Source organism: Lolium perenne, chromosome 7, assembly GCF_019359855.2.
Source record: "Lolium perenne isolate Kyuss_39 chromosome 7, Kyuss_2.0, whole genome shotgun sequence".
Classification (NCBI taxonomy): Eukaryota; Viridiplantae; Streptophyta; class Magnoliopsida; order Poales; family Poaceae; genus Lolium; species Lolium perenne.
This window is the reverse complement of record NC_067250.2, coordinates 61,581,573-61,721,846: the sequence shown is the minus strand read 5'-3', so window position 1 is coordinate 61,721,846 and position 140,274 is coordinate 61,581,573. Positions and strand designations below refer to the sequence as shown.

Genomic DNA, 140,274 nt, shown 5'->3' with positions numbered 1-140,274 from the left:
TGGTTGGTGCTCTTTTTGTCTTGGGCGAAAGTGTAAAATGTGTTCCCATTAATCTCGTACCCTTGAAAAGTCGATATAGTAGAAGATGGTTGCTTGGCCAACAAGTACAGCTTCTCGTCATCGGTGACATTCATGAGACGTGTTTGCAACCAACCGCCGAAAGTCTTCATGTGTTCTCCATCAATCCAATCTTCACGTTGCTCCGGGTATTTAGAGCGTAAGATCTCCTTGTGTTCCTCTTTGTACGGAGCCACCAAGATGGAATTATGTAGAACTGTGTAGTGTGCTTGAGTGAAAGAATGTCCGTCCATACACGTTGCTAATTTCTTTCCTAGCGTGCCTTTTCCACGCAGTGTCCCCTCATAGCGCGATTCAGGAACACCGATCGGCTTAAGGTCAGGAATAAAGTCAACACAAAACTCAATGACCTCCTCTGTTCCATAGCCCTTGGAGATGCTTCCTTCTGGCCTAGCACGGTTATGAACGTACTTCTTTAAGACTCCCATGAATCTCTCAAAGGGGAACATGTTGTGTAGAAATACAGGACCGAGAACGCCAATCTCTTCGACCAGGTGAACAAGGAGATGTGTCATAATATTGAAGAAGGATGGTGGGAACACCAACTCGAAGCTGACTAGACATTGGACCACATCCTTCTGTAAATTTTGTAGAGTAAGTGGATTGATCACCTTCTGAGAAATTGCATTGAGGAACGCACATAGCTTCACAATGGGTACTCGAACATTTTCCGGCGTAAGCCCCCTCAATGCAACCGGAAGTAATTGTGTCATAATCACGTGGCGGTCATGAGACATTAGGTTTTGAAACTTTTTCTCCGACATGTTTATTATTCCCTTTATATTCGACGAGAAGCCGTACGGGACCTTGATGCTACTCAGGACTTCAAAAAAGATCTCCTTCTCCTCTTTGGTAAGAGCATAGCTGGCAGGACCTTGATACTTCTCTGGATTCAGGTTGTTTCCTTCGTGGATACTTTGCTGGTCCTGCCGTGCATCCGGTGTATCTTTTGTCTTCCCATACACGCCCAAGAAGTTTAGCAGGTTCACGCAAAGATTTTTCGTCACGTGCATCACGTCGATTGCAGAGTGAACCTCTAAGAATTTCCAGTAGGGTAGCTCCCAAAATATCGACTTCTTCTTCCACATGGGTACGTGTCCGTCAACATCATGCGGAACAGATTGTCCGCCGGGAACCTTTCCAAAGATCACTTTTAAATCCTTGACCATATCATATATAACTTCCCCATTAGGGCGGGTAGGCTTCGTTCGGTTATCTGCCTCACCTCCGAAATACTTTCCTCTCTTTCTTACGTGATGTTGTTTTGGAAGAAATCGACGATGCCCTGTACACATTCTTGTTTCCCAAATAATTACTATCAGTCTCACCTAAACAGTGTGTGCATGCATTGTATCCCTTGTTTGACTGCCCTGAAATGTTACCAAGAGCAGGCCAATCATTGATGGTTACAAATAACAACGCTCGTAGGTTAAATTCCTTTTGTTCGTGCTCATCCCACACAGGTACACCTTCGTCACGCCACAACTCTAAAAGTTCTTCAACCAATGGCCTCAGGTACACATCAATGTCGTTGCCTGGTTGCTTCGGGCCCTGGATGAGCACTGGCATCATAATGAACTTCCGCTTCATGCACAACCAAGGAGGAAGGTTAGAGATACATAGAGTCACTGGCCAGGTGCTATGACTGGAGCTCTGCTCCCCGAAAGGATTAAAGCCATCTGTACTTAGACCAAATCTTAAGTTCCTTGCGTCATCTGAAAATGACTTGAACTCTCTGTCGATTTTTCTCCACTGCGACCCGTCAGCGGGGTGTCTCAGCATCACATCTTTCTTACGGTCCTCTTTGTGCCATCGCAACAACTTGGCATGCTCTTTGTTCTGGAACAAACGTTTCAACCGTGGTATTATAGGAGCATACCACATCACCTTCGCAGGAACCCTCTTCCTGGGGGTGGACTCACCCTCAACATCGCCAGGGTCATCTCGCCTGATCTTATACCTCAATGCACTACATACCGGGCATGCATTCAAATTCTCGTACTCCCGCGGTAGAGGATGCAGTCATTGATGCATGCATGTATCTTCTCGCACCTCTAATCCTAGAGGGCAGACAACCTTATTTTCTTCGTACGTGCTTTTGGGCAACACGTTCTGACCAGAAAGCATCTTCTTTATTATTTTCAGCAACTTTTCAAATCCCTTGTCAGAAGTACCATTCTCTGCCTTCCACTGCAGCAATTCCAGCGTGGTACCCAGCTTTTTCTGACCATTTTCGCAATTTGGGTACAACAGTTTGTTGTGATCCTCTAACATTTTCTCCAACTTCAACCTCTCCTTTTCATTTCCGCAGTTCATCTTCGCATCAAGAATGGCCCGACCCAAATCGTCATCCGGGTCATCAAAAATCGGCTCATCGAAAATGAGCTCTTCTTCAGCTTCGTCTTCCCCCATTCTACCACCGTCTTCAGTGAATAAGGGATAGTTGTCACTATCCTCTTCTTCTTCGTTGTCTTCCAATATAACCCCTCTTTCTCCGTGCTTGGTCCAACAATTATAGCTGGGCATGAAACCATTCTCCAGCAGGTGGACGTGAAGGGTCTTCGAGGTAGAGTAATCCTTCATATTCTTACAGGAACTACATGGACAATACATGAAACCATTTGACCGCCTGTTTGCCTCAGCCACGTTGAGAAAATAATGCATGCCAGTAATGAACTCGGGATGGCACCGGTCACCGTACATCCATTGTCGACTCATCTGCATTTTATATGTATATCAAAAATCATTAAAATCACAACATCATGGATATATGAGTGACCAACTTAATTAATATTCAAGTTCATCACATAAAACTAATTGTTTTTTATAAAAGAAGAGGGGCTCACCGAGGTGGTACCGTGCCGGCTAGGGGACGACGCTGGCGATCGACAATGTAAGGACGGGGATGATACTAATTAAAACCTACAAAACATACCATAATTTCAGCTCAAATTGCATATAAAAAAATAAAATCACTAACTTAGCCATTTCATCGAACACCTTGCTTGCACTACAAAAATAGTACGAGTTAAAACTACCAAAGAACTGAGCTAAATTAGGAACGCCGGAAGGAAGGATGATATTGCTAACCCTTGGATAGATGTATGCCGTTAATCTTGATAAAATGGTGGAGAAAAATAAAGATTATTGGAGTGTGAGAGGTGGAGAAAAATTTAGAGTGTGAGGAAGAAGAGAAAAATGAGAGCCAGCAGGGGGCTCGGGAAGGGATCTGGGCGATTTGATATAGCTGGGTACCCTTTGGTACCGGTTCGTGTTACGAACCGGTACCAAAGGTCCAGCCCGGGCCCCACCACGCATCTGAATTTTGGCCGAAGACCTTTCGTACCGGTTCCTAACACGAACCGGTACGAAAGCTCCTCACGAACCGGTACCAAATCTCCTCGCCCGCCAGAGCCATTGAACCGGTATAGATGACCCCATTGGTACCGGTTCGTAAGGGAACCGGTACCAATGGCTTAGATGGATGAGAGGTTTTCTACTAGTGCAATAACAAGACTAGTTCCGACACCTATAATAGAAAATATGTTTTACGATGTTTTAAACAATATCTATTTTATAGCGTGAATGTTGATATTTTTCTATACGGTAGGTCAAACTTTTGGAAGTTTACTATGGCTAGGCAGATCAGCGCAGAGTATGTTTGACTAAATTTAGAATGCAAAGGTAAACGCAGCAGCATTGACTTGCGAGCACTAAAAACACGATTACTTCTGAGGTATATCCTAGTTGAGGCTAAAAAAACACACGATTAAAAGAAAAAGTTCCCCTACAGAAAAAAAAAGTACGGATGCAGTAAATGCCACGCGCGAAACGGTGCTCCAGATCCACATTCGTGGACCCTGATTTTTTTAGTGCTCCAATGGTAACCACCACGTTCCGTTAATATTAGTCCACGCATCGACTTCCTTCGAAATCCAATGATGAATCTCAAAACCATTTATACCCTGCGAAAGCCGACGACGAAACCCATCTTCCCGGCTAGCTCCACACAGTCACACTGGGCCACCGTTAGTTATTCTCGCCTGCTTCTTTCCTTGTCTGGTTCTCTGTAGGTCAAGGCAGAGAGCGTACTATACGTAGCAAAGGGCGGGAGTGCGTCGCGATGGCCAGGACGACGACGCTACCAGGAGCATGGATGGTCGACGCAGCGGAGCAGCTCATGGCGCCATGGCAGCAGCTCCGCGGCCTGGTTATCGTGCCTCTGCTGCGCGCGTCCGTGCTGATCTGCCTCATCATGTCCGTCATGATTCTCGTCGAGAAGGTGTACATGGCCGTGGTCATCGTGGCGGTGCGGCTGGTCAGCCGCCGCCGGTACCGGTGGGAGCCCGTGCGCGACACCAGCGACGACCCCGAGCTTGGCGGCGCCGCCTGCCCCATTGTGCTCGTGCAGATCCCCATGTACAACGAGAGCAAGGTGAACATTGTAGTTGTAGGCAGACAGTGGATATGCATGCTCGTCTGACTAGCCTATTATTGTCCCGCCAAAGTATTACTTCTAGTTCACTATGTCTCAATTATACTAAGGAGTACTTCAAATTTTGGAACCAAATTTTACATTACAAAACATAAAATGGACTATAAGTGCTCTCTTTAGGGGAATCATGCTTGTATCTGTGCATGCTATGTTGTTCCTCTTACTTTTGTTGAAATTGTATATGTCCTTCTCCTTTTTTTATAGATAATATGATATCCTTACTCTATTTTCTATATGATGATATGCTATTCTCTTCGGAAGTTGTGTATTCTCATTATATCTCTTGGGCCTTGGCATGGTTGACTTGCATTGCAGGTGTACCATCTATCGATCGGGGCCGTGTGCGGGCTGTCCTGGCCGTCGGATAGACTCGTCATCCAAGTGCTAGACGACTCCACGGACCCTGTCATCAAGGTAAAGTTACCCGACCTACGCATGCACACACCAACATATTTTCATTTTGAGAGGTGAGTGCACGCACCAACTATGAATTGAGCTGAATTTGTTGAACCATCTTTATCCCCTTTTTGTTTTTGCCAAGGAACCAGCTTTAGCTCGAATCCTGCTCTGACCTCCTGGTAGCTCGTTTTTACATTAAAAAATGCTAAAACCTTGGATGGTTAGAAAGTAGTGGCACTTCTAACCCATCAGAGATTAAACCTCAAGTTTAGCGCTTTGGTCCGCACGTGCTTATGGACCCACTAAAGAAACCACCGCACTGCTTGATCTTCATCTGACGGCCATGAAGGGTGAGCACTGCGGTAGGCTATGGAGTGCCCAGGCACCTAACGCAAATTGGTTAAAAGGAACTACCTAATAAGTAACATATTCCATTAGCACCAAGCACACACTGATAGTAGATGTGAAAGATTGCCACCATCCATGCAACCTACCATTAAGGCTGCTCATAGTGGAGAGTAACTTAGACTAGTAACATATATCATGTTAATATCTAAGTTGGGTAGTAACTTATATGTGATTTCATGCATTGTGTCATTAATTATGTTTAGACTCATCTTGTCTTGGGTGTGATGTTATGGTAATATAGCTAGTTACCACCTCAATCTTTTTTTTCATTTATTGGCATGCCATGTCACGAAAACGCTTGAGATGTGTGATGTTACTACCTATGTTACTCCCATTATAAGTAGTCTAACATGAATACGCATTTGTCTGATTGAGCTCTTCTTTCCTGGGAGTGCAGGAGCTGGTGCAGCAGGAGTGCCAGCGGTGGGCAAAGAAGGGCGTGAACATCAAGTTCGAGCACCGACAAAACCGTCGTGGGTACAAGGCCGGTGCGCTCAAGGAAGGCATGAAGCACGGCTATGTCCGTGACTGCGATTTCGTGGCAATCTTCGATGCCGACTTCCAACCAGGGCCGGACTTTCTGTGTCGTGCCATTCCATTCCTCATCCACAACCCTAACATTGCTCTCGTTCAGGCACGCTGGAAATTCGGTAAGTATGTGACCATGTTTTTTACGAATACCCCACCGATCTATTCATAAAACTCAATAAGAGTACAACAAAATCTAAAAATTATAAAAAGATCAATGCCCGAAACATCCTATATCGTCGATGCCTAATTTTATTTTTTTGATAAAAAGGCGTTTCATTACTTAAAATTTAAGCTTCACACCCAACCTCTACATAGCAAAGATGCACATGACCGTTCAACATTTGTAGTGCTAATACAACTAAGGTATAAAAAAAATCTTGATACAAAATCAAACATAAAACTGTATCAAATCCTAAGGCGTTGGAGATACAATTCTGAGATTATGCTGCCAACCACCCGGATTCTGATTGTGGCCCGTCAAGGATCTCCAAGGCCGCCTCAGACGGCACCTCCAACGAGCATGATTCATTAGAAGTACTCCCTCTGTTCCACCAAAAGTGTCTCAACTTTATCAAAATTTAGATATATCTAGACACTATCTAGTAGATGGGTACATCTAAATTTTGAGAAAGTTGAGACACTTTCGGTGGGACGGAGGGAGTAACAGACTCGTCCGCCTCCGTTACCCAACAAGAGAACCTGAAACCGCTTGGAGAAGACCGACCACCGCCCTTAGCAGGAATACCGAGAGAGAGGCAACCAGGCGAGCAAGAGTCAGGCGGCAGCACCGTCCAACCCCGGCGGCCACACCGGCGATCGCCATGGCGGGCTCCTCAACGCTCATGTCAGTTTGGGCAGGATATCTCTTGGCGATCGCCCCGACGGGCTCCCCCCACGTTTTCCCTTGTGGTCGACTTACGGGCGCTCCGGCCCAATCCCTAAGATCATACTGGAAAAATAGTTTGGTCGTATTTATTTATACCTTGCATAGTTCTAGAAAATCATCAGACTTGTGACTAAAAGTTTCTGAATTACTTACGCATACGTACTTGTACACCTATAAAAGGAAACATATACTATGACAGAATTTTTTTTTTTTTGGAGCAAACGCCAGGAGCTCTGGCTATTCATTTAAGAAGAGAGGAAAATGATCCAGTTTATAAGGAAAACCGGATCGAAAACCATACAAACTTGAGTACCTCCAACATGCGGACTACTCCCAAAGTCTAAAACAACCACACAACAAAATCGACCAACTTGTCAACGACAAAGTGCTACCTATTCGACAACACGACACGAAGGTTGCATGAACCGCATCCATCATGTAATCTCAACCGCCTTCTTCTTGGCGCCGACCTTGTTGCCCTTGGGCTTTTTCACCTTCTCCACATTCTTCACAAGGGAGCCAAGCATCGCGATGGAGCGAGGCGACAAAGGGGTCTTAAACTTGTCAATGAAGGCAGCAAGGGCGTTGTCATCGAACGCATCGTTCTCTTTCAAGACACCCAAAACACGCGCGAGCAACTCTTGAGTTGTAGCATCCTTCCGCGATTGCTTCTGCTTCTCGATGCGACCACTCCGACGAGGCATGGTGGCCACCTCCTTAGGAGCACGGGCTCTCCTAGAGGGCGGTGAAGCAAGGATAGGCGGAGGCGCAGGCCAAAAAATCGATGACAAGAAGACATTGAGCTTGTCGGCAGCGGGATCCCCGGGATCAACTTGGATGTCCTCCGCAGGAACTGTTTCAGGAACAACAACACTGGGAGCAGGGATCTCCTCCAAAGGCTCACACAAGGGCGACATGAGCGCCAGCTTTTTCGAAGCCAAGTTGGCCAAGAAATCGCAAAGCTTGGTGGAGTCGGCCACCTCGGGATCTTCAGCAAAAGGCATCAAGGGAGCATCCAACACATCAACCACCTCAACATGTTCAAACGCAGAAGCCTCAAGCCTCGAGTGCTCAACCGAAAGAGAGACAGGAGTTTCAACAAAGAGCTCAGCCAGCCCAAAGCCCTCGACATCTTCAGAGATTGGGCTCTGAAGACCCTCAGGGGAAGCAACCTTGTCATCAGCCACATCCGGCAGAAGAGGAGCAGGACCAGAGCAACATTCAAGATGCAGGCGAAAGGCAGAATAGTTGACGGGACCACTGGAAAGTGCGGTTTAGCATTAGCATTCATGCCACGATGTTTTCTGCTGTTGATCCCCAGCGTGGTACTGGGCACACTGCTTGTTTTTGTTGAGATTTTCTCATGTATGGTGAGGTTGCTCGTAGTGAGGAGTAATATAAGGTGGTGCAAAAGTTTCTAGGTTATGTTACTAACTTTATAGTGGAAACTAACATAGGGATTGTCATGCAAAGTCTTACTTATTAGGGTGTATGTATACGCATTTTGTCTTGGGAGTGTGTTATGGTAGCATAGCTAGTTACCACCTCACTCTTTTTTTTCATTTATTGTCATGCCATGTCACCAAAACGTCTTGAGGTGTGTAATGTTACTAGCTATGTTAGTCCCACTATGAGTTGTCTGATGATATTTTTTGTTTCTGCTGTTTATATGAGCAGTGAACGCAGATGAATGCTTGATGACAAGAATGCAGGAGATGTCCTTGGACTATCACTTTAAGGTGGAGCAAGAAGTGGGCTCCTCCACTTCTGCCTTCTTTGGATTCAATGGTAAACTTGATATCATTTTTTCTCTTGTGAAGAGGAAATTTTCAATGTTCTTTTTCATTGCATCTATGATTCAGTTTATGTTTCTTCTGTAGAAATGCCACCTTGTCCTTTCCCTGATGCCTTATTTCAAGTTAATAATAGGATAATCCGATTCAAAGTCATTGCACAGATAAAAAATTTAAGGTACCACTAAACCACGTTGTCAGGAAATTAGAGGCTATTGTACCATTTTGCCTTCTCTGTCCAAGAAATTAGTAGACCACATATAGTTGAATGTGTTTTTATTTAGGCAGTAGCATGTGCTTCTCGGAGCCGGTTTGAATTTCCGCACAAGAGTAATACAATACTAATACACAACATAGTTAGCAACCAGATCAGAGTGTTAGCAAACAGTACATTCAATTGCACAAACGATTTTCATATTTAGCAGTTCCTCATCAGAAAAAAGATGCAGAAACTCCTTGATCAAGATAACACAATTACGACCAGATCAGAGACGATACCATTGTCCATTAGAATTATAGTACTGGAGTTATTAACAGATAGTAATACATATTTGTTCTATGAACTTGGCAGCAGTCATACTGGGTTTTTTTTTCCAAACAGTAGTCATACTAGTTAGACAATGTATTTCGTTATGCAAGTAATGGAAATGAGAGCAATCCAGTTGGGAAAATAAAGCAGCGGTCATAATGTGGAACCCTATTCCTTCTTAACTTGAAATATACTTGTTGAACTTACCTGAAAAAAAGATACTCGTTGAACAGGAACCGCCGGTGTGTGGCGCGTATCTGCTTTGAACGAGGCAGGTGGCTGGAAGGACCGAACCACCGTTGAAGACATGGATCTGGCAGTCCGAGCAAGCCTCAAGGGATGGAAGTTTTTGTACATTGGTGATCTCATGGTACTATGCACCAGTACTATCAGCTGTGCAAAAGAAAAGTGTGCATCACTTGCAGTTCTTGTATATACATGTTACATCGCTGTTAAGATCCAAACCAAATGAAGACTACCGTGCAATTAACTGACAAATGCTACTTCTCAGGTAAAAAATGAGCTGCCAAGTACGTTCAAAGCATTTCGGTATCAGCAACACAGATGGTCATGCGGGCCCGCTAATCTGTTCCGGAAGATGTTAATGGATATTGTCAGCAATAAGGTCATTTCCGCTAAACTACATTTGCAAAAAAAAAGTGCAACCAGAGAATAGTTGCTAACAAGTTGTTGATCTTGATGCAGAAAGTGGCCCTTTGGAAAAAAATCCATGTCATCTACAACTTCTTCTTGATTCGAAAGATATGCTCGCACATTTTGACATTTGTGTTTTACTGCCTTATTATCCCGGCCACAGTCTTAGTTCCTGAGGTTGAGATACCTAAGTGGGGTTGCGTCTATATTCCAACCATTATCACCCTTCTCACTGTTGTTGCAACTCCAAGGTGCTTATATCCTCTAAAGAGCTAATGTAGTTCTTGTGTATTTCAAAGAATCAGCTAAACTTTCTGACTTCTAGCAACAAAAATAGATATTAACATGAGAATACATAAATGATGCAGGTCTATTCACTTAATTTTCTTTTGGACTCTATTTGAAAATGTCATGTCATTGCATAGAACAAAGGCCACATTCATCGGTCTATTGGAGGCAGGTAGGGCGAACGAATGGGTGGTGACAGAAAAGCTTGGTGACAATCTGAAGATAAAAATGCCAAGTAAAGCTTCCAAAAATATGCAGATAAGGAAAGGAGCAAGGTACATAGTTGCAATTTCCTTAATCATGTGCATTTCTACATTCTCGTCGCTAAACTTCAATACGGAATCAGGTTGCATCTATTGGAGCTTGGTGTTGCAGCCTACCTCTTCTTTTGCGGATGCTATGACGTTTCATTTGGGAACAACTATTGCTTCATATTTCTATTTATGCAATCAATTGCTTTCTTCATCGTTGGTGTGGGCTATGTTGGGACACTAGTTGCGAAATGATGTTATCCGTCTTCTGTTCACTATGTTCTTCGATGCTTCCAAGTTTTGTGGTATATAAAGCAGATGAAATATAAGATCAAGGATCCTTCCCTTGAGTGTAAAGCAGGACTTGTATGTTCTCTATGGGATCTACACTGAAAGTCAAAGTGTTCACCACAACAAAAGTGACAAGTCCTTTCATAATATGCAAGCAACTCAATAGCAGCTTTATTTAGAAGTCTTAAGAAACCTTTTAGTCGTTTCCCTTCACATGATTCTCTATATTTCATAGCTATCATAGCATTTTTATAATATTCTTCCAAGGTGTCCTTTTTCTCTAGACTAGTAGCCATACCAGGAGTATTTTTGATGTTTTCCATTTTTCATTTTTATGGGTTTTTGTGTTTTGAAGAAAACTAAAAATAAAATATTAAAAACAAGACAAATAAAATTACTTTGCAAAATTTAAAAGAGAAAGAAGAGTTCACATTAGTGCAACCTCTCCAAGATTGGGTGTTTGCACAAAGTTGGTGATGAAGTTAATGATGGCGCCATAAAAGTTCTTGGAATCGCCTTGTGCTTCACGCGCAACAACCACTATGAGATGCTCTTGCAATTCCCAAACAACGGCGCCAGAAAATGTTCTTGATAACGTTGGGACTCCAAGTGCAAAGTGTGTAGTTAGCGAAGAAATTTTTCCCACAAGGGTGACTCTTTTTCTAGCAATCCTGCAAAGTAAGAAATTGTCTTGTGTCCCCAACTCTATCGTATGGTTGTGAAGCACAAATTAAGTTTCGTATTAGTAGTAGTAAATAAAATATGTTGTAAAAATAAGACAAACTAAATAAATAAGGAAAACAAAGTAAATGCAGTAGAGAGATAGTTGTTTTTTGGATTTTGTGTGTGATTAAGTAAACTAACTATTTTTCTATTTTCGGATTAAAATATTGCTGCAAATAAAAAGTAAGATAAATGCAATGGAAAGGTGTTTATTATGGAAAGGTTCACTTATGTACTCTATTTTTAAAGTTGTAGTGGATAATATCAATTCATCAATGAGATAATATTGGTGGAACTTCAATATGTGTTCGATAAGCATGTATATGGGTATTACGTCCTAACATAGAGATGATGCAACACATCTCTCTTATACTCCACAAGAAAGGAAAAAAGCTACATGCAATCTTGTTTAAGAATTAACAGAGCACACTCATAAGTACTTTTACATGATGTTTGAATACCAAATATGCTACCTTGAAAAAAAAAGATCATCACTTTTGTCACGTGACGAACATAGAACATGCATTCACTTTGTCCCTAGAGAGGTAACAAACTAAAAGGCAAAACCATAATAGATCATGATTTTTTTGTCACTATTCAATCATTAAAACCATTCTACTCCATCTAATACACACATCTCCCCACACATGTTCTTGCATACAAGTTGGATCATAACCAATCCTTAAGAACGGGGTACATAATATGCATCTATCAATACATATTACACTTAATAGATTCCAATCTCATATCACAATATCATAGAATAAAGATCCACCACACATGAATTACATATATAACCATAATGATGTTGGCAGCTCATATGGTACGAAGATCTATAAAGAACAAGAGAGAAATATATCAAGCTACTGCCACAAATCCATAGTTCAGAGGTAGACTACTCCCCCTTGATCATGGTGTTGATGAGGAAGACGTTGGAGAAGGTGGAGATCCCTCCAGCGGTGGCTCCGGTAGAGTTTCCCCCTCCAATCTTCGCTGATGCAGCTTCTGTTTTTCGTGTTTCTGTGTTTCTGAGGCGCTCTCCTTGAAGAACTTGGGGGTTGTATATATATATGGTTTTTAGGTCAAATGAAATCGGTTCGCGCAAGATTGAAGCGAATCGGACGATCGGCGGTGAAAAGAGGGCAGGTGGCGCCCCACCCCCTCCTGATGGGTGCGCCACCTCGGATCTATTGGGCCTCCAGCCCTTCATCTTGAGGTCCAGGTGCTCCAGCTGCTTCTCATGATGAAACATTGACGTTCCCGAAATCGTAGCTCAACATGACTACGTATAGTTCTCTGAAAGTGAAAAATACATAAAACAAGATTTTCCTGTTCTACAAAGTTATAACTCAAATAAAGGAGATCATTGGTAAATCCCCATAAATCAATATAAAACATGGAAATAACATCATATATGTTGCAAATATGTGGTAATATGTGTGAATAAAGTACAAAACTCATGTATGCATTTTACATGCATTAGTGACACAAGGTAAAACTTGATTTTGCAGGATTGCTGGAAGAGGAGAAAAACAAGATAACTCGAGCCAACTTCCTGAGAGTTTGATATAAACCCTCGAGTCATCCTTGTGGGTAAAACCACGCTTACTACAACACTCTGCACTTGAAGTCCCAACGAATTGACAACATCTATGAGCGTCATTAGCCCTGTCTTAGGATAACCCAAGGATGCTGAGCACCTGAACAAGCCCATCACGAAACGCACCCACATGCAGCAATTCTTCTCCTTTGGACTGGCTACTGGCATAATTGATATGGGTTCTAGTGAGCCTCCCGGTACACCTTACCCTGACTCCATAGAGACCTAGGAGTCTGAGACCGCCGTTCGTATTGACGACGGTGATGACGTCCATGTTGTTGGTGTTGGCTTTGGTGCTAGCGCTAGTGCTATTCCTGGTGATGGTGGCAATAATAAGATGCCATCCTTGACGGATAAGGATGCGATCACCATCAAGTGCATGACCAGTAACATGAAAGAACTGACAACCGTCCAGAGGGATAGTTCCCGTTCGATGTGCCGAGGCCTCTACGCCTCCGTCATGGAAGCCATTGGGTTCAGTCTCGAGGCTCTGATGGTGGCTCTAGGCCACCTCTTTGAGAATAGGGCTCAAGGTAATGGCTTTGTTGGGATTGTAGATGACCACAAGGTGCTCTAGCTTAGTACCTTCCTTTCTTTTTGTAGGTCAGGAAAACAAATCGAGTCCTAGACGGACGCTTCGCGGTTTGTCTGTTCTGGTCACTGGCTGCCATAGAAACATATCTGACACGTGAGTTAGGGTTTTACCACCTCTTTCTCCTTGTGCTGGCGACGTAGTCTACTCCATCCCGCCCGCCGACGTGCACCCGGGGAACGGGAGAGCAAGTCTCCAGAACCACTCGCATTTGCGATCTTGTACGGGACAGGGTGAATTAGGTTTTTTGGAAGCACTCTGCATGACTGCTCGAGCTCTTCATCACGGGTCGTCTACTGGACAAGTCGGGCAGTACCGCCAACCATCGTTTTCAACGGCATCTACTTTGACCTGTCTTCGCGAACTTCATTGTCAACAATATTATTGTTGCGTCGATGACTGCTACACCTCCACTGGATCTGTATGTGTCACGCGATCCAATCTATTTAGAGATGGTTGTTGTATTGTATGCACTGCTACTATTTGCGTTGATTAATGCATCTAGTATGTTTGAGTTTCACAAGTTAGTAGTTACTATTGTCATATTTAATATTCTAAAATTAATCATGAAAATTATGCTTAGTTATCCAACAGTAGGATTACACCCTCTTTTGAGCTGGTGGTAGAATGACACCATAGTTGTCGTCGTGGTGGAACGGCAGATGCCATAGGATGGCTTAAGTTGGGGCCGAATGTGCGCTAGAGGATTCGGGTGAGGGTTTGTGTAACAGGAAAAGGGATGGGAAAGAAACCGGTGTGTATTCCCTTAACTTGGCCCTTGGCCAGAGGTAGAAGATGTACAGTACAAGCTTCCATCTAGCTACTCTCTCAGAGTCTCTACGTTGTGATCCAACTCAACCTCCCGCGCAGGGGTGTGTCCCCTCTCCTTATATAGGGGAGAGGGTGGCTTACAAGGGAAGAAACCCTAATGGAATCTAGGATGAGCTAAGCTACTTTATAAAGCTACTTTGGTCCACCTGGCACCGGTTATGACTTTAATCAGGGAGCGATGACCTCCGCCGATATCTTTTACGTCATCTTCTGCTTTGGCGCCAGGGCTTCGTTTAAAGCTGAAGTGCTTCGCTCATCCTTGTCCTCTAGTCCTTCGTGGAATCTTTAACCAAAGTGCCGACAGGCTAAAGTGATCCCTGGTTCCGGTTTGCCGGTACCTTTACCTCTGGTTCCGGTACCTTGATAGTTAGACACATAAACTCTGGGAACTAGCACTTAGGTATACCCCTCTGGGGATACCGGTTAGTACCAACTCCGGCTATCTGAACTTGAGCTTAGAATCCGGATCACTCTTTGATCCGGTTTGCCACTACCTCACTATGGCTAACTTGCCATAGCCTTTGCATACCGGGGGCCATCCCCCTGACATTAGTCCACGAAGCTGGTATAGCCTGGCGGATCCTATCCAACAGGCCATGCTAGGTTCCTTCTCAAAACATACCAGATTAATTCTTCCGGTTTCCTCTTAAACACGTCCGGCATCTTACCGGATCCACTTAGCCAAACGGCCTCCATCGAAACATTTCCGGCTTCTTTTAGCCGGTTTCTTTGTCTTTAAGGCTTGCCTCGGCGAAGTCAAGTATAACTCGAAACCAGCGCCTGTCTGAGACATGCGCACTGTGCTTGACGTGCCAATGTCAGGCGTCAAATCCTTCGACTCCCGCGCGCAATTAATGTGTCACTCCTGATCCATGTGGTCCTCCATGTGGCACCCTCATGCGGCGCGTGTATCTCCGCGCCACGTGGCAGCCCACGTAGCGCAGCGCTATGGGCCTGACGGTTTTCGGCCCAAGATCCCCTTCTCTATTTAAGGATGCGATGGTTCCTCATCGCCCCCCACGCTCTCACTTCATCTTCCAGCCCCTCTATGCGCACTCCACCGCTCGAGCTGTCCCCGCCGCTGTTCATCGTTTCGCCTAAGCTCTCCGGCGAACGTCCGCAGGAGCGCATCGCGGAGCGCGCTTCTCCTTCTCGGCCAAGATTGCGCCGTGGCGTCCTCGCTCAGCCCTGGAACGCACCTCCGTGACTGCCTCTTCCTCGCCGTTCGCCGCCATCGACCGCCTCCTCGCCGAACTCCAGCGAAACCTTCGGTCCGTCGAGCCTCAGGACTTCCGCCGCTGCCCTCAGGTCAGCCTCGCAGATCTTGCATTCTCTTCCTCTTGTTGTTCATCCTTGGTGCAGTAGGGTATTTATCCTCCCTTTCTTTTCGTTTTTCTTTCTTTCGTGGATCTTCGGGAAGAAGTAATTTTTGGGAAACCTGTTTTTAGTCACCCAAACACTTAGCGAGAAAATGTCTTCCGAAGAAAGCGAAGTGCAGCTTTCTGGAGGGACTCAGTTTAGCGAATCTCCCGAGATATCCTTGGGGGAGGAGCAATCCGTCGCCCAAGAGTCCGACGGGCTCGACGAAGAGCTCGCCCGGATGGAGGAAGAGTCCAGCGTGCCGGATGAAGATACCGGCCGGGACCAGGAAGCCAGCAGCTCCGTCCCAGCTTCCGGCGCGGGCGCGCCAGTGTACAGCCACGGGGCCTGGAAGGGCTCCGACGTAAATCAAGCCAAAATCGACTGGCTCTAACGGTCCAGGAGGATACCGGAACAGGTTATGTACCGGATCCCTGGCGAAGAGCTGGAGCCTGCGCCCCGGCCAGGCGAAGTCGTGGTCTTTGCCGCTCATTTTGAGCGCGGCTTCGGCCTCCCGGCATCTGACTTCTTCCGCAGCTTCTTAAACCACTACGAGCTTCAGCCTCACCACCTTCCCGACAATGCTGTCTTCTATCTCTCCTCCTATGTTTCTTTCATGGAGGATTTCGTGGGCCTCCTCCCCACTATAGACACTTTTGCTCGTTTCTACAACCTTCGGATCAACTCGGTACAAGGTAAAAACATTCTGAAACCCAAGCCCATCATACAGTGCGGGGCTTGTATCCTTACGCCCCGCCAGGGGAGCCCTTTCTACCAATTTGCTGCTCTGGAATCCGTCCGGTCATGGCAAAAAACCTTCTTTTATGTTAGGAACCTTAGCCCCGTTGATTTCATAAATCTTCCAGCATACGTTCCCGGCATCCCCTCTCGTGCCAACTGGAAGTTCAACCCCGGTAACACCCAAATTGAAAATAACCGGATTATCCGATTCATGGGGAAACTCAACAAGGACACTGCCATCAGTCATGATGACATCGTGTGCGCATTCGTTTCGCGCCGGGTGCTGCCCCTTCAGCGCCGCGCTCACAAGATAGGCCAGATGCGCGGCCGGAGGGATCCGATAAGGATCACCACCTTCGGCATACGCAAATCTGACGTGGTCCTCAAGGCCCGACAGATTTGCAGGACTGAACTGCAGACGAACTGGAAGTGGGGCCTCCAACCTCTTAGCCGCAAGCACCCCCCTTCTGATGAAGTAAGAACTTGTGGAATCCGGGATGATATTTCCAGTATACTTTTGAACTGTTAACTGACTTGGTCTTTCTTAGGCACAGGAGCGCTTACCTCGCATCGCGGACGAGGTTACGGAATCCTACGAATCCTTGTGCCGTTTCTGGGACGACGAGGACCCGGACCCCTACGTCGTTGCGAACAAGCACAAGATGGGTCGGACGCACACCCCGCGCCCCGGTAACTCCTCTGTCCCAAACATGGGCAATGCTTCCGACAATGATGATGATCTTGTCGTCCTCGAGGTATTTCACCCGCTTCCTTTGACTTATAACTTTTCTTTGTGAGACCAGATGCAGCTGACCGGAACCCTCAGGTCCAGGAGCACGTGACCCCTATAGCGGCCAAGGTAGGTCCAGAGTTCGAAAGAGATTTGGCTGCCAAGACCCGGAAGGACAAAGCCCCGGCAGAGGGTGCCGGCACCACCGAGGCTCCGAGAGTCCGCAAGACTCCGGCTTCCGATGCCGGTTCTGGCGAAGCTCCCCCCGCCAAGCGTTACAAGAAGAGTAGCACCGGGCCTTCCGGGCGCAAGCACAAGCACAACATGCCGGTTGCCTCTGGGTAAAACTTAACAACATATTTTTTTTCTCAGGTCTCGGTATCTGCCATCTTGTTTGGCTAACTTTTATGCTTCTCTTTTTTCAGGTCTGCCCTGACTCTTACCAGAAGCGCGCCCGGCATGAGACCGGAAACTGCTGAAGAGACCGGAAGGTCCTCTCCTCCTCCTCCTCCAAGTCCGGCACATCATGATGCTGGCAAAGCTCCATCCTCCCCTCAGGGAGGGAAAACAAGTTCGGGGTGCGCATTCCCTCGCGGAGGAGGATTTTTTCTCCCCTCCAGAAGTTGAAGCTACCGGCGCTAGTGATGTCTACGTGTGCTTCTATTCTTGTAGACAGTGTTGGGCCTCCAAGAGCAGAGGTTTGTAGAACAGCAGCAAGTTTCCCTTAAGTGAATCACCCAAGGTTTATCGAACTCAGGGAGGTAGAGGTCAGAGATATCCCTCTCAAGCAACCCTGCAATTAAGATACAAGAAGTCTCTTGTGTCCCCAACACACCTAATACACTTGTCAGATGTATAGGTGCACTAGTTCGGCAAAGAGATAGTGAAATACAAGTAATATGGATGATTATAAGTAGCAATTGCAATCAGAAATAAAAATGGTAGCAAGCGAACATGTAGCAGAACTTGTTGGAAACGGTGTTTCAATGCTTAGAAACAAGGCCTAGGGATCATACTTTCACTAGTGGACACTCTCAACAATGATCACATAATTGGACAATTAGATAACTTCTCTTCACTTGTGCTACTCTGAATTACTCTCCTATTGGATAACAAACACCATTCATTGTGTAGGGCTACAAGAGCACCCTCAAGCCAGAGTAAACAAGCTCCACAACTTCATAAAGGAATCACACACGATGCGCACACTGTCACCGTCACACCGTGGAGAGTGAATCCGGAGTTCATATTAAAGTAACCTCTAGAGTGCATAATACACCGTTGCAATTTAGACCGAGTACTAACATAGCATACACACTGTCAACAATAGCTATGAAAGGGGGAATAGATCACATCAATACTATCATAGTAATAGTTAACTTCATAATCTACAAGAGATTACAATCATAACCAACGCCAAGTACTACATGATGCACACATTGTCAACTTTACATCATGGAGGAGGAATAGACTACTTTAATAACATCACTAGAGTAGCACATAGATTAATAGTGATACAAAGCTCATGATCACATAAAGATCACACCACGAGAGAGAGAGAGAGAGAGAGAGAGAGATGAACCACATAGCTACCGGTAGAGCCCTCAGCCTCGGGGGAGAACTACTCCCTCCTCATCATGGGAGACAGCAACGGCGATGAAGATGGCGGTGGTGTCGATGGAGATGACTCCGGGGGCAATTCCCCGTCCCGGCGGCGTGCCGGAACAGAGATTCTGTCCCCCGAAACTTGTCTTCGCGATGGCGGCGGCTACGGAACTCTTCGTGGAATATGACTGGATGTTTTAGGGTTTTCGCGACGGGGAGAATATATAGGCGGAAGGGCGGCCTCGGAGGAGCCAGGGGGTGGCCTCCCCACCTGGTGGCGCGGCCAGGGCTGGGCCCGCGCCCCCCTATGGTGTGGGCCCCCTGTTGGCCGCCTCCGACTCTCCTTCGATGTTCTGGAACCCTCCGTGGAAAATAGGACCGTGGGCTTTTGTTTTGTCCAATTCCGAGAATATTTCCTGTGTAGGATTTCTGAAACCAAAAATAGCAGAAAACCGCAACTGGCACTTCGGCATCTTGTTAATAGGTTAGTCCCGAAAAATGCATAAAAATGATATAAAGTGTGAGTAAAACATATAGATATTGTCATAAAACTAGCATGGAACATAAGAAATTATAGATACGTTGGAGACATATCAAGCATCCCCAAGCTTAGTTCCTACTCGCCCTCGAGTAGGTAAATGATAAAAAGAATAATTTCTGAAGTGACATGCTACCAACATAATCTTGATCAACACTATTGTAAAGCATATGAGATGAATGAAGTGACTCAAAGCAATAGTCTATAGTTTGCTAACAAAAAGATAATGACTAAACAACTGAATCATATAGTAAAAACTTTTCATGAATAGTACTTTCAAGACAAGCTTCAACAAGTCTTGCATAAGAGTTAACTCATAAAGCAATAGATTCTTAATATAAGGTTTTGAAGCAACACAAAGGATGATTAAGTTTCAGCAATTGCTTTCAACTTGTAATATGTATATCTCATGGATAGATGTCAACATAAAGTAATATAACACGTGCAATAAGTAAGCATGTAAGAATCAATGCACACAGTTGACACAAGTGTTTGCTTCTAAGATAGAAAGAAGTAGGTAAACTGACTCAACATAAAGTAAAAGAAAGGCCCTTCGCAGAGGGAAGCAGGGATTACTCATGTGCTAGAGCTTTTTATTTTGAAAACATGGAAACAATTTTGTCAACGGTAGTAATAATTCATATGTGTTATGCATAAAACCTCCTATAAGTTGCAAGCCTCATGCATCGAATACCAATAGTGCCCGCACCTTGTCCTAATTAGCTCGGACTTCCATGGATTATCATTGCATTGCATATGTTTCAACCAAGTGTCACAAAGGGGTACCTCTATGCCACCTGTACAAAGGTCCAAGGAGATAAATCGTATTTGATTTCTCGATTTTGATAGATCTCAACTTGAGGACATCCATACCGGGACAACATAGAAAACAGATAATGGACTCCTCTTTTATGCTTTAAGCATTCAACAACAATAATATCCTCATAAGAGATTTGAGGATTAATGTCCAAGCTGAAACTTCCACCATGATACATGGCTTTGGTTGGCGGCCCAATGTTCTTCTCTAACAATATGCATACTCAAACAATTTAATCATGAGAAATCTCCCTTACTTCAGACAAGACGAACATGCATAGCAACTCACATGATATTCAACAAAGGTGTAACAGGTTAATGGCGTCCCCAGAAACATGGTTACCGCTCAACAAGCAACTTATAAGAACTAAGATACATAAGCGACATATTTATTACCACGATTGTTTTTAGGCTACTTTCCCATGAGCTATGTATTGCAAAGACAAGGAATGAAATTTTTAAAGGTAGCACGCAAGCAATTTACTTTGGAATGGCAGAAAAATACCACATAGTAGGTAGTTATGGTGGACACAAATGGCATAAGTTTTGGCTCAAGGTTTTGGATGCACGAGAAGTAATCCCTCTCAGTACAAGGCTTAGGCTAGCAAGGTTGTTTGAAGCAAACACAAGTATGGACCGGTACAGCAAAACTTACATAAGAACATATTGCAAGCATTATAAGACTCTACACTGTCTTCCTTGTTGCTCAAACACTTTTACCAGAAAATATCTAGACTTTAGAGAGACCAATCATGCAAACCAAATTTCAACAAGCTCTACAGTAGTTCTCCACTAATAGGTTTAAACTACATGATGCAAAAGTTTAAACATTATCTACTTGAGAGCTCAAAACAATTGCCAAGTATCAAATTATTCAAGACAATATACCAATTACCACATGAAGCATTTTCTGTTTCCAACAAAATAATAATAAGTGTTGCGGTTTTCAGCTTTAGCCATGAACATGAAAAACGAAGAACACGAGTGTTCGTATGAAAAAGCGGAGCGTGTCTCTCTCCCACACAAGGATGTTTAGGATCCGATTTATTCTGAGAATGAAAATAACAAAACAAAAATAAAAGCACACAGACACTCCAAGTAAAGCACATAAGATGTGACGGAATTAAAATATAGTCTTCACTAGAGGTGACCTGATAAGTTGTTGATGAAGAAGGGGATGCCTTGGGCATACCCAAGCTTAGACGCTTGAGTCTTCTTGAAATATGCAGGGATGAACCACGGGGGCATCCCCAAGCTTAGACTTTTCACTCTTCTTGATCATATCATATCATCCTCCTCTCTTGATCCTTGAAAACTTCCTTCACACCAAACTTAAAGCATTCTCATTAGAGGGTTAGTGCAAAATCAAAAATTCACATGTTCAGCAAAGACACAATCATTCCCAACACTTCTGGACATTACCCAAGGCTACTGAAATTTAATGGAGCAAAGAAATCCACTCAACACAGTAAAAGAGGCAATGCGAAATAAAAGGCAGAATCTGTCAAAACAGAACAGTCCGTAAAGACGAATTTTTTCGAGGCACTTAAATTGCTCAGATGAAAAAGCTCAAATTGAATGAAAGTTGCGTACATATCTGAGGATCACGCATGAATTTTTTCAGGATTTTACGAGTTTCCTACAGAGAGATCAACTCAAATTCGTGACAGCTAAAAATCTGTTTCTGCGCAGAAATCCAAATCTAGTATCAACTTTCCTATCAAAGACTTTACTTGGCACAACAATGAAATAAACATGATAAGGAGAGGTTGCTACAGTAGTAGCAACTTCCAAGACACAACAAAACAGTAGCAAAATAAAAACATGAGTTATCTCCCAAGAAGTGCTTTCTTTATAGCCATTAAGATGGGCTCAGTAATTTTAATGATGCTCTCGCAAGAAAATAAGAGTTGAAGCAAAAGAGAGCATCAAAAGCAAATAAGAAACACTTTTAAGTCTAACCCACTTCCTATGAAAAGGAATCTTGCAAATAAACAAGTCATGTAAGCATAATGCAACAAGCATAGAAAGGCAACACAAGCGCAACTTCAAGATTCTCAACATAAAGAGGGGAAACTTAATATTATTAAGATGCATATAACCATGTTTCCCTCTCTCATAATAACTTTCAGTGGCATCATGAACAAACTCAACAATATAACTATCACATAAAGCATTCTTATTCACATGCATAAAAGTATCATTACTCTCCACATAAGCATAATCAATTTTATTAGTAATAGTGGGAGTAAAACTATCACAACCATCATTGTAATTATCATAAATTGCAGGCATGGTATAATCATAATAAACTTTATCCTCCATAGTAGGTGGCACCAAAATACCACTATCATTATAATCATCATATCATAAATGGAAGGCAAAGTATCATCAAAGAAAATTTTCTCCTCAAAACTTGGGGGACTAAAAATATCACAACCAGCTTCCCCAAACTTAAATTCTTCCATAGCATTAGCAATAATAGTATTCAAAGAGTTCATGCTAATAACATTGCTACAACTATTTTGCAAACAAAGTTCCATGGGTTTTTTAATTCTCTCTTCAAATACATCATGTCCTAATTCAATATAAAGTTCATAAAGATCTCTAATTTTTTTGTTGTTTTCCATTAAGCCTAACTAGTGAAATAAAAACAAGAAACAAAAAGATATAATTGCAGAATCTAAAGGAGATAGCTTCGAGCACTCACACACCGGCAACAGTGTTAGGAAATAGCTTAGTAGTCGGAGGATGTGAATACCGTTTACCTTACCTCCCCGGCAACAGCGCCAGAAAATAGCTTGATGTCTACGTGTGCTTCTATTCTTGTAGATAGTGATGGGCCTCCAAGAGCAGAGGTTTGTAGAACAGCAGCAAGTTTCCCTTAAGTGGATCACCCAAGATTTATCGAACTCAGAGAGGTAGAGGTCAGAGATATCCCTCTCAAGCAACCTCGCAATTCAGATACAAGAAGTCTCTTGTGTCCCCAACACACCTAATACACTTGTCAGATGTATAGGTGCACTAGTTCGGCGAAGAGATAGTGAAATACAAGTAATATGGATGATTATAAGTAGCAATTACAATCTGAAATAAAAATGGTAGCAAACGAACATGTAGCAGAACTTGTTGGAAACGGTGTTTCAATGCTTAGAAACAAGGCCTAGGGATCATACTTTCACTAGTGGACACTCTCAACAATGATCACATAATTGGACAATTAGATAACTTCTCTTCACTTGTGCTACTCTGAATTACTCTCCTATTGGATAACAAACACCATTCATTGTGTAGGGCTACAAGAGCACCCTCAAGCCGGAGTAAACAAGCTCCACAACTTCATAAAGGAATCACACACGATGTGCACACCGTCACCGTCACACCGTGGAGAGTGAATCCGGAGTTCATATTAAAGTAACCTCTAAATTGCATAATAGACCGTTGCAATTTAGACTGAGTACTAACATAGCATACACACTGTCAACAATAGCTATGAAAGGGGGAATAGATCACATCAATACTATCATAGTAATAGTTAACTTCATAATCTACAAGAGATTACAATCATAACCTACGCGAAGTACTACATGATGCACACACTGTCAACTTTACATCATGGAGGAGGAATAGACTACTTTAATAACATCACTAGAGTAGCATATAGATTAATAGTGATACAAAGCTCATGATCACATAAAGATCACACCATGGGAGAAAGAGATGAACCACATAGCTACCGGTAGAGCCCTCAGCCTCGGGGGAGAACTACTCCCTCCTCATCATGGGAGACAGCAACGGCGATGAAGATGGCGGTGGTGTCGATGGAGATGACTCCGGGGGCAATTCCCCGTCTCGGCGGCGTGCCGGAACAGAGATTCTGTCCCCCAAAACTTGTCTTCGCGATGGCGGCGGCTACGGAACTCTTCGTGGAATATGACTGGATGTTTTAGGGTTTTCGCGACGGGGAGAATATATAGGCGGAAGGGCGGCCTCGGAGGAACCAGGGGGTGGCCTCCCCACCTGGTGGCGCGGCCAGGGCTGGTCCCACGCCCCCCTATGGTGTGGGCCCCCTGTTGGCCGCCTCCGACTCTCCTTCGATGTTCTGGAACCCTCCGTGGAAAATAGGACCGTGGGCTTTTGTTTCGTCCAATTCCGAGAATATTTCCTATGTAGGATTTCTGAAACCAAAAATAGCAGAAAACAGGAACTGGCGCTTCGGCATCTTGTTAATAGGTTAGTCCCAGAAAATGCATAAAAATGATATAAAGTGTGAGTAAAACATGTAGGTATTGTCATAAAACTAGCATGGAACATAAGAAATTATAGATACGTTGGAGACGTATCAGCCAGCAACATGGGCGCCGGTTCCGAAGATGTCGGGCGGTCGGAACCTTTGGTTCTGCCCGCCCCTAAAAAGAAGAAGATGATGAAGACAACTGCCTCTTCCCCCTCCAAAACGACATTGGCAACCTCCTCGCCGGCCAAGGATGCACCTGCGCCGCCGCCAGCACCTACAGCCATGGCCCCTCCTGCGCCGCGGCAGAGCCCTGCAGAGGGCGCCATGGTAACCGCGGAGCAGCTCACCGCCGCGGTTACGGCAGCAATGGCCCCTGCCTCCAGCTCGCAGGCCCAACCTCTCGTCCTTCAGGCCGGGCGCGCCGCCGTGGCCGCTGGCGAGAAGGTTCCTGCGCAGCTCGGCCGCGTGATTGAGATGAACCACGGCGACGCGAACTTGGGCGCCCTGTCGCACCTCGTGGAGTGGTGGAACCTGGCCGATCTTACCGACGCCACTCTTGGCGTTGGCAAGAACGGCAAGGCGAGGGTTGACCCGCGCGGCCGCCGCAACACCGTGCAGCATTTTGGCCGGCTCAAGGCTGCGGTAAAGAAGTTTGACAACGCTTGGCACGACGCCAACAACAACATGCTGGTAAGATCTTACCGAAACTTTAATCCTTTCTTATACCGAAACCATTTTAAGTCCAGAACCTATAGATACATCCTCAGTCCCCGAGTTTTGGGTTAAGCACGCAGTACTTAGTGCAAAACTTTCTTAAGAAACCGGCATAGCTAGTCCTCGAGTTTCGGGTTAAGCACGAAGTACTTAGCGCGAAACTGCAAAAAACCGTCATTGCTAGTCCCCGATTTTCGGGTTAAGCACGAAGTACTTAGCGCGAAACTGCAAAAAAACGGCATAGCTAGTCCCCGAGTTTCGGGTTAAGCACGCAGTACTTAGCGCGAAACTGCAAAAAACCGGCATAGCTAGTCCCCGAGTTTCGGGTTAAGCACGAAGTACATAGCGCGAAACTGCAAAAAACCGGTATAGCTAGTCCCCGAGTTTCGGGTTAAGCACGCAATACTTAGTGCGAAACTGCAAAAAACCGGCATAGCTTACGGTATCTTTTTCTCTGCAGAGCGTGTTGGACTCCCGGAAGCAAGTCTTTGAGGAGTTGTTGTTGGAGAACCATAGCCTGAACGAGGCCTTTGCTGCCCTCAAGCTGGACCACAACAAGTGCCAAGGTTTGTACACCAGCATCTTTGCCCTAACCTTTCTCTTTATGAATGATACTGACATGTTCGTTTCACGCAGCTGCCCTTCCGGAAACCTCCTTCGAGGACCTCCCTGGCCAACTCGCCGCGCTCAAGAGTAAGTTATTTTTACCGGTTTGTCTTTTCTTTGTTTGAGCCTGCCGGCTTCTTGTACTAATCTTTGTTATTCCGGAATCCAGCTGAGAAGGTGGAGCTAACTCTCCACCACAGCCGCGAGCTAGAAGCCCAGCGCAACGAAGTTGCCAAGCTGAAGGACGAGCTGATCCAGTCTGGGCTTCAGTATGCCAGGGCACTGAAGGAGGCCATCGCCGCCAGCGATGCGAAGGTGGAGGAGCCCTGGAAGGAGTTCGCGGATGCTGAGAAGCAGTTGCGGGCTGAGCTGGTGGAGGAGACCAAGCAGCTGGAGGCGGCGCAGCACCGGAACACCGAACTTGTGGCAGATCAAGCTGACTTTGATCAGATGATCATTGACACCGACGCACAAGCTCTCAGTAAGTACCTCTTATGCCGGTATGCCAGTTTGCACTTTCTAGCGGTATATCTTTATACCGTCCTCTTTTTCTCTTCTTCCAGAGTTCTTTCCGGAATCTCAAGCACACGCGCATGCCAAGGTCGCCAAGATGCGGGCTGAGAATGGTGTTGCCGACCCCGAGGCCCCCTGGAACGCCTAAGATCACCTGGTTGCACTTTACGCTAGGATCACACATATGAGGGTCGTCGACCGGCATCTTAACGATTTGTCAGAAGTCACCCTCCAGATCTTCAAATTCATGTGGCCTGGGGAGCTCGTGCTGGAAAACCTCTCCCTCCTTGCTCAGCGGCTCAAGGACACCAGCAGAAGGTTCAACGAGTGGAAATGCTCCTCCGCGCGTGCCGGAGCAGACGCAACACTTCGTGTTGCATGTTCCTGGTATGAAGAGCTGGACCTGGACGCGTTGCACAGCTTGCGCGGGAACGCTCCTACCGACGCCGTTCCAGAGAAGACCGCCAAGCGCCGCGACCATGCTTACCGGATCGCTCAGTTCGCCTCTACCAGCACCTTTATCCCTCCTCCAGCTGACATAGAAGAAGAATTTTCTAACGATGAGGAGGTAGAAGAAGAAGTCGGCGAGGACGAGATTGAAGCTGACGCGGAGGTCCCTGAGGAACCGGTTGCCGGCAACCCAGAGCAAGCTCCAAATGCCCCTGCTGCCCCAGAGGGTTCGTCTCCTCTATATCGTACCCCCTGATCCTGTCTCACTGAAAACAATGTCATCAAATTTCCCCCGATATGCCGGGGTGGGAAACTGTATGCTACTTAATCTCTTTCTGGTTGTGTAAGACTAAGTACTTGTTAGGTTTGCATGCTAAACCTTCAAGCGTATATGCATTCCGGTATCTCTTGTGTCTTAAACCTTGTCAGTTTGTTTCATTTTGCTTTGATCTTGCACGGTGAAGATTCCGGATTCGTTCCCGAATTCAGTCCGATGCACGCTTGGTTCTTTTGCTTTGGCTATGCCTACCTCTTTTGGGTGTTTGGCGTATGAGACTCAAAGTTCTTTTGCCAAGCAACTATTTTCTTTAACTTAGAAAAAATTTGAAATTTTTCACAAAAAACCGGTATAACCGGGGTTAGTCAAATTTTATTCCGGATTGTTTGTTTTTGGTTCCTTTCTCATTTTTCACGTGCTTAGAGCCTTCTGGTTTATCTTACTTGCCATGAAGCCGGGTTGCGGACAGCAGCTAAGTCGAAGACTCCTTTAGGTTCAGCACGTTACTAGACCGGAAAGGAAAGTTTCCAACAATCAAACCGGTATACAGAAAAAATAAACACTTTGCATGCAAGTTTGGTAGAGGCAGTCCCCGAGATACTTTCGAGGTTCCGGCATCTTTATTCATAGAAAATAAGGTACAAAAAGGAACTCCTTACATCACATCTTCAGGAATAGAAAGGGTGGAGCAAGGCTACGTTCCATGGACGCTTAGTTTCCTCTCCTGACCTGTCCTGCTTTCCTTTCTTCCATTCCTGTGCGTCAATTAGATAATAGGCATCATTGTGCAGAGCCTTGCTCACAATGAAAGGCCCTTCCCACGGAGGTGAAAGTTTTTGTCGTCCTTCAGTGCATTGCACAAGACGTAGCACCAGGTCTCCTTCCCGGAATACCCTCGGGTTTACCTTCCGGCTATTATAGCGTCTGAGGTTTTGCTGGTATATGGCCGATCTTGCCAAAGCCAGCTATCTTTGTTCCTCGAGCAAATCCACATCATTTTCTCATGCCTCTTTTACCTCTTCTTCGGTATAGAGTTGGACTCGTGGTGAGTCATGGATGATGTCGGTTGGTATGACCGCTTCTGCTCCATATACCATAAAGAATGGTGTGTATCCGGTAGACCGGTTTGGTGTGGTTCTTATGCTCCACAACACTGTTGGTAGTTCATCAAGCCAACATCCTGGCATTTTTTCGAGTGGTTCGATTAGTCTCGGTTTGATACCGGAAAGCACAAGTGCATTTGTTCTTTCCACTTGGCCATTGCCCTGTGGGTGCGCCACACTGAGCACACATCCAACCGGATGTTGTTATCCTCACAAAACCACTTAAACTCTCCTTGAGCAAAGTTCGTTCTGTTGTCAGTGATGATGCTATGCGGGTATCCATACCGCCAAATGACATCCTTCAAGAATTTCACAGCAAAGTGCCCATCACACTTTGCGATTGGCTTAACCTCTAGCCACTTGGTAAATTTATCCACCATCACTAGGATGTGGGTCATGTTTCCTCTTGCCGTTTTGAATGGTCCAACCATGTCCAGGCACCAAACAGCAAATGGACAAGTTATCGGTATAGTTTTCAAGCCGGATGCTGGGGTATGATTTTGCTTAGCGTACCTCTGGCACCCATTGCATTTCCGGACCAAGTCTTCAGCATCTTCCAAAGCCGTGGGCCAATAGAACCCATGCCGAAACACTTTTGCCACCAGCGCCCTGGATGAGGCATGGTGCCCGCACTCTCCTTGGTGAATTTCTAGGACCATTTCTTTTCCTTCTTCCGGTTCGACACGTCGCTGGAGGACACCAGTAACACTTCTTTTGTACATTTCACCGTTGACGATGGTGTATGCCTTGGACCTCCTTTGAATCCTCCTTGACTCGGTTTCGTCTTCCGGTAAGCCACTGTTGATCAGGAATTCCTTAATAGATTTTACCCAAGTTGGTGCTTCCCAAACCAGAAAAACTGGCACATCAACTTCCATGTAATCCAGCATCATGGTCTCTTCCGGTTTCGATCCCGAAGTCCCCGGGTTAGGTGGAGCAGTCCCCGGGTTTCCTTCATCAATGTCTATTGGCACAATGTGGGATTCCGGTATAAAAATTGATTCCGATTCTGGACTGGGTTTGATTGACGGTTTCCTCAGGTGAGCCAATGCTATTCCGGGAGGAATCTCTTGCCTGGATGAGCCCAGCTTAGACATTGTGTCCGCGGCTTCATTTTCTGCTCGTGGCACGTGGTGAAACTCGCACCCTTCAAAGAATCCGACAACTTTCTGCACATGGAACCGGTATGCTGCCATGTTGGCATCTTTTGCATCCCAATCTCCGGAACACTGCTATACCACCAGATCTGAATCGCCGTAGCAAATGATCTGGTGTACGCCGATTTTTTTTGCGACCTTGAGCCCATGGACCAAAGCTTCATACTCATCGATATTGTTTGATGCCCTCAAGTGTATTTCAGCACGTATCTCAAGTGATCTCCCTTTGGTGAGGTGAGAACCACTCCGGCACCGAGACCCTCCTTGAGTTTGGATCCGTCAAAGTGCATCTTCCAGTAATCCACTTCCGGTTTAGGCGGCTTGTATTGCATCTCAGCCCAATCAACCAGGAAATCTGCCAAAGCTTGTGATTTTATGGCATCTCTTCTCTCATAACCCAGTACATACGGCGACAGCTGAATTGCCCATTTGGCAATCCGGCCGCTGGCATCTTTGTTGCCCATGATTCCCGAGATAGGTGCCTCGCTCACCACCTTCATCGGATGTTCCTCGAAATAGTGTTTGATCTTAGTGGCGGCCATGAACACGCCTTATGTAATTTTTTGGAAGTGGGGGTAGTTTTGTTTTGAGAGAAAGAGCACCTCGCTCAGGTAGTATACCAGCCTCTGCATAATTTTTCCTTCCTCCTCTCTTTCTACCACAACCACAACACTCACGACCCGGTTTGTTGCTGTGATGTAGAGCATCATTGGTTACCTTTCCAAAGGTGAAGCCAATACCGGAGTCGTGGCTAGCATTCGCTTTAGCTCCTTGAACGCTGCGTCTGCCTGCGGGGTCCAAACGAAAGTATCGGATTTTCTCATTTAGGCATACAGCGGTAAAGCCTTCTCTCCTAACCGGATTATGAATCGGCTTAGCGATGCCAAGCTTCCGGTAAATTTTTGCACGTCTTTAAGTTCTTGAGGTACGGTCATTCGTTCAATGGCTCGAATTTTTACCGGGTTCACTTCTATACCGCGGCTCGATACCAAGAAACCGAGTAGTTTTCCGGCAGGAACGCCAAAGGTGCATTTTGCCGAATTAAGTTTCATCTGGAACCTTCGCAGGTTATCAAACGTTTGCCTCAGATCATCGATTAAGGTATCTTTTACCTTTGTTTGTATCACGACATCATCTACATAGACTTGCACATTTTTACCGATTTGATCGAATAAGCATTTTTTCATACAGCGCTGGTATGTTGCACCGGCATTTCTCAAACCAAAAGGCATAGTGACATAGCAGTAAGCCCCGTGCGGGGTAATGAACGCAGTCTTTATTTGATCTTCCTTTTTCAGGGGAATTTGGTGGAAACCGGAATAAGCATCCAGAAAAGACAACAGTTCACAACCAGCGGTGGAATCGATCACCTGATCAATCCGGGGTAACGGGAATGGATCTTTTGGGCACGCCTTGTTCAGGTTGGTGTAGTCAATGCACATGCGCCACACCTTTGGAGCCTTGGGGTCTTCCTCTTTTTTCTTCTCGACTAGCACCGGATTTGCTAGCCACTCAATGTGCAGTACTTCCACGATGAAACCGGAAACCAACAACTTGGTCACTTCTTCTCCAATGATCTTTCTCCTGTCTTCAGCAAACCAGCGCAAAGGTTGTCTCACCGGCTTCGCGTCCTTCCGGACATTCAGAGAGTGCTCAGCCAACTCCCTCGGTACACCCACCAAGTCATCAGTGGACCAGGCGAAAATGTTCTGATTCTCACGGAGGAAGTTGACGAGCGCGCTTTCTTATGCCTCACTCAGGCCGGCACTGATGCGGATGGTGTGCTCTGGGTAAGCCGGATCCAGTACAATGTCCTTTGTCTCCTTGGTTGGCTTGAAAGCCGGTGCGCCCAGGTCACCACTCATTGCCGCTAAGTTTAGCTGAGAAGATTGAGCCAGCGCAAGTGCGGTTTGCATTCTTCTTTTTTCTTCTGCTATCACCAGCGATTCAGCCAGATTCGATCCGGCGGACGCGGTTTGCAGCGACACTTTGTAGTTGCCCACCACAGTTAAGGGTCCGCTGGGTGCCGGCATCTTCATCTTGAGGTACGCGGTATGAGTTGAGGCCATGAACTTTGCCAATGCCGGTCTCCCCAGCAGTGCATGGTAAGGGCTGTCGAGATCAACCACTTCAAACAGAATGTTTTCAACGCGACAATTGTCATGCCCTCCGAACAGCACATCAACCCGGACTTTGCCCATGGGCGAACAGGACAACCCCGGAACGATGCCGTGAAAAGTCGTGTGAGTTGGCTCCAGCATGTTTTCAGTTATGCCCAACGTGTGCATGGTGTGCCGGTACATGATATTTATGCTGCTACCATTGTCCACCAGCACTTTGCTGAACCGGACTTGCGTCAATGGCCCCTGCATAATTGGGTCCACCACCAAGGCGTAGCCGCCCGGATTCGGCATCACTTTCGGATGATCTTTAAATGACCATGTGATCTCCTGATCTGACCACAGCTTCTACTTTGGTACTGCCGGTATCACTGTGTTCACTTCCATGGAACGGCAATGCACACTTTGCCGGTCTCTCGGCTCTGTTACGAACACGACGCGGCACACGTCCGGATCCTTATAAACATTCCGGCCCAAAGGCGCCGGTGGTGGTGCTTGATTATTACCATGCGCCACCTAGTGAACTTCTTGCTGCTGCTACGACCGGTTTGGCTGAGCAAAAACCGGTTGCGCGTTTTCCCCAGTTAGTGGTGGCGGTGGCGGCAACTTTTCGAAACCTTGATCTCTAGCATCTTTCATCATGCCTCTCTTCATCAACCTCTTCGTCCAGGAGAAATATTTTGTTAAGTGGTTTGCCGGCCTTGCCGGATTCAGCATGTGCCAGCGGCACGGCTAATCCATAGCGGATTCCATGGTATACTTTTCCTGATCTTGCCATGGTTTCTTCTCAACCCATTGCTTTTTTGGACCCGCCCATGGCTGCGATCCGGTTTTCTGTCTTTGGCTCCCGCCGGCGCCGGAATTGTCCTGCACCGCGGCCACTTGTTGCATTTCGTACCTCCAATCCGGAAAGTCTTCCCTTCTTTTGTTATGGTGGTTGTTCCGGTACTGGTCCTGGCGTGGCTGGCTTCTTTGCACCAGATTACCTTTTACTGCCGGTTGCATTGGATCTCCCAGCGTGTAGCTATCTGCCACACGTATCATCTCAGCGAACGTTGTCGGCATGTTTCTTTGCAACTTCTGCCACAGCGGCGAGCCTCGCCGGCATCCTTTGCAGAACCAGGCAATAGCTTGCGCTTCTATCACACCCTCGCAAGAATTTCGGGTGGAGTTCCACCGGGTCAGATAATCCCGGTCTGTTTCATTATTGCGCTGCTGGCATAAAGCGAGCTGCTACGGTCTGTTTGGCCTCCGGTATGTACTGCTGAAATTGCTCACAAATGCTTCCTCGAAATCGAGCCAGCCATTTATACTTCCCTTTGGCAAGTTGTTAAGCCAAATGCGTGCCGGTCCCACGAGAAAGGACGGTATGATTCTCACCGCCCAACGCCGGTTTCCTCCACCTGCCGTGGTTCCTCCGCCACTAGCAACGTATACTGCGGTCACATAGTCCACAAACGAATCTTCCGGCTTAGTGGTGCCATCGTATGTTTTTGTGTCACGGGGAAAATGAAAGTTGCGTACCGGTGGTTCTTCCCTCATGATTCGCGGGCCAAAGCTTTGCGGACCCGGAGGACCTTCGGCTTCAATCATCTCGGATAGATACACCCTATCCAGCTTGTGCCTCGCATCTCGGTCTGGCAGGCATCTTTCTCCAACACGTTCCCCAATAGGTTCCGGTAAGCTCCGATCCTTTCCATTCCGGAATCGGCTTCATCATAGTGTTCCGGCATCACGCTTTTCCTCGCTGGTACCTTGGTGGTGGCATTTCGTCAGCATAAGCTGCTCTAGCCGGTCGATAATTTTGCCCGGTTTCACCTTTACCGGCATAAGCGTTTCCGGCGTAGCCATTTCCGGCATAGCCATGACCTGCCCCTTAGCTTTTTCTACCGGCATCATATTGCCCGACTTGTTGTTTTCCGGCCAGAACCGGATCATACACAGTCATCTGCTGCGCATTTGCATCTTTTTCTCTTCTTCTGTCGGGATGGGGGGACAATGCCTGCCCATGCGACTTGCTTCCGGCATTCTTTGCCGAACATACCGACTTTGACGTTGCAGATGCTTTGTTAATTCTAGCAATCTCAGCATTTTGTGCCTCAATCATATCAAGCAGTTCTCTAACTCGATCTTGTTGTTTTGCTAAGGCCTCGCCAGAAAGCGAATCACACATCTCTACTGCAGCCCTAGCAATTTTTATCGTTTTATCCGGACTACTGTACTTAGGTTTCTCTACCATGCTCAAAGATACCGACATGCTCTTTTCGGGGAGAACTTCCCGGTGCAGATCTTGATCTAGGTTGCGACCTCTAAGCCGGTTTCCAGCTACTCTAGCAGGCTGTGCGCTAATGGAAGCAAAGCCATGGGCAGCGTTGTACTCACGTAGGGTTAGGTTGAGCTCTCGCTGAGCCTTGATGATGTCGGATCCACCGGAGAGCAGCTTCTGCCGCTGCGCCTCCAGCTCGGCTTGAGCTGCGGCGGGGTCGATGTTCTGTGCGATGGGCGTAGCCAACACGCTCATGGCCGCTTGGAGCGGGGTCGCTTACGGTGGCGCGGTAGAAGTTCCGCCGATGATCTCGTCACGCTCGGTTGGAGGCTTAGCCGGGCGTGCGGACTTGGTCTACCCAACGCCCTCCATAGCAGCTTCTTTGTCGGTGTCTCCTGCACCAGCCATCATCACCTCCATGTTGTCGGTGGCGCGGTCAACGCGTGCCCCGCGAGCTGCTGAAGACCTTGGTGGGTCCGGCGCTACCAGCACCGGCGAGGGGTACTGGCGCTCCTTGACGGTGCCGAGGTAGATGCAGTGGGAGCCGAACTCGATGATGCGTCTGTTTTGCGGGAAGCGTCCGCCGTTGGCGAAGCAGCCCGCGTTGTCGTTGACGAAGTCCAACGAGCCGAGGCGCTGGACAAACCCAGACACCAAACGCTCGCCGGAGATGGTAAGGATGCCCGCCCGAATATGAACTCCAGCAAGCGCAGCTGCTGGCCCCACGGTGGGCGCCAACTGTCGTCGTGGTGGAACGGCAGATGCCATAGGATGGCTTAAGTTGGGGCCGATGTGCGCTAGAGGATTCGGGTGAGGGTTTGTGTAACAGGAAAAGGGATGGGAAAGAAACCGGTGTGTATTCCCTTAACTTGGCCCTTGGCCATAGGTAGAAGATGTGCAGTACAAGCTTCCTTCTAGCTACTCTCTCAGAGTCTCTACGTTGTGATCCAAATCAACCTCCCGCGCAGGGGTGTGCCCCCTCTCCTTATATATGGGAGAGGGTGGCTTACAAGGGAAGAAACCCTAATGGAATCTAGGATGAGCTAAGCTACTTTATAAAGCTACTTTGGTTCACCTGGCACCGGTTATGACTTTAATCAGGGAGCGATGACCTCCGCCGGTATCTTTTACGTCATCTTCTGCTTTGACGCCAGGGCTTCGTTTAAAGCTGAAGTGCTTCGCTCATCCTTGTCCTCTAGTCCTTCGTGGAATCTTTGACCAAAGTGCCGACAAGCTACAGTGATCCCTGGTTCCGGTTTGCCAGTACCTTTACCTCTGGTTCCGGTACCTTGGTACTTAGACACATAAACTCTGGAAGCCAGCACTTAGGTATACCCCTCTGGGGATACCGGTTAGTACCAACTCCGGCTAACTGAACTTGAGCTTAGAATCCAGATCACTCTTTGATCCGGTTTACCACTACCTCACTATGGCTAACTTGCCATAGCCTTTACATACCGGGGGCCATCCCACCGACAATAGTAGTTATGTGGTCGTATGATCACATGCACTAGTTGGCAGCTTGGACTTATAATGTTTTTGACTATGAATCATGCAGCTTATGTTCCTTATATTTTGTTGTGAAAAATTCTTTGCATGCTTGTGTTGCTTATATTGCATTGTTTCCATAAGCGTAAATTGTGGGCTCTTCCTCTTGCATTCTGCAGGATCGGGCAATTTTAAGCTTATTTACAGTTTTTTTTTAGCATTTTACTTTGAAGTAACCAAACACTTTCTTCTATTTATTTTGGTTAGTGCGTAGATAACTAGAGTTGTGACAATTTAGTTGGAGAGAATAAATAGCTTTAATTTCTTTCTCCTACGGTTTGATGTCCATATACTTCCACGTGGAGAGATATTACAACTATGTTGTACACTTGGGGGTATCAACAAGCAACACTAAGTTCTCTTTAGACACCTTCAACAAGGAAAATGGCACATGTGGGCACCATTGTCCTGGAGCTTTTGCTCGGAATCGAAGCAGGAAGCTCATAGGAGGTGCATCTCTGAAACCACACCCTCAATAACGTTAAACAACGCCATTCAAATGATGTCATGGTCGGCTCTGGTAAAAAACCATAGCAAGGATTTATCTGTGTTACGCACATTGACTCTTAGAGCATCTCCACTCGTGCCCCCGTCGAGGCCCCCGGCGAGCGTTTTTCCATCCGGACGGCGTAATTCGGCCCAGTCGCGCCCCCGGTTCCTCGTTTTCGTCCGGATTTGGCCCTTCATCCATCCGGCGAGCCCACGCCATCCCCGGCCCCCCGGGGAGCGCTCGGGGACTCCGGACGAAACGAAAGTGCGTGAAACGTTCCCGCGCGTCTGGTGGCCCCAACTTGTCGGCGAGAGACACCGATCGTCGTCCTCATCGCATCGTCTTCCGCGCGCTGTAAAAGCCTGCCGCCGGTCAGCATTCGCCGGACGCGTAGCTTCCACGCGGCGAGTTAATGCCATCGCCTCGGTTTCATGCGCGCCTACCGCTATTTATCGCCGAACTACCCCGGCTGCCCCGCATTCACCTCCTCGCTCGTCTTCCCCCAAATCATCCCCGAACTCGAAGGAACCAGCAATGGCGAACGACGGTGCGGCCAACAACGGCTTCGGCCGCCGCTCTCTCCACCAATGGGAGGGGCGACTCCTGCACGCGGCGGGCTACCCTGCGCCGCCGGACTTCCGCGCGCCGGGAGGCTGGAGGCTGAGCGCAGGCGGCGTGCCGATCCCGCCTCGAAGCGGCGATCGAGGAGGTGCGCGTCACTCTCAGTGACGAGCAGCGCGCGGATCCGCGCTTCTTCCCCGACAACCACGAAGTGTGGATCGCGTTCTTCCGGCGAAGGTACGAACGCGAACTCGCCGCTTACGACGGCCCTCCTCCTCCTCCGGCAAGGAACAACGCCGCCGGCCGCCGCCGATGGTGGAGCGCGCCCAACCGCACCCTCGAGAATGTGCTCGCGCACATCGAGGACGGGAACTCCCCTGTCCTGGGGATGCCGCCGCCGGTGGCGGCTACCGTGTCGCGCCGGCACGGTAGTTCCTGGATACCGAGGAGGATGGCGCCGTCCTCTTCGTCGTCGGGCTCGAGATCGGCGTCTAGGTCCGGCGGGTCGACGCCGGCCACCGTCAAGAAGGAGTGGCCGTCTCCGGCCACCGTGAAGAAGGAGCCGGCGTCTCCACCGCCGACCAGAGGGCGCAGCAGTGGCGCGCTCGTCATCCGCGACCAGCCCTCCTCGCCGCAACGCGGGCGGAAGAGGAAGACGGCGAAGAATGAGGCCGCCGCGGCCGCCGCCAACCAGCTCGCCGAGGAGGAGGCGAAGCGCGCGGAGGACGCCGCGGTGGCAGAGGCGATCGCCAGGTCGCTGAAGGACCTGGTGCCCGCCGACAACAGCCTCCCCATCGACGCCGCGCTGGAGTGGTCTGTGCGCGATCGGGAGCGCCAGGAGGCGGAGCAGCAGCGGCGGATGTTGGATCTGGCCGCCGCGCGACAACTCGCCGCCCGCGCCGCCGCACCGTCGTCCTCGCGGAACGCCGCGCCCAGGGAGGTGATCAAGCTCGAGGAGAGCAGCGACGACGACATCTACCGGCCGTCGCCTCCACGCGCCGGCGACGCTGGCCAGGGCACGAGCCGCTGGTACGAGGCGCCGCCGCCCCAGGACGACGCCGGCTCCAGCGACGACGACGACGGCGGCGACTACACGACCTTCTACCGCCATTTCGGCATGTAGGAGGCCGCTTTTAGTTTTAGTATTAGTTTGCCAATCGCCGAATTCAAATATATGTACGAATTCGGCCTATTTATGTACGAACTCGCCTCTATATGTTAAATATCATTAAATTTCGCTTATGTTTGAACGAATTCGCCTATTTTGTCTGAATTCGTCGTATTACGTTGCATCCATCTTGGGCTCGCGGCTGGGAAAATGGGCCTCCCCACGCCAAATCTTCCTCCAATCCGGACGAAAATTTCGCCGGATTTGAACGTGGGGAGCCCAAACGAGTGGGGATGCTCTTAGCCGCCCGCCGTGCGCCTGGATGGATACAACAAGATTGGCCACTTGCCGGCGTAGGGGTGGTGGACTGTCGATGTCGGTTCCTCACCATGTGAATCACTGAGGGCTAGATCAGCAGCCAAGGCCCGTGGAAATGACTAGAGGTCGCACAAGCAAGGGCTTCGACCACGTTCAGCTGGCACTGGAGCGACGAAGGGCGGACACAGACCGAGTCGAGAGGGACGGGGATGCGCTTGACATCAAATTCTTATATAGTAATATTTTTTTCGAGAATACATGTACTAATCACATTGAAGAAGGGGCAAGAAAGCCCGAGCCACAAGTATAGCTGCCAACATGGGGTGGCAGCTCCCCTTCAACATGAAAGCCTAATTTCCATCCCGCCGCGAAAAAGGAAGAGGCTCAGGGAATCCAAAGGACTCCGAGCGGAAAAACCTAGTTACACGCCACCTCTGGAACTCCTCCCTGATCCTACATCTTATGGCCGCTGCCGCCGGGGTGGCGTCATTGAACACTACGTCGTTTCGATGCCTCCAGATACACTAGAAGACCAAGATGATCGCTTTCCACATGTCCCTCCGCACTGCTCTGGGACAAAGGAGCGAGGTCCACCAATGCACAATCTCAGGGTTAGCGTCGGGCATCCACTCAAGCTTGTCCCACCGCGACAATGCCCAAGCCCAGACCTCACGAGCTACTACGCATCCAAGCAGAAGGTGCTGGAGCGTCTGCTGCTCCTGGTCGCAAAGGGGGCAAGCTGCCATCCGCGGCAAAGCCGCGTCGCTAAAGCATATCCTCATATAGCACCTGTTTCGGAACACCAGCCAAACGAAAAACTTGCTGCATCCTAGAAGTATATTTCAAGACAAATCATCCTGGAAGGATGGGCATGTAATCAGTAATAATATAAAACTACATTTCAAGACAAATTAACTAAGTCAAATTATTCTAAAAAATTAACAATAATTATGATATAAATTAATGCGTTAGTATCAAATTACGTTGGACTGTTGGAGTACATACTCCCTCCATATCAATAAACAAGGCGCTCTTGTTTTCCGTGTTTTTTAACTAAAAATTACTCGAAATTTATGAAGATTGTTGGAACAAAATTAGCATCATTGGAAAGTTCTTCTCAGTATGAATCCGACGATATTGATTATGTACAATACAATCAAGATTTTGGTGCTCAATTTTTTCAGTCAGTTCGTCTTTAAAAAGCGTGTGAGTCTTATTTATTGAAATGGAGGTAGTACTACTTTTTTTAGTAGATATTTGATGTTATAAATGTTGGGACATGGTGCTTTTGCTCTTGGGTGCATACGCTCCCTTTATTTAAAATACAATTTAAACATATTTAAAAATATCAAAAAAATAACAAAATTTTGCGGATAGGTCGCAACATGATACGTGTTCATGAAGTCGTTTCAAGAAAAAAGTGAAGTGTTTTGAGGCTTATACAAAAAAAAAATCGATGGTAAAATAAGGCTTTTTGCGAGGTATTTATTTGTCTTTTTTGCACAGGCCACAAAATAATACATTTTACAATGAAACTGTAAGCGACCACATAGAATATGGAGATATATGGACTGAATTTTTAAATATTTTGGAATTCATTTTTGTGTGTAAAGGGAGCATATAAATGCACCTGGGATCAAAATTGTATTTCCATAAATGTTGCTACTTTTTCCAGTGAAGTTGGTCGCGAGAAAGGGCAATACGTACTAAAACATTTATTTATTTGAGGAGCAGATGGAGTATGTGAGCTGGTTCGTTGCGATCAGCGGAGATCAGGGATCGGGTCGCGCGGACGGTCAGTGTTTGTGACAAAACACAGACGAGATCATGCATGCTGCTGGCCTGAAGTTTGACAGACTCGGGCAAGTGGGCAACCAAGCACGCACTAGGAACCGTGAAGATGTGAGGTGAACGAGGAAAACAGGGCACGCTTGGCTGCTGGAAGGAGTGTACGTGCGTCCAAAGTGTCGTGGAATTCGGCACACGCAATCGGCTCCAGGCGTGTTATAAAGGCCACGGGATGGAGCTGACAAGCAGGCCGTGTACTCACCCTCCTTGCAAGTATATACCACTCCCTTCGCGTGCGGCCCTAGTCTTCGATTCAGGTCGGCTCAGATAGAATTGGAGGTTGCAATGGCGGCTCAGGGAAGAGGCAGTGCAGCTCTCGTCGCCGGCGCCCTCCTCGTCGCGCTCCTGTCCCAGCTCACCAACACCGCCACCGCCAAGACAACCTACATTGTGGGCGATGACGCCGGGTGGACCAAGAACCTCGAGGCCTCGTGGCTCAACGGCAAGACCTTCTACGCCGGCGACGTGCTCGGTATGTATATGTAATTACAGTCCATCACGCGCCCGCATCGTCGGTGTACCGCCATTGTTGCTCACTGCTACCACATCATCGGCAGTGTTCAAGTACGACAAGGAGCACCACGACGTGTCGGTGGTGGGCGGCAAGGGGTACCAGCGCTGCCAGCTGCCCAAGCACAGCGACCATAGCTGGGTGCTGCGCACGGGGAACGATGCCGTCACCCTGCGCAGGGGCAACAACTACTTCATCTGCGGCCAGCCGGGGCACTGCCAGAACAACATGAAGCTCCACGTCAACGCCCTCTAGTGTGTGTAGAGACCCAACTTAATCTGGCATCTCCATCGACCTGTCACTCGTCAGTTTGAGTAACTTAAGTGCCACTCGCGCATACAATGATACAAACCGTGTGTCATGATCGAGCAAACTTTGACGTTTCCTCGACGTACGGTAATATGAAGTTAGTTAATAATTATGCGCTGTGTTTACTGAATTATATATGGATCGAATGGCTTCTCTCAACTCTCATACCAGTACCAGTACTCACGACGCATGCCATGTGCTTGTACGTTGAGTTGCCTGTATCCAATCAGTCTGAACCGGATCAGATCACCAGTTTTTATCTTAACAAAATCTCACAATTCACAAGTACATCAGAACACCGCCACATGACGACAAGAGGGTTCAATGTATTAACGCACAAAGCACTCAGCAATGTTAAACATTTTTTCATCTCTCGGATCTCTACACCTCAGTTCATCTCTAGTATAGGAGCGACACATAAGTTTGTTTCAACTCAGAAACATACACATTAAACCAAGTCAGCATACAAAACGCGCGGTGTATTGCATGCTTGGCTTACGCCTGGCTAGGGCGATACTGATGCAGGATGGCCGGCTTGTTTGGATGCTTGCCTTTGTTGGACATGCCACTGCTGCTGAGAGTTGTTTGCTTTATTATTGCATTAGAGATGGATGTAATGGTGCCCAAATGGAGGCGCACCAGCCGCACAAGCCTACTCGTGATATGGCAGTGAAATGTGCAGTATGCACACCTAGCAGCAAAAACCTTGAGATGGATGTAATGACTTGGAAAGCCAAATCGCATCTCAAGTTCTCAACTTCACTCGCCAATTATTAAGAGCAGTCACCTTGGCCCTTCAAATATCTGAACATTCAATTTCTCCACAAGAGAAAAACTTTCAGATGGGAACTGAAAGGAGCAGAAAATAGCACCTGCAACATGGAGACCAGGTTCCTCGAATACTGATGACAAATGAGCTGCCACACACTTCAATCTCCAAATGATGTGATACTTTGGTTGTGCAAGTAATTGGCACGCTTCAACAGGATGCTACACTGCAAATATATATACATAAGAATACACAGTTACTGTCAACAAAACAGCTTTATGCAGAGATTATTTCTTCCGTTAACAGGTAAATATCAGATTAAAGGTTTGGGTTCCAACCTTTTCTAAAGAAACTACAACCGCCGCACCTTTACCAAGTTTATAATCACACGTGGTTCCTCTACCTCACACCGAGATGAACACAGTGAAGAACCTATTTATTTGCTTATTACAATACAGACAATCTGATAAATAAGGCATGAAAGCTGCCACTAAAACTGGAACCTCCAAATGCTGCCACATGCTCATTGAGCATGGTATCTTCAAAGAGAACGACAAAAGGAAGAACATGACAATCGAGTGCAGTGCCCTTCTTTCAAGGACCATTTCAACGCCAAACCTGTAAACACAACATTCAGCGCAACTACCAAGATAAATCCCATAAAACAACAACAAAATTGCATTGGAATTGGTCATTGTAGTAATTTGACTTTGTCATATCTTCAAACTGATACTGCATTGTTACTTCTAGTATATAAGCATTAACACCATCAAAGATTGAACAAAAGGCACAGCTACGCACCATCTATTCCCATACTACAGACATCACAAATCCACAATCTACCGAACTAACTGGCACCATGGTTGGGGAGTGGTCAGTTGGGCTTTTTGATTGCTTTGGAGATTTCGGCACCTGTATGCATAGCTAGATTTCCTGTTCTGCTATCAACACTTATACATGGGTTGATAAACAATGTATGCAAGGCATTTGTCCATGTTTGATTCTATTTCCTAATATTGCAGGCTGCTTGACTTTCTGGTGCCCATGTGTCACATTTGGTCGCATTGCTGAGATCGTGGACAAAGGCTCAACATGTAGGTGTTTCCCTTAGAATTTGCGCTTGGGTAACGCATAAAAAATCGATGATTTTTCTTGGCTGACTCCCCTTGTTTTCAGCATGCTGCATAAATGGGACCATCTATGTTTGCCTCGCATCCATCGGCTGTAACTGCTTGTATTCTTGTACCAAACGCTCGGCGATGCGGTCGCAATACAACTTGCAAGCATGGCCCTGCATGGACTGCTGCGTCCACTTCTGTTGTGAGAGTTGTGCTCTATGCCAAGAGTACAAGGAGCTGGAAAATCGCGGCTTCAACATGGCCAAAGGTATATCTGCTTCTTACCGAGAATGAAAATCCATGTTCAGAAAGGCACCATCATTACTAAATCATGCTCTACCTCACAACATTTGCAGGATGGGAAGGGAGCAACAAGATGGTGGGATGCGTGCAAGGCATGAAAGCACCAGGAAAGCAAGGGATGTGCTTCTAGAACATGCATGCATGGCTCCAGAATTTACTGGCTGTGATGATTCAAACTGCTGCGTTAATGGGTTTATGCGAATTTTGATTTGCAATGTTAACAATGCCCACCCAAAATGAAAATAAAGCAGGATTATAATCATTGTGGTGTTTGATTCTCAAAATTGCCAAATTTATTTACTTCTACTCTTATGTGTGGCTTCAACGTTCCGACATCAGTAGTCAACACATGTCATGTGATTTGCAACTTCATAAGTATTCTGAGGTTGCAGGTTGCACTGCACTACTGCAGGCTCGTGGATGTGACATAAAGGTGTCGCTAAATTTGCAATGCTAGACTCAATATTCACTAATCATGGGCAAACCGACAAAAGAAAATTATTTCTTACTTGAAGCAGATGGGATATCACCACGGTATGATTTAAATGACAAACCAAAGATTTCTTTTAAGCTGACTAGACAAAACAACCATGACTTTATTTTAAAAAACTGCCATCTATAGAACCTCAGAACTAAAATGGTTAAAATGATAGTTCAAAAATAACAAAACACTATCATAATAAGGAACATAAAAACAGGACCAACTAGTACGAAAAATCATGTTTAAGTCCAATCCATGCAATATAGTCAGATGGCGTTAAGTTCAACAAATCCTGAGACATTCTTTAAACTTTTGACAACAGAACACAATATTAATCTTCACAAAAAATCAAATCTAAATACGACCAAATAAAAAGACAATTCATTTTTAATGTTGAAAAAAATCATACTTCACTACAAAATTTGTCCTTTTGTTTCTCAAACTTTGATTTAAATTTGTGTAACATAATAAATAATACTCCGTAACTGATTCATGACTTGCTGACATGCCATTAAGTTTTATTGCACCTGAAGGTTAAAGGGCTAAAAGTAGGTTTGATACTAGCTGTTTCGTAAAAACACAGAGCGAAAGGTTAACATCAAACAAAAAGTATGGGCCGGCTCAGCAAAAATAATGCTCAAAACTTGCAAGAGCAAATCCTCGTGTGCCCACAGCGGAACATCTCAGTGCGTACACAAGGACTAATGTTTAACAATGTAGGTTCAATCATCTGTGTGGTATAGATGGCAGAGCCAGATAATGTCCTTCCTGAACAACAACAAAAAAACCAAATGCAAATGCCGAAAAGAAGTACCAAAGTGGAGATCATTAAGAAATTCGATAACACCGATGAAAAATTGGGGCTTTTAGTAAGGACAGAGCTCCATCAAGGAAATTTCCAGAGCAGCAGAGTCTATCCAGCGGGAATTCATATTGAAATTGTCACCAGCTCGTCAATTGGATAACTTATACTTATTTGTTAACTAGTCAACATCAAAGCTTGGCTCTTGCTTTTACTTTACCGCCAAGTATGTACCCCTTTGTTGCATTCAAGTCAACATGCAAACAGTTATTATTTTTATCCAGCCAATCCAGTAAATAGAACTGAAAAAAAGGCATCAGCGTTACCACCAAACTGGAGGCTCCAAAGTGCTGCCAAATGCTGATTGAGCATAGGATTTTCCGTAGGAACAATCTGGTAGAACAAGCCAATTGGATATGAATTGATGTACTTGGAAGGAGTAACTCAGAGCCAAGCCTGCAGACACAAGGTTAAGCGCAAGAAGCAAGAGAACAATCACAAAACAACAAAAATGCTGCAATCGAATGTACTTTCGGAGGAAACTTGTGGCACTCTGCACTGATACTACACTACGACTGCTTTATAAATACCGACAGGTTCATGTTGCTCGAGAAGGCACAGCTACACAGTAAGTCAGTAACACAATACACACCATCTATTTCGATATTACATAGACCATAATCTATCAAAAAAATGACCAGCAAGCTGGGAAAGTGGTCAACTGGGCTTTTTGGCTGCTTTGGAGACTGTGGCACATGTATGCAGAGCTATCATCTATGTTTTTCTTGTGTGGAGATTTTTAATAATGTATGTCAATTAGCCGTTGATATTTCATATTCTTTGCTATCGCTGCAGTTTGCTTGACATGCTGGTGCCCCTGCATTACATTTGGTCGCATTGCTGACATTGCGGACAAAGGCTCATCATGTACGGTGCTTCACTTAAAATTTTCTCTTGGGTTCAAACATAAAAACTGAAAGTCTTGTTGGTTGACTCTCCTTGTTTCCAGCATGCTGCATGCAGGGGACTCTGTATGTTTTGCTAGGGTCCATAGGCTGCAACTGGTTGTATTCTTGTACCAAACGCTCTTCACTGCGGGCGCAATACAACTTTCCAGGATCGCCCTTCATGGATTGCTGCGTTCACATGTTTTGTGAAAGTTGTGCGCTATGCCAAGAGTACAAAGAGCTAGAAAATCGCGGGTTCAACATGTCCAAAGGTATCTCCTCTCCTTCTACGTGAAAGAAAACATAGATAGGAAAATGTTCACAAGAAATGCCTTGATGAATAAATCGCATCATACATACATTTACAGGATGGAAAGGTAGCAACGAGATGGTGGTGGATATGACAGCACCAGAAAAGCAAGGGATGGAAGTGCTTTTAGACCATGAATAAATCGAGAATTTGATGGCTGGGATTCAACAGCTTTGTGTGTATCTTGACACGAAAGCCGCACGGCGGCTTTTTAGTGACCTGTTAAGATATATTATTTCCTCCTTGATCCGCACAAAGTGTACTACATCTTATATTCATCTTTTATAAGGCTTGGCCGGTGGAATTGTCTAATGATCCGTACCGTACAGATGGTTTGTCTAGTACTACCTTCGTTTTGAAATGTAAACCTTTTTAGAAAGCTAAATTAACTTTCTAAACAGGCTTATATTTCGGAATGGAGGTAATAGTTCACATCTGAATGTGGACAAACGAATCTGAATCTTTGTTTTCTGCATCCATAAATTGCCTGCTTAGCTTGCTTCAAATTTTATTGCTTAATGACCTGTGCATAGGAATTGAGAAATTATACCCTGCGGTTTCACTCATAGTTAATGTAATTAAGCTCCAAATACTTCCTAAACTACAAGCTACTCCAAAAAAATCTGAAAGTACACGCAGGTTTGCATAGGTGAAGTACAAGTAAGGATCATTTTCATCCACAGTAGAAGTTCACAAAGCACTTTCTTGATGTATTTTTTACCCAAACAAACAATGCATTGCAAGATGGCAATTAATAGATTTTACACCCTCTGGCTGATTGGAAGCAGCAGATAACTAATTAAAACGAAATACAATGGTAGTATACACTACCTCCATATATAATGCACTAACCTACAAATTTGCGCTGATCTAGAGAAATTTGCACGTGCTAATTAATTTTAAATCTTGGGAGCATCTCTTCACTGGATTCTGACAAACTCCACTGGTAAACTTTGGTAGTAGCACTATTAAAATTTGCACACATCCAGAGCGAACTAAACTTACACAAATTGATCTAGTGGAGCAATCGGGTTTCAAAGCCACTACAACTAGCTTGTAGTCCACATACACATAAACATACAAGAGACAGCATCCTAGCCACATCCATTAAGAGAGACCTTCTGAAAATAGATAGAAACTGAGTGAGAGAAAAGAAGAAGAGAAAAACCATCAAGTTAGAAAGTGAGAGAGGGGGAGGTGAAGTCACAGCATGGAGTTCGCCACAGGGGCGATGAGCTCTCTCCTCCCCAAGCTTGGGGAGATACTCCTAGAGGAGTACAACATGAAGGAGAGTGTGAAGAAGGGGATTGGAGACCTCAAGGCTGAGCTCGAGAGCATGCAGGGAGCTCTTGTGAAGGTATCCAGCGTGCCCCTGGATCAACTTGACCCACAGATCAAGATATGGGCTAACGAGGTTAGGGAGTTGTCCTACGCCATTGAAGACAAGCTCGACTCCTTCAGGACGCGTGTTGATGGTGTTGAAACAACCAAGCCCAAAATGAAGCACTTGTTGAAGATGGTCCGCAACAAGTGCACCAAGTTCAAGGCGCGCCATGAAATAGCCAATGACATCAAAGGTATCGAGAGCCAAGTTAGGCAGATCAAGGAACGGTATGATAGATACAAGATCGAGGACGTTGTTGCTAATGTTGCAACAACTACTGTTGACCCTCGTCTCTCAGCTCTATACAGCAAGGCATCCGACCTTGTTGGTACTGATGAGCCAATTGAAGAGGTAATGAAGGTCTTGTCCGAGGGTGTTGACACGTCCCCAAAAAACACCAAGATAGTCTCCATTGTTGGATTTGGAGGTTTGGGCAAGACCACCCTTGCAAAAGCATTATATGACAAACTTAGTGATACATACCAGTGTCAAGGTTTTGTTCCAGTTGGTCAGAACCAAGGCACGAAGAAAGTTCTCAGGGACATCCTCCTTGAACTTGACATGGAGCTGTACAAAGCTGCAGCAACAATGGATGAAAGGCAACTGATCAACCAGTTGCGAAAATTCCTTGCAGGCAAGAGGTACGCACTATATGGCTTTTATGTTGTTGTGACATGTTATATACACTAGTGTGGGCGTGGTTAACCAAATCTCCTCGGCATTTATACAAAAACACCAAAGATAATCTCAGTGCAAACTGTTACGCTTTGGTCAAACAAATACGGAAGACGATATATATGGAATTTGTTTTCTTATGATATTTCGTTTGCTCCATCCAGTCCAATACTATAATATGTATATATATAAACAACATTTGCCATTAGTTTCATTTTATTGATTATGTAGTGAATTCTGACTTTTATATAATTCTACAACCATAGTACATAAAAGAAAAGGCTGAAACAAAAAGAACTCACATAACATGTACTGCAAAGAGACATACGAGATTACCTATGTACGCAAACACAGTTAATGAAATTTAAAAAAAAGCTATATGCATCGCTTTGATGCAGATGCCAGGGACTCCCCCATTTCGAAAAAATTATGTACACAAACACAGCTAATTTTCTTTGTATTACTTATTTTTCTCATGCTTTAAACCCAACTAGGCATTTGGTAGGAAATGTCGTACATACGCTCTTACGGCCAAGCCGCACAACTGCTTGTTGCTAACTTCACTCTCCACTAGGTGCTGCCGGCGTTCCCTTCCCAAAAGATTACTGGGATATCAATAAGCTATAGTGTTTGGCTACCAAAACCGCGAGGCAAGTAGTTTGATACTAGCCCATATGGAAACCTATCTATAACATCAATAGAATATGAAATCAACGTGTGGCTGCTAGAACACATGTGACATCTGTATTCTTTGCCTAAAGTTCGAGATTACCATCAGTCACATTGACTGAATGGTTACATGAATTACTCATCAACTATCTCTAGTTTTGCTACTAATTAATACACATCCATCTATCTAGAATATATCTATCTGAGAAATGATAACTGAAGACTGAAAGAGGACAAGTTTGAGATGTGTTATTTTTTATTCCTTTCTTTTTTCTGGTGTGTGGGCCTGCTTCTTGATCTAGTGGGAACTAGTAAGCTATATAGTTTTGCTAATTATATTTTTTGCCTTCTCAAGGTACTTTATAGTTATTGATGACATATGGGACATTCCAACATGGGAAATCATAAAGTGTGCTTTCGTGGATAGTCACCCAGAAAGTATATTTATCATAACTACTCGTATTGTTGATGTTGCCACAAGAGCCGGTGGTATCTACCGCATAAAACCGCTTTCCGGTGACAACTCCAAATTGCTATTCTATACAAGAACATGTGGTGAAGAACCAAGTCACGATAACCAACCTGATGAAGTGACTAACAAAATCTTAAAGAAATGTGGTGGTGTGCCATTAGCTATCATTACAATAGCTAGTCTGCTTGTTGGTAAGCCAAGTGCAGATTGGTCTAAGGTGTATGATGCAATTGGTTTTGGGGATGAAGACAGTGAAGTCATTCAGAACACAAGAAAAATATTATCTTTCAGCTATTATGACCTAAGACCCTATCTGAAGACATGTTTACTGTACCTAGGCATGTATCCTGAAGATAAATTTATGCAGAAAAAATCTTTGATATGGAGGTGGGTTTCTGAGGGATTTGTGCCGGATAAGCAAGGCATTGGCTCATATGAGCTAGGTGAGAGCTATTACAATGAGCTAGTGAACAAAAGTTTGATTCGTGAGGTAGAGTACAGATTTGAAGAAGGTTGTTGTCTTCATGATATGGTGCTAGATCTGATCCGCACCATGTCAACGGAAGTAAATTTTGTTACAGTACAAGATACAAGAGAGAATCACATCACTCCATCACCAAACGGACAAAGCAATAGAGTTCATAGGTTAGCTCTCCACCGATCAAAAGTGGAGCACAATCCTGGCATAAATATGGGACATGTGCGGTCATTTAATGCTATCACGTGTACTGATAGTGGGATCCCCCCGCTTTCGGTCTTTAAAGTATTACGTGTACTAGTAATAGAGGAATGTGATTTTCTTGAAGCTCATAGTCTTGAGCATCTTGGGAAGTTGGTCCAACTAAGGTATCTAGGACTGGTGAAGACAACTGTCAAGCTCCCAGAAGGAATAGGAGAAGATCTAAAGTTTCTTGAGGTTTTGGACATAAGGGGAGGTTTGATCAGCGAGTTGCCATCGTCGGTTTGTGAGCTAAAGAATTTGAGGTGCTTGCAGGCCGATGAGGGTACAATAATGAAGGGCAAGATAGGGAAACTAACTTCACTTGAAGATTTGCGAGTACGTTCTGTGGAGAAGTTCCCAAACTTCTTCATGGAGTTGGGGAAGCTGACAAACCTGAGGGTGCTCGAAATCCAGTTCGGCAAATGTGAGGAGACTGCAGGCAAGGCTCTAGCAGGGTCGCTGTGCAACCTGCACAAGATCCAAAGTCTGATTATTAGGAGGTTTGAGCTCAATGAATTCATGGATTTGTATGAAACAAAATTCATTGTCCGTGTTGACAGCCTAGAAGACTTGGCCCTCGACACAAAGCTCCGCTTTTTGTCTCTGACCGGCATAATTATGCCGAGGGTGCCGCCGTGCTTCAATTCTTTGCGTGTTCCGCTCCTCTCTCAGCTGTGGCTGCATGTGGAAGTTGTAGAAGCTCAGGATCTGCAAACCCTAGGAAGATTGTCATCACTCCTCGACCTGTTTCTCGAGAGTGAGGAACAAAAGCGAATATTATATACCTTTGGTTGCCATGAGTTCAAGAAACTGAAACACTTGAGCACGAACATAGAAATCACTCTTGGAGAAGGCGCATTGCCAAGGCTTCAAATGTTGTCATACTGTGCCAGCGTTGGAAGAAAGGACAGCCTTGTGCCATGGAATAATAGATGTCCTTTACTTGAGGGAGTCACATGTCGGCTTGACTGCGCTAACAGCACCTTCGGGGAATTGAAAGCAGCGAAGACAGTACTGTGGAAAGCCGAGAGAATCCATCCCAATTCTAAGAATCTTGACCTTTATATAGAAAGAGAGAACTACGACCGGAAAGCAGCTCGGCTCATTGATGCACTCAGGTCAATCCTACATGAATTGGACAGGCCCGATGAGGAAGACATTACTGCAGATCAAAGAGATATACATCGCATGATTAAATCACTGGAGACCTTGTTACGTGACGCAGCCGAGCCTCGAGTCGGGAGGTATGGCGAAGAAGAGCTGCCAGGCATCGTCACCAAATTGAAGACTTGGTTGCATGACCATGCTGGTGCCGACCAAGAAGAAGAGGTATGCACGTACATCCTACTACATAAGATCGGTCGTGGGTATAGGAAATCATATATCACGTGCACTGATACCCAGCCCACCGATTATATATTTTTTATATCTACTAGACGGACGACAGTGATGTCACATACAGCTCCGACTACACTGACATCGACGACGACGACTATGATGATGGAGCAAAAAGAGGTACATGTCGTACATACTACTCAGTCATACTGATCGCCTGCTATGTAGAAATTCACTAATTTGCCATGTCCCTGATGGCCGAGAGAGTGGTTTATGCTCAACTCCAAGCAGACAATGATACTAATACTCCTTAACAGTTGCCACAGGCACTGGTGTTCAGGAAGGAGCACCGAGCCAACCTTGAACGGCACTATGCATTTCTCTTGCTTCACTCAGGCCATCAAAAGCTGGTACACTATACCCGCCTCTATCTCCCTTTTTCTCTCAATTGTGTCCACACTAATGCTTGCCCATATGTTCAATTCTTCATATTGGCATCAAACGGCACGCCACATAGCTGTTACTATTCTTATTTCTAATTTCACTCAATTAGTTAATCTCTACAAATTTGCAAAGCAACTCACATATTTACTATTCCATGTTTGTAGAATTTTTTAATTTTTTGGTGATTTTGAATTCCCAAATTTGTGTTTTTTTGTGTAATAACTCTGCTTTGCATGGTTTTCCTTTTTCCCAATTACAAAACCAGCCTTACATTTTCTTCTCGCAGGATCATGACATCTAGAAGCCTTCTCAATCTTGTTGTCATCACTTGGAAGACCAATTGATTACTCAGGATTTGTTTATTTGTACCCTTGTGCCAAGAATATGGTGTCTCATTTACTATAGACTGGTTTGAAACAGGGAAAACTCAAAAAACAATATTTAAAAAACTAGAAAAAAATATGTTTATTTTCTTAGCAGTAGAGTGGTCTTTGGAAAAACTCATAAGAGAAAAATTGTTTGTTTGCTTTGGCATTAGGTTTGACCTTATATATAATGGAAAAGTGTACTTTTACTCTTTGTCTTCGTTACGGGTGTTCCTGCATTGCTTCTTCCTTTTCCCTCTTTTATTGCCTGGTGTGTGTGTCTGTGTGTAGGGGGTAGGGAACTCAACCTATAACCGTGTACCCAGTCTCAGGCCCAGAAAAAAGAGTACAGACTGGGGGGGGGGGGGTTGGGAACTCTGACGATGCCATTTTAAGGTGAAAGGAGAAATTATTGTTCAATTAGTTTGACAAGAAAGATGTTTCTTTCTAGATGATGGAATAACTAAGTGTTCTATTAAAGGACAAATGGTTAAAGTCAAACGATCTCTATTCAGTTGTACACATGTTATATTTTAAACAAGTTATACACATGTTATAAATCCTTTCAGATGGTGGTTACACACTCTGACACACCTTTTGAGTATTCTTGTCCTTTTCAGGGGGAAATGAGTATTCTTGAATCATTTTTATCAATCATTATCCAACCTATTATTTCTCTAAGTTTTTCTCAGTCTTCTCCTGTCAATTGACTGAATCATTCATGTACAGAATCTGAGTCAACTTGTCTTGTGCCAGATTAATTAGCCATTGTGATTAATTTCGCCTGTACTACACCTTCCAAAAATGAGCAGGTGACAATTGTATTATCCATGTAAGCATGTTGTGTTCGCTAAATAGGACTGGAACGGTTTTCTTGGTACAAGGAATTTATGGCGATGGTGATGAGTCATGAGAGTACCTTACAGAAGGTGGCAAACAGGAATGCTTTTGAAACTGCAGACACTGGAGTGTGAAGTCCTCTCTCTTACTGATGTTGTACATTCTTTATCTCAAGTTCCCATTACATGTGAAGAATCTCTAGTCCCAGTTTACCTTGCTTGCAGGGAACGATCGACAACACCAGCTGGGTCATAGTGGAAGAAGTTAGAACTGCTGCTACTTAGTAAATGCAACTATCTGCTCCAACTTGATGGCACCATAATTGTCATTGACCATACGAAGGCATCCTGTTTCACAGAAAACAGAGGAAGTATCAGGTTTGAGATAACAGAGCATCAGAATATATTTGCCTAGCAACTTTAAGCACCAAAATGTCAAATGGACTAATAAGTGGCTAGTGCAACAGTAGTCAATTGATATGTGTGCTTGGAAATCGATATAACAATTATTCCAAAAAGCTACAGCAGTACAGGTTAAATGCCTTCCATATCCCAGATGGAAAAAAATCCATTTTTGTAGTTTGCATTCCCGTAAAACAAAGCTTTGACCGTACAAGGAGTACATACAAGAAGTACCACAGGAACTCAAATTACCCAGTACTAGCTTGGACTGCCCACTATGATGTATCTGAATCAGAAGATCATGCATATTGCATAGGCTCAAGCAACCACATATATAATCTATGATCAACTTGGGTCCAAGAAATAAGTATACGATCCACTAAGCAACATTCAAAAAAAGTAGTATTAAACATCTCATACATAGCTTCAGGTTCAGAATTATAGGCAGCAGAAAATTACATTATTATTAATATAAGATATGGGAAGTCAAAATTCCAAGTTTGCTGGGCTCCTGACAATATTTCAAGACTAGGCATGTTTCAGTTCTTATACACGACTAGGTTCTAGACCTGATTTGTAGTTAACAACTCATAGTTCAGAAACCAGTGATACAACAGAATAAGAGGTCCATGCTAAAAGTAACCCAAGTTACTAATGATGAGACGATATAAGGGGTAGAACAAGTTCAGGAAGCATGTTATCTGGTGCCAACACAAGTTTTAACAAAAGTAACCCAAGCCCGCATATAAAAATCCCTACTATGATTGCAGGTCAACACCTTGTAATATTACCCCAGTACACAATTGATTTAAACTCACCTTATAGCAAGCATTCTCTAATGTTGCTTCACTAGTATTGTTCAAAAGACCCAAGGGAAATCAATACACAAGTGGTTTCAAATGATCTTACGGTAAGGATTCACAAATGTTGGTTAACTAGTATTGTGAAACTAGCCTAAGGAATAAATCATGCAGCTAATACCAATTCCAAGCTATAACAAACAGTGCCATGGATGATGCTGTTAGGGGCTGCACCTCGCAGCCCCTGATCTTCTTCTTCTACCTATCATCTCTCTTGTCTCTCTCAAGAGCACACACACACATGGAGAAACTCCACACACACACACACACACACACACACACGCTGGCCAAGGAAGAAGAAGAACACAGAGGCTTTGCCCTGGAACACTCATCCTTGGTAAGCACATACGCTACATTTTGCATACTGTCCGCAGGCCCCTCCTCCTTTCATTAACTTAAAGTGACTATTTATACAAAGAGTTGGCACTCACGCATGCCTCAACTAATTCCTGAACTCACACCATGACCCACTCCTCCACTAACTATCAACTACATGCAAGCACTCACTAGCTAGCACTCGTCCATCGCCTCCTGGAATCACTCCAGATTGACTCGGCTACTAACAACTTGGGTATGCATGTTGCATGCAACTAACTCATCTAGATGACCACATATCCAGTCGTTGGCTCCAGGTCTCGTGCTGCTGCTTCACACAACAATTGGCATCTCGCATGTGCGTGCATCTCACACCGCACTAGCAGATGCACAGTTCAATATTTTGTAACCTTAACAGATGGACTATACAGGTCCATCAAGAAAATTTCCGCAGATGATTTATACAACAAGCTGAAGAATTTGGGGTACAAACTGCCTAGAATAAAATGGACAAAATGCAAGCAAAAGATAGTTCAACAATAACAAAACACCACCATAAGGAACATACAAAACGGGAGCAACTAGCACGGAAACTGCCCTTGCAATCCATGTAATCTAGGAGGATGGATGTTACATTCAACAAATGATGAGATACTCTTGAAAATTTTGACTACATAAAATAGTATTAATTTTCACAGAATTTCGAATCTAAATACAATCTGAGCAGAAAAGAAAAAGCAAATCCCGTTATAAATAGGACCTAATTAGAATTATATTTCATCGCAGAATTTGTCCATTTGTTTCTCAAATTTGGATTTGAAATTTTGTGACATAATAATAATAGATTCATGACTTGCAGACATGCCATGCGGTTTTATTGCACCTGTGGACGTTTACGTTTTAGGCTAAAGGTAGATTGCATACTAGTTGCTCAGAAAAACACAGGGAAAAGGTTAAAATCAAACAAGAAAGTCTGGGCCAGCTCAGCAATACCAAAATGCTCAGAACTTAAACAAGCAAACCCTTGTGTGCCAACAGCGGTACGTATCAGTGCGTAGACAGGACCACTTCACAAAGATAACAGTGTTAATATATTTGCTATATGTAGGTTAGATCATCTGTGCAGTACAGATGGTAGAGCCAGAAAATGTTGTCCATGAACAACAACAAAAAAACAAAAAACAAATGCCAAAAAAAATATCAAAGTGGAGATCACCAAAAAATTCGAGAACATCAATGAAAATTTGGGGATTTCACTAAAGATAGAGCTCCATCAAGGAAATTTTCCAGAGCAGCAGAGTATCCAACTCGAATTCACAACGAAATCATCACCAGCTCGTCAATTGCATAACTTGTACTTATTTGTTAACTAGTCAACATCAAAGAGTCCGCTCCTGCTTTTTACTTCAGCGCCAAGTATGTTCCCCTTTGTTGCATTCAAGTCAACACGCTTACAGCTACTATTTTCTATCCATCCAATAGTAGTGTAAATCAAGAACTGAACAAACAGGGATCCACATTACCACCAAACTGGAAGCTCCGAAGTACTTGGAGGAAGCAACTCAGAGCCAAGCCTGCAGACACACCATTAAGTGCAAGAAGCAAGAGAACACCCATAAAAAAACAAATAATGCTGCAATGGATGTGCTTTCAGCGGATATTTGTGAAAATCAGCATTGGTACTACACTCCTACTTCTTTATAAATACCAATATGATCATATTATTAGAGAAGGCATAGCTTACACACTATCTATTTCCATATTCCAAATATCAGAATCCTCGCAACAAACAGCCAGCATGCCGGGGAAGTGGTCAGTTGGGCTTTGTGACTGCTTTGGAGATTGTGGCACCTGTATGCAGATCTATTTTTTATGCTCTTCTTGCGTGCAGATTTTTATAATAATGTATGTCAATTTTTATAATTCATTTTCTTTGCCAACTGCAGATTGCTTAACATGCTGGTGCCCCTGCATTACATTTGGTCGCATTGCTGAGATTACCGACAGAGGCTAAGCATGTATGTGCTTCACTTATAATTTTCTCTTGGGTTCAAGCATAAAAAATCACCATCTTCTTGATTGACTCTCCTTGTTTCCAGCATGCTGCATGCATGGGACTCTGTATGTTTTGCTAGGGTCTATAGGCTGCAACTGGTTATATTCTTGTACCAAATGCTCCTCAATGCGGGCACAATACAAAATCCGGGATCGCCCTTCATGGATTGCTGTGTTCACATGTGCTGTGAAAGCTGTGCGCTATGCCAAGAGTACAAAGAGTTAGAAAACCATGGGTTCAACATGTCCAAAGGTATGTCTCCTTTTTCTGGGCGAAAGAAAACATAAATAAAAATGGATGTTTACGAGAAATGCCTTGATGAATTAATTGTGCCTACATTATTACATTTGCAGGATGGAAAGGTAGCAACGAAACTGTGAGACGTATGGAAGCACCAGAAAAGCAAGGGATGGAAGTGCTTTTAGACCATGAATAAATCAAAAATTTGATGGCTGTGATGGTTGGCACCTCTCTTCAATGACTTTGTGCTGATCATCATTTTCCAATCTTCTCTCAGCCACATTTGATCTGACGTTGTTAAATCTCCTTTATGTATCCTTGTGTTTTGGATTAGTTTTGTTACTTTTTATTTATGTCCCTCATCAGTCAAAATATGTTATGTAATTGGCCACCCGGTGAGAAGGCCGTAAATTACATTTGCACACCTGTCGCATATGCCATATAAATGTACCGCTCCATCCACACTACAATGACTCACTAGTCCTCACTACTCAGTGGCAAACTGACATATGCAAATAAGTGCCTACTTAAGGAAGAGGAATCATCTTACTCCCTCCGATACAAATTAATTGACTTAACTTTGCTTACATACGGATGTATCTAGACGTGTTTGTTAACTAGATACATTTGTATCTAGATAAAGTTGAGTAAATTAATATGAATCGGAGGGAGTAGTATAATTTTAAGGATAGACATTATCTCAAATAATAAAGGATGGACTAGACAAAACAGGAACGACTTTCTGAGAAGTATTTCTATCTACAAAAGTTCAAAACAGGAATGCCCAAATGAACACGTGAGAAAGTTCAACTATAAGTCCTAAGGAACCTATACAAATACAGGCGAAAAGGTTTGATTCAGGGGAATTGTACCTCAAATGTTAAAACATGCGCATCAAAATTCCGTTTACTGGGCTGCGCTGAAGATATTGTTGTACAAAACATGATCCACAAGAAGTGTACAGTTCTTATTGTGCTCGAAGATCACACAATATCACAGTGCTCCCGTTTTCATAAGCAACATTTGCTGCTCATGAGTTTTGTTCTTTGTGATGATACAACACCAGTATGCATTGTTGTTTCATTTCCATGACATGCTATCATGTGGATCTTCCAATCTTTTTCAACATCGTTGATTTCGACATCATCAATTTGCTTGTCCTCCTTCGCAGAAATTTTTCTCACAGCCAAATCCCATCAATTGTTCAGTCAAAATCATTCATATGTGTTTGGTATATATAACTGTTACAATCCACCAAAGATCAAACTAACCAGCTGGTAGCATTCTTGCAGCTGTTCCATCACACGCTCTTAGAAGAAACAATAGCTTGTCATGATTTAGATTCTCTATGACCAGCAACAACACCCAGCCAAATTATTTTCACCTACAGATAGATGCCTCTTTTTTTTTGGAGTAATACAGATAGATGCCTCATGCCTTCATAGGCTCATAGCAATGCCACTCTCACTGAATCCATCGGTAGCTGCTTCAGTCCATAGTGAGAGTGGACAAACATGCAGCAACGGATATGAGGATCCCAAGCTTACATAAATCGATCACCGGTTGTCATCACCAAACAGCACCTTGTAAAATCTCCTCCTCTCCTCCCTCTTCTCCGCACTATCCAACTGTGCTGCGTCATCCTCCTGATCCTCTTCCTTCTTCTTTACATCAACATTGCCTCTTCTCCTCTTATTCTCCAAATTTGCAGCACGTCGCCGCTGGTTATACTCGTGCAACCCCTCCTGCATCAGCTCCCCAAGCCTATCCTTTGCCGCCACCACTGGATCCTTCACCCTCAGCTCGGACACCTCGTAACCCTCACGAAGCACCACCGTGTGGAGTTTGTACCGATTCGACACGTAGAAGAGGCATGGATGCCGGAGCAGCAGCCTACCGGTGTCCTCCGGCAGCCCGAACTCCCACCTGAAGTGCTCAAGCTTGATAACCAAAATCTTTCTCCACATGGTAAGCGAAAGAAACTCATGAACCACGGCCACGGCACGCTTCTCGGCCTCCACGTCGGTGCTGGGCACCACCCAGTCCTCCGAGTAGGGTGAAATGTAAGGCGTGGAGTTGAAATCCTCCATCTTTTCGTGGGACTTGACCCAAGAGGACGGCAACGAGCAGGTGAACCTCGGGAGGGAGTTTCCCGGAGGCGGTGGCCTCGACGGCGAGGGAGAAAACCCACAAAAACATAGATAAGAAACAAATGTTCACAAGAAATGCCATGATGAATAAATTGTGTCGTACATTATTACATTTACAGGTTGGAAAGGTAGCAACGAGATGGTGGTGGATATGGCAGCACCGGAAAAGCAAGGATGGAAGTTCTTTTAGACCATGAATAAATCCAGAATTTGATGGCTGGGATGGTTGGCGCCTCTCTTCAATGGCTTTGTGCTGATCTTCGTTTTCCAATCTTCTCTCAGCCACATTTGATCCGATGTTGTTAAATCTCATTTGTGTATCCTTGTGCTTTGGCTTACTTTTGTTATTTTTATTTAACACTCATCAGTCAACCCGAATCCGGTGAACAGGCTGTAGGTTACATTTGCACGCATGTCGCCTGTGCCATATAAATGTACCATTCAGTCCGCACTGCAATGGCACACTAGTCCTCTCTACTCAGTGGAAAATTGGCATATGCAAATAAGTGCTTACTTCAGGACGAGGAATCATCTCACTAAAATTTAAATGATTCTGTTATTTTAATATTATGACCAGACAAAACACACAGACAACTTTCTAAAAAGGTTTTAAGCTCATAACTAGAATGTCTAAATGAACACATGAGAGAGTTCAACTGTAACGAAACATTGTCCTAAGAAATGTGTACAGATACAGGAGAAAAGGTTTAATCCAGGGAAATAGTACCTCAAATGTAAAATCATGTGTATCGAGATTCTGTTTCCTGGGCTGAAGATATTGTTGCACAAAACACAATCCTCAAAGAACAAACAATATCACAGTGCATTTCATAAGCAGCAATTGCTGCACATGAGTTTCTTTCTTTGTGATGATACAGAACCAGTCTGCACTGTTGTTGATTCACTCCCAAGTCATGTTATCATATAAATCTTACCATCTTTATCACAGGCACCACTAATTCATGTCATCAAATATGTATGTCTTCCTTCACAGAAATCCTTCTCAAGTTCCATCAATTGTTTACTTTGAATTATCCATTTGAGAGATTGCTACAATTGTCGCAATCCACCAAAGATCAAACTAACCACCTGGTGGCACTCTTGCAGCTGTTCCAGCATACGTTCTTATAAGAAACAGTAGCAGGTCATGAATTAGATTCCCTATGACCAGCAACAACACCCAGCCAAATTATATTCAACTGCACATAAAGGTCTCATGCCTTCGTAGCAATGCCACTCTCACTGCATCCATCGGTAGCTGCTTCAGTCCATAGTGAGAGTGGACAAACATTGCAGCAATGGATATGATGAGCATCAGGCTTCCACAAACCGATCACTGGTTGTCATCACCAAACAGCACCTTGTAAAACCTCCTCCGCTCCTCCCTCTTCTCCGCACTGTCCAACCGTGCTGCGTCATCCTCCGGCTCCTCTTCCTCCTTCTTTACATCAACATCGCCTCTCCTCCTCTTATTCTCCAAATTAGCAGCACGCCGCCGCTGGTTATACTCGTGCAGCCCCTCCTGCATCAGCTCCCCGAGCCTATCCTTTGCCGCCACCACTGGATCCTTCACCCTCAGCTCGGACACATCGTAACCCTCACGAAGCACCACCGTGTGGAGTTTGTATCGATTTGACACATAGAAGAGGCATGGATGCCGGAGCAGCAGCCTACCAATGTCCTCCGGCAGCCCGAACTCCCATCTGAAGTGTTCAAGCTTCATAACCGAAATCTTTCTCCACATGGTGAGCGAAAGGAACTCATGAACCACGGCCACGGCGCGCTTCTCGGCCTCCGCGTCCGTGCTGGCAACCGCCCAGTCCTCCGAGTAGGGCGAAATGTAAGGCGTGGAGTTGAAATCCTCCATCTTTTCGTGGGACTTGACCCAAGAGGACGGCAACGAGCAGGTGAACCTCGGGAGGGAGTTCCTCGCGGAGGCGGCGGCCTCGACGGAGGAGACGGCGAGGGAGGGAACCCACCGGAGCAGCTCCAGCTCGGCGGCGTTGCGGCGGTGAGGGTACGGGTTGGCGAGGCGGAAGAGGTCGGTGTGGGCCGGCAGGACGCGGAGGAGGTAGTCGTCGGGGAGGCCGAGCGGTCCGCGCAGCGCGGCGAGCTTGGAGACCTGGAGGCGGCGTCCACGGGCGAGCATGAGCACCCGCGCGAGCCGGTCGGCCATGGCTGGCTCGGACGCGGCGACGGCGGCCTCCTCGGCGTCGACGAGCTCGGCCATCCGCTTGGTGAAGCCGAAGCAGAGCTCCCCGCCGCTCCCTGAGGGGCCTTCGCCGGTGAAGATGTCGAAGCAGGATGGGTACTTGCGGAGCCAGTTGGCGGCGCGGCCGAGGAGGTCGAGCGTCTTGAAGCGGGACTGGAGGAGGCGGACTGGGGCAGAGCGGGACGGGAAGCGGAGGAGGAGGCGCTTGATCTGGTTGTTCACGATCCAGCGCCGGTTGCGGCGGAGGGCTGCCTCCAGCGGCGGGTCCTTGGGAGACGACCACCGCGCCATAGCCGCGCTTCAGCGGCGGCGGCGGCAGCAGGACGGGGTGACGCCAATAATTGGGCTTATTTTGGACATGGGCTGATAATCGGCTTTTTCACCTGGGGTGAAGCTCAGATTGCGTTCAGTTCGCTCACGGCCCAGTATTTATTCTAGCCTCATAGGCCCATTGAGAGATCTTCCTCCATTGGACTGGATTGACAAGCTCCGGGTTTTTTCCAAGTGGTAAGGGCATCTCCCTCCACCGGCGCGACGCATTTCGGACGTCGGGTCAAATGGTCGAAATCGTCCGGGCGTCCGTTTGCGTCGGGGGTGGCTCCAGCGGCACGATGCATAATTTTTTTTTGCATTCATGAAGCCATAATTTACATTAATAAAAAAACATAAAAAAGCCAGAAAGGCGTGCTAAAAGTAGGTGCTGCCTACTGGTCGTCGTCGCTGACAAGGTCAATCAACTCCGGCATCGGCCATGGAAGCTCGTACGTCGGCGGTGGAGGAGGTACCGCCGCATGGGCGGGAGGCTGTGGCCAGGGATCCCACGCCGGAGCAACAGGCGAAGCGCGGTCGTTGGAACGCGTCGGCGTGGCCGGAGGAGCGCTGACTCGCGGAGCTGGATTGCGAGCCCATCCCACAAAGCGAGCTCGTTGAGCTCGTCCTGCTCGCTGTTGGCCAGTGCCTTGCAATGACCTCCTCCTCGGAAATGTCCGGCGGCTGGGTCTCTGGATCCCACGTCGGCCCACCGTCGTCGTGGTCGTATTGTGCCATGGTCACGTCCTCATCCTCGTCCTTGTCCGCGTCCTCCTGGTCGTTCTCTTCTTCTTCTGCGGCGATCTCGCGCTCGAAGTAGTCTACGTCGGCGAGGTAGCCAGCGTGGCGGCGCGCGTCGAACTCCCACGACCCGAATGAAATCCAGTTGTAGGAGTTCAGCGCGTACGCCGGATCCTCCCGCAGATCCGGCGGCAAGATCGCACGGCGGCGGCGCACCTCGGCACGCCGCTCTCGCCCTCGCGTGGCACGGGGGGAACCGGCACGCGCCTCGAGTTGAGGTACCAGCCCCCTCCCGGCAAGTTCGCGTCTGACCATGGTACCGGCCGGTTTTCCTCCCATAGCTGTTGCGCGAAGTCGACGCGGACGTACCGGCCGACCCGTGCCTTCTTGCCGGACCGCGAGCCACTAGACTCGTGGTCGTTCTTGGTCTTGCGGAACGGCCAGCATTTCTTCCCCATGGCGTCGGTGGGGTGGATACCGTGGGATGTGGCAATGGTTTGGTCGGGGCCGCTGGCAGCGTCCCTTTAAGAGGTTCGGACGCCATCTCGCCTTCAATGGTCTGCCACTGCAACGTCGCCTCGCTGCGCACGCTCGCGGAAGCCGAGGCGCGCCATTAACGCGGCCCTGCAAAGGCTGCAGCGCGCCGCTCGCAAGTAATGCCGCGGAAGACGATGAAGTTGTGTCCCTGCCAGGCGGGCCCGTGCGACGACCGAGCGGACACTTTGCGCGTCCGCTCAGCGTCCGCAGAGACGTAAACCTGGCGCCGCGGACGGCCCGGTCACGATGCGTCGCCCCGCTGGAGGTAGTGGCAGACGCATTTCCGGTCACGCCGGACACAAACGGTCGCTGGAGATGCCCTAAAAGAAAAGTGCACTGTGGCCAGCTTATCATCCCGAGTCATCGATTTGTAGCCGTCCGATTGAACTGAGAGTTGCATCCGGCGCCTCTTCGTCCGGACCGATTGCCACCCGAGGAAAGTTATTTGAATCGTGTGTGGCGTGAGGAGAGTTGTTTGAATCGTGTGTGTGTGGTGTGTGCGAGGGGGGGATTTCTCTCTCCTCTAATTCCCCTTCATTTATGTGTGTGCAACCTGTCATTCCCCCTCCCCCGGTGTCACTAGGGTTTCGAGAGGTGGATTCCGAGTTAGAGCATCTCCACTCGTCCCCCCGAGGAGGCCCCCGGCGAGCGTTTTTTCCATCCGGACGGCGAAATTCGGCCCAGTCGCGCCCCCGGTTCCTCGTTTTCGTCCGGATTTGGGCCTAAATTCATCCGGCGATCCCACGCCCCCCCCCCCCCGGCCCCCCGGGGAGCTCTCGGGGACTCCGGACGAGTGAAAAGCGGGGAAGGGCCCGATCTGTCGGTGACTCGACGCACGAACCCCACCGCCACGTCGCTCAAAATCTCCCCCACCCCTCGTATCTCTCTCGCCGCCGGCTTGTTGCCCAGATTGCGCCGCCACTCCTTCCCCACCTGCCTATATTCCGCCGTGTTTGGACGACGGCCTATCTGGCTGCTCTTCCGCCGGCCTGTTTTCCGGCCTGCTTGCTCGTCGTCGCTCGCGGCTCGGGTTGCCTCGACCACGCCCGTCAGGTGTTCGTCCATTTGCCTCGCCGGCCATGGACTCGGACGAAGAGGAGGAGCAGATGTTCGTCGAGCTTATGCAAGAAGAGATGGCAGCAGCCGCCCAAGACGACGAGCACATGATGATCCTTGGTTGCTTGGCAAGCATGTACGCCGGACTGGCAACTCGTCGGCGTGGTGGGTCGGCACGAGGTCGCCGGAAGTGCAAGCCGAGACAGCGACTGGAGGGCTACTGCATGTTGTACGCCGACTACTTCGCCGACAATCCGTTGCACGGTGAGAGTGTTTTCCGGCGTCGTTTCAGGATGAGCAGAAAGCTATTTCTGCAAATTGTGTATGCCATCCGCCACTTTGATCCCTACTTCAGATGCAAGGCGGATTGCACTGGTTTGGTTGGATTTTCGTCACTGCAGAAGTGCACAGTGGCTATGAGGATGCTGGCGTATGGAGCTCCCGGTGATACTGCAGATGACTATCTTCGGATGGCGGAGTCCACCGCCCTTGATTGTTTCTACCGGTTCTGCAGGGCCGTCATAGCAGTGTTCGGGGACTATTACTTGAGATCACCCACTGTCGAAGACACTCAGAGGATCCTTGCAACAAATGAAGCTAGAGGTTTTCCAGGGATGCTTGGAAGCATTGACTGCATGCATTGGCAATGGAAGAACTGTCCGTTTGCGTGGCAGGGAATGTACAAGGGTCACAAAAAAGGCTGCACTGTGATACTTGAAGCAGTGGCTACCCATGATCTTTGGATTTGGCACTCTTTCTTTGGTATGCCTGGATCCAACAATGACATCAACGTCCTAAACTGCTCCCCGGTCTTTTCCAAGCTTGTTGAGGGTCATGCTCCCCCGGTGGACTATGTGATCAATGGTCGGCACTACAACAAAGGATACTACCTTGCAGACGGTATCTATCCAAAGTGGGCAACATTTGTGAAGACGATCTCCAACCCTAGCACCCCCAAACTTTGCGAGTTTGTCAAGAAACAAGAAGCTTGCCGAAAAGACGTCGAGCGAGCATTTGGTGTCCTACAGCAGAGATTTGCTGTCGTCCGGTTCCCCGCTATGACTTGGTCCAAAGATCAGATGTGGGAGGTGATGAACTGCTGTGTGTGCCTACACAACATGATTATTGAAGATGAGCGAAAGCATCCGGTTCCTCTGGCTGAGCAACAAGCACCATATGAGAGAGAGGGTCCTCTTGCACAGCCTAATCACCAGGTGCCTCCATCATGGGCCGCCTTCATTGCTATGCGCCAGGAGATTCGAGACTCTACAATGCACCAGCTGCTGCAAGATGATCTGGTGGAGCACATATGGAGGCTCCGAGGCAACGCCAACGCCGACGCCAACTAGTCTGTCTTAATTTGTTTGAAAAATTGTGAAATTTGTGTGCTTCATTTGTTTCACCACTTGTTAAACATTGTACTGTTATCGCCGAATTTGTTTCAGCAATTTTCGTCCTCTTGTTTGCCCAACTTGTTAAATTTTATGTTGAATTTGTTTGAAATATGTCAAATGGTCGAGGTTGGGGGTTTCCTGCCGGGGGGACGGCTGGAACTTCGGCGCTCCCCACGCCAAATCTTCATCCAATCCGGACGAAAATTTCGCCGGATTTGGGCGTGGGGAGCGCCAACGAGTGGGGATGCTCTTAGCTCGTCGGCGAAGAGGGGTCGTGGGCGCAAGTATGTGTAGTTTGAATTAATTGGCAGGGGCCATAGTTATTACTGATAGGGATCGGTTTGTTTAGGCCCAGACCACAGACTCCACCCCAAAAGACCCGGACCGGTTAATCAAAATCCATTTGGTTTAACCAGACAGGGCCGGTGATAGTCATGTGTGCTTTGCTGGCTAGAGTAAAGAAAAGCTCGTCCCAAAGTCGAACTGGTCGTACACAATCGCTTGATCTGAGATTAGATGGTTGTAAAAGCGTATCACTCATGCGAGTAGCTAATTTAGTTGGCATATAGTTGATTTTTTCAGTTTGGTACTTCATTGTCTACAATTGTGTGTGGCACACTAGAGGGAGGCCAGAGGCGGTGTGTGACGGATCCACAGAAGGCAGCATGGCGTGACCAAGTGGTATCGGGCTATCGGCGCCAGTCACAAGTGGCGGTAGCAAGCCGTCTAGCGCGAGGGAGTGACAGCGAGCAGCGGTGCTGATGCAAGGCGATGGTGTTGAGCTGGCGACAGTGACAGTGGTGGGCCCATCTGTGATTTTTGCACGAGTAGGGGTGTTACCTTCACCTAAACCTAGGTACATCACATTTTGCTTGCGCCCAATCCATGTAATCGGAACCCATCGGTTGCTCTTTTGGCTCCACACCTGCAGTTTAGCCACCCGTATGGCTACTGATGTGACGATACCACGACAATTTCACATTGATTTGTATAGAAGTTAAAAACATTGATTTCAAAACATTCAAAAAAGGCTCCATTGTTCTCCAAAACAATGTACTCCTTCTGCTAGAACCCGAGCTATGCAATTCTACAAAGACAACACTCAATCTACCATTTCGAAAGCATCTTCGGCTACGGTCATCCATATCCCACTAGTAGAAAACAGGTCTTTCGTTAGGCACCTTTGGCTCCGGCCGTAGCCTGGGCCGGGACCAAAGGCCTGGCCACGTCTCCCCGAATCCGCCGAATCATACGGCACCCATAGGTTCCGGTTCGTTAGGACCCATTTGTCCCGGTTCGTATCCCAAACCGTGACTAAAGGGTTTTGTGGCACACTGCGCTTGCGGTACCCCCTTTAGTCCCGGCTGGTGAAACGTGTCGCGACTTAAAATCAAAAGCTTCGTTCCCGCGGAAGCCGGTCGCATCGCCATTACTGGTCGGCGTCGAAATTGAGCGTCACGCGGGAATCTGAGCTGCCGGCACCGGCGCGGCCAACCACGAGAATTGATCACCCGGTGGCTGGCCATGTTCATCTACATCTTCCACTCCTTTATATGCTCACATCTTCTCCACCATTGCCACACACACATATTCTTCGCCATCTCATCTCATCCACCATTGCAAAAAAGCTCGCCTCTTCGTCGACATTTCGGACTCGATGGAGCACCTCGCGCGCAACCCGTCTCCTCTAACTCGGGTGTACCACCTCATGGCCGAAGGGATGTCTTTCAAGGTCACGGTCGCGCTCCGTGCAAGAAGGGTGGAGAAGTGGATCCGCGCTGTGAAGAGGGACTATCTCGACAACGCACCAATCAAGTGCGCCGACTTGGATTGCGAGTTCACCAACCCTCGCGAGGGTGATCAGCGCGTCGCCGTCCTTCAACTCTCGGTGGCGTTCGAGAATTTGGTATTCCAGATTTGTCAGACTGATGAAGTGCCACAACCTCTCAAGGAGTTCTTGCAGGATGTGGAGATGCTGGGTCTGTATGGTATTCAAATTACTTTTGCATACGACCTCCAGAAGATACTCTCGAATCCCACAAATAAAGACCCAATATGTCTCTTGCAGTTTGTAATATATACGACACGGAAAGCATCGGCTCCGCCTTCTATATAAAGGGGAGCCGAGGAAAAAGCAAGGCATCGAATCTATTGTCAACAGAAGCACAGAAATCTTTAGTTGTGCACCTTTATCGGTTGTACCTTCGAGATCTACTTGCCCTCTACTTTTTAGAAAACTCTCTACAATCTGTAAGCATTAACGAGTTAAGGGCATCTCCAGCGGCGCGACGCATTTTAATGTCCGCGAGCGTCCGTTTGCGTCGCGCTGCGGACGCAAAAATGACCGTTTTTGTCCGCGCGTCCGTTTGCGTCTGGGGTCTGCTCCAGCGGGGCGACACATTTAATTTTTTTTTCCTTTTTTCCCTCTTCTCCATTTAAACATAGTTTCAAATATAACATTTTGAAACATGATTTTACACAAACTAACACATAATTTGGAACATGGTTTACACAAACTAACACATAGTTTGAACCATGGTTGACACAAATATAAAATTTAAAAAAATAGAAATCAGTTGTGTTGATTTCTGTATGTTTGCTGCTAAGAAAGAACATTCAAGGGCACCCAGTCACCCAAACTGGAAAATCCAGCGGGAGGAGATGGTGCCCTTGTTGGTTCTACCGATGAAGCGAACATCCAGAAACCTCGACTACTGGCTTCGTCTGGCCCGTAGCTAGATTCGCTGCAAAGAAAGAACACTCAACGTTCTAACTATCGGTGTCGGAGCCGGAGTCGTCGGTGTGGTAGTGCCTGCGGCAGGCTGTGTCGTCGAACACCTTAACGATCATCTCGCCGTCCCCCTCGTAGAGGAAGGTGAGCTGGCAGCCGGGCTCGAGGTCGAGGTCACGGGCGAACTTGTCCCACCCCGTGTGCAGGTACATCTTGCCCTGCCCGTCGAACATGACCTCCACGGTCCAACGGCAGAAGTTGCAGCTGGCCTCCCGTAGCTGCAAGTGCGCCGGCTCGACACCGTCGACGAACTCGGCGAACTTGTCCGGTAGCCGCTTGATGGCGAGTGGGTCGTCGTCGATGCGGAGGAGGAACTTGAAGCAGCGCTCCTCCTGCGAGGACGAGGAGGGCACAGGCGACGGCGAGCGTGGGGCCGTAGCTGCTCCACCACGGCGGCCCCTGCCCCAGCCACGGGGGCGCCCAGGGCTGCGGCCTCGACCGCCTCGCCAGCCACCAGGACCGGCCATGGACTTCCTCGCGGGCTTGGCTGCGTCGCAGGAACACCTAGGCGGCGCTACGGTCGAGCTTTGTGGCGGCTAGCTAGGGTTTCTTTGGAGGAGTGGATGAGGAAGAAGAACGCGCGCCCCTTTATATAGGCCGGCGGCATGCGGTGGCCGCGGGACGCGTGGCGTCGTCATTAACCTGGTTGGCGGAGGTGGGCGGCCGCTCGACAGCCGAGGCATCGTCGCCATTAGTGGCGCAGTGTGCCGAAGCGATGCAGCGACGTAGCTTTGCAGTCGCTGGCGCGTTTGAGAAGACGCATCGACGCAGGGTCGCTGCCAGGCGGGCCAGCCGAAACGATGCAGCGACGCAGCTTTGCAGTCGCTGGCGCGTTTGAGAAGACGCATCGACGCAGGGTCGCTGCCAGGCGGGCCAGCCGAAACGTCCGCCAGACACGAGCGGACGTTTCCGGACGTCCGCCGAGACGCAAACCTGGCGCATATTTGGGCCAGGTTTGCGTCTCCGCGGACGGCCCGGTCACTTTGCGTCGCCCCGCTGAAACAGGCCCCAGACGCATTTCCGGTCACGGCGGACGCAAACGGTCGCTTCGCGCCGCTGGAGATGCCCTAATCCCTCGTCACCTATGGAGAAATTACTCCAGAGTCATCGACTCATAGTTGCCCCCTTTCGCAGCTGATTAGAGTCCGTGGCTGCAGCCATCGCTATTTGCTAGTTGCTGGCGATTGATGAAGCATTCAAAGGTCTTGCTCCTACCCTTGCCCTAGATCGATGAAGACGGGGGACGAAAATTAATAGTAGACAATTTGATTGGAACAAGAAAGTTACCGGTATACTTCCACAAGCCTGCACCGGTGAAGCCGGCGAGTGGAAGAAACGGCGGGATCGCACGACGAGCTGCGGTAGCGGCAAGTGCCCTTCAATCCTAGCAGCGAGACGCACAGAAAGAGGCGGCTGGCACGCACGCAGGCAGATTCACCGTGAAAAGAAACCGCATCTAGGAATTACGATCGATCAGGCCTTTCCAAAATGCCGCCTAAAGATGTACGTCTACATGGGTTGATGGGTACGTATTTGGTCTGACTGCTTCCGTGTGCAATGGACTAAGAGTATCTCTAACCGCATCTCCCAAAACGTGCCGGATTGAGCGTTTGGGATTCGTGCTGTGTTTGGGGGATGACGCTCCACAGTCTCGTCCCCCAAACAAAATTTTTGAAATTTTAAACTTAACGAGATTCGATTAGATTCGTCCAAACTTACATAGATTCGAACGAAATTTGACTAAATTTAAACTAAACCTAATCTATAAGTACTTGTGGCGGCCGGAGGCGTCGTAGTACTGCTGGAAGTTGTACATCTCGTCGATGACGACCTCCTGCATGACGGGCTCGTCGACGGGCTCGTCCTTCACCAAACCGCTTGGTCCTGCCTCGCCGTCGTCGGTGAGGTCCACGAGCCTCTTGCCGGAGTCGCGGATGGACATGGCGATCGCCATGTCGACGTCGCCCCTCCAGGCATCCTTGTCGTTCATGGACGCCAAGAACACCGCCCGCAGCCCTGGACAGTCCTCGGGGTCGTCGCTGCTGGCGATGAGCCGCTCGTACTCCGCCAGCAGCGCCGCCTGCGACGCTTCCTCCGGCTCCTCCTTCACCTCCGGCTTCGGGATGAGGAGGGCGCCGTCGCGCCTCCCTTGCTGCCGCCGGCTGCCGCTGCCGCCACGCCTCGTGTTGACGGGCGTCACCGGCTCCTCCTTCACCTCCCGTTTGGGGACGGTGTAGGGCGCCGAGCGGTACGACGAGGACGGCGTCGATCGCGCCGGTCCTGAGGAAGAAGAGTGCGAGGAGGACGAGTACGTCGTCCTCCTCGGCTGCCATTGCGGTGGTCCTCCTCGAGGAGACGGTGGCGGTGACGACGGTGTCTCCAACCTTGGAGCGCCGTTGCGGATGCCGCGGATGACGTTCTCGAGGGTGCGCCCCGGAACGCCCCAAAACAGGGCGCGGCCGTCCTTGTTCCAGCTGTTGGGCCCGCCGACGAGCCCTTGGGTGTTGTGCATCTCGACGTCGTACTTCGCCTTGAAGTACGTCTTCCACCAGTCGTCGTTGTTGTTGGCCGCCCACGTCGGATCCTGCCGCTCGGCGGCGGTGAGTTGAGCCCGCCGGGCCCTGATGCCGTCCCTCCATTGGTCCGTGCCCGGCTTCGGTGGCGGCGGGACGCCAATGCCGTTCACGGCCATCTTCCAGCCGCCGCTGCTTGGCAGTCGCATGTCCAGCGGGACTGTATAGCCGGCGTGGTACAGCGCTCACGCCTCCGCCACGGTTAGGCGGCCGCGGCCGAAGCCGTTCGCCGCGGAGATCTTACGGGAGGAAGAGGTCGAAATTTTTGGAGCGGCTAGGAGAAGATCTGTGAGGGGGGAGGCGGCGACGAGAAGGTTTGGGAGCGGTGAGAAATTGGGACGAACTGCAGGGCGTCTTAATGTACAGCGGCGGCAGCGGGGTGGTTGCACGCAATAACACCGGCGCGGACGGCCACGCGGCCATGCACGAAAACAGGGGCGCCATTAACGTCGCTTGACCAAAGGTAGGCGACGGGGTTTTAGCCTTCCGAGCCGCTGACGCGTCGGGCCCGCGTCGGTTCGCCTCGCTTTTCGTTGTGTCCGGCGTGCCCGGAGCGTCCCCTGTGGGACGGTGACGGGCTCGGGACGCCGGACACCGTATCGGACCGCGCCGGACAAAAATGGAATTTGGGGGACGCGGCTGATGTTGTATTGTGATCCAAATTCATATACTAAAGGGAGGCTAACTTCTGACGAGCGGAGCGAGGCCCGTCGCCGGAGGCTTGGGTCGAAGCGTAGCGTAGTCAGAAGTTAGCCCATACGTCGTGCCCTACAGGGACGCCTGCGGCGGGTGCGGGGGGCGGCAGCCCCCCGCGGTACGGTACGGATCGTTGGCACCGCCTACATATACATCTTGTAAGCCGCCGGCTAGGGTTTATCAGATTATAAGATAACCCACGGCGTTTGTAAACACCTCCCGATATAGTGAAGTTTTGCTGGCTGGCGTCCGTGATTTTTTCCCCTTCTATGTTGGAAGGGGTTTTCCACGTTAAATCTTGTGTCCCCTGCGTGTGTTCTTGTTTCGTTCTTCGTTATTTGCTTGTCGCATTTATAACAGCTGAAACGATTTTTTAGTCCGGCGTGCCCCAAATTGCTTTGGAGAAGCTTTGGGGGACACGGCTGGAATGCTCTAATTAATCATTGATGGGCTAATCAGTTGATTACTAGTAGCCATGGGGATTTCAGGCCACCAAACAGGCCCTGTCTGTTTGTGCTCATGCTTTTGCTGCACGCCTGCATCAATCTGTTAGCTTTTTGCAATTGAATATGGCCTAAACTAAAACCTGCTGACTAGCAGCTTCGGTGCGTCCACCTCACGCGCTCAGTCCCGTCTCCAGGATTTGAGGGCCCTGGTGCGATTTATAAAATAGAGTTATTTTTTTGTTCAAACTCAATAAATAGTACAAATGTATCTATAATTTAAATATATAGGGAGTGAAAAAAGTTATATGTTTACTTTATTATATAACTTCCGAATGTGCCATTTGGCACAATACTCAGAAATATATCATGTATTTGCTCTAAAAGAGTAAATATAGCTCTGAAGTAATAAACAAACCTCATGTTCTAAAAAGCATCATCCCTATTTGTTGAAATAAAATATACAATCATATCTTTATAATTAATCTTTATTCTTCTCATGATTCCTCCTATTCCACAAATTAATAATATAACAAAATAATTCAAACAAATATAACATGACTAAATCGAGAGTTGCAGTCTTACCTTGTGTGTCCTTACCGGCTGCCGCGTGAATTTGATGAAATCGCGAGCAAACTGCTGCCGATTCAGTAGACATACAGCAAGCGAACCACAAAGTAGGGTCTCAATCAGCTGCAGCTGCTCCCGTGCAGCCGTGCCGTCGATGTTAATCGATCGGTCGGCAAGGACGCAAGGTCCAAGGAAAGAAGTCTAGAAGCAAAAGGGATCCGGGGGTCACGCCATCCCCGTCCGGTGAGACGCGGACGCTACTCGGATCAAACCAAAACCCCGCGGAAACTGCAGAAGCGGAAACACATGGCACGATCGATCCAGCCATCCAGGTCTCCCGATCGTGATCAAAACCAGCGGAACAGCATGTTAGGCCTGGGCCGCACGAGGTAAGTAGTATCTACTTCACGACTAACGTAAGAGGTAATTGGGGGCCTCAGGAATTTGGGGGCCCTGTTCGGTCGAGCTGACCGAACATGGCCATCGACGGGGCTGTACCGAACCAGCCCTGCTTAACTACACACACGTTGCATACATACACGTACTCCCTCCGTCCTCAAATAAGTGGTATCTAGCCTCAAACTTTATCCATGAAAGAGTGTACTTCTATGTTTCCAATGTACTTTAAATTAGCAAAGGGTGTTTCTCTCTCATTGCACGGAAATCAAACCCAATAATATTGAGCACATGTTATCTTAATTTTGTACATGCACATAGCCTATTGGAGGTGAAATAATTAAAGAGGAGAGAGATGTTGGTTGTATCTTCCCAATACAATTTTCTCTTATTTTACTAATTTACCTTAAAAATCATGTACATCCACTTATTTGTGGACGGATGTAGTACCAACTGAAGGTTGCAACACGGGAGCAACACCAGCAACGGTTTATCGGCACAGTCCACAAGCTTCATGTACTGTACGGATTAGTCAGCAACTGATCGTGTGTGTGTAACTTTGCGCTGTCTGTCTCGCCTGGGAACGCATGGGGAGCAGCAACCTACGTAGCAGACGGTAGCAATTAAACCTAGGCTAGCTGGCTGCTGGTACGATTCTCGGCGTACGTAGTATGGTCAGTCCTCCTTCCTTCTGCCTGCTCAGAGAGTCCTCCCCTTCTTCGGCGTCCTCGATCTCAACCGTGGCGCCGGACGATCACGAGCCATGGTCGCTAGCTGCATGGCACGCGGTGAGGAGAGCACGGTGTATGATTGGACAACCGTGGCACTGCCCTACTAATTTCCCTATGCATGGAGGCAGCCTGGGGGCAAAAAAAAAAAATTGAAACAGAAGAAATAGCTAGTTCTCAGTCTCAGCGGACTGAGAATGAATCTCGTGCCCAACAGAATCCTGCAATATTGGATTTGATTTACTATAGTTGCAAGTTATGTTGCAACTGAAAAAAAATTCAATTGCAAATTGGTTTTTCCATTTGCAGTTGAGATCGAATGCAATTAAGAAGAAAAAAAACCTCTAAATCGTTAGATTTTCTTCATGACTAACGCATTTGTTACTTTTCAATTTTCTTCCCCTGAACATAACCTCTAAGAAGGTGTACATTTTTTTTTGAACAAGTCACCGGGTGAACCCACCCGATAAAAGCTGCCATTAATAAAACTGGAGTACAAGAAGACCCTAAAAGTACATGGAATTACACAGGGGTCCAGGAAATAAGCATAAAGGACCAAAGAGAAAACTTGAAAACGCGATCAAGCCCTCCGTCCTCCTCTTCCTCCAGATCGAACTCCGACGACGGACTGCGACCACGCCTCCGGGGAACAAGCCACTTGGAGACGAGGCCCAGGAGAGCACCGACAGCTGGAGCAAAGCAGCGGCGGAGCGACAGCCCTACTACCATTGAGTCCGACGCAAAGACGAGAATCCGCCAATGAAACGTCGAAGATGAGCTCCTCAACGAAACCATCACCGCCGGCAGACCATTCTCGAGCTCAAGCCACCGCCATGGGCCTTGAGAAGCGAGAGAGAGAGAGCCAGCAACAACGAGTACTGCACTAGTAACTATAAGAAGAAGCCGGATCTGCGCAGCATCTCCCGCCCCCTCGCCTCCACGGCCGGTCAGGTCGGAGAAACACGCCGCAGTCCGCCTCCAAGCCAACCTCCCTCGCCACCATGGCCGGCCAAGGAAACAAGGAGGCTACCTTTTTCTTCAGTTGCTGACTCCTAGGCGCCTTATCGAGGAGCCTTGCCGTCGACGAGCTCCAGTCCCAGATCCGACACGGATCTGGAGGGAGACCACCGGCGACGGGCCATCTGGTGCTGCGCCGGAACACCAAAAGGGCACTCAGCCCCTGCCACCTCCAGATCGAGTCGAAGACGACGACTCCGCCCAATCCTCCTCGCCACCGAGGCCGGCCAGGAGCGGAAGAGGAGGCGCCATCATAAGCTCGAGGGAGATGACGAAGGCCTTATTTGGAGATCAGCCGAGATGGAGGCCACATGGACTCCGGCAGCTGGAGCAGAGAGGAGTACCTCCAACACACAGCCCGCCCTAGATCTGGCCGAGAAACCAGGGCTCCTACTCCACCACTAACCGGCAAACTGCCGGGACCTACTCCTAACATAGGAACCTACTCCGGCACCTCACCTCCGCTACCTCCGGCCGGCATCGCCGCCAGAGGGGCTCGGGATCGGCCCGGTTTATCTCGGCAGCGTCTCTGTCTACTGTAGATGAGAGAGAGAGGCCGAGAAGGTGTACATGTCTACATCATCTCGTTGCCCTGACCAGCTTGGAAAGATCAGCACCACTGTCACTTTAGCATTAATGCAATAACAAATCATCGTCTCATTCAGTCGCCCGCGCGGGTCCTGCAACTGAAGCGCATAGATCACAGATCGGCCGCAGTAAAATTAAATCATGGGATACCTTAATTCATCATCGAGCTAAACATGCGTGCCACGGCAGCGTGAAATGCCTGCATCGATCGAGTGCACGCATGCATGGCATGGCAGTGGCCGTGCAGCCCAGCGCAGCCTGACGCCCTCTGCACCTCGCGGCAATGGCGTAAAAAACACACAACAGCACAAGCGGCGCGCCGGGGAGGGAGTACTGCCGGCCAGACCAGGCGCGCGCGGCGGAGAAGTACCGCCGGCCGCCCTAGCTCTCTCTCTCTCTTCTCCCCGAGCTTGAGTCTTGTCGTCACCTCTGCACTTATTGCCTCTGAGCTCTGAGCTCTGACCGCGCCATCGCTTCACGTAGAAAAAGGGCACTCCAGCATGCCTGCAACCAGCCGCGACGCAAATGCCGCGCCAGTCTGCGCTCGCTCTCGCACGCAGCAGCGTCTGGCGTCTGCCGGAGCGCAGCGCAGGCAGCCCCAGTTTGCTCCACACATTTCCCGTAACTTGGCCTAGGCGCCTAGCTTCTCTGCCCGTTAAAGGGCCTACCTGGATTGCCAAATCTTTTCTCCTTTTCCTCGCAATAGGATAGATCGAGTCGCCTGAGCTGGCCGGCGACTGGATGCTCTTCACTTGGTTTTATCCATCCTAGTACATCTGATCTGACAGGGTGATTCTTTCTTTCCTATAAAAATGAACCTTTTCAATCAGATATGGTTTTGCGAAAACCACAAATGTAGCCCGGTTTTATTTTTCCTTTTCCAAACTTTAAAACTTTTGATTTTAAAGTTTTAGAAAATTTTGTAAAAAATAGGTAGACGTAGAGAATGTTGTAATCTATAAGTGTGTGGATTTTTAGATTGATATACGTTATATTATTGGTCTGTAAAAATGATAAAATCTCGCAAAATGACGAAATCTAGATTTTAATCTACTGTTCATTATTGTTCACCACTGATGAAATCAAGATTTGTTATTTTTGCTGAGCCTAAAATACAGCATATTCATTTTGAAAATTTCCACACTTGTAGATTACAATATTATCTATATCACATTATTTTTCAATTTGTTTAGCATATTTAAAATGAAATTTTCATAGATTCGAAAAATGGCCTAGATGTAGCCCGGCCTACAAAAGTCTATTCTCCATGGTTTTACCACTATTTTACCGTATGCAAAGGTATACATGCTTTTGTGATAAATCCATTAATTACACCTAAGCACTCATCTCACTCACGTGATCTCATACTTTCCATCCTTGCCTCTCTCCTCGACCTACCTTAAAATTCGCCTTGAACTCTTCGGCCCCTCCCCTCTATTCTCATGCAGCTCTACCGGTCAGATTTGGGGTGGGAGAGGGGACCGAATCCCCACTGTATAAGCAGTTTTAGGATTTTCTTTTCCTTCGTTCTTCATGCCTTAGATGCCGACGAGCAGTGTGGTGAAGCTCATTCTTCTTTGTCTCTGGTGGAGGAGGAGAAGGGGCAGGGTTATTCTGGAAGGGCGTCCTCAAATAAGCTTAGTGGAGCTAGGTCTCAAGCAGGTTTGGAGACTATGTCTCCTTTTCTTTGCTTTCATGGTGACCGGAGGATACAAGTGGACATATTTGCTTCGCTAATGTTTTGCCCCATAATTCCGTGGGAAGTTGGAGTATAGTTCTTCTCATGTGCTTGTGAAGTTGATTTCGGTGGTGGCGTTCATTAGCGGAGGCAAGTTTCTGTTAATGCTATATATGGCTAGAGGATTCGCTTCAGGCTCGGTTGCTAGTGTAGCCTAGATCTTTTCTTTCTCCATCGGAGAATCTTGGATGTTGGAGTGGGGTTCTTTGTTGGCTTCTCTCCAAGTGGCGTCGTCCCGGGGTCGACGAGTTGTGATGAACATAAATGCCTTGATTGTTTTTCTGCAACTCTCCATGAGCACTTGTTTGTAAAGTGTAGGAACTAGTTTGTAATCTTTTATACCTTCAGTGTTTTGCCTGTAAAATTATTCTCACGACTAAATTAATACAAGCTTCGAGGCCCTTGGGGACCTACTCATGTTCAAAAAAAAACACCTAAGCTACAAAGGAACTCACATCAACCCTAACGTTGTTCAACATGGGAATGATAAGTCTTGTCCGCGGAAAGAGATAAGTATAATAATTTTCTTTTCACTTCATCATGATGAATACCAAATAGTTTGAATAAAGAACATATATATTCAATAGTGTGTAAATGTCCCATAGTAGTTTTTTTTATCCCCTAAAAAACCTACTTTCATCCTTTTGGCAATACCAGTAGGGATTTGATATGCCACTTTTGGTTCAGGAGGGTTTTCAACCTTGTCTTTAACAACTTCAACATATTCATATAGATTTAATTTCTTAGCCTCACGGCCCAAGGAAGCTTTGATGACACAAATAGTAAAAAAAACAGTAAAACTTTCCTTACCAAACAGTTTACCAATAGCGCTACGCTTTCCGGCAATTGTTCAAGAAAAGTGTCTTGATGGCTCTCAAATGTAGGAGATCAATTGTAGTACTTTTTAATAATAAAGTTTGTCAAACCTACGAGAAGCTGAAGGTATTGGTTTGCAAGTTTGACAAGTAAATAATAAAAAGGATACAATGATTTTGGTGTTTTGAGTGTATAATTTGCAATAAAATAAATGCTCTCAGTGAGAGAAAGTTCAATCCTCTATGCAACAAGAGGACAAGCTCAAGTGTGTGAACTTGTATGTGACAAGTGTTCCCACAGGCAGGCATGGATTTACCGGCATTTAGATTTATCCACAACATGGTGAATATCTTGTCAAGTTTCAGTCCCTTAGAGGCAGAGCCTAAATTAGGTGCAACCATAGATATGAGCAAATACACACCTTATGACTGATACTATAGCCATTTTAATGAGAAAGTGTAGAAATCATTAAGATATAAATATTCCATCATAGAAATTAGTTCATTGATCACCGACATAAACCCTTTTAATGCAACTCAAAGTATTGGAAATACAATTTTTATGATTTCGTACATTCCAACCCTCATCATTACATTAAAGTGCAACCCTATGAGCCCATATAGGTGAAGTAATATGCAGTCGACGTTCACATAAAACCATCATAGAACAACATAAAAGATACAAAAACTTATTCAAATACTCATTGCACATTATATAGAATCATAACCAGATTATCCTATGCCCCCAGGAACATGGGCAACTACTTACAAGTGCCAAACATGGTGTGGATCAGAGGCATATGAATTACAACACAATCTAAAATTATAATCTCTCCACTAAATAAAGACAACATGCCAATCACAATCATGCAAATAACACTTAAAACATGAGGGGGGTGAAGTTGATCTCAGAGATGCTGATGGTGGTCATGATGGTGCTGATGGAGATGTTGATGGAGAAGCCTCCCCCTACGCCAAGGAGGAGTGGTGATGACGATGGCGTTGATTTCCCCTACATTCTGGAGGCTCCGGTGCGGCAGGATCAGCCCTCTCCCGGAGTACGAGAGGACTTCCGCCTCCTCCCCTGCCTCTATAAATCTCGAGAAAAATATGATGTAAGTTTTCTAGCGAGACGGAGTCGTATGTAAAAAGGGGATCCAAGGCGACGCTCGAGGCCCAAACGGGCTTGGGTGGCGCGCCTAGCAAGGTATGGCGCACCACCTGGCCTCATTTGGCCCTCATGGTCAGCTCGCGTGCTTCTTTGGCCCACAGCCCTTCTCTTTGTGAAAAACTGATCATGTATTTTTCCTTTAATTTTTAGGTGTCCAGAAGATCTCTGAAACAGCAAAATACGAAAAAGGAGGGTTTCTGCCTCCCAGAAATTAAATACCAATGAAAGGGACTTTGTAATTAAATATATTTTAATATGTAATTCATTTAATTAACATATTAAACATATCCTTTAATTTCCATTTGTTCGAGACACCTCCCGAACTATTCTGAATACCTTTCGGCCAACTCCGGAACCCTATTCCGGATATATCTCTCAATTCCGATGAATCCAAAACTATCTCAAGTTTAGTTGAACCCTTAAGTGTGTTATCCTACGGTTCAGGAATAACGCTAACATGATGCGAGACAATTTCTCTGGTCAATCGATCGCTAGGTGGTGTGGATAACCAAGGTGATCTATATGCATTCCATGAAGATATGATCATCATTTGGACCATTGCCTTGAGTCTTATTAAATTTTTAATTAGATACAGACACTCGTCAGGGATATTATCACCGTTACCAACAAGGCTATTCAACTCGTCACGTGTGATTCCATCCCCATGACCTAATCATACGCTGCACAGCTTTCATGGATGTAATCCCACCGAGTGGGCCCTTTGTATCTCTTCGTAACGTGGAAGAACAATTCCCGCTATTGATGCATACGTCTCAACCCATTCCATTAGAATACCCAACTACACCTTTGTGATCACTCTGTTGCGGTGTGATAGTTGATACAACCAAAGCAGCCTCCGGTGACAAATATTAGCTATGATCTCACGGTCTTAGTATTAAGTCATTACGCTTTTATAAACATCCTAACATTGAACTTGATGTGTCTTTATCGTGTTACAATACTGATGTTCTAGGTATGTCCATCATTATCATTTATCCAAACGATATGATCTCATTGTCAATGACACATGTATGTCCACAATACCGTACATGTATTAATGTTTCCGCTTAATACAATTATATCATGGTACGAAACGTATTATGAACTTTTAACATATAATAATAAATAATCATCATTATTTTCCTACATAGCACTATCTCCAGCAAGATGGTGGGCTCATATCTGGCTACTACTAGCATGGTGCAAACCGGCGACTAGTTGGAACTAGGTGGCACATTTGAGCTTGGATTTGGTGTAGACGTAGTGGGGGCATGTTGGAGTAGCATGGGAAATACTGGCCTGAATGGGTCGCAATGTTTGGGTGCGATGGATCATCTATGTTGGCGCTAGAAGGTCTTGGTGCGCTTAGCTCCTCTCTCGATCCAACATGCTCCAATAGGCGAGTAAGCCGAGGCGACGATGACGTCCCGAACATGGTGGTGGTCTAGCATGGCACATAAATTGTGGTGAGGTGCCCGGCAATTGTGAGGTGTGATGGAGCTATGTGGTCAACGACATGATCACCATACCCAACTTGCACCTCCTTTCTCTTCGTGGTCGAGTTCATGAGAAATCCATGCATGGAATTTAGTCTGTGTCGTCGACGCCGATGACACTGATGCCTTCAACTAACATTCTCCATCTTCTTTGCGTCGTTTTTTATCTTGCTTTGATCATGGCTAACGGGATTGGTCTTAAGATCTCAGGGTGAAAGCCTAAACTACATCGAAGAGTGTTGCAACGATGAATATATTGCTACCTTCTTGGAGTCATTGCCTTGGGTGTTCTTATCCCTCGTGGCCCGACTAGTTTGCAATGGCTACTCATGATGGCTCTATGGTAGCGGGGAAGATGTGCGGCAAACTTAAACCACAATTTGACGTTGAGGTGGCAACCTCGGTGTACTATGCAACAACTGTCCTATGGTGCAAGATCTTGTGAAAAGATAGAGATGATAATCGATGGATAGATTTTTACAAATTTTCATTTAGTTATTTATCCATTTTCGGTTTTGCTCATAAATAAAATAGCCTAATGTAAAACTTGGTAAATCAACCTATATGATGATAAGAGTATTTAAAGCACGAAAGTTATCATAAAGTAAACACTAGTAGCTACTAAGATCTTGTGTAGAAATACTTAGCCGTGTTGGAGACGATGATATAACCTGATGTTCACTCCCATGGGGGGCTACGGGTACGTTTGGTTCTTGCCCATGGTTGCCCCACCAAATATTTGGCTAGCCAAAATTTTGGTTGACCTTTTGGTTGCCCATAAGTTGGCCAACATTGGCAAGAAAACTGAACTAGATTAGACAAGTAGCCATTGGCATGCCAAATAATTGGCAACCATCCAAACAAAGACCAAAGTTTTGGCCATGCCCAAAATATTGGCAGGGTAACTTTTGGCCACAATCCAAACATGCCCTACATTTTTTTGGAGAGGCGTGCAATACCATTAAGGACTCTCAAACGTCACAAAGACCAACATTCTTCTCTTTGGGCCTTTTCTGAAAAGAAGGAACCCAATAACTAATGATAAATCTTGAGCTTGCCTCCAAATTCTCGCAAACTTTTTATGAAGCAAATTCACATGCCGAATGCTTCAGGGCAACTGTAGCCTCCTAGGCTTTTCCACGAAGGTAAGAGTAACACAATATCTCGATTAATTGAAGGGTGTTGAGACGTGAGGGGGGATACGAGATCTCAAGATTTGGTGTTGCAGTATGATTATACGATGATACATGTACCTGGTTGACAAAATCTCAAATCCCCCCCCCCACACCCAAAAGTCATATGAAAATCAGCATTATCTAAGTTTGATCATATTCGTACACAAAAATATGAATACCTAGATGAAAATATAAATATTTACAATATCGATAACCATCATAAAATAGATTTTTCTACTGTATTTGCTGAATTTTAATTAATGATAGTTTTTGTATACGTACGTCTGGTCAAACTTCGAAAGTTTGGGTTTTCAATCCCAAGTGTCTCCTCACACTTTTGCCATGCTGACGTAATTAGTCAACGAAGAACTGAAGTTACAATATTAGCAATCCCCAGCCTAGGACCAAACAACAATGGCTACTACTAGCCTAGTACTAGTCTACCACCTCTACTACCATCGCCGTCGCAACTACAGTCACGCGACCCTCAGTTCAAGATGGTCACAGGCTTTTACCGGTCTTTCCCACTCTCTCTCTCTCTCTCTCTACTCACTGCCCTGCCAATCTACGCATGTGCTCGATCGGGGGGCACCCTGCGCACACGCAAACAAGCTCCAATACAAAAGCTTACACCATGGCTCAGCCTGCCAAGCCATCTCGACTGACTGACTGATTGATTGATTGATTGATTCCTGATATTTGATGGATATTTTGATGGAGGGACGGATATCTGAATACTTCTGACATGCACCAATTTGACACGCCCTCCTCCTGATCATCACCTCGTTTCATTTCTTGTCCTGAATCCGGCCCTATCTTCTTCCTTGAACTCTCGCACGGCCTCCTCCTGGTCCTGCCATTATAAGCGGCAAATGCAAGTGCAGAACGCCACGCTCCCGGCGCTAGCCTCTGTTTCGGGTTCAAGCTGTGCCGGCGGTGAGTGACGGCACCGTTGTCCTCGTCGTCGGCGGCGGCTCTGTCTACTAGCTCCAATGCATCGTCACCCTGGGCCTGGGCCTTTCCACGTCTTCAGGTAAACACACACGAGTACACTACAGTAGAAGAGAAAGCGGTTGCTTGTGTCTCCTAGCGCAAGCTTATACTATTCCTAGTGGCAAGCTGCGTCTGGCTTGTCCCTTGCTCTCTAGTGCAGCGAGCTCCTGCCTTCTCCTCTGGACCGGCTCGTCTAGCTCGCTAACCTTTGTCGCCTTTGCCTCGTGCGTCTGCAGGGCGGAGGAGCGTGGTGGTGCTGGTGGTGGCACGGCTGGATTCCACCACCGCATCGGAGATGGCGCCGCGCAGTTCCCTCCCGAGCTCTACCACCACCACCAACACCCTCGCAGTAACTCCTGCATTCCGAAAACTATTCACTCTGTTCCCTTGGATCTTTGCGCGCGTCACTCTGATGCGTCTTTTTGTTTGGTGTGGGGTGTGAAGGCCCCAACCCCAGCTCCAAGTCCTCCAGCAACGTCACGCTCGCCACCTTCGCCCCGCAGCCGCTCCTCGCCGATGCGGGGCAGCAGCATGGAGTAGCGGCGACGCTGGGCATGGCGGCGCCGGGGATGGCGGCGACGGAGGCCGGCCGGTTCTTCCTGCCGAGAGGGGCGGAGCAGCAGCAGCAGCAGCTCGAGAACTGGGGCGACTCCGTGTCCGGCGTCGTCGTCACCAGCCCGCTCACCGAGACCTCCACGGACCTCGACGACAGCGGCGACATGCGCCACCGCGCTTCGATGGTTGGTGCCCGGCCAGTCCTTGCTCCGCTTTCTTACTCTTGGTTAACTCGTCGTATAATGCAGTTCCGTGCTGTCCCGTGTTGGCAGGGTGGTGGCGGAGGCGACGGCGACGGCGCTGGGCAGCCAAGGCTGGGCTGCGTGGATTCCTCGGACAGAAGAGGGGACCAAAAGGTGATTGCAGAAACCGGCGCCATGAAACCTGATCGTGTAGGTGCCAAACTATGGCTGGATTTGGTGCGTATGATCATGCATGACATGTGCTGAGCACGGTGCGTTCCTCTGTGATTTGCAGATGTCCCGGAGGCTTGCGCAGAACCGCGAGGCGGCCCGGAAGAGCCGGGTCAAGAAGAAGGTGGTTATTTTGCGGTCGATTTGTTTGCTTTCTTTTTCTTGGGAAAAATATGGGGAGTTGGGATGGATTGAGCTCTAGATTTGTTTACCACTGACATTTTTATCAGACAACAATTACATGGACATTTCTACTTGCCTGTGACATTTTAACCAAACAAGTAGCAACCCTTCTTTGGTAGTCATGGGGGGCATGCCATTGAATCCTCTGAGTTTTTCTTCATTCAGGGCACATTTGATTCATACGATAGGAAAATCATAGGAATAAAAAACATAGGATTAGGATGTCATGCCTAGTTAAATTCTACAGGAAGATGAGTTTTCTCTCATTGTGCGAAAGGAATTTTCCATGAGGTATGACCTCATGTTTTTTTTATAAGATTTGCACTACAAGTTTTTTATAGGATTATTTTCTATAGGATATGTTCCTATGAACCGAACAAATAGTGTAGAAAAAAAAATCCCACCAGATCTAAATCCTACACAATTCGTATAGAACTCCTATGAATCAAAGGAAACCTCAGTGTTTACTAGTCTAACTTACTGTCTACTCCCTTGGTTACGTATTACTCTGCATGGAAGGTTTGATCAAAGTCAAGATTTGTAATCTTTGAGACTTTGACCAACTGTCCAAGATAATATATCAATATATTCATAATCAAATGTATATGATATGATAATACATTGCATACCATACTAATTATATTATTTTTATTTTATAAATAACAATATATTTTTACATTTACATGCCGAGTAAAACAGGGGGAGTACTGCGCATAAGCATTATATTTCAAGCTGCTGACTACTGTTCAATTAGCAAGGCAGAGAGTGATTCTGCACTTATTTGTATGTATGGTCAACGTGGGGACCTCCAATTGCATTATGATTTTAAATTTGCTGTACCTATCATATTATTCTTTTTATTTGGAGAAAGCTATCATCTCATACTGAATCTTCCTCCCATTAGTACAGTATCTGTGATAAACTGAAAACATCAGGAGTAATGTAGTTTTCCATATGATGTGATTTTATTGCTGATCGTACACTTCATAAAATGTCCAGTTGGAGGTTTTTTTTTTTTTTATCTTGATAAACATGGGGACACTGCTTTTCTGATCTGCAGGCTTACCTTCAGCAGTTGGAAAGCAGCCGATCCAAGTTGGAGCAACTGGAGCAAGAGCTTCAGAGGGCAAGGCAGCAGGTAAATTCTTCAGCTTCATTACGAATTGCAAACCCCGATTTGGGGTGCGTAGTTATTGATTGAATGCCGATGATCGTGTATGTGGTGCAGGGAATGTTTATCGCGGGTGGAAGCTCCGGTGATCACTCAAGTGGGGGTAATGATATTTCTAGTGCTCACTTTTTAATTAGATCATGGCATCTACACAATATCATAACTTTTTCCAACAGTTGCAGGGCAGTTCACTTTTGGTTTGAAACCATTCAACTAGCATGCAGTAATACATTGTCGATTTCAAAGTAGTTTGGTGCAAATTGTTAGTTTTCATTCTGCTGAAAAGAATTTACTGTTCTTTTAGGTGCCTTGGCATTCGATTTGGAGTACGCACGATGGCTCGACGACCACCAACGCCACATCAACAACCTCAGGGTGGCCGTGGTCACAAACATGAGCGACGAGGAACTGCGTCTCCTTGTCGAATCCGTGATGCTGCACTACGACGATCTCTTCAGGCTGAAGAGCTTCGCGACCAAGTCCGACGTGTTCCACGTCATGTCAGGCATGTGGATGAGCCCCGCTGAGCGGTTCTTCATGTGGCTCGGGGGGTTTCGCTCGTCGGAACTCCTCAAGGTATTGTTTTTATAGTCAGTAACCTTTGCAGCTGGATTATGAATCACAGAAAACTTCTCTGTACATTATTTTGTCTGAAGTCTACATTATCCTTACTCCTGATATTCAAATGTTCAGGTTCTTGCGAGCCAGCTTGAGCCCCTGACGGATCAGCAGCTGATGGGCATCTGCAGTCTGCAACAATCGTCGCAGCAGGCTGAAGACGCGCTGTCGCAGGGGATGGAGGCCCTGCAGCAGGGGCTAGCCGAGACCCTGGCCGCTGCCGCGGGGGTCGGGCCCCTGGCCACCGGTGCCGACAACGTGACCAACTACATGGGCCAGATGGCCATCGCCATGGGGAAGCTGAGCACGCTCGAGAACTTCCTCCGTCAGGTGCGTACAACAACACCGTACTGAAAATGAGTCTTTTGCATTGTTCGTTCGTTGCCTGATGATCGACCGTCTTGGTGTGCGCCGGCAGGGCGACCTGCTGAGGCAGCAGACGCTGCAGCAGCTACACCGGATCCTGACGACCCGGCAGGCGGCGCGCGCGCTGCTCGTCATCAGCGACTACTTCTCCCGGCTCCGGGCGTTGAGCTCCCTATGGCTGGCGCGGCCGAGGGAATGACTGACTAGGATGGAGTCGCCGGCGTTCAACCAGCTCTTGGGCAGAATGGTTGTATCCCAAGGAGATTTTGACTAGTACCGATTAACTCCTGGATTCAGCTGAGTGCCATGACGATTCTTTGTTCTCCGGTGGTTTAGTATCAGGAAGGAAGAATCATCGGTTGCTACGTAGCATAGCATGGGCGCATGGCTGGCTTGGCTGCTGCTAAGTACGAGTGTACAACTAGTAGTGTAACCGTACGTAACAAGTGAAAATGTCTTAACTTAATCCATCCAAAACGGAATCTTAGTACTCCCTCCGTTCCCCCAAAAGGAAGAATGTGTCTGAAAAAAATGTCTCATGTTATCTAAATTTGAAGGTATTCAACCACTACTAGCCGAATGCCCATGCCTTGTTACGGCCAACCAAAAAGTGCAACATCGGCGAGATCAGGCCATACATGGATTGACATACGAGCGAGGGACGTGCCTATATGTCACAAGAGAAAGATCTACAAAAGAACATGGACACAAGAAGTTTTAACGTGAAAAAATACCTCCAAAGAGAAGGGAAAAAATCACGGGCGTCAACCAACAAATCACCACTATCATGGAAAAACCTACACAACGTCAGCCCAAACCTCCCGATGACAAGTCTCGCTCTCTCATCAGTAGGTAGCCTTTGTATGAATTTGGATCACAATATAGTTAATACTATTTAGCTAGGTGTCATCGAATGTCACTTGCAAGTTGCAACCCATGTTACTTATGATTAGTACGAATCACAAAGCAATCTAACCATGCTTCGTATTTTTCTTAGTTGTAACCAATGTGTAAGTAGTAAATCTTTGTTGTAACTCCACGTGCAACTGCGGAAAAAAAATCTCAGTTACAACATTGCCAAAGAGAGTTTCCAAGTTTTTGTATAAAAATCATTTTCATTTTAGTTGCCTCTTCCCGGGCGCCTCCTAACCTAACCTAACCTAGCCGTCGCCTCCTCCTCTCCCGTCCCCCTCCCGGGCGGCGGCGGAGGATCTACCCGCCCCGCTCCGAGCAGCCGCCCCCGGACCGCCGCACCTCAGCCGTCGCTGCTGCTGGCCTCGGCCCCGGCTCCGGCTCCGGCCCCGGCCCCGCTACAGCCCCGGCCCCGGCCTCGGCCACGGCGGCGGTGGCGGCGCCCCTTCCGTCGAACGACGAGGGGGGAGGAGAGGGTTTCCACGGTGGCGTTCCATGGGAGGTGATGAAGCGCCGGTGGAGGAAGCCGAGCGGCACGGCTACTTGGCTGGGAACTGATGCTCTCCGTCGGTAGCCATGGAGGATTCGGTCGAGCGGTGGCGGCCTCCGCCCCCGGTGACGGTTCAACGGTGGTACGCATGATCCGCGCCGCCGTCTTCTTCCCTGGTGATCTGGCAGGAGGGACTGGTGGCGTGGGGGCTGTTGGTCTTGCTTTGTTTTTGGTGGTGGTCCTCGGATTTCTCACAAGCGAAGATGAAGATCTACCGGAGGTCAGTTTGCTTTGATCTGGCTGGAGAGATGAGTTCCGGAAAGCTCCGTTGGTGAATGGAACTGTGCATATTGTGCCTGCAGTTTGCTGGATCGGGTGGTATTCGGTCGCGCGCATCCATGTTTTTATTCCGACCGTTTGGTTCCGGAGGGAGCGCCGCGAAGCTATATTCTGCGTTGATATCAAGTGACTTTTTGGTCCATGGTGAAGTCAGAAGAAGGAATATCATGAAGGCCGGATTGGTGGACTGGCTAAAGGAGGTTCAAGTCAATGTGATGCTGAGGGATCTGCTTGGCGTTCCGGGCTTGCAGCAGTGGTATGCATGTGTGGGCGACAACACAGGGGAAGTTCAGAGTCTTACCTCTCAGGGTGAAAACCCAAGGTCTGGCCTTAACTGGTTGTGCCTGGCAATGTTCTTGTTGGAGGCATTGTTTTGAGAGTGGGGACTATCTTCAGGGAGAAATCCTAAGACCTTTGGTCGGGTGACGACGGCGCTGGTGCACTGTTTCCTTCTTGGAGGCGTCGCTTTTGGAGAGTCTGTACTTCATGTGTTGTCACGGTGGTAGTTGTATTGCTGTTGCTAGGTCTAGAAGGCTGTAGCGGGACTTTTTTTTCCTTAGTTTTCTTTACTCTTTTTTGGCTGTGTGCATCCGTACTGGCATTAGGGTGGGGCGTTGTTGTAGAGGCTGGGTGTAATTGGTATCTTTTGATATTAATATATTCCCTTTATCGAAAAAATGTTAAAATGGGTTTTTGGTGGTTCAAACATAAACAATATGGTGTTAAATGGCGTCACTCATTTTTTTAAAAAAAATAAAAACTATTTGTATGCATAACACCACATATTATGAATTTCTAAGCTTTCTATCCACACTCACACATTTAAAATTACTTTATGTCGATTTTCATCGCCCAAAGTTTTGCTCAAAGAATGGGTGTCTCATGTAGGTGCAAATCACAAAAGGTGTTTGAAATAAAAATTATGTGATGCACCAAGAATGATTTTAAGCATAATGGCTCCACTTTTGCACGGAGGTATATATTTCCCTTTCAAATAGCATTGCAGTGAGTTTCAAATGTGTGTATAAAAAAATATTTTTCCATTTTCTAAGTTCAAAAAATGGGTTTTTAGTGACGTATAAATAATATAGTGCAAAATGGTACCATTCCAATTTTTTTTTAAAAAACTAAACCATATTGTATGGATAACACACAAATATTATGAATTTGCAGGCTTTCTATCTATGTTCACCCATTTAAATGATTTTATGCCGATTTTGGTTGCACACAGATTTACTAAAAAAATGTGATGTAGAAGGTAATCACAGACGGTTTTGAAATAAAAAATGTGTGCGATGCACCAGAAAATTGTGTTCATTAAAGTACACGGAGGTATATATGCACATATTTTTTACAAGCTTTAAGACTTCCTATAGCTTTTTAAATATTTATTTATTTCGACGAATATTATTTGGAATATTTTAACCAAAGGGCACGATTACAAAGGACACATCCATATGTAGTAGAGTTGTCCGCATATTTACATATATAGCACCGAGAAAACCTAAAAATACATGAAATACCCCCAACAAAATCTTCTTCCGCTAAATTTTTCAGTTCTCGACACTTTGTCAGGTTGCCATCCAATCGTTCAAGAAGAGGACTAAGGCAGATGGGAACAACATGCATACAAGGAAAAAAAATGCCACCAACAAAGACCAACATGCCAACAATCAGAGCAACATCACACAAAGCCAGAGTACAAGCCTCAAAACGACACATACCCACTGACTCCTCGACGCTGCCAATCACGTCACCAAGAAAGGGTTGAAGTCGGGGTAACATTATTCAGTAGAGCGCTGTCACCGCCATCTGAATGACGCCATCATGACACCCCAAAACGCTAACGTTAGGGACGTAGTGGTAGCACCGAGCGTCCCATCACCTCCTCCCGATGGAGCTGCGAGGACCCATCGCTTGCTGGCCGAGACAGAGGAAGTGAGGTGGCTAGGCTTAGAGGAGAGTCGGGAGGAAGATATATCTCATTATATATATATGTATATATATAATATAATTACTATTTTCGTGGACTGAATTTATGAGAAAACAACCTAGTTTGGCAGCGCATTTGAGCCGTCCGATTCAGATCCTGTGGCCATGAATATATATATACACTAACCCCAAAATGAGTTCCGAACCCGTCTAATCCCGTTCCCCTCTCTCCAACCTGACCCACCCCACGCCGGCCCACCGCCACAGCCTCGCCGCAATGGCCTACAACACCTCGCGCGCGCGCCTCTCGCCGCCGGCGCGCCCCGCTGTCCCGCGCCCCAGGAAGCGCGGGCGCTCTCCCTCTGCAGCAGTGTGGTGCGCGTCCTCCGATTACGTCGCTCCGTTCGAGCCCCGCGGCCGCTGGCAGAACCCCGCCTGGCATGGCCGCGCGCCACAGACCCGGGTGCCCCCCAGGCAGTGGATCGTTGCGGACGAGGCCTCGACCTCGGGCGGAGGTATCCTGCTAGCCACATAGTTTGTTCAGGAGAATAGTTGGTTACCTTGTTCATGTATAGGTTGAGTAAACATTGTCAGATTTGCATTACTTCTTGTTAGTGTTGTTAGCCTGGAAAGCAATAAACTAGGTAACCCAGTTAGTTAGTGGAACTAGTTTGCTAAAATAGAATTTAGTGAAAGTAAAGTAATTCTACCCAACTATTGGAATTTTTTTTTTGTTGACGTAACCAACTATTGCAATTTGTCCAAAAAGATGTGATATTGTTTCCTTCTGTTACCAAGTTCCATCAGTTTAGGTTTCTGATCTGGAATTATATTTCTTGTTACAAAGTTGTACTGGATTGTATGGAATTGTGTTACATAGATGGATGGTATTCTGGCACGTTTAGTTTTTGTACTCATGCTTTCTTTTGGCAGATGCATGCACTATCATGTCATACAACATCTTGGCGGATACCCATGCGGGGAATCATCCGGAACTTTACTTGCACGTCCCATGGGACGCAATGAGGTGGGATTCAAGGAGAAGGCTTATTCTCCGTGAAATTGGGCAGTGGGACTCTGATTTAGTGTGTCTCCAGGCAAGAACTCAACCTGCATATTTGTGATGCCATCTTTTCACTGTACTCTATAACACTTTGGGATTTGGCCAACAGGAGGTGGATAAACTCCGGGGAATCGCTGAAGACATGCAGAAAAGAGGGTATAAATGTAGCTTCAAGGTATAGCTCTATAACACTTCTCTTTAAAAAGTACCGTGTTTCAGTCCTTAGGCAAGTCTCTTGCCATCTTTAGCGGCGCACTTGGGATGCAGAAGATGGATGTGCTACTTTTTGGAAATCAGGACGGTAAGGCTAATGTTCCACCTTCTCCTCCCTTGTTATTTCCAACTCATTTGTACGGAGTGTATTTTCATCTTTTTCTTTCTTTTGAAATGTAGGTTACGTCTGCTTGAGGAAGATAGTATTGAATTTAGTGAATTCAATCTGTGGAATAATGTTGCTCAAATATTAGTTTTCGAGGTACCTGGATTTACATCAAAGAACCACTTAGTTCAGTCCATTAACTAAGTAAGGAGTAATTTCACATTCATCCTGGTTAGACTTAGCAGATAATTGCCAGGGTTCTTCTTCTAGTAATGCTTGCCCTATTTGTTATGGTTCTGAGATCCGAAGGATGGGCAGAAGTAGCAGGAAATAGAGAAGGAAGGGAGTGTGGACACCTTTTTCATTGTTTGATTCTTTTTTTGTTTAATGCTTTTCTGTCCAACCCTTGATGGAACTTCCTTATATACGATATCGATTTCATCTTTTCGCAATGAGTTAAATAGCTCTGTCTAGCAGCATGTCTTATCTAGCAACATGTACCATGTATTATTACAGATTCAGCATTGCCTCATGAGTTGTTTTACATAGTATAAATATAAGAGGTGCCGAACTACATGTTATGCTGAATCTTGTATTTCCGAAACTGTTTCCCTGTTACATCATTTGTATAATCTTTTCTTCTTATTCAGTCTATCGATCTACAGTCAAGTGGTCAATGTCTTGGATGTTGGTAGAATGGCTTTATTAATTTTGTTTTTTCCTTACCTGTTTCCTTTTCAGCTTAGCGGAAGCCAAAAGTTTGTGCTCGGGAATATCCATGTTTTGTTTAGTCCAAAGCGTGGAGATATAAAACTGGGTCAGGTATATGTTCAGCTAAAGTCAACATCATTTGTTTCCTGCGTATCTCATCATTTATAATTCTTTAGTCATGACAAGATGTTCTGCATAATCCTCATTACCTGATATGAACCTAGTGCAAAGTTTGAAATGACTGTCTACTACTTCAAATTTGGCAGATGTTTCTTTTACCCCTTCCAACTTTACCCGGTTATAAGTGTCCACTCATAATTCTCCTTCCTCCAGATTCGCATGCTACTGGAGAAGGCAAATGCTCTTGCTGAAAAATGGGATGGAATTCCTATTGTGCTTGCTGGGGATTTTAACTGCACACCTGATGTATGTTTTAATTTCTCCCATGCATATCTCACCTTAAATTTCTCAGATGAAGATAATTACTTCCAGAAAGTGTTTGCTTCGTGGAAACGAGATGTAAACATGACTGCTCATTAGTGATAGTGCCTTAGATTGGCTGCAGATTAACTTGTTAATGAGTTTTAAAATCTTTTTAAGGAATGTGGTATCCCGTGATTTAGTGCTGACATTTTTCTTTCATTGGTTCGACTTTTTCTTATTTTTCCCTTGGACCAGAGTGCCCTCTACAAGTTCTTGTCGACAATGAAGGTGAAAGAATGCATTAGATATTTTTTAGATACCCCCAAAGTGATAGTGAACTATGGTTATTATAGAATTGACTACAATGTGTTACTTTTTGTGTCACCAGCTGGACATTTCTTTGCATGATAGAAGGCAGTTGTCTGGAGGACTTGATAACTCTGAATTTGGTTTCTACGAGCTTTCTAGGTCAAAAGTCGTTCATCTGAAATCTTAGGTTACCTAGCACATCTCTTTGTTTTAAGACTTGTTACTACCTTCCTTTACTCAAGTACAGATGGAGTGCCGCAGAAGTGAGAAATGCGACAGGATACTCAAATGTCATGGTCGCTAGACATCCATTGAAGCTCTCTAGTTCTTATGCCATATTAAAGGTAGTATTTTGTAGTGAAAATGGAAGCACTCTTTGACTACTTGACATATATCTGAAGCAAAATGTTGATTATTTTAGGGGAATTCAAGCAATAGAGGTGATCATGGTGAACCTCTAGCAACTTCATTTCACAAGAAGTTTCTTGGCACTGTTGATTATTTGTGGTATGCTTCTCAATACGAGCCTGTATCTTATTGTATGCGTATAAGTTGTGGCTGAGTTTCTTTTTTGAAGGTATACTCGTGGGCTTGAATGCTCCAGAGTTTTGGACACACTACCATTGAGTGCTTTGAGGAGAACGAGGGGTCTTCCGACCAGGGTATTTCCTCTTTACATATGCATCATACTAATTAGAAAAAATATTTATGTGAAAAGAGGACTATATGTCTTAAACTTTGGTGATGTCATTGTTTGAGTTTTTGATGCAATTTTCCTGTTTATATATTTTTTGAAATGGATCGGACACACTATTCATATTTAACTGCTAACATTTGATGCCATGCTGAAAATCTGTCAGGAAATGGGCAGTGATCACCTGCCCATTGTTGCTGAATTCGTCTTCACGGAACGGACCCAAGATGATTCTGAGCAAGAAGATGAATCCGAGGAAGAAGATGAATCGGAGCAAGATGATGAATCAGAGCAAGATTATGATTCTGCACAAAAAGCCACCACATCAAAACACATATATTTCTCAGATAGCGACGACTAGGTTGACGCGAGTTAGTTATTGAGTTGGTAGAAAGATTTGAGATGAATGATGACTGAGAACAGGGTGCGCAGGCCGTCAGGAACTGCGCCGCGATGACCATACCAGTCATGATTCAGAATGAGAAATTATCCAGCCAACCACATCCTTGCATGCCGTAGAAGGTGTTCTGCCCAAGCAAGCGGGGTTTTGCTCGAGCAGGCGGTGTTGTGATTCATGCATGCAGCAGAGTCTAGCCATGCTGTGCCAGGCTGCTGATACGGAGCAATTAGGTGTGGAGCTGGTGATCTGTGTCAGATGTTAGATTGTGAGGTATACAAACATGTCGATCCAAGACAAGAAATGAAAAACAAAGAATAATTATTCTCGTCTTGTGTGTCAACTAGAATACGTTGACACGGTATTCTTATGTTTTATGTTTTAGCGTGCATTCTGTGCATGCGGACACAGTCTTTGCTCTCATTTTATTTGACACTTGATTTCTTGAGGAACTGCTTGTAGACTACCAAACATTGTGCGGAAGAATGGTGCTGACTATATGGCCTTGAAGCAAATATTACATCCTGTAATAAACTAGGAACGCTGCAATAGCAAAATTTACAGCAGCATATCCTACTAGAATACACTAGGAATGCCGCAGTAGCAGAATTTACATAAGAAGCCGAGTAAGAGAGCACAGATCGACCCTGCATGCTCAGCACCAACCAAACAAATGCCTGGTATGGGAGGCAATATGTGGATTTGAAGATAGGGAGGTGGCCAATCAGAGCCTGGCATCCTGCCACGTCGCCGCTCCGAAACACGCACGAGCGACACGACCACGAGAGCCACCCCAGCTCGGCCTACACAACAACCGTTCCAGCGTTCTTTCCGTCACGTAGCTAGCACAGCGGAGAGCAGAGCGAGAGGCCGAGAAGGGTTCAGAACACAGCTCTAGCGATAAGGCAATGGCTGCCACGGCGTACTCCGTGGCGCTCCTCGGCGGAGCACGGCTCCCGGCCACCACCGGAGCCACCCGCTTCACCTCCTCCGCACTCCTGCCCCGGCGCAACCTCCAGCCGCTCCGCCTCCAAGGTGACTGAACACCATATATAGAGAGCTGCTTGTTCGTCCAACTTTCTAGTACGTATCTGATTGCTTCGCCGAGCTTGCAGATGCGCCGAGGCCGTCGCTGCTCCGCGTGAAGGCCGCCTCCGACGACACGTCGGCGAGCGGCGACGAGATCATCGAGGACCTCAAGGGCAAGGTTCGTGCCGACTACCTATATATATGCGTCACTGTACAATGTGTCAATTGTGCGCGTTCTCACCAGTTCTCTTCTCTTCTCCTGTGTGGCGACAACAGTGGGAGGCGATTGAGGACAAGCCCACCTTCCTCCTCTACAGCGGCGGCGCCGTCGTCGCGCTCTGGCTCACCACCGTCGTCGTCGGCGCAATCAACTCCGTGCCGCTGGTACTTGCCCGCCGTCGAAACTGTTTTACGATTCTGCGCAACTAATAATGAATCCTACCCTAAACTTCCCGCTCTGTGTTTGTGTTCGATCTGCGTAGCTCCCCAAGCTCCTGGAGCTCGTCGGGCTCGGCTACACCGGCTGGTTCGTCTACCGCTACCTCCTCTTCAAGGTAACAATGCAAGCAGCCTCTGTACCTCTGACTTCAGCTCGCCAATTGGACTGATATTTCTTACATGCACTTTCTTGGTGATTGCAGGAAAGCAGGAAAGAGCTGGCCACCGACATCGAGTCCTTGAAGAAGAAGATCGCTGGAACAGAGTAATAAACCTGTCGAGTTCTCTGGAACGTTTTGGGTGGTTGTTTCGGTGTATCCGGCCATGTAATGGAAGAACACACCTACTTGCTTAGAGTACTTGCCCACTGCTTTTGTACGTGTGTTACATATATATCTGTATGCAAGAAAAGCTTTGGTATCGTGTGTGCGAAGATCAATTGGTTTTGAATGTCTTGTATATTGGTTGCTATGTAAACGTGTTCATGTGAAAAGCTGTGATCCATCTGATCAACTTTACATTCATACTAGGCAGATATTCGGGCTTCGCCGCGCCGACTGTATGGCGTTGTTGCAGGTAAGATTCAGAAAAAAATGGAAACAGATACATATTGCGGTGATTGAGAAATGTCAATTATGGCAAAATTCATAATTCAGTGTTCGCTCTTTTCTTGAATATAAGATGTCCTTTGAACTGCTAGAACTTCTTCTATTTAGGAACATATGTAGTAACTGTTATGTATATCTATGGCATAGGCAAAGTAGAAGAAAAATGAAGCCATCTATGTACTCACTTCGGAAAAGCAATTACAAGGATATTTTGTGCTGTCAAGGCGTACATGACAGCTAAGAAAATGATCGTCAGAATAATTAATAATTAGGAAAAAAGTTGCTGCACACATACAAAGACAGAATTCCAATGACCAGGTAAACAAGAAAATGGATATACAAGTACACCGCTGCTACAAATTATGTACTTCAGATGTTGTCTTGGCTGTGTAAGAAAAACATGTGGCTTTGTCATCTGAAAGACTTAAAATCTGCGAGAACCTTCTTCGCTGAAGAGTCCGCAGATCCAGCGGCCCTAGTATCCTTTATGCTCGATCTCCGTTCCATGATTTTCTTGATCTCCTCCTCCTTCTTGTCGACAAACTGCATCAGTTCTTTGACGCTTGCAAGGCGCGTGGGCTTTGGCTTCGTCGGCTGTATTTCACCAACAATAACAGCAGTGACAGCAGCAGCGTCGACTGGCTCAACGGCTCCAGAGCTGGAGTACTTGCTGTACTGCCAGCACACTCTCGCGAAGAAGATCATGACAGCGAAGACACATATCAGAGCGCACACCATGAAGAGGCCCCAGAAGCTTCCGAGGCTCAGCCGGACTGCTCCCAACCCACTGTCCTCGGAGCTGCAACTCGGATCTGTGAACCACTTGTCGTGAATTCTCAGAAGCTGGCCACTCTCTGAAAGTTCAAGGATGGCGGTCGATAAGTCTGTAGCAAGGGGAGAATCCCTCTGGAATGCCTGTAAAATTAAATGAGAATGTTTAGCTGTCTCCATTATAGGACGTCCAAAAAAGTGAATTCAAAACGGGTGAGAAACATACAAATCCCCATCCCTCCTTGGTGAACTCCTGGCCGACTATTCTGAAGTTGCAGTGGGATGAAAGGAAGATCTTAACGTATGGCATCTCATCAACAATTGCAGCAACGCCTCCATTCTTTGGTCCACGATTAAGGGCATCAGCATACTCCTGTACCGTGCTCAATGGTACCAATCGAGATTCAGGAACGTTCAGCTCCTGGATCAGGTAGTTTCTGGTGAATTTTCCAGTCTGGTATCCGATAGGTAAACCGCTTGCAATCAAATTGTCAATCCCAGTTATTCCAGTTACAAGTTGCTGGACTGTGAGGATTGATGTCAGGCTAGCAGTGTAACTTGAATTGATGATCAGCACGACGAACAACCATATGATTAGCACAAAACGCCCAAGAGCTGTTACTGTGTCCTGTCCCGAGGTGAGTTTTTGCAATAAGATATTTTCATTCAGATAGGAAAGCACCGCGGACTGGAAGATTTAAACATAATATCATGTGATGCATCTAGGGAACTTACTGTGTGCAAAGAACATTGTTGAGAAACTGAACCTGAAAGAGAAGCATAAAGAATCAGTTAGCTTCTAGATAATCATTTAGGGAAATAGCCAATATACAGTCTCACAAAAAAAATTCAAGCCAGATGTGGTAACCTATGATAAAACACATCCTTGGAGTAGCAAAAGAAACGTACCAAAATATTGTTCCGACTTGTTGTTGTGGTGAGCCTCGAAACTCTACATTAGTTCGATGTTCGAGAATCCAAACAACTACTCCCACAAAAAGAAAAAGAGCACCTGTTACACACCACATCTCTACTGTGAAAGGTTTAAGGAAAGCCCAGGCACTTGAAGTTTCTCGTCTGATTGGCGCTACTACCACGAGTCCCGCCTCGATATAAGGTTGTGTGAACTCTGCAATCTTCGTCCTGTTTCTCACAATGGAGAAGTCACCTACAGCTGCATCAAGGTGCTAAAGAAAAAGAAAGATTCAGATAGTTGAAAGCAAAATGAACAAACAAGCAGAGGAAAGAATGAGGACATACATTGGTGGATACCCTACTAATAATGTTGTCATAGTTAGGATTACTTATGCCATCCCCAATTGATATGAATTCACAAGAAACTGGGTACGGAAGCAGTTTAATTGCTGCGTTGAATATATCAATGTTGTAACCGCTCACATTATCATGGCCAGTGCCACCTGACACCAACTCCTTAAAACTTGGTTTATTTGGAACACCAACTCGGAGGGGCTGGCCATTGTTTGGAAAAACCCACCCCCTAGGCTTAGTAGTAGTGTCACCTGGCCACACCACACTGTACAGCCGCTGGGTACTTGTTGACGTATTTGGTGGCTTCCGATACAAAATTTCAGGATAAATAACAGAAAGGCCAGAGTAATTACTCCAATATCCAATCAAACGGGACCCGGAACCACCAACGTTAAGGATATCATAAGCTGGTTGTACCAAGTTGCGATCTGAGTCAAACCGAACCTGACCTGTTAGGCCTGTAATGTTTGTGAGCAGAAGTTGCTGTAGCAACTGCTCACCACCATCAAATATCTTAAGAGTTGATAGACGCAAAGTGCTTCCATTTGAATCGTCCAACTTTGGATCTGTAGAGAAATTAATCTGCTGGCCGCTATTTAGAAATCGATCGATAGCACGGGCAACAATCCATACTGAGTCATATGCATAAAAACCATACGAATTCAAGGCAGAATCAATACTCCTATTACGAGCCACATTATTCCATTTAGATATGAACTTTGTCTTGGCATCAGACTCAGGAGTATGGTGACGAAGAAATATTATCCCTTGGATATGACTCATGTCATTAAGATCTCTAGACCTTGAGGAGTCCAGGACAGCAGCTAGCCAATCGGTTACTATCCACACATAGCCACTAGTCATCATCTGGAGCTTCTTAGCAATAGAAAATAGTCTCATCCCTGTATCAGGATTGACATGCACAGCAAACACCCTTGATTCCATCATGTTTGCTCTAAAGAGTATATCAGTGATCACGTCTGCGTCTGAATTTGGAGGAATGGTAGCTTTATATGAAATTCTTGCCCGCTTTGCTGCAAGTGCATCTCCGAGGACCGAGACCCCACTTCGTCCATAATCATCATCAACAAATATAGCAGTTACCTGTTTCCATTGGTAGTAATCAACAATGCTAGCTACAGCGTGCATTTGGAAGTAGTCACTAATGGTACCCCTTAAAAAGTAAGGATATTCCGATGCGGATAGGGTTGAATCAGTTGCTGCGAATGATAGAAGTGGAACATGCAGCTCATTAACAACATGCGAGATGACATGGCTTATTCCAGATGATTGTGGGCCAATGACAGCAATCACTTTTTTCTCCATTAGTTCCAATGCTGCAAAAATGTAATGTTTACGAATGAGTTCATAGACTATTCAAAGCAATTAGGATGTGTCTTATACTACCTTCATCCTAAAGCTTAAGGCTTATATTATTTTAAAAATTTCAAACTATGTCAAGTTTGACTAAGATTTTACCAAAAAATATTAACATGCAAAATATAAAATCAATATCATGAATAGATAATGAAATATATTTTTATATGGTATCTACAAAATATTATATTTGTTGATAGATTGTTCTAAAAATTTGGTCAAACTTTACACTTAAAAAAGCCTTAAGCTTTAGGATGGAGGTAGTATGTACTGATTGGAGGCTCCTGCATGTTACTACCTATGTTACCCCTACTATAACTAATATAATACACCCATGCATGTAAAAATCAGATGTGTCACTGCAAGTCATGATTAAAAAGATCATGGTGGTATCATAAATAGATATTGTATCATAGCGAGTAGATCTAGAAAAAATGATATCAAATAGATCATGCATATTATTTTGCATAGATGTTATACAAATAAATAAATTTGGTGAAACTATGATACCACTACATGATACCATGCATTATAGAGACTGTATCATCTAGTAGTATAATAGGCATGATACTACTATATGATGCCCATGGGTAATATCGAATAATAGTATCATGAATATTATCCTGTCCTAGTATCATATATTTTTTGATTTGAAAAATCTCAATACAACATTGTGTACAAGATCTACTTGGTATTAGTTTTTCTAGTTCTCATGATATGACACGGTATCTATATGTGATACCACTATGATCTCTCTCATCATTAACTGCAGGGGCACATCAACTTTTTGTATGCATAAATTACATGATAGTATCTATGATGCCTTCACTATGGATTTCCTAACATCACAAACCCCAATGCAAAATGAGTCTACTACAATCTAATAAATGTTTGTTTCCAGAATAATCAGGTTAGCACAGTTCATAAGAAAGGAGACACCATCCTCATAGAAGTTTACAGGATCGGTTTCTTTAAGCGCAGTTGGTTTCTCCATTTCCAATCAAGGTAGTATTGATGGCATCTCATGGAACACGAGCCAGGCAATCATTATCATAAACAAAAGGTAAATGTACAAGAAATGGATCGTTCCCTCAGAGAAAATGCAATAAGACATATCCTATCAAGGAATCATACCAAAATCAGATTTCAGACTAAGAATTCAATGCACTAATATTACACTGTAGTTGAATTATTTCTTTGCTGGTCAACTATTAGTTCCCCTAAAGTTATGGTACCTAATCTAAGTGAATCTTAACAGAAACAACAACAACAGCAGTAGACTAAATAAAGTATGATTAAATGAAGATTGATATCTAAAAATAAAGAAATGAAGGATCATGTTTCTTCACATATGTGTGCCAGAAGGCCAACACCAATGAAAGCAGGTACTAATCAACTCCGAGGTGCAAGTCCTGTTATTCTATAACAAGTTGCAATACTCTTGTTTTTATATAGGGTTTGCAGATGCAATTAATAATTTACACACCGAGACCAGTTATGCTGGACAGATTGTGGTGTCCTCGTCGCCACCACTACAAATCAGGCTTATACTGAGATCTCAATTAAGATAAAGATAAATGAGGCTAATGCTAAAAGAAGCAGTGGGTGGGTTCACGTGCAAAAAGGATAAATTATTTCAGAAATGGGAAATTAACAGCATTCAGATTAGTTTTCTTTGACCATGACAAACCAATTTTCCGAATATAATTTCTTTGTCGTTTGCAACTACTATCTCCGTTACAGATTCACAGCCTCGCTTTGTACAGAGTTATTGGAATAAACTAGCCAGGAACTGAAGTTATCAAAGACGAGCTCCAATAAAAATTCACGTACTCATGCGGAAATCACTATTTTAAGTACTTGCAACATGGAGATGACAATGAACTGAAAGAAAAATCAAGTAATAGTGTAACAAAACTCAGGGAGAAGAAGTAAAGAGCCAGCTGACCTTCGATGGTTCCAAGAAAACTGCTGCAATTGGTGTCGTGGCTGATCAAATTCAGTTTGGTCCCGGCGAGCACGACGTTGTCCGCGTTGACGTCGTCGACGGCAAGCTCGATGGCGAGCCGTGCCGCGCGGCCAATGGTTGACTCATACGTGAAGAGCGCGCCAACGGTCACCGTGCTCGGCCGCTGCCCCGCTGCCGCGGCGGCGGCAGCGAGCGTCAGGAACAGAAACAGCAGCAGGTCGGCGCCCATTGTCCCCTCCAAGCTCAGGCTTTCGACGCCAATGCAGAGCTGTGCCCTCTCCTCCTCCCTGGCGCTGGGAGAAAGAAAGCTCAACGGCGGCGTGAGTAGTAACTAGTCGTGCGGGGAGGCCTGTTGTGTGGTGCCCTGCACTGCTCTGCGCTGCCGCTGCGTGTATGTGGACTATGTAGTGCAGAAACTGAAAGGGAAACATGAGTGAGAGGCAGGGGAGAGGCAGACACGTACAAAAAACAACTTCACATTCTTTAAAAAAAAATGCCATCATAGCTAGCTTTATTGATATCAAATATTGCCCCCATTCCAAAATATAAGCTTTTTTTTTTGGTCCAGCTTTCAAGATATCTCCCAACACATAATATTTTGCTCTAGGAACTTGGGCACAAGGGGAGCTGGGTTCAGCTATAATTCTCCAAACCTGTTTGACTAGCATTGCAAGATTGAAAGAGTGTAAGTATCTAAATCCTATACTTTTTTTTTGGAAAGCATAATTTCCACCAAGAAAACCAATACATCTTCTTTCCTTTATCATCACCCCCACCAAAACTGAGAAATAACATGAGTGATTTTTTTTGGCATACTTTCTTTGGTAAAAGAAACACTGACATTGTGGTGACGCGAATCCCCAAACCCGCACCCAAACCCTAGACGCCCGCCGCCGCCGCTGGCGATGCCGCCGGGAAAAGACCGCGGGGCGTGGCGGCGGCGGACTTCCCTCGTGACGCGCTGGGGACGGCGGCCAGGAGCTTCCCTCGACGCTGCGGCGGCGGCCCTCCCGCCTCCCGTGTGGATGGCTGGGCGGCGGCGGCCGGACGTGGATGGAGGGCCGACGGTGGCCAGAGCTGATCTGTGTTGCGGCCTCCCCTCCTCCCGTCGGTGGCACGCCGGTGGTGGTTGGTGGTGGGACGGACTGCGCCATCCCCTCCGCCTCTCGCCGGTGCGGGGTGATGATCTTGGGCTTCTCCCGTGGTACGAGGCCGCCCGAGGCAGCAGCCTTGGGTTCGACGGTGGAGGCGGCCTTCTTCTTCGCCTGAGGAGGTCGGCTGGTTGCTGGGGTGGCGGATCACGAGATCCCTCTACCCCGACGATGAAGATCTAGTCGACGACGAGCTAGCGGCGAAGGGGCCACCGGTGAACACCGCGCCTTGACTTCGTTCTTGGCGGATGATGGCGGCGGATATTGGCGTCGTTCCCTTGTGAAGGCATCATCTTTGCTGGCCTCTACGTTTGCTCTCGCCGAGTTGGGGACTCGCGGCTGTCGGTGAAAACCGTGTCACGTTTGGCGGGCGATGGCGGCATTAAGCGTCGCTTCCTTCTTGAAGGCATCATTGTCGCAGTCCGCGGGTACTCACTTGTGCTACTCCGGGGGAAACCCTAGATCCAGCCAGGATCGGATGATGACGGTGCTTCCTGCGTCGTTCTACCTCTTGGGGCATCGTTTTTGGAGCAGCGGCTGGATGGAGGTGGTTTGTGGTGGAGTGGTGTTCATCTACCATGTTGTCGTCAATGATTCTCAGCGGCGTGGAGCTGCGGGGTATCGAAGACGGTCGAGGACTGCTGGACGCGTGCAGGATGGTGGAGCCGTCTGGTGTTATGGTGACATCGACGGCAGGCCTGGCACGGTCAATGCGTTGATCTCACTTGGAGATGGGTTCGAGATAGATGGCGGTTGCGAACTCTGCGACGTGTGCAATGGCACACCCTCAGGGTTTTGCTTTTTGGATGATGTGCGTTGGTGTATCGTCAGGGAGTATGGCCTTGTTCATGGTCACCCACTTCATCGTAGGTATAGCGAGTTCTCGCTAGGAAGGAGGCTTCAAGTTGATCTTTGTATTCCCCTTGTAAGGCATTGCGAATAATTTAATAAAGCAAAGAGTTGTGTGCATCCTTTGGATGCAGAGGCTGGGGCTATGTTCCTTTATCGAAAAAACACTGACATTGCATAAATAGGTATAGCATGAGCAAAAACTTTCAGTAGAATTTTACCACCTATGGATAATGATTTCTCTTTCCATCCTTTAATTCTCTGTATTACTCTTTAAAAAAACAATCACTTCTATCCGCACCCACAATTGCTAGGAGACCCAAATATTTGAAAGAAAGAAATTCAGTATTTATGTCCAGAATATTACGAATATTCACCTTCCCATCAACATGAGTATTTGGACTAAAATAAATGATTGATTTCGCCACAATTACAAGTTGTTCTCACTTTGCACAATAATCATCAAGAACTTGTCGCAATGAGGCTATATTTGTTGAATCTGCTTTCAAGAGGATTAAGGAATCAACAGCAAATAAAATATGTGAAACTTATGGTGCATTCATGCACACTTTTGCCCCTTCAATGCCACCAACCTCCTCTGTATATAACAAACAACTTGAAAGACCCTATGCACATAAGAAGATCAGGTAGGGAGAAAGAGGATCTCCCTGTTGAATACCTCTCGTTGGAGCGAAGCTCTGTGTCTGCGTTTCTGAATTAACACAAGACATCACTAGCTCCGCCCACTGGGTGTGGAAACCAAGTCAGGTCATTATATCACAAACACAATTTCATACAACTCTTGCATAGGATTTATGCATATCTAACTTTACTGCACATAGTTCAATCTTTCCTTTCTTTTTATTCTTCCTCTTATGGATATACAATCATAGGCTACCACACATTAACAATTACGAGCCTACCGGAAACATAAGCACTCTAAGTAGGAAAATTATCTTGGGAAGAATAGCCTTTAATCTAATTGCAAGCATCTTAGAAATAATCTTATAGACAACATTACAAAGAGATATAGGTCTAAATTCTGAAACCTCCTCCAGCACATCAACTTATGGGATCGAGACGACATTTTTTTCATTACGGTCCGCAGGGATCACCTTATCATTTATTGCCTTGAAAACCACTTCCGTAATATCATCACCCACTAAGTGCCAGATTTTTTTATAGAATAAAGCATGTAGCCCATCTGTCTCGGGATCCTTCAAGTCCACAATGCTAAAGACAACTCTTTTAACATGCTCCACATAGAATGGCACAATTAACCTTTCATTCATCTCATGTGAAACCTTAAGAATAACTTTTTTCTAGAAATAGTGGTCCAGTCATATTAACTATAGAAGAAAACATGTTAACAAAATAATCCTCTGCAATTGGATTTAAGTTTTCAGAACCCTCCACAACGTTACCATCAAGACCCTCCGGATTTTAATGAAATATTTCTTCCTGCGAGCCGAGGCAAAGCTTTGTAAGTAAGCCATATTTTTTCACCATTTTGGAGCCAATTAGCTTAGGGTCGTTGACTCCATTCAATCTCTTCCCACTTAAGGAGTATATCAAACAGCTTAGCTAAATCATTCCTCTCTTCTTCAGCTTCCGGCGGCATTGGGCCTCTCATCAGCAACTCAAGATCCAGCTGGGCTTTCCTGAGTCTCTTCTTGGGCTTCTTAAGAACTTGTTGGCCCCATGCATGGGTTCCACCATGCATGGCCTTAAGACGATCAGACACGTTGATTACACCATGATCTAATGCTGCAGTGTTATAGTTTTCCTGAACTACTTATCCGAAGTTATCCTCTTTGAATCAATTGGCCTCAAAATTCATAGATTTTATACCCACTACCGGAGGTGCTGCATAGCACTCTTAATCCAACAGAAGAGGCTTATGATCTGAGTGGTTATACTCAAGATTAATAACTGCAGCATTTGGATGGTTTCATATCCACTCCGAGTTTCCATGTTCTATATCCAGCCCCTCCTGAATTTATCCTATGAGCCACGTGAATAGATCTCCAACATAACATAGATCCTCCAAACCACACCCATCGGTTGCATCATGGAATACTAGCATAAAATGTTGTGGTCTGACTCTCCCTCTTTCCTTTTCATGTGAAGCTTCTATCCCATGTTTTGTGTTTGTCCTTACATTTGAACTCTCTGTACATCCCTATAAATCTCCACATGTTATTCGCATCATCCTCCACATGTACATCAATATAGTTTGGATGGGGAAAATCCAGGACATTTTTGCCTCATATTTTCACATCATCAGAATATCTCCTATTTGGCCATCACTAGGTTTCACAATTTTGAAATCCGTCTTCACTCTTCTTCTCAAACAATCATCCGATAACTGTCAAGGTGAATCTCCGATAAAAAATCACCTCGGGGTTATGATGCCTCAAGATATCCAGAAGCGCTAGGACGGTTGTGGTACTACCCAACACGCGACAATTCCACACTAGTCTTTTCATTGTGACCGAACAGACTCCTCTCGGGAGCCTGCGGATACATGCGAAGGGGATTTAGGTCCATACTTCTTAGAACACTTTGTTCTAATAATTCTATCATTGTAATTGTAAATAACCTCTGGTTTTGCAAACCCATCCAAGATCATGGTTGCAAGTAAGCCATGTTTATTATTATCTAAGTTTTTTCTCCTCTTCCTCTTGATTCAGAAGAAGCCTTCTTTTAACTCCTGAATCGATGGAGTCACTATCCTCCATATATTTACCAATTTTCTTAACATGACTTCACTACAAAACCCCCGGTTACCTAGCCGATTTTTTGGACGGAAAAACCTGTAGTCATCTGTAAAAATATTTTGGCTGGTCGATGAGCATTCCCGGGGCCCAACAAGGCAAGCACACCGAATTTCACCGTGGTTGAGCGCATGAAAACTCCCAAATTGGAAGATAAATATGTCGTGATTGGCGTGTGATATTGCAAACGTACCTATTATTTTTGATGCTCTGATGGTGCTCCGGTGATGGCGCCAGACAATCTTGGTGGCGGTTTGTTGTGAAAGCGGTTGGGAAACCCCAAGAGGAAGGTGTGATGAGCACATCAACAAGTTTTCCCTCAGTACGAAACCAAGGTTTAATCGACCAGTAGGAGAAAGGCGTGACTTCTGAAGGTGTTGCTAGCTGACTAGTGGCAGGGCGCACTACCGGCGTCAGGAACAACGTGGAACCTGCACACAACACAACAAAAGTACTTTGCCCCAACTTGCAGTGAGGTTGTCAATCTCAACGTTTTGCTGAACACAAAGGATTAGACGTATCGAGTAGAAAGAGATGTTTGCAGTAATTAAAGAGAACATGAGTTGCAGTAAGTAAACAGAACAAGATGGAAGTGGTTGAATTTATCAGTGTAAAGAAAACGGACCAGGGTCCACAGTTCATTAGAGGTGTCTCTCCATAAAGATAAATAGCATGCTGGGTGAACAAATTACAGCTGTTCAATTGACAGAATATCGACCATACATGACAAGATGATTACTATGAGATTTGATTGGGCATTACAACATAATACATAGACCGTAATCCAACTACGTCTATGACTAATAATCTACCTTCCGGTTATCCTCCGAACCCCTTTCAGTATTAAGTTGCAAGCAACAAATTATCGCATTAAACAATGTGTGTAAAGTAAACATAAAATTACCCTCGGATAAAACATTGTTGTTTTCTCCCTAGTAGCAACAGCACATCTACAATCTTAGAAGTTACTGTCACTCTCGCAGATTACTAGAGGCATGCACCTACTATCGAGCATAAATACCCCTGATACGTCCAAAACGTATCTACTTTCCCGAACACTTTTGCTATTGTTTTGCCTCTAATTTGTGTATTTTGGATACAACTAACACGGACTAACGCTGTTTTCAGCAGAATTGCCCTGGTGTCTCGTTTTTGTGCAGAAATTCAACTTTCAGGAAAATCCCCGGAATTTATGTCGAAGGGCTTATTTTTCCAGAAGATTCACGAAGCGAGAAGGGCAGGCCTGGGGGAGGCCCAGGGCCCCCACACACTAGGCCGGCGCGGCCTGGAGGGGGGGCACGCCGCCCTACTGTGTGGCCCCCTCGGCCAACCTCTGATGCCCCCCTCTGGACTACTTAAGGGTTTCGATCTAAAAACGCGAGACGAGAAGTCGAAGTCGCCAGAAACCATCCAGTACGCCGCCACCGTCGCGAAACTCCGTCTCGGGACCAGAAACTCCGTTCTGGCACTCCGCCAGGACGGGGAATTGGAGGAGATCATCGTCATCATCACCACCGACGCCTCTCCATCGACCAGCCATGTTTCCCCCATCCATGTGTGAGTAATTCCCCCGCTGTAGGCTGAAGGGGATGGTAGGGATTGGATGAGATTGGTCATGTAATAGCATAAGATTGTTAGGGCATAGTGCCAAGTATCCGTAATTGGTACTTTTATGATATTGTTGCAACTTGTTATGCTTAATGCTTGTCACTAGGGCCCGAGTGCCATGATCTCAGATCTGAACATGTTATCAATTCATGATGATATTCATTGCTTTATGATCTTACCTGCAAGTTGTATACACGTATCGTTGTCCGGAACCCGAGGCCCCAAAGTGACAGAAATTGGGACAACTGGAGGGGAAGGCGGTGATATGAGGATCACATGTGTTCACGGAGTGTTAATGCTTTGCTCCGGTGCTCTATTAAAAGGAGTACCTTAATTTCCAGTAGATTCCCTAGAGGCCCGGCTGCCACCGGCTGGTAGGACAAAAGACGTTGTGCAAGTTTCTCATTGCGAGCACGTACGACTAAATATGGAACACATGCCTATTGATTGATTAGTACTTGGATACCGTTTTATTATTATCTGCAAATGCTCTGCTTTGATTGTTACATGAGTTTCTCTCATCCATGCAACGCCCGTTCATCCATCCCTATGCCTACCGTATTTTAATCCTACTGTTTACTATAATCACTACTGCTGTCTTTGTTACACTGCTGCTGTTATTTCACTACTGCTACTGTTATAAAACTGTTACTACTGATAAACTCTTGCGAGCAAGTCTGTTTCCAGGTGCAGCTGAATTGACAACTCCGCTGTTAAGGCTTTCAAGTATTCTTTGTCTCCCCTTGTGTCGAATCAATAAATTGGGTTTTACTTTCCGCGAAGACTGTTGCGATCCCCTATACTTGTGGGTCATCAAGACTATTTTCTGGCGCCGTTGCCGGGGAGCATAGCTTTATTTGCAAGTTCACTTGGATTGATATTGTTCGCTGCAAATTCTCCATCATGGGTAAACCTCGCGATACTAAAGTCGCCATATTACCATCCACTACAAGAAAAGGTACAACTCTGAGTACCTCTGCTGCTCTTGATTCACCATCTGTGATAAGTAAACTTGTTTCACCACCACAAGCTTCAAATGTTGGTACTTCTGCTGAATCTGAAAATTCCTCTTATAATTTTGATGATGCTTCTGCTGTGCTTGATAATGATGGTTCATTAGGATCTTTTCTAGATGTTACAATTGCTAGGTCTAGACAAATTGAAAATACTGAAACTCCTAATGAAAATGCTGCTACACCTGTTAATTCACCTGAGTCTGTTGAATACTCTAGTGATGATCCTGATGAAGATTATGTAGAACTTGATGATGATTTCATTGATAAATGCAATGCTACTACTGATGCAAGTAAAATTAAAAAGTTTCTTGCACAACATACTGTTAGATATAAACTGTCTCCTGATCCTAAATTTGCCACATCTCCTATAAATATTAAGGATAAGGATTATGATTTTTCTCTTGATCTATCTCATATATCTATTGTTGAGAAAACACCTTTTTGTGGTACTGAAAAAGAAAGTGCTGTAGAACACATGATTGAGCTATCTACTCTGAGTAGCTTGTTTTCTGATGATGTCAAGTTGCGTACTTATTTCGTTGCTAAAATTTTCCCCTTCTCATTAAAGGATGATGCTAAAACTTGGTATAATAGTTTGCCTCCTGATTCTATTGATAGTCCAAAAGATTTGCTTGATGTTTTCTTTCGGAAATACTTTCCTACTAGTGCTCAACATATTGCTTTGCAGAGAATTTATAATTTTGACCAGGAAGATGGAGAGAAATTGCCTGAGGCTTGGGCGAGATTTTGCTCTCTTATCAGAGCTCGGCCTGGACATGATTTGGAAAAGCATGATTTACTTGATATATTTTATAGTGGACTAACCATTGAGTCTAGGGCATACCTGGATAGTTGTGCTGGTTGTGTTTTCAGGAAAAGAACTCCAGATGACGCTGAAGAATTATTGGCTAGAATAGGCCGGAATCATGATGATTGGTCTACACCTGAACCAACCCCGACACCAATATTGAAGAAGAGGGGTATGATTAAATTAAATGATGAAGATATGAGGGAAGCCAAGAAATGTCTTAAAGAGAAGGGTATTAAATCCGAAGATGTGAAGAATCTACCTCCCATAGAAGATTTATGCAAGATAACTCCCCCTTCATCCATGATTGAGGTACACTCTCTTGAACGCTTTACTAGGGAAGATATTCCGTATTCAAAACCTCCTGCTCAATGCTTAGATGAGTTTGATAATTATATTGTTAAGCAAAATAATTTTAATATGAGAGTAGAGAATCATTTAATGGAAAATTCTTGAGCTATTAGTGAATTGCATGGTATTGTGGAGAGAACCTCCAATGATGTTAAGATGCTTGTTAAACATTTTCATATGGTTCAAACTCAAATTGATCAACTCACTAAAGTGCAAAATGACTTGTTAAAAAACAATTCTAAAGAAAAACATGCTTATGAAGTAACAACTAGAGGCGGTGTTTCTACCCAGGATCCTCTATATCCTGAAGGGCATCCCAAAAGAGTTGAACAAGATTCTCAACAAACTGAAACTAGTGCTCCATCTAAGAAAAAGAAAAAGAAACATAAAACTGTTGTAGAATCCTCTGAGCCTGTTAATGATCCTAATAGTATTTCTATTTTTGATGCTGAAACTGAAAGTGGTAATGAACATGATAAAGATAACGATAAGAATGATGCTTCTGGTAAAGAAGAGGTTGAAGAAGAACCTGAAAAGCATGCTAAAAATAAAAAGTATACCAAAGAAGATTTTATTGCTAAGAAACATGGTAATGAAAGGGAACATTGGGTTCAAAAGCAAATGCCTTTTCCTGCTAAGAAACTAAAATCAAAGGAAGAAGAACACTATAATAAATTTTGTGATTGGATGAAACCTTTATTCCTGCAAATCCCTTTGACTGATGCTATTAAATTGCCTCCTTATTCAAAGTATATGAAAGATATTGTCTCTAACAAAAGAAAATTCCTAATGAGGAGATTTCCACTATGCTTGCTAACTACTCTTTCAATGGCAAAGTTCCAAAGAAGCTTGGCGACCCAGGTATACCGACTATTCCTTGTTCTATTAAGAATAATTATGTTAGAACTGCTCTATGTGATTTGGGAGCGGGTGTTAGTGTTATGCCTTTTTCTCTTTATAAGAGACTTTATTTAAATAAGTTGATACCAACTGATATATCTTTGCAAATGGCTGATAAATCTACTGCTATTCATGTTGGTATATGTGAGGATGTTCCTGTTCAAGTTACTAATAATTGCTTAATATTAACTGATTTTGTTATGTTGGAAATGCCTGAAGATGATAATATGTCTATTATTCTTGGGAGACCTTTTCTTAACACCGCAGGGGCTGTTATTGATTGCAATAAAGGAAAAGTCACTTTCAATGTTGATGACAAGGAACATACTATTTATTTTCCCAAGAGGATTGATAAATTATGTGGAGTTAATACAATTTCTAATGTGAGATCTATCAAAGTGGGAGATATTGATTGTCCAATATATGAGCCTAAAGAAGAATATCAAACTCTTGTGATTGGATCCGTATCAATACAATACAAGGTAACATGATTGATTTGAGGTTTAATTCTTCTTATGTTATGTAAAATTTATTTGGTGGCAAGACTTGATCAACCTTGTTAACAAGTACATTTTATATGCATAGAAGAGCTAAACAACATTTCTTTCTTCCTCCACTTGTTTTACTTGCTGTAGCGCTTTTGTTTTGCAAAGTTCTTTAGTTAATTAGAGATTTCAAAAATCTTTTTCTGCCCAGTAATAATAAATTTAATACCCAGAATGTGCATTTTTCAAAGTTTTCAAAAATTCACAAAAATTATACCGTTGGTCTTATTTTTCGAAGAGGCACCTGGGAGCACCTGGGATGACCAGTGGGGCACCCCAGGGGGCACCCCACCAGCCGGCGCGGCCAGCAAGGGGGGCGCGCCACCTTGTTGTGTGGGGCCCTCCTTGCCCCACCACTTCATCTCTTTCTCCCATCTCATTCTCTCTCCCAAAAAAACTCGCACCAGCTTTCTCTCACTCGCATTTCTGCTCAAGAGCTCAAGATTTCTCGATCTCTTTGCTCAGCCCAGATTTCTGTCTGAAATTTGGCACATTTGCTCTCCGGTATGTGACTCCTCCGATTATCCAAGTAGAATTTTGTTTGGTTGAGTATATCTTGAATATTTTGCTGTTGTAGGTAACATGTTTAGTGAGCTTGCATGCTTGTTCTAAGTTGTAAGAATTAGTTTTGATGCATGTTTAGTACTCTAGTAAGTTCCTATAGTAGTTTCCCTCAATTGTATGACACCAAATCAAATTTTATATTGTTTGTTGAAAAAATTTAGAAAATGGAGTGGAATAGTCATCAACTAAACCAATAAGAATTGGAGGTGCAACAAGTTATGAGCGTTAACCGCGAAGAGGGAGTATACCCCTCTTACTACCCGTGTGTTGACTTTATGAGGAGTGCAGGAATCCTGCGAGATGTTCAAAAACTGATTTCCAATGCAGGGTTGGAAAGTTTTGTTGTTGGTGAACCATACCAATATGCAAAACTGACCATGTCTGTGGTTCAGGATTTTGAATTCAATTGGTCTCAATCTAACCCCATGGTTCGATACAAAATTTATAATAAAATATTCAACTTGCCATTTGGTTACTTTTGTGCAGCAATTAGAGTACCACAATGGGGATCATGCGAGAAGATAAGGGGACTGCCGCAGGAGCTCTTGAGTCTCTACAAGATGATTTGTCATGGAAGAAGCTTCTCAGAGGATGGTGGTAAAATCAGTAGTATTCAACTCCCAGCTATTCGCTATTTTGCTTATTTCATCACCAAGTGCGTTCTTGCTAGAAAGAATGCAAGTAAGTTATCTATCCAGGATTTAGCTTTTCTAGCTGCTGCATTACAAGGTGATAGGACTTATAATTTGGGTGCTTTGATAGCCTATAGACTTGCTACTAACCGTGAGAAGGGCAGAATTTGTGGAGGTCTCATCGCCTCTCGTTTATTAGCTATGCATGGTGTAGAACCTCACCATCTTGATATTCAGCTCTCCATAGAGAAACTTGACATAGTCTCCATGATTAAGCATGAATTTGTTTCTGATTTGTCTAATTTGAGTAACCTGTCTTACAAGATAACATTTTACAAGAAAACTTGGAGAACAACTAAGAAAACTGAAAAACTAGTAGGATTGCCTGCACCTGTTCTGTTTAACCTTGATTCCAGGAGGGATTGGTCAGTCACGGAAGGTGAACTGAATGCATACATAGAGGGAGATGGCCATCCTGCAGGGGACGGCACAGAGGAGGCCAAGGAACACCTCGACTTATCATCCGATGCAGCAAGTTCTTCGCATCAACATGTTGGGCATGAGGAGCCTTCACCCTTTTCTTCTGCACCGGGACCTTATTATGACTACGCCATGTATGATCCACCGGCGTGGAATCCTGACCCTCGCTGGGGTTGATCTCCACTTAGGCCAAAAGCCTAAGCTTGGGGGGAGGTATACCGGCATCACTCATTCTTTGCATATTATAGTTGCTGGATACTTGTACATACTTGTTTGGCTTCTTAAAGTGGTTTTCTAATAAGAGGGAGATGATATTTGGGGAAGTGCTGATTGAAAACAGATTCTGGACTGATAACAAAAAAAATTCTCAAAAACAACCAGAACGTTATTTTGCGAAGCCAATTTTTGTGCATGTTCCCCAGGTTATTATCTAACTTTCATTAGTTGAACACTTTTCGAGCTGAGCATCGGAAGAATTTCTTAAAAATCGATTACTGTACTGCTGTCAAGTTTGACGAATTTCTGCTAATTTGTGTTTATGTGACTCTTTTAGTTTTCATTTTCTTGTTTTTGCTTTGTTTCTTTCCTAAAACACAAAAGTACCAAAAATATTTCTGTTGTTTCTCTTTACCATTTGTTTATTTTGGTTTCTTGCTTTCATTTTGCTTTATTTGCTATCGTTGGTTTGCTATAAGAAAATCCAAAAAGATTTTACTTTGTTTGCTTGTTTCCTTTTGTTCTTGTTTCCTTTTGTTCTTGTTTCCAATTCGAAAACACCAAAAATATTTGATGTTCTTCTTTGGTTTTGTAAAGTTCATTATGGAGTTCAGTGGTCTTCGGTGGTTGGAGCTTGGCTCTCATTTCATATTATTCAAGCTATACAAGTGAAAAGGCAATAATGACGATCTATGACAATCCGACTGTGGTGAGAGGCTGGTATGAACTCTATTTGTTTTCATTTTTGTACATATACTCATCCATGTGAGTATGCTCAGTTGGTTCATGTGAGGTATATGTCATTTAAGAGAGTCTACTAGTTCATGATCTCTCATGATTAGCTCCAATTTATTAATATGAGTAGCATGTCATAAATATTTGCTTGCATTGCTTTATTCATAGATAGATATGACATTGTGGTATCCTCCTCTGAATAATTCACTTGAATCAACTTGGCACATGCTCACGCATGCATATGACTGAACAAAAGTCAATTAAGCCTCGATGATTTACTTTACCTCAGAGTTCTTGTATCACTTTTATGCCTCCGTTAATTTATTTTTGTCGCAAGCATGATTATGACAGTTACTGCTCTCTTGATTGTCGCTTCCCAGTCTATTGCTAGCCTTCACTTGTACTGAGCAGGAACACTGCTCGTGCTTCCAAACCCCTGAAAACCAAGTTATTCCAGAGTGTCCACCATAAATACCTATGCATGGCATTTCAAACCATTCCAAGTAAATTCTCATGTGCTATCTTTAAACCTTCAAAATACTTCTAATTTGTGTTGATGTTTTATAGCTCATGAGGAAGTATGTGGTGTTTATTTTTCAATCTTGTCATTTACTCCTGACAGACTTTCATAATGGACTAGTGGCACATCTGCTTATCCAATAATTTTGCAAAAAGAGCTGGCAACGGGGTTCCCAGCCCCAATTAATCAACTTTCATTAATAATTCTCTTCACATATTTTGCCCTGATTTATCAGTAAGCAACTTAAATTGCAAATAGACACTCCTCCATGGTATGTGATTGATGGAAGGCACCCGAGGATTCGGTTAGCCATGGCTTGTGTAAGCAAAGGTTGGGGGGAGTGTCATCCATAATAAAACTAAAGTACGTGTGTAAACAAAAGAGAAGAGGGATGATTTACCTTGCTGGTAGAGATAACGTCCTTCATGGGAGCCGCTCTTGAAAGTCTGGTTGACGAGGTAGTTAGAGTACCCACTATCATTCGTTGACAACAACAAACACCTCTCAAAATAATTTTACACCTGTTTTACAAATGAAAAGCTCTAGCACATGTTAATCCCTGCTTCCCTCTGCGAAGGGTCAATCTTTTACTTTTATATTGAGTCACCATCCTTTCTTTGAGCACTTTCTTGAGAGCACAACTGTCATTCTTAGTATAATATGCTTGTCCCAAAATGTGATTAACTGTGGTATAACTTTGATGCTTTTATCTTTGATAATCTCTACTTCCAGTCTTTCCATGAACTTCGAAGGTGCCCGAGCATTTATGTTTTGCTGTACAAATACGGGCAAGCGAGATACCACTTTATCATATCCCTTTATGAACATTGCAATCCTGCTGATAGACATGATTCATGATGCTTATCGTTAATTTGTTGGTACCTTTTCCATGATTGACATAGCTATTAGATGATTTTATTTGCATGTATCTTATTATGAATTGCTTAAGTACTTGCCATATCCTGAGAATATTTACATCATATGAACAAATGTGTTCGTGAAAGTTCTTTTATCGCACTCAGTTGTTAACTGAATTGCTTGAGGACAAGCAATAAGCTAAGCTTGGGGGGAGTTGATACGTCCAAAACGTATCTACTTTCCCGAACACTTTTGCTATTGTTTTGCCTATAATTTGTGTATTTTGGATACAACTAACACGTACTAACGCTGTTTTCAGCAGAATTGCCCTGGTGTCTCATTTTTGTGCAGAAATTCAACTTTCAGGAAAATCCCCGGAATTTATGTCGAAGGGCTTATTTTTCCAGAAGATTCACGGAGCCAGAAGGGCAGGCCTGGGGGAGGCCCAGGGCCCCCACACACTAGGCCGACGCGGCCTGGAGGGGGGGCGCGCCGCCCTACTGTGTGGCCCCCTCGGCCAGCCTCTGATGCCCCCTCTGGACTACTTAAGGGTTTCAATCTAAAAACGCGAGACGAGAAGTCGAAGTCGCCAGAAATCATCCAGTACGCCGCCACCGTCGCGAAACTCCGTCTCGGGACCAGAAACTCCGTTCTGGCACTCCACCGGGACGGGGAATTGGAGGAGATCATCGTCATCATCACCACCGACGCCTCTCCATCGACCAGCCATGTTTCCCCCATCCATGTGTGAGTAATTCCTCCGCTGTAGGCTGAAGGGGATGGTAGGGATTGGATGAGATTGGTCATGTAATAGCATAAGATTGTTAGGGCATAGTGCCTAGTATCCGTAATTGGTACTTTTATGATATTGTTGCAACTTGTTATGCTTAATGCTTGTCACTAGGGCCCGAGTGCCATGATCTCAAATCTGAACATGTTATGAATTCATGATGATATTCATTGCTTTATGATCTTACCTACAAGTTGTATACACGTATCGTTGTCCGGAACCCGAGGCCCCAAAGTGACAGAAATTGGGACAACCGGAGGGGAAGGCGGTGATATGAGGATCACATGTGTTCACGGAGTGTTAATGCTTTGCTCCGGTGCTCTATTAAAAGGAGTACCTTAATTTCCAGTAGATTCCCTGGAGGCCCGGCTGCCACCGGCTGGTAGGACAAAAGACGTTGTGCAAGTTTCTCATTGCGAGCACGTACGACTAAATATGGAACACATGCCTATTGATTGATTAGTACTTGGATACCGTTTTATTATTATCTGCAAATGCCCTGCTTTGATTGTTACATGAGTTTCTCTCATCCATGCAACGCCCGTTCATCCATCCCTGTGCCTACATTATTTTAATCCTGCTGTTTACTATAATCACTACTGCTATCTTTGTTATACTGCTGTTGTTATTTCACTACTGCTACTGTTATAAAACTGTTACTACTGATAAACTCTTGCGAGCAAGTCTATTTCCAGGTGCAGCTGAATTGACAACTCCGCTGTTAAGGCTTTCAAGTATTCTTTGTCTCCCCTTGTGTCGAATCAATAAATTGGGTTTTACTTCCCGCGAAGACTGTTGCGATCCCCTATACTTGTGGGTCATCAACCCCCTCTTGGAGTCACAAGGATCTACTTGACCAAAGTATCTACTAGCAACGGAGAGCATGCAAGATCACAAATGACAGATGATAAGAATATATAATCAACCTCAACATAGTATACAATATTCATCAGATCCCAGCAAACACAACATTAGGATTACATAAGGATGATCTTGATCATGTAGAGCAGCTCACAAGATCTATACATGAAGCACAAATTGGAGAAGACAACCATCTAGCTACTGCTATGGACCCATAGTCCAGGGATGAACTACTCACGCATCACTTCGGAGGCGGGCATGGCGATGTAGATGCCTGATGTCTACGCACGCTTCTATTCCTGTAGACAGTGTTGGGCCTCCAAGAGCAGAGGTTTGTAGAACAGCAGCAAGTTTTCCCTTAAGTGGATCACCCAAGGTTTATCGAACTCAGGGAGGAAGAGGTCAAAGATATCCCTCTCAAGCAACCCTGCAATCACGATACAAGAAGTCTCTTGTGTCCCCAACACACCTAATACACTTGTCAGATGTATAGGTGCACTAGTTCGGCGAAGAGATAGTAAAATACAGGTGGTATAGATGGTGGTAATATTGCAGGAAGTAAAGATGCAGTAAACGAACATGTAGCAGAACAGTAAATAAACGGTGCCAGAAAATAGCTTGCTGGCGTGGGAGGCAATTCTCTATGGTGTAACTTATTCGGAAACAAGGCCTAGGGATCATACTTTCACTAGTGGACACTCTCAACATTGCAATCATAATGGAATATAAATAAGCACTTCACTATGCTATTCCAAATTACTCTCTGGCAAGATAACGAACTCTAATTCATCATGTAGGCAAACCTTAAAGATGTATTCCCAAGTACTAATGAACACCCCACGCTGTCACTTTGAGCATTCATAGGAGGTACTAACACACCCCAATTTCATAGAGACATCCAACTCAAATCATAACCCAGTGAACAAGTATTCTGTGAAATATAGCCTAAGAGACCCACACGGTGCACACACTGTCACCTTTACACACGTGGGACAAGGAGTCTCCGAAGATCACATAAGTAAAATCCACTTGAATAGCATAACGACATCTAGATTACAAAGCTCATCATATGGATCTCAATCATGCAAAGCAACTCATGAGATCATTGTATTGAAGTACATGGGAGAGAGATTAACCACATAGCTACCGGTACAGCCCTTAGCCTCGAGGGAGAACTACTCCCTCCTCATGGGAGACAGCAGCGGTGATGAAGATGGCGGTGGTGTCGATGGAGATGCCTTCCGGGGGCACTTCCCCGTCCCGGCGGCGTGCCGGAACAGAGACTTCTGTCCCCCAGATCTTGGCTTCGCGATGGCGGCGGCTCTGGAAGGTTTCTCGTACCGTGGCTTATTCATTTAGGGTTTTCGCGACGGAGTCCTTAAGTAGGTGGAAGGGCAGCCTCGGAGGGGGTCTGGTGGGACCACACACTAGGGGGGCGCGCCCCACCCCTTGGCCGCGCCGCCCTGGCATGTGGGCCCCCTGGCTCCCCTCTGGTCTCTCTCCGGTGTTCTGGAAGCTTCGTGGAAAAATAAGATACTGGGCGTTGATTTCGTCCAATTCCGAGAATATTTCCTTACTAGGATTTCTGAAACCAAAAACAGCAGAAAACAGGAACTGGCACTTCGGCATCTTGTCAATAGGTTAGTTCCGGAAAATGCATAATAATGACATAAAGTGTGTATAAAACATGTGTGTATCATCATAAAAGTAGCATGGAACATAAGAAATTATAGATACGTTTGGGACGTATCAAGCATCCCCAAGCTTAGTTCCTACTCGCCCTCGAGTAGGTAAACAATAACAAAGATAATTTTTTAAGTGACATGCTATCATAATCTTGATCAATACTATTGTAAAGCATATGAGATGAATGAAGTGATTCAAAGCAATGGTAAAGACAATGAGTAAACAACTGAATCATATAGCAAAGACTTTTCATGAATAGTACTTTCAAGACAAGCATCAATAAGTCTTGCATAAGAGTTAACTCATAAAGCAATAGATTCTTAGTAAAAGGCATTGAAGCAACACAAAGGATGATTAAGTTTCAGCAATTGCTTTCAACTTGTAACATATATATCTCATGGATAGTTGTCAACATAAAGCAATATAACAAGTGCAATAAGTAAACATGTAAGAATCAATGCACACAGTTGACACAAGTGTTTGCTTCTAAGATAGAAAGAAGTAGGTAAACTGACTCAACATAAAGTAAAAGAATGGCCCTTCGCAGAGGGAAGCAGGGATTAAATCATGTGCTAGAGCTTTTTAAGTTTTGAAATCATATAGAGAGCATAAAAGTAAAGTTTTGAGAGGTGTTTGTTATTGTCAACGAATGGTAATGGGTACTCTAACTACCTTATCAACCAGACTTTCAAGAGCGGCTCCCATGAAGGACGTTATCTCTACCAGCAAGGTAGATCATCCCTCTTCTCTTTTGTTTACACATGTATTTTAGTTTCATTATTTATATATGACACTCCTCCCAACCTTTTGCTTACACAAGCCATGGCTAACCGAATCCTCGGGTGCCTTCCAACATTCACATACCATGGAGGAGTGTCTATCTGCAAAATTAAGTTGCTTACTGATAGATCAGGGCAAAGCATGTGAAGAGAATTATTAATGCAAGTTAATTAATTGGGGCTGGGCACCCCATTGCCAGCTCTTTTTGCAAAATTATTGGATAAGCGGATGAAGCCACTAGTCCATTGTGAAAGTCTGTCAAAAGTAAATGACAAGATCGAAAGATAAAACACCACATACTTCCTCATGAGCTATAAAACATTGACACAAATAAGAGATAATAGCTTTTGAATTGTTTAAAGGTAGCACATGAAGTATTTGCTTGGAATGGCAGGAAATACCACATAGTAGGTAGGTATGGTGGACACAAATGGCATAGGTTTTGGCTCAAGGTTTTGGATGCACGAGAAGAATTCTTCTCAATACAAGGCTAGGCTAGAAAGGTTGTTTGAAGCAAACTCAAGTATAAAACGGTGCAGCAAGACTCACATATGAACATATTGTAAGCATTATAAGACTTTACATCGTCTTCCTTGTTGTTCAAACACCTTAACCAGAAAATATCTAGACTCTAGAGAGACCAATCATGCAAACCAAATTTCAACAAGCTCTACAGTAGTTCTCCATTAATAGGTGCAAAGTACATGATGCAAGAGCTTAAACATGATCTATATGAGCACAACAATTTCCAAGTATCAAATTATTCAAGACATTATACCAATTACCACATGCAGCATTTTCTGTTTCCAACCATATAACAATGAACGAAGCAGTTTCAACCTTCGCCATGAACATTAAGAGTAAAGCTAAGAACACATGTGTTCATACGCAACAGAGGAGCGTGTCTCTCTCCCACACAAGCATGAATTTATTCAAACAAAACAAAAACAAACAGACGCTCCAAGTAAAGTACATAAGATGTGACTGAATAAAAATATAGTTTCACTAGAGGTGACCTGATAAGTTGTCGATGAAGAAGGGGATGCATTGGGCATCCCCAAGCTTATATGCTTGAGTCTTCTTGAAATATGCAGGGATGAACCACGGGGGCATCCCCAAGCTTAGAATTTTCACTCTTCTTGATCATAGTATATCATCCTCCTCTCTTGACCCTTGAAAACTTCCTCCACACCAAACTCGAAACAACTCATTAGAGGGTTAGTGCATAATCAAAATTTCACATGTTCAGAGGTGACACAATCATTCTTAACACTTCTGGACATTGCCCAAATCTACTGGAAGTCAATGGAACAAAGAAATCCATCCAACACAGCAAAAGAGGCAATGCGAAATAAAAGGCAGAATCTGTCAAAACAGAACAGTCCGTAAAGACGAATTTTTTATAGGCACTGGACTTGCTAGATGAAAATGCTCAAATTGAATGAAAGTTGCGTACATATCTGAGGATCACGCACGTAAATTGGCAGATTTTTCTGAGTTACCTACAGAGAACCCTGCCCAAATTCGTGACAGATAGAAATCTGTTTCTGCGCAGAAATCCAAATCTAGTATCAACCTTCTATCAAAGACTTTACTTGGCACAACAATGCAATAAAATAAAGATAAGGAGAGGTTGCTACAGAAGTAACAACTTCCAAGACACAACATAACAGTAGCAAAATAAAAACATGGGTTATCTCCCAAGAAGTGCTTTCTTTATAGCCATTAAGATGGGCTCAGTAATTTTAATGATGCTCGCGCAAGAAATAAGAATTGAAGCAAAAGAGAGCATCAAGAAGCAAATTCAAAACACATTTAAGTCTAACCAACTTCCTATGAAAAGGAATCTTGTACACAAATAAATTCATGAAGCATAATGCAACAAGCATAGGAAGATAACACAAGAGTAACTTCAAGATTCTCAACACAAAGAGGGGAAACTTAATATTATTAAGATGCATATAACCATGTTTCCCTCTCTCATAATAACTTTCAGTAGCATCATGAACAAACTCAACAATATAACTATCACATGAAACATTCTTATCATGAGCTACATGCATAAAATTATTACTCTCCACATAAGCATAATCAATTTTATTAGTTGTAGTGGGAGCAAATTCAACAAAGTAGCTATCATTATTATTCTCATCAAGTGTAGGAGGCATAGTATAATCATAATAAAATTTACTCTCCATAGTAGGCGGCACCAAAAGACCACTATCATTATAATCATCATAAATAGGAGGGAAAGTATCATCAAATAAAATTTTCTCCTCAATGCTTGGGGGACTAAAAATGTCATGCTCATCAAAACCAGCTTCCCCAAGCTTAGAATTTTCCATATCATTAGCAACAATGGTGTTCAAAGCGTTCATACTAATATCATTGCTACTAGCATGCAAATAAGATTCCATAGGTTTTTTAATTTTCGCAGCAAACAATCCATGTCTTAACTCAGGAAATAGAATAAGAAGCTCATTGTTATTTTCCATTATGCCTAACTAGTGTAAACAAGAAACCAAAAGATGCAATTGCAGGATCTAAAGGAAATAGCTTCGAGCACTCACAACGGCACCAGAAAATAACTTAGTTACCTGGGACCGGAGTATGAGTGCCTTTTACCTTTCCTCCCCGGCAACGGCGCCAGAAAATAGCTTGATGTCTACGCACGCTTCTATTCCTGTAGACAGTGTTGGGCCTCCAAGAGCAGAGGTTTGTAGAACAGCAGCAAGTTTTCCCTTAAGTGGATCACCCAAGGTTTATCGAACTCAGGGAGGAAGAGGTCAAAGATATCCCTCTCAAGCAACCCTGCAATCACGATACAAGAAGTCTCTTGTGTCCCCAACACACCTAATACACTTGTCAGATGTATAGGTTCACTAGTTCGGTGAAGAGATAGTAAAATACAGGTGGTATAGATGGTGGTAATATTGCAGGAAGTAAAGATGCAGTAAACGAACATGTAGCAGAACAGTAAATAAACGGTGCCAGAAAATAGCTTGCTGGCGTGGGAGGCAATTCTCTGTGGTGTAACTTATTCGGAAACAAGGCCTAGGGATCATACTTTCACTAGTGGACACTCTCAACATTGCAATCATAATGGAATATAAATAAGCACTTCACTATGCTATTCCAAATTACTCTCTGGCAAGATAACGAACTCTAATTCATCATGTAGGCAAACCTTAAAGATGTATTCCCAAGTACTAATGAACACCCCACGCTGTCACTTTGAGCATTCATAGGAGGTACTAACACACCACAATTTCATAGAGACATCCAACTCAAATCATAACCCAGTGAACAAGTATTCTGTGAAATATAGCCTAAGAGACCCACACGGTGCACACACTGTCACCTTTACACACGTGGGACAAGGAGTCTCCGGAGATCACATAAGTAAAATCCACTTGAATAGCATAACGACATCTAGATTACAAAGCTCATCATATGGATCTCAATCATGCAAAGCAACTCATGAGATCATTGTATTGAAGTACATGGGAGAGAGATTAACCACATAGCTACCGGTACAGCCCTTAGCCTCGAGGGAGAACTACTCCCTCCTCATGGGAGACAGCAGCGGTGATGAAGATGGCGGTGGTGTCGATGGAGATGCCTTCCGGGGGCACTTCCCCGTCCCGGCGGCGTGCCGGAACAGAGACTTCTGTCCCCCAGATCTTGGCTTCGCGATGGCGGCGGCTCTGGAAGGTTTCTCGTACCGTGGCTTATTATTTTAGGGTTTTCGCGACGGAGTCCTTAAGTAGGCGGAAGGGCAGCCTCGGAGGGGGTCTGGTGGGACCACACACTAGGGGGGCGCGCCCCACCCCTTGGCCGCGCCGCCCTGGCGTGTGGGGCCCCCTGGCTCCCATCTGGTCTCTCTCCGGTGTTCTGGAAGCTTCGTGGAAAAATAAGATACTGGGCGTTGATTTCGTCCAATTCCGAGAATATTTCCTTACTAGGATTTCTGAAACCAAAAACAGCAGAAAACAGGAACTGGCACTTCGGCATCTTGTCAATAGGTTAGTTCCGGAAAATGCATAATAATGACATAAAGTGTGTATAAAACATGTGTGTATCATCATAAAAGTAGCATGGAACATAAGAAATTATAGATACGTTTGGGACGTATCAATGCCTCCGGCGATGATTTCTCCCGCCTGTAGTGTACCAGGAAGAGCTTCAGAACCCCCCAAGATGGGTTCTGCAATGGCGACCGTGATTGAACTTTTCGTGGATGGAGTCTAGGGTATCCAAGGTTTTCCCGAGATCATGAATAAATAGGCGGATGATTTATGTCGATGGGGTGCCTGGGGGGCCACACCATGACTTGGCGCGGGCCCAGGCCTGGCCGCCTTGTGGCGCCACTTCATCCCCCCTCCGGACTTCGTCTTCGTTTTGGTACAATATTAACTTCGGCTTTTGTTTCATCCAATTTCGAGAATATTTCCTGTACAACTTCTCTGAAATAAAAAAATAGTAGAAAACAGGGAACTGACACTGTGGCATCTTGTTAATGGGTTAGTGCCACAATGTCAATTCCTGTTTTCTGCTGATTTTGTATATCATAAAAGTGCAACAAAGTGTAAGCAAAACATATATGAATTGGTGTAAAACAAGCATTGAGCATCAAAAATTATAGATACGTTTGAGACGTATCAGGCTCCATGCTTGTTTTACACCAATTTCTATATGTTTTATTTACACTTCGTGACACTTCTATGAATTTTCTGGAACTAACCTATTGACAAGGTGCCACAATGTCAATTCTTGTTTTCTGCTGTTTTTGTATATCAGAAAAGTTGTACAGGAAATATTCTCGGGAATTGGACGAAACAAAAGCCGAAGTTCCTTTTTTAGTGTAACGAAGACGGGGTCCAGGGGAGAGACGGAGACGAGCCAGGAGGTGGCCACACCACCCCTAGGCGCGGGCCACGCCCTAGCCGCGCCTAGGTATGGTGTGGGCCCCTCGGGCGCCTACCGACCTCGCCCTTCCGCCTAAAAATTAATCTGATAGGGAAAAACCTAAATACCCAAGCCTCCATCCACGAAAAGTTCCGTCGCCACCGCCATCATCGATCCTAGATCGAGAGGGTTCTGAATCTCTTCCCAGCACCCTGCCGGAGAGGGAGATCATCACCGGAGGCCTCTTCATCACCATGCCTCGTCTCTAGTCTACGGGTCCATATCAGTAGCTAGATGGTTATCTTCTCCAATTATGCTTCATGTTTAGATCTTGTGAGCTGCCTATCATGATCAGGATCATCTTTATGTAATGCTATATGTTGTGTTTCTGGGATCCGATGAATATTGAATACTATGGTTGAGATTGATTATATACTTGTCATATGTTATTTGTGATCTTGCATGCTCTCCGTTGCTCGTAGATGCTCTGGCCAAGTATGCGCTTGTGACTCCAAGAAGGAGTATTTATGCTCGATAGTGGGTTCATGCCTCTAGTAATCTGGGAGAGTGACAGTAACTTATAAGGTTGTAGATGTGTTGTTGCTACTAGGGATAAAACAACAATGCTTTATCTAAGGATAATTCTATTGTTTACTTTACACAGTTTACTTAATGCAATAATCTGTTGCTTGCAACTTAATACTGAAAGGGGTGCGAATGCTAACCGGAAGGTGCATTATTAGTCATAGACGCAGTTGGATTACAGTATATGTATCTTTTGTAATGCCCAAATGAATCTCATAGTAATCATCTTGTCGTGTATGGTCTTTATACTGTCAATTTCCCAGCTGTAATTTATTCACCCAATATGTTATTTATCTTTATGGAGAGACACCTCAAGTGAACTGTGGATCCCGGTCCTTTCTTTTACACTGCAAATACATGTTCTGTTTACTTACTGCAAGCACTGTTATCTTTATTTCACTTCAAACAAACATCTCTTTCCACACTATACGTTTAATCTTTTGTTTTCAGCAAAAACAGTGAGATCGACAACCTCACTATAAGTTGGGGCAAAGTATTTTGATTATGTTGTGTGTAGGTTCCACGTTGTTGCTGACACCGGTAGTGCGCTCTGCCAAAAGTCAGCTAGCAACACCTTCATAAGTGATTTATTTTTCCTACTGGTCGGTTAAACCTTAGTTTCTTAATGAGGGAAAACTTGCTACTGTGCTCATCATACCTTCCTCTTGGTGTTTCCCAACTGTGTGCTTTGCTCAACATCAAGCTCTTTTTCTGGCGTTGTTGCCAGGAGAAAGAGGATTTCTGCAAGGGGAGTCTCTCATTTCCAATCTATTTACTTCGTTATTGTTTTGCTTAGTTTATTTTACTTTGTCTTGTTTGCTTCTTTATATCAAAATCACAAAAAAATTAGTTTAAATTATAACTTTTATTTTTGTTGCTCTGTTTTAATCTTGCTAAATGAGTATTTCTGAAGTTGAGGTACGTTCTTTTAAGCAACAAGGGGGAGAAAGTTTGAAAGATTCTTGGTATAGAATAAGTGATGCTCATCATAGATGTACTAAAAATATTCTACCATGATCCTTCTTAGGAACTTTTATGTTGGTATATCTAGCTGGAATAGGTATGTTCTGGATACTACAGGTGGTAATTTTCTGGGTACTCCTACTTTGGAAGCCTACAATTTAATTAAAAGTTTAGTAGTAACACCATATACTAATGTTGCTAAAACTGAGATCACTTTGGAAGATGTTGTAAAAAGACTTAGCTCTCTAGAAAAAAGTTTGCCAAATTTTCTTGATAATACTAGCCAAGTTAATGAATCAATAGAAAGTATCAATAAAAGAATCACTGTCTTAGAGGCTAGTAATACCCATGGTAATAAAAACCTTAGGATTGGTAACTAGATGAGGCTATGGAAACTTTAAGTTCAAAATTTTCTTCTCTCGAGTTTAAGAAGGAGAAAGCTTTTTTGGGAAAAGAGCAAAAAATCATGTATGTTCCCAAAGTGCCTAAACCAAAACCCCATAATATGTTTAAAATTGATAAAACTTTTAGTGCAACTAAGAGTGATATACATGTTGAATCATCTCCAGGGGTATCTGAAGTGCCTATTTTTACAAGTTGTGTTTTAGATGAAGTGATTGATCTTGATGCTTATTCACTTGAAAAATACTTGATTTACTAGCAGAAAGGCGTTAAAGAAAATCACTCTTGGGAGATAACCCATGTTTTATTTCTTTAATTTTCCTTCTGTTGAGTCTTGGAAGTCTTTACCTCTGTAATAACCTCTCCTAACTTTTTATTTTGTTTTTGTGCCAAGAATAGCCTCTATTAGGAAGAAAGTAAGATTTGTGGAAGTTGTTGTCCTGAAACAGATTATGTGTTGTCACCAAAAAAATTCTTATTCCCAGACAGAACGTCATATTGATCTGATAATGTTTGAGCATATGCCCCAGGTTATTATCTAACTTTTGTTAGTTTCGCACTTTTTGATTTGAGCAATATAGGATTTTCGAAAAAATCTATCTTTACCAGCTATTTTGTTTTGATAGATTTCTACCACTATATGTATTTGCCTCTTAATCTTTTCTTTTTGAGTTATTTTGAGAGAAAGAACTTTTTGAAGAATTTGCTATAGTAGATAATGTTTTAATGGATGTTTGACTTGTGTTAGAACTGGAACTAAGTGAATTTGTTATTTTGATTGTAATAATGCTGCTAATGCAAATTTTGTGAAGTTTTGTATGAAGGAAGTTTTCAAGTGTAGGGAGAGAAGAATGATGTGATGAGATGAAGGATGGACAAAAGCTCAAGCTTGGGGATGCCCGTGTCACCCCAAGAAATATCCAAGAGGTAAAAGCGTTAAAGCTTGGGGATTCCCAAGGCATTCCCTTCTTCATCAACAAAGTATCAGATCATCTTTCAAGACGCTATATTTTTATTGCTTCATATGCTATGTGTTGTTCTTGGAGAGTCTTTATTTTTGTTTTTTGTTTTCTTTTGTTTTGTTTTATGTAGTATATGGTTGGATCCCAACATACTTGTTTTGGATAATGACACACTCCGTTTTCATTGCATAGAACACTCTAGTTTTCACTCTTATTGCTCCGTGAGTGTTCTTTTTCGCTAGTACGTACTGAGTTTAGCTCTTGTTTTTACACTCGTATTTTGTTCAGAGATTGTTAGTTTTCTTTATTAAGGTATGATTAGCTCTCTGGTCTTTATTGATTATTATCTATGAGAGGTGTTTCAAATAAATTGATTGGTGTTGGAGACGACTAAAATATTTCATGCTTATAGTGGTGCAAAAGGAAGGTTGTTTAGACTGTGGCTTAGACTTTAGCATATCATGTTAGATGTTATTTTAATTATATGCTTAGTAGTTATTGTTGTAGCATGACTTTTCTCAAATAGCTGAGAGTGCTTAATGTGCCATTGAAATAATAATGTGTTGTTTCCATCATACAAAACCATAATATTGTGGTATTCTCCTTTGATGCTTTAATGGGTTAACTTGGCACATGCTTACACCATGTTATGACTACAAACTAGTCACCTAAAGCCTCTATGATCATTTATTTTTTGACTTGTAATATCACTTTATGCTTTGATTAATAATGTTTTGTCGCTATGCATGATTATGGTCATTATTGCTCTCTTAGTTGGTCGATCTCAGTCTTTTGCTAGCCCTCGCATGTACTAAGTATGAGCTCTACTCGTGCATCCAACTCCCAAAAACCAAAGTTTGCCAATTGTGTATACCATACCTACCTATATGTGGTATTTCACCACCACTTTAAAGTGAATTGCTTGTGTGCTACCTTTAAATCTTCAAAAATTATTACCTGCTTTGTGTTCCTGTTTTAGCTCATGAGGAAGTGTTGAATGCTTTATTATCTCCTTCATGTTTATTTTGGCTTCACACCTTGACTAGCATGCATACTGTGCTAGTCCCCAATATTGCAAAAAGAGCAGGCAAGCGGGCGCTAGCCCACTAAAATATAAATTAAACGCATAATCAAAATCTCCTAACACTATGTACTTGAGAAATCATGAACTTAGCTTGTTCAAACAAAGGAGAAGAGAAACTTTATTGTTCTATCTACGGGATCCGCTCTTGAAGCAATTAAACATGAAACGATGATAGATCATTTGATACCATTTGTGACATAGACATACATACCTCTCAAAATATATTTTCAACACCTCTATTGTATTCAAAATAAAAAGCTCTAGCACATGAGTAATCTTGCTTTCCTCTGCGCAGGACCTTTCTTTTACTTTTATGTTGAGTCTTCATCTTCTAACTTTATGCACCAATTAAGAGAGCATAGTTGTCATTCTGAGTATAATGTGCATAGTCCCAAAATTTATTATTGATTGATTCATGATTATGTTATTGCATGTTCTCAAATTACTTGTATCTAGTCACCCTTTGAACTTTAAAGGTGTCCTGAAATTTATGTTTTTCTATTCCAGAAAGGACAAGCTGAATACTGCTTTGCTATGTTTTCTCTATGCTAAAAACAAATAGTTGCTTTCATTGCACTATTATTCATGATCTTTTGTTTGAGTTACTTCTCATGTTGTAACATAGTTGCTAAGTTCTATTGTTATAATTATATCTATCATGCCTATGTTTAGAGTACTTTGATCCCAGCTCACAATGCTTTTACAATAACTTGATCAAGTTCGAGGACGAGCAGGAGTTAAGCTTGGGGATGCTGATACGTTGCAAACGTATCTATAATTTTTGATGCTCCATGCTTATTTTACACCAATTTCTATATGTTTTATTTACACTTCGTGACACTTTTATGCATTTTCTGGAACTAACCTATTGACAAGATGCCACAATACTAGTTCCTGTCTTCTGTTGTTTTTGTATTTCAGAAAAATTGTACATAAAATATTCTCGGAATTGGACGAAACAAAAGCCGAAGTTCCTATTTTACAGTAACGAAGACGGAGTTCAGAGGAGAGACGGAGACGAGCCAGGAGGTGGCCACGCCACCCCTAGGCGCGGCCCACCCCCTGGCCGCGCCTAGGTATGGTGTGGCCCCCTTGGGCTCCCACCGACCTCGCCCTTCCGCCTATAAATTCAACTGATCGGGAAAAACCTAAATACCCTAGCCTCCATCCACGAAAAGTTCCGTCACCGCCGCCATCGCCGACCCTAACTCGGGAGGGTTCTGAAGCTCTTCCCGGCACCCTTCCGGAGAGGGAGATCATCACCAGAGGCCTCTTCATCACCATACCCGCCTCCGAAGTGATGCGTGAGTAGTTCATCTCTGGACTACGGGTCCATAGCAGTAGCTAGATGGTTGTCTTCTCCAATTATGCTTCATGTTTAGATCTTGTGAGCTGCCTATCGTGATCAAGATCATCTTTATGTAATGCTACATGTTGTGTTTGCTGGGATCTGATGAATATTGAATACTATGGTTGAGATTGATTATATACTTGTCATATGTTATTTGTGATCTTGCATGCTCTCCGTTGCTAGTAGATACTCTGGCCAAGTATGTGCTTGTGACTCCAAGAGGGAGTATTTATGCTCGATAGTGGGTTTATACCTCTAGTAATCTGGGAGAGTGACAATAACTTCTAAGGTTGTATATGTGTTGTTGCTACTAGGGAGAAAATAACAATGCTTTATCCAAGAATAATTCTATTGTTTACTTTACACACTTTACTTAATGCAATAATCTGTTGCTTGCAACTTAATACTGAAAGGGGTGCGGATGCTAACCGGAAGGTGGATTATAGTCATAGACTCGGTTGGATTACGGTCTATGTATCTTGTTGTAATGCCCAAATAAATCTCATAGTAATCATCTTGTCATGTATGGTCTTTATTCTGTCAATTGCCCAGCTGTAATTTGTTCACCCAACATATTATTTATCTTTATGAAGAGACACCTCTAGTGAACTGTGGACCCGGTCATTTCTTTTACACTGCAAATACATGTTCTGTTTATTTACTACAAGCACCGTTCTCTTTATTTCACTGCAAACAAACATCACTTTCCACACTATACGTTTAATCCTTTGTTTTCAACAAAACCGGTGAGATTGACAATCTCACTGTAAGTTGGGGCAAAGTATTTTAGTTGTGTTGTGTGCAGGTTTCACGTTGTTGCTGACACCGGTAGTGCGCCCTGCCAAAAGTCAGCTAGCAACACCTTCAGAAATGATTTCTTTCTCCTACTGGTCGATTAAACATTGGTTTCCTACTGAGAAAAACTTGCTAATGTGCTCATCATACCTTCCTCTTGGGGTTTCCCAACTGTGTGCTTTGCACAACATCAGCGTGTCAGGCAAGCCCAACACCAGGTAATGCCGTGGTTGAGAAAGGGAGGCATTTATTGTTGCGCCTTTCATTGTAAGGGACGTACAAATTTAGGCCAAAACTAGAGAATGGTCAGGCACGTCCCACTGACTTGTCAACAATGTCTCGCTAACAAATGTGTCCCATCTTTGTCGAGTCGTGCATTGTCTTTATATGTGTCTTTTGTGCATACACGACACAAATAAATGGCCACAATAGCTTCGGAGAACATAAATAAACCCTTTATAAAATACATGGAACACTTATCCAGCATTTCCCAATCTATATTCCCCTCTCTGTACGCTCCCGCACTCACATCTATCGACTCCAACGAACCCTAGCTCGACTTAGAAAATTAGATCTCACCAACTCCCATCTTTGTTACTAACTGCTATCCACACTCTCGATTATGGCAAGGAGATGAAGCCCAAGTTGAACTGAAGGTTGTCATGTCGGATCCTATGCCCCGATGTGGTGTTGCCTACGTATTGCAGTCCTCCACCTCCATTCTTGGTTTAAAAGTATGGTTTCCATCTTATATCATGTTCTTGTTTTTTCACTTCCACCTCTATTTCCTATTTTAATTGATTTGGTGTGCCTTTCAGATCCAAGAATGCGTGCAGAATGGACGGCATCTAGATGTCGTCGTCAGAGTTTGGCGTGCAAAGGATGGTGGGAACATGTCGTGCGCGGAGGAAAACGACCATGTCGCCACCATCAACGGAATACCGTGCGCGGAGGAAGCCGGCCATGTTGCCACCGCCGTCATAGCAGTGTGCGTGTAGAATCTCGTAGAATAGAGAGGCACTCAAGATTAAATTAGGTAGATTTCTCCATTTATAATCTCGTGGGATAAGTGGAGAAATTTTATCCACTTACTGTGTAGATGTTTTAATGAGTTTTTATTTTCTTTTGTATTGGAGATTCATAGAATAAGTGAAGAAATTTATTAGATTAGTTTTCACTATATTTATTGTAAGATTATTATAGATTTGATATCTTGATGGCATCGAGATTACTGTCTTAATAGAAGAATTGATTGCAGAAACTCAATTCGGCTCCCAGGTGCGTATGATCGCTCTACCATAAAAACATATTTTCAAGTGTTCAAAAATTGTGACAAAAAATTTACATTTACATCTCCATAATATATGTATGTTCGTCAAGTAGTTTCACGAAAAAATAATATTTTTTTGTCTACGTGAAAAAGAGAAAATTTATCTCACGACAAGTCTTTTTTAGCACCGAATTTTATTTTTTTTACACACGCCACACGACAAGTCGATTTTTCATGAAACGACTTTGTAAGCCCGTAGCACACAAAGATGTATGTGTGAAATTTTTATTTCAAATTTTTTGACATTTGAAAATGTGCCTAACATGCATTTTAAAGAAAAGGGAGCATACGCTCTCATGTGCCAAAACATCACTCCCGATCGATCGGTTCATTATGAATTATTGATTTTGATTACCATTGGTGGGGTAAAAGATCTACCAGCGACGTCATAATTTTGCGCCACAACTTATGTATGCATGGCATTAAAAAATGCATCGTCTAATAATGGACCGAGGCGTTTCAATTTTGGTTCCGCGCACGAGAACATGCGGTGTGTTGTGAAGTGCGGAGCGAAGAAAAAATGTCGCTCGCACCACAGTTTCTCTAGTCGGCTTTTTTCTGTCCGTGCTAGCACGGGTGCGGCGACCACGGGCAGGCCTCGATGTTTAAAGCCTACACGACATGTACCACTAGTACAAAATGGGCATTTAGTCCCGAATCGGGATGACCTCTAGTCCCGGGACTAAAGATCCTTCACGTGGCTGCGACTACATGCTCGGACTGGAGGACCTTTAGTCTCAGTTGGTAACACCAACCGGGACTAAAGAAAGCTCTAGGGTTTAGGGATTTAGCCCCTTTATTTTGTGTTTTCCTTTTTCATATTGTGTTCCAATTCTTTTTCATTTCAAACAAGTTCTCTTATACGGTCTCTACGCTACTACATATTCTACCTGTTCCGCCATCAGAGTATTAGGAGTACTAAATTAGAATCTGCATATTTCTTAAAAGGTTTTTCTATTCTTAGCACGGATCTCAGCACATGAGTGGATGGCAATGATAGCATGCACTGCGGTTTGGTTACATACGAAAACTTTTGTCTATATATACAACCTGGCATAGATTCTATCTAATTACATGGAGATCACTAAATTACATGGAGACATTAGCCGCGCCAATGGGATTCTCCGGCAGGAGATATGACCTCCATAAGCAAAAAAATCCTACCAATTCCTCTTGAATTGCTTGTACGCGGTCCTTCGGTAGGAGCTGGTCCCGCAGCTTATCGTTCTTTAAAAGAAGGAGATCAATATGAGTATATGAGTTGTGTGAATATACTCCCTCCGTCCACAAATAAGTGTACATGCGGGTTTTTCAAGACAAATTATGAAGTACAGGAAAAAATACATTGGAAACATGCATCGCTCCTCTTTAATTCTTTCACCTCCATTAAGCTAAGTGCATATAGAAAACAAGAAGAATACGTGCTTAATATTATTGAGTTTGATTGCCGTGTGATGAGAGAGAAACAATTAAAATGCATTGGGAAGATAGGAGGACACTCCTTTGTGGACAAAGTTTAGAACTAGATGTCCACTTATTTAAGGACGGAGGGGTATATCAAAACATCATATAGAAAATTATGAATGAAACTCAACACAATTGATGGTAATAAAAGAAAATTATGAATATTGTTTACGTACTTGTAGGAAATCAGCTATGCGCCGCTCACCGGTCCTGATGCGGATGTACCCACAAACGTAGAATGCACACAAATTAGTCCCATGTGCCCGCCTCAACCACTTTGCGAGAATATAATAAAGTTAAATAATAATCAAGAATGATAATGGTATTGAAACTAGAACTAAAGAGATGCGCGGATCTAGTAATACTTACATGCTTCCGTGTAAAACGCAGCTTCGGTTTTCATTGACCGATAACCGCATTGGTGAACCATTTCCAAACCCTTCCCCGCAAAGAAAATGAATAAATAAGTTATTAATTACTTGATCTGAAGAAATGAACAAAAGAGGCTGATACGTCTCCAACGTATCCATAATTTCTTATGTTCCATGCTAGTTTTATGACATTACCAACATGTTTTGTTCACACTTTATATCGTTTTTATGCATTTTCCGGAACTAACATATTAACGAGATGCCGAAGTGTCAGTTTCTGTTTTCTGCTGTTTTTGGTTTCAAAAATCCTACAAAGGAAATATTCTCGGAATTGGACGAAATCAACGCCCAGGGTCTTATATTTCACGGAAGCTTCCAGAGCACCGAAGAGGGACCAGAGGGGAGCCCTGGGGCCCCACCCCACATGGCAGCGCGGCCAAGGGGGGGGGGCGCCCCCCTATGGTGTGGCCCCACCAGGACTCCTCCGAGGCTGCCCTTCCGCCTATATAAAGCCTCCGTCGCGAAAACCCTAAAGGAATAAGCCACGGGACGATAAAAGTTACGCAGCCGCCGCCATCGCGAAGCCAAGATTCGAGGGACAGAAGTCTCTGTTTCGGCACGCCGCCGGGACGGGGAATTGCCCCCGGAAGGCATCTCCATCGACATCACCGCCATCTTCATCGCCGCTGCTGTCTCCTATGATGAGGAGGGAGTAGTTCTCCATCGAGGCTAAGGGCTCTACCGGTAGCTATGTGGTTAATCTCTCTCTCATGTACCTCAATACAATGATCTCATGAGCTGCCTTGCATGATTGAGATCCATATGATGAGCTTTGTATCACTATTAATCTATGTGCTACTCTAGTGATGTTATTAAAGTAGTCTATTCCTCCTTCATGATGTAAAGGTGACGGTGTGTGCATCATGTAGTACTTGGCGTAGGTTATGATTGTAATCTCTTGTAGATTATGGAGTTAACTATTACTATGATAGTATTGATGTGATCTATTCCCCCTTTCATAGCTTAAAGGTGGCAGTGTGTATGCTATGTTAATACTCGGTCTAAATTGAAACGGTCTATTATGCTCTAAAGGTTACTTAAATATGAATGCCGAATGTTGTGGAGCTTGTTAACTCCGGCTTGAGGGAGCTCTTGTAGCCCTACACAATGAATGGTGTTTGTTATCCAACAAAAGAGTGTATGTAGCACAAGTGAGGAGAAGTTATTTATTATGTGATCATTGTTGAGAGTGTCCACTAGTGAAAGTAGGATCCCTAGGCCTTGTTCCCGAATAGAAAAGTTACACCACAGAGAATTGCCTCCCACGCCAGCAAGCTATTTTCTGGCACCGTTTCCAACAAGTTCTGCTACATGTTTACTTGCTGCCATATTTATTTCAGATTGTTATTACCACTCATATTCATCCATATCACCTGTATTTCACTATCTCTTCGCCGAACTAGTGCACCTATACATCTGACAAGTGTATTAGGTGTGTTGGAGACACAAGAGACTTCTTGTATCTTTGCAGGGTTGCTTGAGAGGAATATCTCTGACCTCTACCTCCCTGAGTTCGATAAACCTTGGGTGATTCACTTAAGGGAAACTTGCTGCTGTTCTACAAACCTCTGCTCTTGGAGGCCCAACACTGTCTACAAGAATAGAAGCACACGTAGACATCAGAGGCTGATATAGTCCAGTTTCAACTTTTCCTTTTCACTTTCACATTCTCTCTGTGCATCAACAATGGCCTAGTGAAGATCATCAACGAGCTCATATGATGCCTCTTGATCTTCAGCTTCCCCTGTTATAGTATCACCGTATTCAAGGAACATAAGATAGTTGTCATTATCCTCTTATTTTTCATTGTCTTCCATCATAACCCTTCTTTCTCTGTGCTTGGTCCAACAATTATAGCTGGCATGAAACCGGACCAAAGAAAGTGGGTGTGTAGGATTTTCGATGAATAGCAATCCTTCTTATTCTGACAGACACCACATGGACAACACATAAAACCAGTCTGATTGTTCTCATCATCCACACCGATAAAATAATGCAGGCCCGTAATGAACTCGGCAATGCTTCGGTCACCGTACATCAAATAAAATAATGCGGGCTTGTAATGAACTCGGTAGTGCATCGGTCATCTACATTATATAATTAGTATTATCAAAGACCATTACAGAACATCATGAATATATGGAGACGTGATGTACATCGACACATGCATTTTATCAATGACAGATGAAAGGATAAAGTTGCTAACCTCGATCGAGGAGAAAAAAAGAGGAGAAAGCTTAAGTGTGGCTCAGGCACTTCATATCATGTTTTTTTTGTGAACTCAAGTGGCATCATGCTCTCAAGCATTTCATCGAGCACCTCTTGTGCATAAGAAGGGAAAAGAAAACCAACATACACCTCTCAAAGCTAAGTGTGGCTCACACACAAGTTTGGGCAGGCACGGTGATATATATAAAGATGATCCTTTAATCCCGGTTGGAGACACAAACCGGGACTAAAGGGGTTCACGCCTGCTACAACCCCTTTAGTCCCTGTTGGTGTCTCCAACCGGGACTAAATGTTCCGTTTGAACCGGGACTTTGCATGTTGTGCCCGTGCGGCGTCCCAGACGTTGGAACCGGGACTAATACACATTAGTCTCGGTTCTAAATGCGACCGAGACTAATGTTCCCGGCAGCTGCGAACAAAAGACCCGTTTACTACTAGTGTACCCGTATCCGGCAGAGGATCCTCAACACGAACTATATATGCCATTTAAATTTGCAAGAACATTATTGTGTCTCCAGGTTGCTTGGGCTACCCTACCTTGGTCACGATAGATCCTCTTCCTCGACCTTCCCGATAACCTTTAGGTCCAACCCGTCCACCACAGTTGCCCCCAATTCTACAGCAACATCATATAGACCAATCCGCCATCAAAAATTCCGACACTGGAGTTCACATTCATCATGTACACATGATCCACACTCTAGGTTTGTATGGCCACCCAAACTGCATGACCATATAACTTTAACATTTTTTCATACTGCTCTTGATAAAATTCTCTCTGATGAGATATTGAGATTGTCATAAATCATGCTAGGGCCTTCCTCACGCTTAGCTTCACATGTGCTGGCACAAAATTACCCATAATGGTTGACGTCTATGTCTTATCACATCCCTCTATTTCTATATTTTTTCTCGATAGTCGTGCCATTGGTTTTGATAAAAAGACCCCATTAGTTATTTTGCAGAATGCACCCACAATTATAACTTATTTTATTTTCCACCATGCATATTAAACATCATATGAAGCAGAGGATATTTTTGATTTGGCTCAGTTTGTATTATTGGCGCAAAGACCACTAGTCACACTTGCTCCAGCCTCTTATATGAACGTTGACCATTAATACCTCCGAACCATGTACCCTGAGAGCAGGTCTTCGATATCCAGCTCGCTGAGATTCTATGACAGGAGGCAGGCGATAAGGTTTTGGGTAGAGTTTCGACGCGATTGGTCCCTGTTGTTTAAGTTTTCGCTCGCTGGTTCGTCTGCGTTGATAGAGCTAGCTACTCCCACAATATCATGGGCGATATCAACAACCATGGTGATGTTGCTGCTAGAGCGACCTCTATAGTCAGCTGGGCGCGATGTACGTGTTTACCCTCCCTCTACTTGCACTAGTACTTCTCCATATTCAGATCCGCTAGATATGCTTAGTTTTGTTAGAGTATATATCTGTATATCTGTATATTGTAGTTTCCCCATATGTTAGGGGGCTTCCTGCATATTTGCGTCTGTACATGTACTATATATTGTGGCCTTTAACCCTCTGATAACACAACAAGTATATTGCCCTAACATGGTATCAGAGCAAAAATTGGTTCTCTAGTTTCCCGGCCAACGTTGCTTGTCCGTCGTTGCCGCTTGTCCGGCCGCCGTCCTCCGGCCGCCGCTCTCCGTCCGCCCCGGCCGGCTCCTCTTCGTCCGGCCGCTCTGCCCGTTCGTCTTCGTCGCCCGTCCGCCTCTCGTCCTCGATCGATCGGCCCCTTCTGCAACTTCCGATCGATCCCCGCCTCGACCCGATCGATCCACGCCAGGACCTGCTCGGTCTCCTTGCTCCAGCTCGCCCCCGCCAGGCGCTCCTACCGCCAGGACATGCGCCGCCAGGACCGCCGAGAATCACCGGGAACCGCCGGGAAAAGGCCGCCGGGGCCGGCAATCGGCCCTCCATCGCCGGGATTTGGCCTGTCTCGCCGGCAATCTCCCGCCGGCGGCTGCTGTTCTTCTGTTGTTGACCAGATCATGTGTTAAAAAAAGTACTATGTCTTCCTCGTCGGGCTATGTTGCGATTTCTCGCTACCCGTTGATTTTTGATTGCGCGAATTATCCTGATTTCGCTGCCTTTATGCGCGTCCACATGCGCGGTCTTCGTCTTTGGGGTGTGCTTTCTGGCGAGGTCTCCTGTCCGCCGCGCTCCGTTGCTCCTACGGTGCCTGTTGCACCGCCGCCCGTTGCCCTTGCCCCTGATGCTACTCAGGCGGATAAGGATGCAGCCAAGAGTGCTGATGATGCTGCTCTGGCTGATTATGACCGGAAGGTCCAGGACCACTCTACTGCCGTTGCGACTTACCTGCTGGATCTGACTGACTACACTCAGTGGATAGATGAGGATGCTCGTGCTGCTGATGTTCTCACCTCCAGTGTTCCGCCTCAGTATGTTGCTGAGTTCATGGGTCTTCCCACTGCTGCTGCTCAGTGGGCTTTTCTTCGTCAGCGCTATCAACCGTCTGGGGATGCTCTTTACCTGTCTGTGGTCCGCCAGGAGCATGCCCTTCAGCAGGGTGATTCCACTATTGATGAGTTCTACACTCAGAGTGCTGCTATTTGGCGTCAGCTTGATTCTCTTCGTACAACTATGTGTGCCACCTGACCCTGTTGTCTGACTGTGCGCGCAGATCTGGAGTTTCAGCGCGTTTTTGAGTTCTTGTCGCGGCTCCGTAAGGAGTTTGAGCCGCGCCGTGCACAACTGCTTGCCCGTGGTCGTGTTCCGCTCTCTGAGGTACTGGCTGAGCTTCGTGCTGAGGAGACTCGTCTTCGTGGTGTTGGTCTTCTTGAGGTTCACCCTGTACTTGCTGCTTGTGGCCCTCCTGTGCCGTCTGCCCGTGGACCTCCTATGCCGCCGGCATCGTTGTGGTCTCCAGCACCGCCGATACTCTCTACTCCTCCAGTCCAGGGCCAGAGTCAGCCTCAGCAGCCTCGTGGTATGACAGCACCTCCCTGCACCTACTGTGGCAGGTCTGGCCACACTGTCTCTAGCTGCTGGCAGAGGGATCCCAGCTTACGTCAGCGGTACAACACTCGTCGGCAGGCTGGTTCTTCAGATCTTCTGTTGTTGCGCTATCTGATCAGGACATTATCCGTGGTCTTCGTGGTCTGCTCGCTGCTACAGGCTCTTCCTCGATGGGTACTGCTGGTTTTGTGCCTGGATCTTCTGGCACCGCGCGACCACCACCTTCTACACAGTCAGGTACGTCATCCCAGTGGTATCTGGATTCTGGAGCTTCTTTTCATATGACTTCCGCGTCTTCTATTCTTTCTGATCTTCACTCTCTTGTTTCTCCTGTCCGTGTTATCACTGTTGATGGTACCTCTCTTCCTGTTTCCAGTCGAGGCACCCTTTCTACTTCCTCTTTCTCTGTTACTGATGTTCTCATATTTCTAGTCTTAAGATGAACCTGTTTTCTGCTAGTCAGCTTACTGATTCTGGTTGTCGCGTCATTCTTGACGCTGATTCTTGTGCTGTTCAGGCCGCCGTACACATGCCCTGGTTGGAGCTGGCCCTCGCAGCCTTGAGTCCCCGGGGCTCTGGGAGTTAGACTGGCTTCACGTTCGTCCTGCTGACACTTCATCTGCCAGTTCTCCTGCGGTTGCTGCTTTTGTCACTGGATCTTTTCAGCAGTGGCATCATCGGCTGGGTCACCTCTGTGGCTCCCGTTTATCGTCATTAGTTCATAGTGGTCTTCTGGGGTCTGTCTCAGGAGATGTGTCTTTGCATTCGTGTCAGGGTTGTAGGTTAGGCAAACAGATTCAGCTTCCCTATCCTACTAGTGCGTCTGTATCTCAGCGACCTTTTGATTTAGTTCATTCGGATGTTTGGGGTCCGGCTCCCTTTCCTTCAAAAGAGGGTCATCGATACTATATTTTGTTTATTGATGATTTTTCACGGTACACCTGGTTGTTTCTTATGCACTCTCGCAGTTAGGTGCTCTCTATTTATCAGCGTTTTGCAGCCATGGTTCGTACTCAGTATTCCACGCCTATTCGTGTGTTTCGTGCTGATTCTGCCGGAGAGTATATCTCCCAGCACCTGCGTGGTGTTCTTGCTGAGCAGGGCACCCTCGCTCAGTTCTCGTGTCCCGGCGCCCATGCTCAAAATGGTGTCGCCGAGTGTAAGCATCGTCATATTCTTGAGACTACCTGTGCTATGATGATTGCTTCCTCTCTTCAGCCGCATTTCTGGGCTGAGGCCGTCGCGACGTCGACTTACCTCATTAACATTCAGCCTTCTGTTGTCCTTCAAGGTGGCATTCCTCTCGAGCGTCTTTCTGGTAGCTCTCCAGATTACTCGATTCTTCGTTTGTTTGGTTGCGTTTGCTATGTCCTTCTCCCTCCTCGCGAACGCACCAAACTGACCGCTCAATCTATTGAGTGTGTTTTTCTCGGATACAGTGATGAGCATAAGGGCTATCGCTGTTGGGATCCTGTTGGTCGTCGGATGCGCATCTCTCGTGACGTCACGTTTGATGAGATGCGTCCCTTCTATCCTCGTCCCACCTCTGGTACTTACCCGGTGGATGATATCTCTTTTCTTGTTTTTCCGGATGCACCCCCTGCTGTCCCTTCTCCTCCCCCTCCTAGTTCTGATGCGCCCCCTTTGATTTCCGCGCCATCCTCTCCTCCGTCTAGTTCCCCTAGTACTCCTCGTTCTCCGGCTTCGGATCCTTCTGATGTTGTTCCTTCTTCCTCTTCTTCTGATGAGGTGTCCTCTGCCGATGAGCATCCCCCTTCACGGCCTGTTCGTCAGCGTCGTGCTCCAGCCCGTTACTCTCCTAGTCAGTATGGTCTCTCTGTCGTCTCCGAGCCGACTTCTTATCGGGATGCCGAGCGTCATCCTGAATGGCAGCTTGCCATGGCTGAAGATATCGCTGCGCTTGAGCCCACTGGCACCTGAGATCTTGTTTCTCCTCCTTCTAGTGTTCGTCCTATCACGTGTAAGTGGGTCTATAAAATTAAGATCCGCTCTGATGGATCTCTTGAGCGCTATAAAGCGCGTCTTGTGGCTCGTGGCTTTCAGCAGGAGCACGGCCGTGACTATGATGAGACTTTTGCCCCTGTGGCTCATATGACCACTGTGCGTACTCTTCTTGATGTTGCTTCTGTTCGACGCTGGTCTGCGTCCCAGCTTGATGTTCAGAACGCTTTTCTTAATGGCGAGTTGAGTGAGGAGGTTTACATGCAGCCTCCTCCTGGGTATTCTGTTCCCGATGAGATGGTTTGTCGTCTTCGACGTTCTCTCTATGGTCTGAAACAGGCCCCCCATGCCTGGTTTGAGCGTTTTGCCTCTGTGGTGACTGTTGCTAGATTCTCTCCTAGTTTTCATGATCCAGCACTTTTCGTTCACACTTCTCCTCGTGAACGCACCCTTCTTCTTCTCTATGTTGATGATATGATCATTACTGGTGATGATCCTGAGTATATTGCCTTTGTCAAAGCTCGTCTTTGAGATCAGTTTCTTATGACTGATCTTGGTCCTCTTCGCTATTTTCTTGGGATTGAGGTTACCTCCACTTCTGATGGCTTTTCTATCTCTCAGAAAAAGTACATTCAAGATCTTCTTGCTCGTGCTGCTCTTGGGGATGAGCGCACGGTTGATACTCCTATGGAGCTTAATGTTAAGCTCCGTCCTACTGATGGTGATCCTCTTCCTGATCCCACACGTTATCGCCATCTTGTTGGGAGTCTTGTTTATCTTGTTGTCACTCGTCCTGATATTTCTTATCCTGTTCATATTCTGAGTCAGTTTGTCTCAGCTCCTACCACCGTTCACTACAGTCATCTCCTCCGTGTCCTTCGTTATCTTCGTGGCACGATCACTCGTCGCCTTTTCTTTCCTAGTTCCAGCTCTCTCCAGCTCCACTGCTA

At 45.2% G+C, this 140,274-nt stretch overlaps 13 protein-coding genes across 16 annotated transcripts; 10 read left to right on the top strand and 3 right to left on the bottom strand.

The window, feature by feature from the left end:
* Positions 1–4,092: 4,092 nt before the first annotated feature.
* On the top strand, positions 4,093–10,744 carry LOC127317316 (probable glucomannan 4-beta-mannosyltransferase 9). The gene is made up of 9 exons (XM_051347859.2): positions 4,093–4,513; positions 4,889–4,987; positions 5,778–6,030; positions 8,475–8,585; positions 9,353–9,489; positions 9,631–9,744; positions 9,825–10,024; positions 10,142–10,336; positions 10,408–10,744. Exons 1-9 carry the CDS (start codon positions 4,202–4,204, stop codon positions 10,565–10,567), a joined length of 1,581 nt encoding a protein of 526 aa, XP_051203819.1. The 5' UTR covers positions 4,093–4,201; the 3' UTR covers positions 10,568–10,744.
* Positions 10,745–39,655: 28,911 nt separating this feature from the next.
* Positions 39,656–40,444, top strand: LOC127317317 (basic blue protein). Its single transcript, XM_051347860.2, has 2 exons — positions 39,656–39,926; positions 40,012–40,444. Exons 1-2 carry the CDS (start codon positions 39,740–39,742, stop codon positions 40,218–40,220), a joined length of 396 nt encoding a protein of 131 aa, XP_051203820.1. The 5' UTR covers positions 39,656–39,739; the 3' UTR covers positions 40,221–40,444.
* A 1,458-nt stretch (positions 40,445–41,902) lies between these two features.
* On the top strand, positions 41,903–42,455 carry LOC127315995 (cell number regulator 11-like). The gene is made up of 3 exons (XM_051346421.1): positions 41,903–41,957; positions 42,066–42,137; positions 42,220–42,455. The coding sequence occupies exons 1-3, from the start codon at positions 41,903–41,905 to the stop codon at positions 42,453–42,455; spliced, it is 363 nt and encodes a 120-aa protein (XP_051202381.1).
* A 1,985-nt stretch (positions 42,456–44,440) lies between these two features.
* Positions 44,441–45,307, top strand: LOC139833594 (cell number regulator 11-like). Its single transcript, XM_071823911.1, has 3 exons — positions 44,441–44,504; positions 44,603–44,679; positions 44,771–45,307. The coding sequence occupies exons 1-3, from the start codon at positions 44,441–44,443 to the stop codon at positions 44,987–44,989; spliced, it is 360 nt and encodes a 119-aa protein (XP_071680012.1). The 3' UTR covers positions 44,990–45,307.
* Positions 45,308–45,875: 568 nt separating this feature from the next.
* On the bottom strand, positions 45,876–60,523 carry LOC127317318 (protein WHAT'S THIS FACTOR 1 homolog, chloroplastic). 2 transcript variants are annotated; one of them, XM_051347863.2, is made up of 3 exons: positions 58,659–60,523; positions 51,989–52,256; positions 45,876–46,965 (listed from the first exon to the last, which is right to left on the bottom strand). In XM_051347863.2, the coding sequence occupies exon 1, from the start codon at positions 60,432–60,434 to the stop codon at positions 59,265–59,267; it is 1,170 nt and encodes a 389-aa protein (XP_051203823.1). In that variant the 5' UTR covers positions 60,435–60,523; the 3' UTR covers positions 45,876–46,965; positions 51,989–52,256; positions 58,659–59,264. The 2 variants fall into 2 exon arrangements, with proteins under 2 accessions (XP_051203823.1, XP_051203824.1); XM_051347864.2 differs by lacking the exons at positions 45,876–46,965; positions 51,989–52,256 and adding an exon at positions 54,560–55,059.
* LOC127317319 (disease resistance protein RGA5) lies at positions 46,215–50,696 on the top strand. Its single transcript, XM_051347867.2, has 4 exons — positions 46,215–47,029; positions 48,088–50,254; positions 50,362–50,440; positions 50,578–50,696. The coding sequence occupies exons 1-4, from the start codon at positions 46,215–46,217 to the stop codon at positions 50,622–50,624; spliced, it is 3,108 nt and encodes a 1,035-aa protein (XP_051203827.1). The 3' UTR covers positions 50,625–50,696.
* On the top strand, positions 55,284–55,977 carry LOC139833593 (cell number regulator 11-like). Its single transcript, XM_071823910.1, has 4 exons — positions 55,284–55,338; positions 55,432–55,498; positions 55,585–55,793; positions 55,895–55,977. The coding sequence occupies exons 1-4, from the start codon at positions 55,284–55,286 to the stop codon at positions 55,975–55,977; spliced, it is 414 nt and encodes a 137-aa protein (XP_071680011.1).
* Positions 56,982–58,786, bottom strand: LOC139834184 (protein WHAT'S THIS FACTOR 1 homolog, chloroplastic-like). The gene is made up of 2 exons (XM_071824602.1): positions 58,659–58,786; positions 56,982–58,350 (listed from the first exon to the last, which is right to left on the bottom strand). The coding sequence occupies exon 2, from the start codon at positions 57,869–57,871 to the stop codon at positions 57,338–57,340; it is 534 nt and encodes a 177-aa protein (XP_071680703.1). The 5' UTR covers positions 57,872–58,350; positions 58,659–58,786; the 3' UTR covers positions 56,982–57,337.
* A 5,314-nt stretch (positions 60,524–65,837) lies between the features above and the next one.
* LOC127315996 (uncharacterized) lies at positions 65,838–77,526 on the top strand. The gene is made up of 2 exons (XM_051346422.1): positions 65,838–66,168; positions 77,438–77,526. The coding sequence occupies exons 1-2, from the start codon at positions 65,838–65,840 to the stop codon at positions 77,524–77,526; spliced, it is 420 nt and encodes a 139-aa protein (XP_051202382.1).
* Positions 77,527–81,017: 3,491 nt separating this feature from the next.
* On the top strand, positions 81,018–85,173 carry LOC127317320 (transcription factor TGAL3). 2 transcript variants are annotated; one of them, XM_051347869.2, is made up of 10 exons: positions 81,018–81,410; positions 81,607–81,719; positions 81,815–82,110; positions 82,198–82,281; positions 82,403–82,462; positions 83,582–83,659; positions 83,750–83,795; positions 83,997–84,268; positions 84,386–84,640; positions 84,729–85,173. In XM_051347869.2, the coding sequence occupies exons 1-10, from the start codon at positions 81,370–81,372 to the stop codon at positions 84,873–84,875; spliced, it is 1,392 nt and encodes a 463-aa protein (XP_051203829.1). In that variant the 5' UTR covers positions 81,018–81,369; the 3' UTR covers positions 84,876–85,173. The 2 variants fall into 2 exon arrangements, with proteins under 2 accessions (XP_051203829.1, XP_051203828.1); XM_051347868.2 differs by having other exon boundaries at positions 81,030–81,410; positions 82,198–82,317.
* A 3,393-nt stretch (positions 85,174–88,566) lies between these two features.
* On the top strand, positions 88,567–92,642 carry LOC127317322 (carbon catabolite repressor protein 4 homolog 3). The gene is made up of 13 exons (XM_051347870.2): positions 88,567–88,864; positions 89,283–89,446; positions 89,522–89,587; positions 89,661–89,713; positions 89,806–89,887; positions 90,473–90,553; positions 90,776–90,868; positions 91,121–91,153; positions 91,254–91,333; positions 91,422–91,518; positions 91,596–91,681; positions 91,752–91,836; positions 92,035–92,642. Exons 1-13 carry the CDS (start codon positions 88,627–88,629, stop codon positions 92,227–92,229), a joined length of 1,353 nt encoding a protein of 450 aa, XP_051203830.1. The 5' UTR covers positions 88,567–88,626; the 3' UTR covers positions 92,230–92,642.
* A 433-nt stretch (positions 92,643–93,075) lies between these two features.
* Positions 93,076–94,171, top strand: LOC127317323 (protein CURVATURE THYLAKOID 1A, chloroplastic). Its single transcript, XM_051347871.2, has 5 exons — positions 93,076–93,300; positions 93,381–93,472; positions 93,571–93,678; positions 93,777–93,848; positions 93,936–94,171. Exons 1-5 carry the CDS (start codon positions 93,174–93,176, stop codon positions 93,999–94,001), a joined length of 465 nt encoding a protein of 154 aa, XP_051203831.1. The 5' UTR covers positions 93,076–93,173; the 3' UTR covers positions 94,002–94,171.
* Positions 94,172–94,593: 422 nt separating this feature from the next.
* Positions 94,594–100,077, bottom strand: LOC127317324 (glutamate receptor 3.4). Of its 2 annotated transcripts, XM_051347872.1 has the most exons (6): positions 99,706–100,077; positions 96,372–97,717; positions 96,021–96,298; positions 95,847–95,878; positions 95,338–95,744; positions 94,594–95,255 (listed from the first exon to the last, which is right to left on the bottom strand). In XM_051347872.1, the coding sequence occupies exons 1-6, from the start codon at positions 99,953–99,955 to the stop codon at positions 94,752–94,754; spliced, it is 2,817 nt and encodes a 938-aa protein (XP_051203832.1). In that variant the 5' UTR covers positions 99,956–100,077; the 3' UTR covers positions 94,594–94,751. The 2 variants fall into 2 exon arrangements, with proteins under 2 accessions (XP_051203832.1, XP_051203833.1); XM_051347873.2 differs by lacking the exon at positions 94,594–95,255 and having other exon boundaries at positions 95,536–95,739.
* Between the last annotated feature and the right edge of the window lie 40,197 nt (positions 100,078–140,274).

What these genes read in the sequence shown, in the direction of transcription:
- LOC127317316 (XM_051347859.2), top strand. Translation starts at nt 4,202, where the DNA reads ATGGCCAGGACGACGACGCTACCAGGAGCATGGATGGTCGACGCAGCG. An exon ending in CCACGGACCCTGTCATCAAG is followed by an intron (nt 4,988 to 5,777) that starts GTAAAGTTACCC and finishes CTGGGAGTGCAG; the next exon opens with GAGCTGGTGCAGCAGGAGTG. An exon ending in TCAGGCACGCTGGAAATTCG is followed by an intron (nt 6,031 to 8,474) that starts GTAAGTATGTGA and finishes TTATATGAGCAG; the next exon opens with TGAACGCAGATGAATGCTTG.
- LOC127317317 (XM_051347860.2), top strand. Translation starts at nt 39,740, where the DNA reads ATGGCGGCTCAGGGAAGAGGCAGTGCAGCTCTCGTCGCCGGCGCCCTC. An exon ending in CTACGCCGGCGACGTGCTCG is followed by an intron (nt 39,927 to 40,011) that starts GTATGTATATGT and finishes CATCATCGGCAG; the next exon opens with TGTTCAAGTACGACAAGGAG.
- LOC127315995 (XM_051346421.1), top strand. Translation starts at nt 41,903, where the DNA reads ATGGTTGGGGAGTGGTCAGTTGGGCTTTTTGATTGCTTTGGAGATTTC. An exon ending in CTTTGGAGATTTCGGCACCT is followed by an intron (nt 41,958 to 42,065) that starts GTATGCATAGCT and finishes CTAATATTGCAG; the next exon opens with GCTGCTTGACTTTCTGGTGC. An exon ending in CGTGGACAAAGGCTCAACAT is followed by an intron (nt 42,138 to 42,219) that starts GTAGGTGTTTCC and finishes CCTTGTTTTCAG; the next exon opens with CATGCTGCATAAATGGGACC.
- LOC139833594 (XM_071823911.1), top strand. Translation starts at nt 44,441, where the DNA reads ATGACCAGCAAGCTGGGAAAGTGGTCAACTGGGCTTTTTGGCTGCTTT. An exon ending in CTTTGGAGACTGTGGCACAT is followed by an intron (nt 44,505 to 44,602) that starts GTATGCAGAGCT and finishes CTATCGCTGCAG; the next exon opens with TTTGCTTGACATGCTGGTGC. An exon ending in ACAAAGGCTCATCATGTACG is followed by an intron (nt 44,680 to 44,770) that starts GTGCTTCACTTA and finishes TGCTGCATGCAG; the next exon opens with GGGACTCTGTATGTTTTGCT.
- LOC127317319 (XM_051347867.2), top strand. Translation starts at nt 46,215, where the DNA reads ATGGAGTTCGCCACAGGGGCGATGAGCTCTCTCCTCCCCAAGCTTGGG. An exon ending in GTGCCGACCAAGAAGAAGAG is followed by an intron (nt 50,255 to 50,361) that starts GTATGCACGTAC and finishes TATATCTACTAG; the next exon opens with ACGGACGACAGTGATGTCAC. An exon ending in TGATGATGGAGCAAAAAGAG is followed by an intron (nt 50,441 to 50,577) that starts GTACATGTCGTA and finishes ACTCCTTAACAG; the next exon opens with TTGCCACAGGCACTGGTGTT.
- LOC139833593 (XM_071823910.1), top strand. Translation starts at nt 55,284, where the DNA reads ATGCCGGGGAAGTGGTCAGTTGGGCTTTGTGACTGCTTTGGAGATTGT. An exon ending in CTTTGGAGATTGTGGCACCT is followed by an intron (nt 55,339 to 55,431) that starts GTATGCAGATCT and finishes TGCCAACTGCAG; the next exon opens with ATTGCTTAACATGCTGGTGC. An exon ending in GAGATTACCGACAGAGGCTA is followed by an intron (nt 55,499 to 55,584) that starts AGCATGTATGTG and finishes CCTTGTTTCCAG; the next exon opens with CATGCTGCATGCATGGGACT.
- LOC139834184 (XM_071824602.1), bottom strand. Translation starts at nt 57,871, where the DNA reads ATGGAGGATTTCAACTCCACGCCTTACATTTCACCCTACTCGGAGGAC.
- LOC127317318 (XM_051347863.2), bottom strand. Translation starts at nt 60,434, where the DNA reads ATGGCGCGGTGGTCGTCTCCCAAGGACCCGCCGCTGGAGGCAGCCCTC.
- LOC127315996 (XM_051346422.1), top strand. Translation starts at nt 65,838, where the DNA reads ATGGAGCACCTCGCGCGCAACCCGTCTCCTCTAACTCGGGTGTACCAC. An exon ending in GGAGATGCTGGGTCTGTATG is followed by an intron (nt 66,169 to 77,437) that starts GTATTCAAATTA and finishes AGGGGGGTGAAG; the next exon opens with TTGATCTCAGAGATGCTGAT.
- LOC127317320 (XM_051347868.2), top strand. Translation starts at nt 81,370, where the DNA reads ATGCATCGTCACCCTGGGCCTGGGCCTTTCCACGTCTTCAG. An exon ending in TGCGCCACCGCGCTTCGATG is followed by an intron (nt 82,111 to 82,197) that starts GTTGGTGCCCGG and finishes CCGTGTTGGCAG; the next exon opens with GGTGGTGGCGGAGGCGACGG. An exon ending in GCTCGTCGGAACTCCTCAAG is followed by an intron (nt 84,269 to 84,385) that starts GTATTGTTTTTA and finishes TCAAATGTTCAG; the next exon opens with GTTCTTGCGAGCCAGCTTGA.
- LOC127317322 (XM_051347870.2), top strand. Translation starts at nt 88,627, where the DNA reads ATGGCCTACAACACCTCGCGCGCGCGCCTCTCGCCGCCGGCGCGCCCC. An exon ending in CTCAAATATTAGTTTTCGAG is followed by an intron (nt 89,888 to 90,472) that starts GTACCTGGATTT and finishes TTTCCTTTTCAG; the next exon opens with CTTAGCGGAAGCCAAAAGTT. An exon ending in CGAGGGGTCTTCCGACCAGG is followed by an intron (nt 91,837 to 92,034) that starts GTATTTCCTCTT and finishes AAAATCTGTCAG; the next exon opens with GAAATGGGCAGTGATCACCT.
- LOC127317323 (XM_051347871.2), top strand. Translation starts at nt 93,174, where the DNA reads ATGGCTGCCACGGCGTACTCCGTGGCGCTCCTCGGCGGAGCACGGCTC. An exon ending in TCGAGGACCTCAAGGGCAAG is followed by an intron (nt 93,473 to 93,570) that starts GTTCGTGCCGAC and finishes TGGCGACAACAG; the next exon opens with TGGGAGGCGATTGAGGACAA. An exon ending in CAATCAACTCCGTGCCGCTG is followed by an intron (nt 93,679 to 93,776) that starts GTACTTGCCCGC and finishes CGATCTGCGTAG; the next exon opens with CTCCCCAAGCTCCTGGAGCT.
- LOC127317324 (XM_051347872.1), bottom strand. Translation starts at nt 99,955, where the DNA reads ATGGGCGCCGACCTGCTGCTGTTTCTGTTCCTGACGCTCGCTGCCGCC. An exon ending in AACAATGTTCTTTGCACACA is followed by an intron (nt 95,745 to 95,846) that starts GTAAGTTCCCTA and finishes AACTCACCTCGG; the next exon opens with GACAGGACACAGTAACAGCT. An exon ending in CCAAGGAGGGATGGGGATTT is followed by an intron (nt 95,256 to 95,337) that starts GTATGTTTCTCA and finishes TTAATTTTACAG; the next exon opens with GCATTCCAGAGGGATTCTCC.